This window comes from Trachemys scripta, chromosome 7, assembly GCF_013100865.1.
Source record: "Trachemys scripta elegans isolate TJP31775 chromosome 7, CAS_Tse_1.0, whole genome shotgun sequence".
Lineage (NCBI taxonomy): Eukaryota > Metazoa > Chordata > Testudines > Emydidae > Trachemys > Trachemys scripta.
In genome coordinates this window covers 110,577,482-110,721,660 of record NC_048304.1, presented here as the reverse complement: position 1 = coordinate 110,721,660, position 144,179 = coordinate 110,577,482, and the positions used below count along the sequence as shown (strand labels likewise).

The 144,179-nt window shown below is 42.5% G+C and overlaps 3 protein-coding genes and 2 non-coding genes across 11 annotated transcripts in view; 2 read left to right on the top strand and 3 right to left on the bottom strand.

Annotated features, from left to right (window-relative positions):
- Nucleotides 1–77,635: 77,635 nt before the first annotated feature.
- NANOS1 (nanos C2HC-type zinc finger 1) lies at nucleotides 77,636–80,563 on the top strand. The gene has a single exon (XM_034777898.1). It carries the CDS (start codon nucleotides 78,036–78,038, stop codon nucleotides 78,801–78,803), a length of 768 nt encoding a protein of 255 aa, XP_034633789.1. The 5' UTR covers nucleotides 77,636–78,035; the 3' UTR covers nucleotides 78,804–80,563.
- Nucleotides 80,564–84,536: 3,973 nt separating this feature from the next.
- Nucleotides 84,537–133,697, bottom strand: EIF3A (eukaryotic translation initiation factor 3 subunit A). 4 transcript variants are annotated; one of them, XM_034777896.1, is made up of 24 exons: nucleotides 133,539–133,697; nucleotides 121,893–122,083; nucleotides 121,364–121,500; nucleotides 119,573–119,736; nucleotides 117,935–118,134; nucleotides 116,368–116,576; nucleotides 115,020–115,191; nucleotides 113,744–113,848; nucleotides 112,818–112,916; nucleotides 111,971–112,087; nucleotides 109,800–109,985; nucleotides 104,874–105,221; nucleotides 104,243–104,347; nucleotides 103,732–103,845; nucleotides 103,271–103,393; nucleotides 101,483–101,636; nucleotides 100,192–100,376; nucleotides 96,765–96,853; nucleotides 91,537–92,030; nucleotides 91,470–91,506; nucleotides 91,102–91,439; nucleotides 89,356–89,530; nucleotides 87,685–87,872; nucleotides 84,537–85,847 (listed from the first exon to the last, which is right to left on the bottom strand). In XM_034777896.1, the coding sequence occupies exons 1-24, from the start codon at nucleotides 133,585–133,587 to the stop codon at nucleotides 85,588–85,590; spliced, it is 4,239 nt and encodes a 1,412-aa protein (XP_034633787.1). In that variant the 5' UTR covers nucleotides 133,588–133,697; the 3' UTR covers nucleotides 84,537–85,587. The 4 variants fall into 4 exon arrangements, with proteins under 4 accessions (XP_034633787.1, XP_034633785.1, XP_034633786.1 ...); XM_034777894.1 differs by having other exon boundaries at nucleotides 91,470–92,030; XM_034777895.1 differs by having other exon boundaries at nucleotides 91,102–91,658; nucleotides 91,689–92,030.
- LOC117881130 lies at nucleotides 109,547–109,678 on the bottom strand. The gene has a single exon (XR_004646704.1). It is a non-coding gene; the product is annotated as a small nucleolar RNA SNORA19 (small nucleolar RNA).
- Nucleotides 112,312–112,442, bottom strand: LOC117881131. The gene has a single exon (XR_004646705.1). It is a non-coding gene; the product is annotated as a small nucleolar RNA SNORA19 (small nucleolar RNA).
- A 6,345-nt stretch (nucleotides 133,698–140,042) lies between the features above and the next one.
- DENND10 (DENN domain containing 10) overlaps nucleotides 140,043–144,179 on the top strand; it is a 15,115-nt gene continuing 10,978 nt past the window's right edge. The window contains exons 1-2 of one of the 4 annotated variants that reach the window (XM_034776600.1): nucleotides 140,043–140,155; nucleotides 143,130–143,326. In XM_034776600.1, the coding sequence (XP_034632491.1) occupies nucleotides 140,110–140,155; nucleotides 143,130–143,326 (243 nt within the window). In that variant the 5' untranslated portion in view covers nucleotides 140,043–140,109. Of the gene's footprint in view, nucleotides 140,156–143,109; nucleotides 143,327–144,179 lie in introns of all 4 variants that reach the window. The other 3 variants (XM_034776599.1, XM_034776601.1, XM_034776602.1) reach the window with 3 other exon arrangements.

Sequence of the window (144,179 nt, the reverse complement as noted above, 5' to 3'; positions counted from 1 at the left end):
AAGGCAGTTGGCGCTCCAGCTGAACATCCCATCAGTGCAGCGTTCTTCAATCTAAATAACTAATTAATCTTTGATTGTGTAAAGTGCCTAGCGCACTCTGGGTTCTGTTAATAAATAAATAAAAGGCAACTGATAAGAAGGTACAAGTATGTCGTGAGTCAATGCCACTCATCCTATCCACAGTTGAAAAAGATTCCTCACTAGCATCAGCAGGATCTGCATCATAGAAGCGTTTTCTGGGCGAGGTTCAAGCTACCTGCAAATAATTCACTTTCCCTGTCCTCTTATGAGAGGCTTGGGGGAGAACATCCATCCATCCATCCCCTCTCCCTTCTGCGCATTCCCATCTTTCCTGCTCCATAGGGTGTTGTCTGAAATTAGGGAAAAGTAAGAGACATTAAAAACCTCAAGCACCAGCTTCTGCTCTTCCCTACCTTTCTCCTGTGTAAAGTCCTCTGGACTAAGCTAAAGCCTGAAGCATCTAATAACTATGATCAGCACCACGCCTTTTAACTGGGGTCACATCTCAGCTTTCTGGCAGTAGTTCAGTGCATGAGTGTCAATCATGATTTGAGCCAGTTGGGAATTTTCCATCGGAATGATTTTCTGATGATCCTTTTTGTAAAATCATGCTTTTCCATAGGAAAATTTCAATTTCATCAAAAAATGTCAATTTTTTTTGTTAGGAAAACAAAGAGGACAGCGACCTGGCTGGGGCTCTTGTCATTTCATTTTCTGCCTGCAAGGCAGAAAAATTCCATTTCAATTCTCCCAAAGCTGAATTTCTATGGAAATCGCCTCCTGTGAAAAGTGTCCTGCTTCAGGATGAGATTTTTGTCAAAAAGTGATGTTTATCGTAGGAAGGAATTTCCATTTTCCAGCAGCTGTAATCATTTTCAGCTCCCACTTTTCTTTGGGTTTCAGAGGCCTTCAAAACGAGAGAGAAGTCAACTTGATTTCAGTGAGTAGAGACCTGCAACTTGCATGCAGCAATTTCATAAAAACACTATAAATATAATTTAAATATTTTCATTCGATCTTGGCACAAATGGTTTAACAGCACTAGAAAGTGGAAATGCGGTGTTCGCTGCATAGGGTAATGGCTATAGCTATTATTTTTGGAAGCACCCGCCCTGTTTTAGGTGCTTCCTAAACACTAAAGAAAGCTCAATCCCTGACCCAAAGAGCTTACAAATCAAAAGACAAACAGACAGACAAAGAAGATCTCGGGATACAACATATGAATGAAGTAGCTGAGGTGATAATTGGCCATAGTAATGTAATGGTCAAGTTATTTTGTGTGTGTATATTATATCTACAAATTATCCCTGACTCCCCACAACCTAGCTGTAATCAGCCATTTTCTCGTAGGCACCACAGTCTTTGGGAGAGATTTGAATGTAGAAAGGGTAATCAAGTTTTTGCGTATGGCCTGCTCATAGCCACAGCCTTGACTTTCCAAGGGGGACCGCCTTCTCTAGCCGCCGATACACAATACATTCTCCATGCGGTTAAATCCCAGCACTTTTCCAAGCAATCACTGTCAGATATACAACACCAAGGCCCTTCTCTACCCTCCCAGCAGGCAGAGTTCACTTCTTGCGAAGTTCTCCTCCTTCACACATCCAAAGTGCTGAAAAGAGGATTAACTGAAAGATTAATAAGAAATAAAGGAATTAAACCATGGAGATTTCTAAAGAAGCCTCCATGCCAAAGGTGTAACTTCTGGGCTGGAAGAGGGGAAGGGGAAGTATGTGCGTCCGTCACCCATGCATATACGTTTTGTTCTCCTGTAGCATTCCCCTCAGTCAGGTTCCCCACCAGAACTCACACTTTGAAGGGCAGCTGCAAATACAGATTGGTTACTATGGAGTCCAAGAGCAGGAGGATAAGTTTAACATTCAAAGCTTGGAACAGGAAAGCTGGGGGGCTGTTACAATCCCAGGTTTTTCACCACCCCCACAGCAAAACTTTGATCTTAGATATCTCCTCCTCCCCTACTCCCCCCCCCCCCACACACACACACACTGCTCCTCCTTTTTAATGCTTTCAGGCATCTCCACAAGGAAAGAGATAATTGACACTAGGGGACACAAATACTTTCAGAGAATTTACCTTCCCTTTGCACAAGGACAATGAACTTGACTTCATCTAGCCACATAGCTTTGTATTGGATTAAATGATCTATTAACTGTGTGTCCTTCAGCTCTGGAGTAACCCATGCTGGCAGATACTGCACATCATCTGCTTGTTATGGAGGGGCTGACTTGAGACTTCCATACTAATTTCACTAACATTCACCTTCAAGGGAATTTATTATCTGCATTGCAATCTCCAGTTGTGAAACATGGACACTGTACGGCTCAGATTGGACAAAGCTGGAGGTTTTCCCCCACACAAAATGCCAAAGTCGTATATTGGGCATAAAGTGGCATGGTTTCATTCATAACGCAGACATTTTTGGGTGATCCAGTCTACAGACTATGGGGGCCATTGTCCGCAGATGGCATCTTACATTTTTCAAACCTGTTGCCAGAATGCTGCAAGACATTCCAGCAAATGCTGTTCTCCAGTTTGGTTTGTAACATCTGGGATAAAATTCCACCAACCGAGGGGGTGGAGGCAGCTCAGAGGCAGACCCCCTATCACATGGGTGCATCAAGTTTGTTCCAATGTCGCGCTCTGGGCTCGTGAAGGCCTTGCAGTCACACAGGAACAGACCAAATGGTGAACGATCGCTACAGCTGACCATTCGGCTAAGTGTTGAAGAAGAAAAAGACTGTAATCACACCGAAAGATCCCAATCAGGATTAGGGCTCCCATTCTGCTGGGCACTGTACAATCGTATACAAGAACATGGTCCCAGCCCTTAAGAGCTTACATTCTAAAACAACATGGTATAAAGAAAGAGGAAAGATGATGCAACGTATAAGCACCATCCACGCACAATACGTTGAGAGCTCCATAGGCTATGGGACTAAAAAATGTTTGAATGAAAAACACAATCTATGGAAGTTAATCTGATCTAAGATTTAAATATATTGATAATTGCTTCAGACTTCATAACTGTTACATGAACAATATCTACGTCTTTGCTACAATTCACTTCCACACGTAAATTCAATGTGAGCCTATTTATGGGAGCAGGAAACGCTGTCTGCTTATCCTTTATAATTTAATGAAGCTTGAATAACCTGAGCTATCATCACTACCTATTCCCAAATCCTTCCAAAACAGAGCCCGCCACAGCGAGAATTAGAAAATGAAAGTGGAAAAATGGGACACATATAGCGTGGGAAACAGGCAGTAGTGAACAGATGAGCCTGTTAGTCTATAAATACCAGGGAGCAGTAACAGAAGAGAAGGAATTATTCAGGGTAATTACAAGGGATAAGACAATGAGTAATGCCCTGAAATTAGAGAAGAGAAAATCCAAGTTAAATTTTAGGGGGAAGTTCTTAACCATGCTGTGAATTACAAAAGGAACAATGTAGGGATATGGAAGTACCATTACCAGAGATGCTCAAAAGACAATTAAACATAGCTTATAGGGAAATATTGTGACATTACATTCCATATTCTTTATGAAAATATGCTTATGATATGGATATGACATAACTGAGATGTACTTTATGCAAGATGGCTCATGTGAGATATCATAGGAAAGGTTATGATTTACTGAATGTGATTATCCAGTTTGTGTGCCAGTATCATTTCTGTACCTGAAGTTAGGAATATTGACTATGTATCTGTATTTCAAATGGGTTACTTTGGGTGTCACCCCCATTAGCCTTTCAGGTACAACAATGAGAAAGCCAGACAGTGCTAATGGCCTTCTAGCAAAGACAGTGGACTGTAAAAGAGCTTAGTCTTCCTGTGGATGCTGGAGACAGCCTACGAGCAATGGCTGCCACAGCGATGCAGAGACATAGGTCCGAGTCACCTGGTACTGGATACCTCTCTTCCCCTTTTGGAATGCCAGTGTATTTGCGCTGGAAGACAAAGGGTTCCCACCTTACACAAGAGCTATATAAGGCAGGGGTGACATCATCATGGTTCTCCTCGGCCTCCCCACCCAAAGAGACACTGAAAAACATCTGGAAGGAAGAACTGAACTGAGGGGAGAAGGGTTGAGCCCAAGCTGGAAGAGCATCTAGCTTGTGAGTAATAATACCTGAGGTCTCAAGTTGCAGACCAGTGCAGCTGCCTTTCAAGACTTTCTGTAATCTGCCTGCAACAATATCTAGCTTGAGAAATTACTATTTGTAACCAATTCCTTTAGTGAAACAAGCTTCATTTGCGTGTTGTGTTTTATTTGCTTAGTAATCTGCTTTGTTCTGTTTGGTATCTCTTTAACCACTTAAAATTCACCTTTTGTAGTTAATAAACTTATTTCTTGTTTATTATATAACCCCATTTGTGTAATTTATAACTGGCAGGGGGAGGGAAAGGGAGGTAAGAGGCTGTGCATACCTTCCTCCACATTGAGGGAGGAGGCAGATTTCATAATATACCATTGGGTCTGCACTCCAAGGGAGGCGGACACCTGAGTGCTGGGGTAAGTCCCTTAAACTGAGTCTTACCAGAGCTGATCTCAGTGTTTGTTTCATTCTGAAGTTGGGTGTGGCCCTGCCTGTGTGTGTGCTGGAGGAGGCTTCATAGCCTGGCTCCGCAAGACAGGGAAAAAGGGTGCCCAGGCTGGCTCAGTGGTATCTCAGCACATCAGGTGGCATCTTAGAGGGGGGAAAACCGTCACAAATATGGTAAAGGAACTCCTTCTGCACTTAGAAAATTTCTCCAGATGCACAATGAAGCTCCATCCAAAAAAGAAAAGGAAAAAAGACCTATTTGTTTTTATCAAATCAAAAAACAGTGAATGTATGTCATCTTTAGAGCCCGTAATCCTACTCATGAGACTCTGGGTACGTATGTCTATAGTGCAGTGTAAGCCCAGGGTTCGAACTCAGGCTCAAACCTAACCCCACCCCCCTTCTGTCTACATACAAATAACGCTCACCCCAGACTCAGCCCCAGAGTCCCAGGCAGTACTCGGTTTACCCTGGCGCCAGGCCCACAATCAGAAGGGGCCCCTGCCAGCCTGATCCCCTGGCTGGCTCAGACGGCCAAGAAAGCTGCCCCCGCCCCTGCTCCACCCCACCCCCCTCTTCCCACCCCTGCTTTGCTCCAGCCCCACCCTCACCCCAGCCCCGCCTCTTCCCACCCCTGCTCCACCCCCCCCGCCCCCCACTCCACCCCTTTCCCTGAGCTAGGTCCCGGCCGGGGGAATGCAGCAGGGGTCGGGAACCCTGCACTCACCAGGTGGTAAGTGGAGGAGCGACCCGGCCCCAGCCCACTCAGTGCCACCAGTGAATGCTGAGGAGCAGTTTCCCTCCTGCCCCCTAAGCCTGGGGAGGACATGGAGGGGTGGGGAAGGGGCATGGAATGGGGAAGAGAAGGGAATGGGAGAAGCAGGGGTAGGGGGAAGAGGCAGGGGGAAGGAAGAGGGTGGGATGGTGAGAAGATGGAGTGGTGGGGAAGGGGCATGGGATGGGGAAGAGAAGGGGATGGGGAGGAGATGGAGGGGTGGGGAAGGGGCATGGGATGGAGAAGAGAAGGGAATAGGGGAAGCGGGAGGCCGAGCATGCGGATCCCCTTGGCAGCAACTGGGGCTCACCGGTTAAGCAGGCCCATCAAACCCTCACCCTGATAAGCCCCACCTCCCCTGCATCTGCACTACCCTGATGAGCCCTCCCAGACACCATCCCCACTAAGCCCCAACCACCTACACCTGGACCCCCACCCAAATGAACCCCACTCCCTGCTGAGCTCCAACCACTTTCACTTGGTCCCCCCTGCAGACTCCCATTGCCCCTGAACCTGGAACCTCCCTGTGCATCCAGATTCCCCACTGAGCTGCCTGCACCCAGACTGCCCCACACAGAACCCTCTTACCCCCATCTGGATCCCCCCACACTAAGTCCCTCTGCACTTGGATCCTGCTGCCGGGCTGAGCCTCCCGGCCCACATCTGGTGTGTGCCTGGTGCAAAAGGAGCAGGGCCCCAGGGTGTTTCTGTGGCAGGCTTGTCCCGTGTGCTGTGTCAGGGTCAGCTTCAGCCTCACTGCCAAGTCCCTGTCCCGGGAGGGGCAGGGGAGACTGCAGGGTATTCTCCCACCTCAGTGGCCTTTGCTCCCCACTGCCATGGTGGAGCGTCCACATTTATTTATTGTAAAAAAATAATTGCAGAATTTTAAAATACTATGCACGGAATTTGATGCAGAATTCCCTCAGGAATATGGGGCGCTGTACAGCTGTGACGATGGGACTGTGAAGGGGGTGCTGGACTGTAGGGGATCTGTGGGTGGGGGAGCTGGGCGGGGGGAATGGTGTGCAGGGTGCAATGCAGTTTTGGTGGGAGGTCAGCAGGAGGGGTCTCTGGGCAGGGAGGTGCTGGCCATAGCAGGTCTGGGGGCATTGGGCATAAGGATCTGTGGGGGAGGTCTCTGGGCGAGGAGGCACTGGGCATAGGGATCTGTGGGGGAAGTCTCTGGCTGAGGGGGCACTGGCATAAGGGCGGGGCACTGGGCAGGAGGGCAGTGTGGAAGGTGCACGCTGGCAGTGCAGAGCTGGGTGGGCTAGTGTGCATCTAGCAGTTGTTGGTTTGTAAACAGTGCCCTTGTGCTGGGCTGAGCGGGGTCACTCCTGCTGCACTGTGCCTCATTGCCCCCACCCAGCCCCTCGCTCTGCGGACCGCCCTCCATCACATGCCCTATTTCCCCAATGGGGACCCACAAATATGTTTGGCACCAGGCCCACAAAAAGTTAATCCGGCCCTAGTCCCAGGACCCCACGGGAGTGGAGGGTCTGAGCCTGAGTCAAGCTTAGACCCTGGATTGAAGCCCTATTGTTTGCAGTGTAGCTGCAGTCACACTGAATTTATATGCTGGGAGTCCGCCAAAACTATCCCGCAGGCTGTCTTTCTTTGTCCTCGGGACACTCAAGTTTGATGGACAGTCAAGTTTTCCCACGCTGCACCATGAAGAAAGGACTAGAGCAGCCACATTTTGGGAAGAGCGCTAGGAAGTCCAGGATATGGGTGGTTGGACTCAGGCCCACATAATGCAAGGTAGACCCTAGAATCCCAGGTTGGGACTCAGGGTTCAACAATTCCGAACCTGTTGTTATAAATGAGTGTACACACTCAAATCCTATGTTAACAAACCCAGGGTCTGCTCACTCGAGTTCTTCTAACCCAGAGCTTACATTGCAGTGTAGACATACCCTAAGGGTTTGCAAGATCTGGCCCTTGCAGTGGGTATGAAGGCAAGGACTCGGAGTTTTAGGGCCTGATCTTGCAACCAGTGGGCACTTAAGGCACCTCCCAGGAACCAATTAGCTCCTTGCAGGATCTGGCCTGCAACTGGGATCAAATCTTTCAGTTGCTGAGCAAGCAAAGGCCGTATGGAAGTGTCCAGTCAGCAGAACCAAGTAACAGCTGAGCACTCCTTGCTAGGGCAAATAGGGCAGTGTGGCAGTCTTTCTGGGAAAGAGAGAGCAGAGCTACTCAAAGCCCATTGATTTATTTTTTTCCCTTTCTCTCCCAAGCAAATGAGAATCAAACATTTCTACTTCCTGGAATCAATGTCAGCTCCTGAACAGCATGACTGAGTATCTATTGCTATGGATGTATCGTTGGGGAGTGACAGCCAATTCCCATGATTTTAGCCTGGATTTTAGATAAAATAATGGGCCCAATCCATCGAGCCTTCTGTAGGCAGAACTCCCATTGACTTCAGGTTAGGCCCAATGTTTCTTATTGAAGTTATTTTTGTCCTATACCCAAAAGGAAGGATATTTAGGACTGTTTCTTTGTTTGGTAGATGTTTAATCATTCAGAAATACAGTAAAAGCTGTATTATCGGCACTTTACCAGCCGGAAAGCTCTATTACGCGGCATTTCTGTTCTTCATTGAAAGTCAAGTTTATAGTCCAGTTGGTGGGGCCGGCAAGCTCCCTACCTGGCTCCGTGTGGCTCCCCTGAAGCGGCAACATGTCCCTGCTGCTCCAGGTGGAGGAACAGCCACAGGGGCTCCGTGCGCTGCCCCCACCCTGAGCGCTGGTTCCGCAGCTCTCATTGGCTGGGAACTGCGGCCAATGGGAGCTGCAGGGGCAGCACCTGCGGGTGGAGGCTGTGCGCAGAGCCGCCCAGCAGCACCACTGCTTGGGAGCGGCAGGGATATGTCGTCGCTTGTGGGGAGCTGCCTGAGGTGCACACCGCCCGGATCCAGCACCCCCCTTTCCCCCAACATGCCAGATAAAAAAGCATTTACTGTATATCCTTCAGAAATCAGTGGGACGTCAATGGGAGTTTTATCATTGACATCAATAGAACCACAATTTCACACCAGGTTACTTAAGTGTGTATCATAGTTAGTATGGACAAATAACCATCCTTAGCAAGACCAAAGGAGCAGCCATGGTGCTCACCTCTCTTGCTACCAAAGGAGCTATTGAAGTGATGTGACATCTCAGTATCTGCCTGGAGACATAGCTAACGCTGTCAAGAAAAACTTTCATCCACCTTCAGTTTGCAAGGTTATTTCACCCCATGCTCTCAGGTGTAGATCTGGCCACAGAGTTCCATATGTTCAGCGCCTCTAGATTAGATTACCATAACTTGCTGTATCTGGGGCTGAAGGAGAATGCAGTGCAGAGTCTCCAACCATTGCAGAATCCAGCAGTCCTCCTCCTCCATGACACCGACCACCATAAGCACATCATTGCTGTGTTCTGAAACGCCCCCGTCTCATAACCTACCCTGTTGCCAGTTCAAGGCGTTAGTCCTGATTTTCAAGGCTGTCAATAGGATAAAGCTCAGCTACATCAGCAGTTGACTCTCTAGCCACATGCTGCCAAGACAGCTGTGCTTCTCTGAGAGAACGCAGTTAGCACCACCTACTAGCGCTGGGGACAAAGTATCCTCACTCAAGGCACTTTGGCTGTGGAATGAGCTACCAGGGGAAACTAGACTACACCGAAGTCTAAACTACCTTTAGGACTCTTCGTGACCGTCCTTTCTGACAGAGATTTTCCAACCCAATCAGAAATTTGTTATACAGTAAAATAAAATACTGCAAGCAGAGTTTCCTAGAATCCAAGTGTAGAGGAGAAGACTCCATGAAATCCACAATGGACTTCAACCTACAGAACTAGTTTACCTGGAGAACCATTTACATACTATGGTGAAGGGTGCTGTGCGAAGCCCTAGGACAGACTGCTGATCCTGAGACGCAAGAATGCTCATTAATGGAGGTCACATTTGAAAGTACCCCTCAGTGCCCTGCTGTGGCTTCAGGACTGTTCAGTGAAGTGCGAGTGCTCTCTTTAAACTCTTGTTGCTGCTCTGGTGCACCCTCCTGGAGTGTCTGGGGCAGTTGAGCCCAACTGGAAAATGTCAGTTACAGCTGTGAAAAGAGCTTAGAACTGGGTTAAATACATATTTATTATAATGCTTTTCTTGTTTTTCCTGAATGAGGCAATGGCCCATTCCGACAATGGCAGGGCCACCAGTCCCTACATTACAACCTTGGTATGGTGAAAAGCTGTTTGTAAGCTTCGCCTTAGTGCTGCTAACACTGGATGACTGTATCACACCACCACACTTGTCAAAATGGAAGCTCAACAAGCTGGGACCTGATTTACAGCCCCTTCCATCTTACGAATCCAGATGAGGTCAAGGGCTACACATAAAGCAGATAATTAGCAGGGAAGTTCGTGCCGCTGAGTAAACAAGTCAGGCATGTAAAGATTTTCTGCTTAGGGAGAGTGGTTAAATTATATTTAAAATCATTGGTGCATTGGATACACACCCACAAAAAGCCAAGGAATTCCTGGTTATGGCCAAGTGCTGCAGCTGGTCTGGTTGCAATAACATTCTTATTGTTTGTGCAGTACAACTGGAGTGCATGGTACTGTACAGACATGAAAGACGACAAAGGGCCAAATTCTTTGTTGACATAAGTGTGCAGAGCTCCACTGACTTCAGTCAAGTACTCCCCATTTTTTACCAGCAGAGAATTTGAGACTTGAATCTCTTTAGGGTGAACAACTTGGACTGTATCCTCTGCTATTACAAATAGGTGTGGCTAGGTTTTATCATAGGTATTTTTAGTAAAAGTCATGGACAGATCATGGGTACTAAACAAAAATTCACCTTCGTGACAGACTCCCAGACTTACATATAGGCAGAACTCCACTGCAGTCAATGAGCTGTTCACACTTACACCGATAGAGAATTTGGCCCCTTATCATCTCATTTACACCCTCCGGTGTGATCATCCCTCAGAAGAAGCTAGTGCAAAATTCTACTAACATCCTTGTCTGGGGCGAGTACTTATTTGATCTAGAACTAAAATATGAAAATGCTTTGTATCAAAGGCAAAGAGTGGGCCAATAGACTTTGTGCCCAGGTTGGTAAATTTTTGTAACAAATTCATAAATCTGGGTTAAGTTTCCTGTTTCATCCCTTTCTCAAAAGTCTGCACCAAGCCACCAGTTCTGGAACTCAATTACCATGTTGGAGGACTCATCTATACATTTAAAACACACGTGCTCTTTCTCCGAGACCAGACAGCAACAGATGCTTCAGAAGAAGGCATAAAATCCCCATAATGCATTTAAACAGTAGTGCAATTCTATGCCATTGAGAAATATCCTGCATAAACCCAGCTGGTGATATGATTATGCCCTGAGGCATAATTAATAGCCCTGATCATTTTTCTTCTGCTATAAACTGCAGATGCTAGATTTAACCAAATACTTCTCTAATCCTTTAAAAAAAAAATGACTACCTCATGGAAATGAGTTCCACAGGTAAGTAATACATTACAATAAGGATAAGCCAAAAATATGGTGGAACCTACAGCCTTCTTGCCCATAGATGAAGATTACCAAGTAAGCAGCCCAAGTAGCAGAGCTAATTTTAGGATCTCAGTAAGTCTTGTTACAAAATGTGAAGAAAAGTACAAGCTTCAGTAGGAAGACATGAAAGATCACAGGAAACAAAACTAAAGTCTCTCAGTACTATTATGAATATCCAAAGTTCTAACATAAAAAACCTTATCTGACATTAAATGAAATTTAAACAAATATTCTTCAGTGTTATAATAGCTAGAACAAAACCCATTAGCAAATTTAAATTAATTCTGCTCCAGGCATTATGATACACTATCAGTTACTTCCTTATCCCATGGGAAATATTTCACTATTGCTGTCAGTCAATTGATTGAATGCTTAGAGTTTACCAACTGTGTTTTATATATTGATTTTTGATGAATGACATCTCTCTCTGGGCTATTATGGTTTTGTTTTCAAACCTTATTTAAATTGTTCACCTATTTTTCAGTGAAATAAATGCAAAATGTTTATTCTCCAAAGGCAGTAAACAGAGATCTCAGGTCTAGTTTCTATGACAACCCCACTTGATACAGCAAACCTAGATTATCTCTAATGACAGACATGAAGTTTAAATTGCACATTCTGCACAAACAGTGCACTGTTGACCTTTTATTGAAAAATGGAATACAGTATGATTAGCATAATGTGCCATATGAAACGGAAAGGCATGGAATGATGGGGAGTGGACTCCAATCATCAACAGCAATGCTAATCTTTAACAAACTATTTGCCAAAACATGAAGCTCTGAAAATTAAGATTTACCCAGATACAATTTTCAAATCCTGTAAGATATATTACATTAACTAGTTCTCAAATAACACTTGCTGCTTCTGCTATTTTTTTTTTTTTTCCAGTTGCTGCTCTTAGCAGGGGAATAAGAACGGATGAGCAAATATAGCTTTTTTTTTTTTTTTGGCACTATGGTTATGAGAACTATTTTGAAATTTCCTGAAGGCATATTTTCCTCATGCTCACAAATACATTTCTAGAAGGCTGTATCGTTCTGCTCCTTTCAATCATGTGCTTTCTGCTGGAATCTGTCTGCTTCAATCGGATGAGAATTTGCATGTGTTATTCACCAAACAGCAGTTCATCCATCTATGAGGCTGCGAGAAGATAAAGCAGGCACGCTGCTTCACGCAGCGGGAGACTGCTTTGGGTAGGACAGAGTGATATGAAACTGCCTTGGCTCCTTTTGAATTTAGTGTCACTGCTCCAAGTTTCAGGAGGCTTTCCATAGCCAAGTAAAATTCATTAGCACTCATACTAGTGACTGCATCAATTTACAAAAGGTTGCTACTTTAGAGGGCTTGGCACATGCATGGAGATTCCCATTAGAGTTAGTAAGAGTCGCATGGGCCTTAAGAGAATAGCCAGCTCTTAAGTTGTCCCTTTACTTCACTTTCATTTTCCTTTCTGTAACATTCATGAAAAAAAAAAAAAAAAAAAAAAAAAAAAAAAGACAGTAAATACTTCTAGTTTCAGCTCATGAATGAGATTTCAGCTCTTATCTTCAGTGCAACTGCCTTGAGATCACTGATCAATCATCCACATTAGAAATACACATTTGGGCAATGAGGTTGGTTGCCTAGGGGACTGGCAACAGTATATGGAGCCTCTCTTTTGTAGCTCACCATTCTGAATTTGGCCTCAGACAACAGTGACCAAAAGTAGTTACCATTGGACTGCTGTTCTATGGCCTATACAAAGAGTTGATGGTGTCAGCTCAGTTCCCAGTGAACTGTGTGCACATCACAAAACAAATAAAAACAAACTCAGTCACGCATTGTTGGCAGTCTCAGGTTGACCAGAGGCTGAATGGCCAACTATCACTCCTCAGATTCCTCCAAGGTGATCCTGGAAAATGGCTTCTTGCTGTAATGACTGATAACAAACACGTCCCACCCCAATGATTTTCAACTACTAGTCTAGACAGAACAAAAGCAGTTTTCACCACTCTTAGAGGAAACCTGAGAGGCACCATGTTTCACCATTTCTCTGTCACTGTAACGCCATTCAGAATGGTTTTGTGCCTTCCACACTGGCAGCTAAACTGTTTTCATTGCTTGGTAAGGCATCAGCAATGGATCACTTCCTTAGTGTAGCTGAATCCTGAGAGTTGAGGGGCTCTGAAAATATGCACTGTTGCTCCTATGCTGAATCTATTCTGAGGGCAAGTAGAGGACTTCAGGCTTCAGAGCTTTCCACTGGACATCTTTCAACAAGCCCTAAGCAATTTTTATAAATTCCAACAATGGGATGTTTTCCACTGCAGCAGGCTCATAGGAAGGATTGAATCAACTAGAGGTCTCCTCTAATAGGAATTTGACTTGCAATAAATACAGTGACCTGATTTAGGATATAAGAAAAGGAAGTGTATAGACACTATGTTACCTCTCATCCTTCTACCCAACCTCTTTTATTGCTGCACACCACAGTAGAACCTGAGCACTTCCATACTGAGTGTCTTTAACCCCACAAGATCTTGTGCAGATGAAAATTAACTTTGGTGAAACCATCCCATAAGTGATTTACACGGCATGAGCTATCTGTAACTCTATCTGTTAGAATGTTGTCATATGTTTTACTGGGCTCTACTAAAACCAACACATTCTGAGAAACAAAAAATACAAGAGAAGCATTGTTTGGTTAAAACATGTTTAAACAGAACTTTGCAAGCACTTCCCCTCTACTAGTATGTCTAAAGAGAAGTGAGTGAATGTTGGTCCAGATAGGAAAGACAATAAGTTATAAAGCTATCTGAATATAGTATCTCACCATCAGCTTCTCTCTCAGGCCAGTATTTTCCATAACACTCATCTCTCCATGTCAGACAGGAAGTAACCATCTCCCTTTGTCACTACATTTCTTCAAGTATCAGAGGGGTAGCCGTGTTAGTCTGGATCTGTAAAAAGCGACAAAAAGTCCTGTGCCACCTTATAGTCTAACAGACGTATTGGAGCATAAGCTTTCGTGGGTGAATACCCACTTCGTCAGAGCTGAGGAAGCATTGTTCCAGGTCAGCCATAAAAATGTTGGCATATTGTGGGGCCATGCGGGTGCCCATAGCGGTGCCACTGGTCTGGAGGTATATATTATCACCAAATTTGAAATAATTGTGTGTGAGGATAAAGTCACAGAGCTCAGCAACCAGTTGTGCTGTGTCATCATCAGGGATACTGTTCCTGACAGCTTGTATTCCAAACTGGACAATCCCTGCGTAAAAGGATAAATGGACACAAGTCAGATATTAGGAATGGCAATATACAAAAACCTGTAGGAGAACACTTTAACCTCCCTGGACGCACAATAGCAGATTTAAAGGTAGCCATCCTGCAGCAAAAAAACTTCAGGACCAGACTCCAAAGAGAAACTGCTGAACTTCAGTTCATTTGCAAATTTGACACCATCAGCTCAGGATTAAACAAAGACTGTGAATGGCTAGCCAACTACAAAAGCAGTTTCTCCTCCCTTGGTGTTCACACCTCAACTGCTAGAAGAGGGTCTCATCCTCCCTGATTGAACTAACCTCGTTATCTCTAGACTGATTCTTGTCTGCATATTTATACCTGCCTCTGGAAATTTCCACCACATGTGTCTGACGAAGTGGATATTCACCCACGAAAGCTTATGCTCCAATAAATCTGTTAGTCTATAAGGTGCCACAGGATTCTTTGTCACTTTTTACATTTCTTCAATTTCCCTTTTAATGTTTTTAGTTAGGACAGAGACTGAATAGCTTTGGTTCCTTCCTTCCCACTTTACATTTCTTTATGGTGCCTTGCCCCGGTACACATACTTAAAACCAGCAAAACAAACCAAGTATAACAAAAAAAAGTCTCATATAAACCCAACCCCACTGAAGTTATTATTCACCCAGATCAGAGCATAAAGATACTCCATACATCTATCCATCCAGCTGCTTCCACCCACTACCTCCAAGGCTGGAGAAAATGAGTTCCTGGGTCCGCTACAACAGGGATCAAAGGGTCCAAGTCCCCACATAATCAGCTGCACTTTTCTACCCCCTCAAGGAACACAACAATTGTAGCCTGAGGCCAAAAAAAGACCATTAGGGCAGGCTACAGATGTCATCTACACCTTACACTAGTGGTTCTCAAACTAGGGCTGCTGCTTGTTCAAGGAAAGCCCCTGGCGGGCCGGGCTGGTTTGTTTACCTGCCGCATCCGCAGGTTCAGCCAATCGTGGCTCACACTGGCCGCGGTTCACCGCTCCAGGCCAATGGGGGCTGCGGGAAGCGGCGCGAGCCGAGGGATGTGCTGGCCGCCCTTCCCGCAGCCTCCATTGGCCTGGAGCAGCGAACCGCAGCCAGTGGGAGCCACGATCGGCTGAACCTGCGGACGCGGCAGGTAAACAAACCGGCCCGGCCCGCCAGGGGCTTTCCCTGAACAAGCGGCAGTCCTAGTTTGAGAACCACTGCCTTACAACACTCAAACACAACAGCAAGACCCTCAACACAATCCTACTTCCTGTGCTTTGTTCTGATCCCTGGTCCTCCCAGTCCCACCCCATAATGTATCAACTCCTCCTGAGCTCCTACCATTGAGCAGTGATCTCCATCCCTCTACCAGTCTGGGTCTCTCACTCCCCCATACATGAGCTCTAGATGGGGAAGCTCAATTAGATAATAAAGAGAAACCTAGTTAAGTGAATTATTCCCTGCCTAATAAACTGGGTCTTTAAAAATGCTGAAAGCTCATGCTCACTGCAACAATCATCTTCCTATAATTAAGTAAAACCCTCTGCTTCTGAAAGTCAGACAACTGAATCACCACTTGCTTTTAAATTAATTGTCTTCTTATGCCCTGCATCTGTATTCTTTGAAATGTAACTGAGTTTCTGAAATGTTAGACAGGTAAAAAGGTTCTCCCTGCCAGGTGTGAAAGGCAATTATTGCCATGAGTCAGCAAGAGCCATTACTGCTATCTAGTCATCTCCCAAGTCTTCTGTAAGATTGACAAAACAATTACAGATCCAATCAGAGTGATTGTTTTTTCATTAAAAATGGAGAATCCTTGCTGTAAATAAATTCAGTGATCAGACTAAGCAAGTGGCAAAATGAAAAAGAAGACTAGAAAGAGACATTAATTACAGAGCCAAAAGCACACACGGGCTCTCAAAAGTCCTTTGTTAATACAGTTGGCCTTTGGACAAAGAATCTCTGCTTCCAGTTTAAAACAAGGGTTCCTAGCCCTCTTCCTTGCGAAGCTAGCCTAGAAAACCCAAACAAAGGGAGGCCTGTGTATTACTGACTGAGGCAGATGTCTTTTGAGAAAACCTCTTGTTAAAAAATTTGAGAGCACATCACTAGAAAGTTCTTTGGTCAAGTCACTGAGCTACCAAGGACCCAGGAGCCTAGGAACCCAGGCTGTCAAGCTCCTCAATTCCCTGGCTGCTGCAGAGCTGGGAAGACAGGAAGTCCTGGCTCCCAACTCCCCAGGCAAGTAAATAAAGGTAAAACATACAGGTATGATATAAAATTCATTTAATTTCATTTTAAATGATAATTAAAATATACTACAATTCTATCCAATTTGATAAAGCAGTATATACTTCAACTATCTTAATGTAGTATTTAAGGCATACTGGAGCTAGTTGCAAGATAGAGATTATTTCAACAGTATGAAATCAAGCCATTTTACAGGTCATATTTTTCAGGTTATTTTGAATTTAAAAAAAAAAACTTATACATACTCATAGGAAAGGCAGCTGCATGGAAAAAAAAAAAAGATACTCATCAGAACAGTTTCTGGTTCCACTGTGATTTGAAAGAATGCCAAACAAATAGTATGAATAGTTAATGATTGTGTTTGGCATCTAACACTCCATTCTTGGTGAAAAGTGTATTGGATTCTAAAGTATTTGATCATCAGCATTTGAGAAGTTCTGGGGAAGCAGCTGTTTCTTCCATAGAGGAGATTCTTAAACAAAGGGCAGAAGAAAGCTCAAAACTGAAAAAAACTTTCTCTTCAGTGTCTTCATTATCTGCTGTGTCCCATCTTTCCTTTCAGGCATGTTATTCATTGGATGCAACAGATTCATTCTTTGCTTGCAGTTAAAGTTAACATAACAAAATGGCTAATGGCCTTTATTCATACAAATTTTCAAATGATTGGAGTAGATATTCCTGACTTGTTAGAAGGCTGCAGCAGAACTTGAGAATCATAGTTGTTATTCATCATACAGCCCATAGAAAACAAGTTGGAGCTCTCAAACTGCTAGGCATGATTGGACTGTTAGGTGAAGGTGTCTGTAAACTTCTATTGACCCTTGACACCAGGCAGGTCGGGAGCTTTTTCATTAACTCTAATGCTTTTTGTATTAGGGCTTCACATAAAAAAATCCTGCTGGCTGCCAGGGTCAAAGGGTTCATGAAATGTTTTGGCCACATCAACAATGTGCTGATGATTCTTTCTGACATGACCCCAAGATAAGGAGAGGCTGTTTGTAAGAGGATTGCCTTTCAGGCCGTTGGAGGTTTAGAATCACAGTAGAAACAGACAGAGAAGTTATAGCTCAATGGTTTGAGCATTGGCCTGCTAAACCCAGGGTTGTGAGTTCAAACCTTGAGGGGGCCATTTAGGGATCTGGAGCAAAGGTCTGTCTGGGGGTTGGTCCTGCTTTGAGCAAGAGGTTGAACTAGATGACTTCCTGAGGTCCCTTCCAACCCTGATATTCTATGTGGATAAAGGCAGACTGCCTCTTTCATAGTGCAGTAGGGAAAGATACTCTTGATGGCATTCACACTGATTGAGACTTAGATTTCAGTGTCTGAGTAATGCACATGCATGTCCCTTGTGTTTCTTTCTTCGCACTCCCATCTTGGTATGTTTCTAAGCTCCCACTTCTGCATAGAACGTGGTCCCCATTTCAGGTCACTAAGGTGTTACTCCCTCCTCATTCAATCCCCCCTTCAAAATGCTTCTCCCAGGAGATTTGAATTTTAAAAACATAAATCAACCCATTAGCTCATCTCCACCTCTGTTTTTCTTAGAGAATCCTGTCTCCAATGTATCTGCCTTTTAGACTCCAGTAAATTACATCAACAAGGCACAGTGTAGGATAAGAAGTCCACCTGCTCTATCAAGGACTATATTTGCATGGAGCGCAAACTGCCGCTGAGCACATTGTCTGGGCTAAACAATTGGGCATATTTGTTATTTTCACCACAGCCCTTCCAGTCTAACATTTATTTTGACACAAGATGTCAAAGACAGCAATGACTGAATGCATAGAGGGCTCTCAGAGTAGCAATTCCCAAGTGGAAAGAACATTCTATTCACTCAGGTCCTGGAAGGAAGATAAACTTTCAAGCTTACACAAATGACTTCTTCAGGTCAGAAACACTGGTTGTTTTCTAGACGTTTTGTTAAGTAGTAAATTTCCCCTCCCCTCTTTCTTGTGAAATTAGTCCCAGTGTTTGCTCAGTTCTGGGCCTATTCAAGGAGGCTGCCAACAAAATTTTGCTGAAAGGTAATGCTTTCAGTCAGTGTTAGGAGAGAGATTGTCTTGAATACTGTATCTTCTTGTGATTGCAGTAATGTCATTTGCTTTATGTAAAGGGGACAGAGTCCTGTTTGTGATGTCTTGGATAGACAATCATCCCTCAGAGAGAACTTCTGTAAGATCTGTTACAAGGCAGCACCTTGGTCCTGTAGTTCAGTCTTTTACTGATTAATGGTTCTCATTAGCTAATGAGAGTGACCAAATATGACACAGAATCCAGCATTAGAGGGTTCTAGCTATACGTATGCTCCATAGCACAGAGGAGGGCATAGCCATATGAGAAGGTTCATGGAAGGGGAAATGTGGTTATGCTGACTGTCCTCCTTGTTTCAACTATCCCCATATTGACTGGGTACATGTCACCTCAGGACGAAATGCAGAGATAAAGTTTCTTGACACCTTAAATGACTGCTTCTTGGAGCAGCTAGTCCTGGAACCCACAAGAGGAGAGGCAATTCTTAATTTAGTCCTAAGTGGAGCACAGGATCAGGTCCAAGAGGTGAATATAGCTGGACTGCTTGGTAATAGTGACCATAATATAATTAAATTTAACATCCCTGTGGTGGGGAAAACACCACAGCGGCCCAACACTGTAGCATTTAATTTCAGAAAGGGGAACTACACAAAAATGAGGAGGTTAGTTAAACAGAAATTAAGAGGTACAGCACCAAAAGTAAAATCCCTACAAGCTGCATGGAAACTTTTTAAAGACACCATAGTAGAGGCTGAACTTAAATGTATACCCCAAATTAAAAAAGACATAGTAAGAGAACCAAAGAAGAGCCACCATGGCTAAACAACAAAGTAAAATAAGCAGTGAGAGGCAAAAAGCCATCCTTCAAAAAGTGGAAGGTAAATCCTAATTAGGACAATAGAAAGGAGCATAAACTCTGGCAAATGAAGTGTAAAAATATAATTAGGAAGGCCAAAAAAGAATTTGAAGAACAGCTAGCCAAAGACTCAAAAAATAATAGCAAAAAAATTTGTAAGTACATCAGAAGCAGGAATCCTGCTAAACAACCAGCGGGGCCACTGGATGATTGAGATGCTAAAGGAGCACTCAAGGACGATAAGGCCATTGAGGAGAAATTAAATGAATTCTTTGCATCCCTCTTCACGGTTGAGGATGTGAGGGAGATTCCCAAACCTGAGCCATTCTTTTTAGGTGACAAATATGAGGAACTGTCCCAGATTGAAGTGTCATTAGAGGAGGTTTTGGAACAAATTGATAAACTAAACAGTAAGAAGTCACCAGAACCAGATGGTAGTCACCCAAGAGTTCTGAAGGAACTCAAATGTGAAATTGCAGGACTACTAACCGTTGTCTGTAACCAATCATTTAAATCAGCTTCTGTGCCAAATGACTGGAGGATAGCTAATGTGATGCCAATTTTTTAAAAGGGCTTTAGAGGTGACCCCGACAATTACAGGCCGGAAAGCCAGACTTCAGTACCGGGCAAACTGGTTGAAATTATAGTAAAGAACAAAATTGTCAGACATATAGATGAACATAATTTGTTGGGGAATAGTCAACATGGTTTTTGTAAAGGGAAATCATGCTTCATCAATTTACTAGAATTCTTTGAGGGGGTCAACAAGTATGTGGACAAGGAGGATTCAGTGGGCATAGTGTATTTAGATTTTCAGAAAGCCTTCAACAAGGTCCCTCACCAAAGGCTATTAAGCAAAGTAAGCAGTCATGGGATAAGAGGGAAGGGCCTCTCATGCATTGGTAACTGGCTAAAAGATAGGAAACAAAGGGTAGGAATAAATGGTTAGTTTTCAGAATGGAGAGAGGTAAATAGTGGTGTGGGCCCAATCCTATTCAACATATTCATCAATGATCTGGAAAAAGAGGTAAACAGTGAGGTGGCAAAATTTGCAGATGATACAAAACTACTCAAGATAGTTATGTCCCAGGCAGACTGTGAAGAGCTACAAAAGGATCTCTCAAAACTGGGTGACTGGGCAACAAAATGGCAGATGAAATTCAATGTTGATAAATGCAAAGTAATGCACATTGGAAAACATAATCGCAACTATACATATACAATGACGGCATCTAAATTAGCTGTCACCACTCAAGAAAGATCTTGGAGTCACTGTGTATAGTTCTCTGAAAACATCCACTCAATGTGCAGCGGCAGTCAAAAGCGCTAACAGAATGTTGGGAATCATTACAAAAGGGATAGATAATAAGACAGAAAATATCACGTTGCCTCTATATAAATCCATGGTACGCCCACATCTTGAATACTGCATGCAGATGTGGTTGCCCCATCTCAAAAAAGATATATTAAAATTGGAAAAGGTTCAGAAAAAGGCAACAAAAATTATTAGAGGTATGGAATGGCTGCCATATGAGGAGAGATTAATAAAACTGGGACTTTTCAGCTTGGAAGAGAGACAACTAAGGGGGGATATGATAGAGGTCTATAAAATCATGACTGGTGTGGAGCAAGTAAATAAGGAAGTGTTGTTTACTCCTTCTCATAGCACAAGAACTAGGGGGTCACCAAGTGAAATTAATAGGCAGAAGTTTTAAAACAAACAAAAGGAAGTCTTTTTTCACACAACATACAGTCAACATACGGAACTCCTCACCAGAGGATGTTGTGATGACCAAGACTATAACAGGGTTCTAAAAAGAACTAGATAAGTTCATGGAGGATAGGTCCATCAATGGCTATTAGCCAGGATGAACAGGGATGGTGTCCCTAGCCTCTGTTTGCCAGAAGCTGGGAATGAGCGATAGGGGATGGATCACTTGATGATTACCTGTTCTGTTCATTCCCTCTGGGGTATCTGGCATTGGCCACTGTTGGAAGACAGGACGCTGAGCTAGATGGATCTTTGGTCTGACATGGCTTTTCTTATGTTGTTAGAATCTGCAGCACAGCCAGGGAGCTGGATGGAAAGAAGGGAAGGGCAGGGGTTATAAGCAAGGAAAAGCCCCCCAAAGTATGTTTCTCTTCCTAGTCCTGATATCTTTGTGACCCTTCAGAAGGAGGAATCAGACTACATCCTGCAGCTATTGCATTGTTGGGGTGCCAGAGACTGCAACTGACTAGCGTTCTAGAGAACTGCAGCCAGAGTTCTCAGTGAATCCTCAGCCACTGTGTCTTTTACCAGTGCCCCTCCAGCCACACAACATCACTCTTTCCTGTAGAACAGGTGAGAAAAGGCACCTAATGGCTGCGCATCAGAACTTCTTATGCCACAGCCACCAGCACAGACTACAACTACTACTCTGGTGACAGGGTCCGTCTGATTACTGCACCTTTGTGATCTGGAACAGGCTATGCTGGCAGGTTCAAAAGGCTTGTCACGGCAGCCAGAGCTTGTCTGGAAACTAGGAGTGAGGTGGATCCTGGGCATAGCTTATCAACAAAAACCTTCTTACTGCACTCTCGATCAGTTTTGCCTGATAAATGCTCTCTGGTCTTACAAACTTATGTCCACATTCATTTCCAACATCAATACATGTCAGCTTTGATAAAAACACACAGTGATCACAATGTTGTTTCTACATGAACCACTTATACATGAACCATATTCATTAAGCAACTTTAAATTACATTGATATTAAAGGGTGCTAATTAGTGCCATTGAGGTAGTAATTATTGATATTGCTTCCTTGTGCACTAGAAACTGCACTGGAACTACCAACTAATTTCATATGGAAAACAGCTGTCAGATGGTAATGACACTAAAAGTCGCTATCCAAGCTGATCTGCATTCAGATCCACAAACTAGAGGTGAAAGGCCCTGTAGCCAATTATTACTCCTCTGAGCCATCCAGTATGTGCATAAATATCCCTTCTTCCCCTTAATTAGATCCTGGCCACTTTTCTGGAGAAACAGGGTCTGTGTAAGAAGAGCATGTGTTAGGCAGGGGGAAAGTAGTCACAGAGAGATCCTGATAGAATTTATGTGCCAAGCATTCTATGCAGTCAGTGTAAACAAGAATCATAACCAAAGGAGGCATATAATTATATTTGCAGAAATGATACTTTCCAGCATGAAGATTCTTTGAGTCAACGAGCATTGGGTTGCATAGGCAGACTCTACCACATTAATGATTCCAAGACACACTGGCCATTGTTATACCTTTATCTTTGTCAGATTTATAGCACATACCTATTTCTCTGGGAGTTTGGGGTGCGCAAGGAACACACGTTTGCACCAACCCTTCACCAAAATGTCAGTTTAAATTCACCACTGGCATAAGTTGGTACAACTCCATTGATGTTACTGAGTCTGGCCAGGCCCACTAAGCTAACATTACTCAGCAGCTGGCATGCCCCCTCATGGTGGGGTGTGGCACAGCAGGCTCTCCTTCTCAGGCAGCCTTCCTCCCCCTAACCCCCCTCACCTACCACCGACAGCCACTCTGGTCCTGTGGTCTACTTCTCATGACTCAGCCCTCTAGCGTGGTCACATGTTCTCCCATCGTTCCAGGGTAAAGCAAATCCTGTACATCTCTAAATTGCAGTAAGGGTGGTTTAGGTTGGACATTAGAAAAAACTTCCTAATTGTCAGGGTAGTTAAGCACTGGAATAAATTGCCTAGGGAGGTTGTGGAATCTCCATCACTGGAGATATTTTAAGAGCAGGTTAAACAAAAGCCTGTCATGGATGGTCTAGATAATACTTTGTCCTGCCATGAGTGCCAGGGACTGGATTAGATGACCTCTCAAGGTCTTTTCCAGTCCTATGAGTCTAGTCCAGCAGCTCCATGACAGTTCTTCAGACCAACTTCATACTTAAGAGTCTTTTCCAGCCTTTGGCTCAGAGACCTCCATGCCACTTTCATCAGTAGGGGAACACCAGCCCTACCTCTACTCTGGGTTCCAAAAACACAAGTAAAGGGCCCATGCCAGACCTACTTACCCTCCCACACCTAAAGAGGCTCTAGCAGTCTGTGGTTATCCTCTGGCCCCAGCTAGGCCTCCCTTCAAGCAGTCCCAGAATAGTCCTGGCCTCAGCCACACCATCATTCAAGATTTTGATCAGCTCCTACTGAACCTAGGCTTTCCCCCTTTTAACCTCTCCCTCCAGACTTGACACTTCTCACAGGTGAAGCAGGGTAGGCCTGACTGAGCCCAAAGGCTCTCATTTACCCCTTCCTGCCTCATGTGTGGTTTGTATACCCCATCATACCAATGGCGAAATTGTCCTGTTGACTTGTACAATGTATTTCTCCAGGGCCTTTTTATTACACAGAATCCTCCCAAATTTCCAGAAACCTTTTATCCAAACTTCTGCATTATCCGAATCGCTTCCTTGTCTCCCATGGGATTCAGAAAATGCGGAAGTTCAGATAATAGATCAGAGACCCCCAGCTGCGGGGGAAGTCATCTTGCTGCTGAATGGCTCCCGCAGGAAGCCCTCTGCAGCCCCCTTGTCACGTGAGTGAGTGAACAGGGCCATGATAGCGGAGCTGCAGAGGGCTCGATTGAGTATTGCTGCGGGCCCCGCAATACTCAATCACTGCCGGCACAAGGTCCAGGGAAGGCTGTGGTCCTGGCAGGGCAGAGTCCTGGTGGGGGTCTCTGCTCTGCCAGGACCGCACTGTCCCCACTACACCTTACACCTGCAGAAACAGAGGGCAGGAATGGCAATGCAGAGAGCCCTCTGCAGCCCTGTTGTCACATGAGTGAGTGTGTGAGGCTGTGACAGACCGCCGCTCCTGCCCCCTGGATTATCCAAACTCCCGATTAGCTGAATAAAATCCAGGCCCGCCATGCTATTCGGATAATTGGGAGTGTACTGTTTCTATATCTTAACTACACATTGAAACCAGCAAACAGATTAAACTAAACTTAATTTCTGGAAAGTTGGAGTTTTTTACAATTTACAAAATATTGTAATGTAAATATTGTCACAGTAGTGCCCAGAGGCTGTTCAGCATGTCTTTACATGCCGTGGTACTGCAAGTCCGAGCGAGTGATGGAGCTGGAGTTTTCTATTTTCATTGGTTTGTATGAGCCTTACACAGTGACAAAAGCTGACTGCCCAGAACACTGGAAATTACACCTTCAAAACTCTGTGTCTTCCCCTAAATTGGTAATACTTTCCACGGTGGCCCTATTAAGTACTTTGATTGGGGGAGTGGGGTGGGGAGGAAACACGTACATGTACAGGAAATCCTGTGAAACTTTTCCTTGGAAAAAAATTCTAGAAAATCTCAGATTTTAGAAACAAGTGTGGGTGGGAGCTGGGGGGGGGGGGCGGGGGGAAGGAGGGGGGGGGGGGGGGGGAGAGGGACAATATATTCACCCAGAACTGTGGCTCAGACTAATGAATTATCTCTGCATGGTTAATTCTCTGGCATTACTAATCAGACAAGAAGCATAAACTGTGGAGTTCATTAGCAAGATCATAAAAGAGTCATACTGACAGAGATCATTTGACTTAGTGACAGGAAGGTCAGTTGCTTACAGGAGTGGGTAAATTGCATGCTTTGGGGTTGGGGTGGTTTTTTAAAGAATGCAAGTTAGATCTAATGCAGCTAGTCCAGAAAGGGTCTGAGCTGGAGTTATGCCCAATATTCTGTTTTATTTTTGGCAGACAGGTGGGTGAACATTTCCTCCCAGGGAGGATAAACTAAACTTTCCTTAATCCCCCTAGGCCTGGCTCAAAGCCAGCTGCACAGTACAAGCTTTCCCACACCGTTTACCATTTAGTTCCACTCAGACTTGGGCAAACTTCTATAGGAGAAATTTTCCAGCCCCTTCTTCTCAGTCAGAAGATACTCTCGGAATCAGAAATTGTTAATTGTGTCAACTGATGCAAGAAGGGTTTCCAGTATGGATCACTGCCCACTAGGGATTAAATGGAGATCACTGAAGTAATTTCTGTGAAGACTTCAAGATAATGCTGAAATCCCAGTCCTAGGGGTTGTCAGGCAGAGGTGTGTGTGCCCACACTCCCAAAGCAGTTATACTAGCAACTACTACAGTTGCAGACTATAATGTGCTTTAGAAAATAGAATAGCTAGACAAGTATGGGATGGTTTGTAGTTTGTTTGTTTTTTTAAATGTATTTACCTAGGAAAGCTTTGCTCCACTGAAGCAGCTGGTTTTCTGTAAGGTTTTTCTTTTTAACCCAATTTTCCAGCCAAGCTGACTGAAGCACAAAAGGGGATGAGAAACTTGCCCAAGGTTATATATTAAATCAGTATCTCAGAACACACTATGTATAACTCCGGGTTTTCCTGCCACACAATTCTTTGCTTTCACCCCAAGCGTTACCTGTTTCTTTGCTAGAGACAGTTACTCTGATGGCATAAATAGTCATAGTGCCAACAGAGCTACCACTGTTGACACAAGTTGAGTAACTGGGCCAGCAAATGAAAACCCAAATCTGGAGTCTATGGGATCTGTCTTCCAAGATGCTGGTCAGAAAATTTCAAAGAAAAAAAAAAAAAGAGATTGTGGGTAATCACAAAAAGCTCTTTTCTGTTGTTGTCAGGGTTTTTGTTTGTTTGTTTCCCCCACTTGAACTAGTTGGAAACTACTGATAACATGCTAAGCACCCTCAACTCATGAGGCCAGTGGAACTTTTGGGCACTGAGCGCAGGACATGAGATGCTCATTTTCTTGCAGGGTTGGGTCCTGTCTGGCTTTTCCCATAATCTCATTTTAATAATTGTTATTTTTGCAAGCACAAATGAGATCACTATGGGACCCAATTATGCAGAGCGTAAGGAACCAGGGCATAGGCAGTCTTGCCCAGCGATTATAGCTGAGCTGGAGTCCATACATCCAGGTCCATAGTTGGTGAGTGGGGGTCAGAGGAATTGCTAGAGCCGCATTCAATAAGCAAGAATCAGGGTCAAAGACTAGAGATTGGAGGTACTTCCAGGCTGGCAATCAGGAAGCAGGGTTTGAGTCAGACCAAAGACAGTATAGGTTCAGGGACAGGTATGGAGTCACAGCAGGCCCAGAATCTGTTTTGCTGCACGGACAACATCTTGGGGCACCTTCCAGGGTTAAATAGAGTGGTTGGCCAATCAGAGGGCCACAGAGCACTTGCACCTTGGATCCCTTATGCGGTAGGTGTGTACTCTCCACAGTACTTCCTGGTTGTAGCTCTACGTGGCACTGTGGGAACATCAGCCATCCCAGGCTCTGCAGACCTGGGTTTTAGCTAGTTGCACTCAGTATCCTGCAGGATTAGCCCATAAAACAACAGCAGTATCAATAGCAGACGTTGTTTTAGAGTCGGGGTTCCCAAACTGTAGTACACATACCCTGGGGTACACAAGACATCTCGGGGGGAGGGGGGCATAGGTGTACATGGGAAAAATTATATAATGGTGTATTTTATTTATTATTTTACTTATTGCATTTTCATAATAGGCTATTCAGACAAAGCTTTAAAACTCCATGGGAATTTGTTATATAAAATACGGTAGTCAATTTACTTCAAGATGTACCCATGAGGACATAGATACACAGAAACGCTGATGTGCAGAGCCCTCACCTCCAATCACTGTAGATCCCGGGTTCAGTTGCCCGGCAACTGTCCAGTCTAACTGAGCTGAGAACTTAGTCGGTGGGGGTGGGGGGAGCTCAGTTGTCTACATCGCGCTATATATCTGTACATAACTGTGAAATATGGACAGATGGCTAAAGACAGGTCGTGTTGAGAACACACAACGTATCAGTGACAAGAAGGGTGGGGGTACGTTGGTAAATCTGGAAGGGGGTATGCAATAAGAAAAGTTTGGGAACCTCTGTTTTAGAGGATGGTCCTTTGTGATTATCCATTTCCAACCTAAATGCAAATAGGGGAAGGTATCCACTCCATATGATAAGACAGAGAGCTTTAAGATTAGGACATATAATGTACTAACTGTTTAAATGGATAAAGGCAGCATCAAATATTGGTTACATACATACACGCACATACAACTGTTGTAATATTTAAATGTGTCCCATGGCTGAGTTCTTTAGATTTGCTAGATTGACTAGAGCTACAGCTATTAGCACTCTACATTTTGTCTTCAATTCCTCCTCACAGTAGGAGAAACATAAAAATGAGGGTCATTGCCTGGTCATTACATTACCCCTGGCAGAGAAATGTGCTTTGTGCAAATGGGGAAATATTTTAGATGTAGATTGATGTAATGTTGATTGACAAAAAAAAAAGACCAAGTAAAAAATAATGGTATTATAATGGTTATTTTGTAGAATAACATTAAAATAATATGCAGTGTAGGATCGGTCTCCTTATCAAAGAATCTAATATATTTCATTGTCATCATTTTAAAACATCCATTAGCAGGAGCTCTAAAAATGTATTGCTCAAGGTCAGAACAAAACCAAATGAGGTTGAGCGATAATTCAAAGACATTTGACTGTTTACAGTTTAAAAAGTACAATAAATAAAACCCAAACCAAAGCTTCTGGGCAGATTCTTTTATTGCCTCTTGTTTCCTAAGAAAATAGAATTTCAATCAAAGAAATTAATTAAACTCAGAAATGGACTAGATGAAATCTCAGTTTGGAAGATATGCAAATTCCTGCTGTGAGTATGGATTAGAGGTGTACGGTCAGTGCAGTAACACAAACAAACCCACATGGGCCAGACAGGATAGTGGAGCTAAACTCAAAAGTGCAAATTCAGTCACCATTAGCACCAGAAAAGGAAGGGGAAGCAAAGACTTATAGTCACACAGCATGAACAACTACATTTCAATGCTGGCTGAAGAGCACATGCTGGGGAAGGTGGTGGAAGCTGATTTTAGGTCTCAGGAGATTTTTAGCTTGTACAAGTTAGCTATGAGTGCAAAGGAAACAGGAGCAATTCGGTTTGTTCAGTTGTAAGCCCTTCCACAAACCTGCTGCCACGATCAATCACAACTGGAGCTAAACCCAGCACAAATGGCAAGATCAGGTTACCCCTCAACTTTGTGGCTCCAGGTCTGTCCCCAGAACCAAGTTTTGTGAGCATTTTTAATGGTCACTTATTTATAGTGCAGCTTTCATCCCAAAGGGTCCCCAGGCACGAAGGCTCCAGTCCTGCTCCCACTGAAGTCAACTAATTCAACTTGGGTGCCTAAAGCTTCTAAATTGGCTTGTAGCTACCCAGACAAAAGTGTCCTAATTTTCAGAGGTGCTGAATAGTGCTGCTGGGGGGAAATGGGACAATTTTTTTGCAAAATTAAGTCAATGGGAGAGGTGTGGTTCAGCTCTACTGCAGAGCCACATAGCTCCCAGTAATGTCAATGAGAGTTGAGGCTGTTGTCATGTGACAATAGTAATGAATCAGAGAGGGAGTCATTTTTCATAAGAAGGACCATAGTATTATTATCAGTAACACTGTGCTGCTCTTATCTTTCGGTTTCAATGTAGAGCTTCTGCCTAGACCCTTCCCATATTTCTTTCCCCCCCCCCCCCCCCGGCCCCAATCTGGTTGTTCTGCTACAGTTTTAAAAAAACAGGATGCATCTTCACATGCACCCATCACCTCTGAAAATCTGCATCTGCACAGACAAAGTCATGAAGCAATGTGGCAATACTCTTCTGTGTTTGCTTATTATTATTATACCTCTGGGGATGCAATATATGCTCAGAAATATTTAGGCCCCTAATTAGGCATCTAAATCCTTATATGTGGGAGCAGACATTTTAAAGTTTTTGTATCATATTTTGATATTACTCACTTTCATAACATTCATAAAAGTTTTTAAAAGCAGGCAAATTAAATCAGTTGCAGAAATCAATTCTGGGAAAAGAAGATCGGTGTAAAATATATTCCACAACAACATGTATGGAAAGCAGTTGTATTGTGCACAGGTAACTACTACATATCTCACTTGGAACAAGTTATATTGATGACTGCAAGATATTCCATTTAATTTACTGACTGAGTGTGCATGCAAAAGAAAAGGCTTTTGCAAGCTATTCCATATGTTTTGCACCTGGCTGTGCTAGACTCCTGGTTGAATGAAATTGCACAAAGGATATAAATACCTTGAAAGCAGTGACACACCTCTCTGGATGTTTAATCTGAGATGGGGACTGAATGCACATCAACTGCTACATATTAAGAGCAATATTTTGTTAACAGTTAAGTTACAACCTCTTGGTAAATACATTGTAATCATAACCACAGACCAGACAGCTTTGTCTAATGAATATTAAATCAAAAGAGCTCAGGGATATGTACTGCAGACAAGAAAAAAAAAAAACCACACATCTTGATTTGGAGACTTTGAAGGCATTTCCTCTAATATGTTTTAGTTTCTCTCCAAAATATTTCATCACACAGCTTTCCACTATGAAGCCTGCTGTTATATGGCTAATACAATGAATTTGTTACATCAGTTTCATCAGGTTTTGCATATTCCACAAACCCAGATTATGGTTCAGAAGTGACACTGTGCACGTGTAACCGCACACCTTCTGAGTGTGGTGTTCTGTGCCATCGAGTGGCACCGAGACCACTTAGAGAGTTTAAAGGGGTCAGCTCTACGGCCTTAGCTAATAGGCAGTTGGCTTTTAGCGCATGCGGTAGAGGCTCATGCACTAAGCTCCAGCGGTCCCCGGTTCGATCTCGCTTGTCGACGACTGGAGTCTGTCGCCGTTACAAACAACCACCCCAATTTCTCAACAATCCTCTTTCTCCACTTGTGGAAACGCTTAAGTCAATAAAATGTAATGACGTTATTGTGGCAAACTTGTTTTAGAGTTAAGTGCAGGGATTTCGGTCTCTGGAATGTTACCAACAGTGAGGCCTTGTTGTGTGGGGAAAAAGGCTGCAATTTTGTTTTGTCTTTGATTAAAAGGAGGCGAAAAGTTGGATTTATTTTCCTCACTAACGATCCAATCCAAGTCCCATAATCAGCGGGAGTCTATTGACTCTAGTAGGACTTGGATCAGGCTCTGAAGATCTAGAACCTCTCTTCACACACAAAGAACTTTCATTCCTTTTTTGGTTCTTCTTTCCACTAAATATAGGGTGGGAAAGGGAACACAAGGTGCAGATCCTCCGAAGTATTTAAGCTCCTAACTTCCATGGAAATCAGTGGACCTTGGGAACCTAGATACCTTGGAGGATCTGAGCCAAAAGTGTCTTACCCAAGCTTGCTCAGCCGCAAAACCAGGAACAGAACCCAGTTTTCCTGACTCCACCTTGTGCCCCACACGAGAGCAAAGCATTCTGAAACATTAGCTGTGAGACTGACAGTTAAACCTGTGAACCTTAAACAAACCTCATTCACTGTTTAAAGGCAGACTCTAGTTCACAAGATGATAGATAGTTTAGGAGAAGCCTGTAAACCTTTCCTGCCAGCTAAACTTGGATGGGGGGGGGGGAAATCCACCGTGCATAACTAGGAACCAAATGCTTCTGCTCTTTCTAGATAAGATACTGTTTATCAACAGCAAACTAGATTTTTAAAAAGGGATTTATGCAAAGATTTATTTAATAACTTTGATCAGATATGGCATTTCTTCCATGTAATTTGTGTAATACAAATACAGCACAAGAGTTTTTTTCCACCATAGGAAATGAGAATTATTAAACATGGCACTGAAAAGCAAAGGAATGTGTTTATTGACATGAAAAATGATCCAGCAGCTACAAAAGCCTTTGTATGTTAATTGCTAGATGCCAGTGCCATTTAGAGACTGGCTGCAGAAAGGAAAGAATTTTTTTCCAAGAAGCACTGGCTTTTCCTTAACCACCAGTCTGATTCAAGACTACATCTTGAAAGTATTTATGGTTGTGTTTTGAACTGTGACACTGGGTCAGTACCCAAAAGCATCCTCACTTCATATTGATGTGGTTACTAGCTAGGAGGCATAAAGGAAGTAAAGGATTTCCTCTCAGCTTTATTATTGAATGCTCAAAATGTTTCCTGAAGTAAACAACACTAAAGCCATCTGGTTTTTCTAAAACAAAAACAAAAAAAATAAGGGCAACACCAGTAGCAACCGGTGAATGGAAAAATACAGGTTTGTAGCCATGTAATGAAACTTGTCTTCATCTGAAAGGAAAAAAATACACACTAAACAGGATTAGAAGCCTTTGAGTGTTATGTCTCTGGTACTGTATATCTCACCTCATAAAAGGGAAGAGAAAAAGAGAGAGCATGACTTAGTTGCCAGCTAGTTAGAGACACTTTAGAGATGCTCCGTGGTATGCCAATTTAAAATACAATTTACTACGTTCTTTAACGACAGCCTATTGATGTACAGTTTAAGGGACTCTTTACACTCTGAAAAGAGAGAGGAAAGTCAGTGTAATGAAGATTTCTCAGGTTTGTATCCCTGCGACTGTGGAACTATGAAACATTTCCCTAGGGAAGTGAGTTGTCTTTCATCCCAAAGCCCTTCAAAAACTAGAATATGCAGAACTGAAGTACAGCAGCCAACCGGAACACTCCACTAAGCCAACGGGAAGAGGACATGTTTGGCCCAGCATACAAGCAGATCCTCTCTCTTATAAACTATGCCATGGGGTCTTTACTATGCGTGCAACACAGATGGAACACCATGCTTAAGGTCAAATCATGAAGACAGACGGTTGCTTAGACTCAGTTTGTCCACTTCAAAAGAACTGTGGCTCAACACACCTGAGGATTTGAACCTATGGTTCCTGATCCAGTGAACCCAAGGCCTCTAAGCCATCCTTTCACATATTTAAGTAGGGTGATAACTCTAACAAGCCACAGACAGCCTGCATTGCTCCCAAAGGCTTATTTCAAAGATGGTGCAAGGGGCAGATTGCACCAAACCAGCTTTTGGGGGAATGAGTGGTGGAGGATCCCTATTCAAAATCATAAATGAAGACAAGCCATAACATCCGAGACAAAGAAAGTGAGAGCCAGAGGGGAAAGAGGTTTGCCCCTTCCTCTAGAACGTCTCTTAAAACGATGCTGGGGCCTCATTTCTGCAACCATAGGAAAAGGCACACAGATGCTTAGAAGCAGACATGAAACCCAGTGGTTGATGAGAACAATTTACTGATCTGATCCAAACTGTGCATTGCTGTGCAGTCCATAGTTCAGGAGAAGCCATCCTGCAAAAAGCACCCCACTGCAGCTGGTTTATATATTAGCCTAAATTCAGGATTATGTAAAAGGAAAAAAAAAAAAAAACCTTACTAGGATGGATTTTGGCTTCTCGCCAGCTGAATAAGATTCACATTCCTCTGATGAGGATTGAAAAACAGGTTTTGGCTGAAGCTTTGTACAGCATGTGGTATCCCTGGTAATGTTTGTGGATCTTCCTATTGTCTGGCCAATTAGTTCCATTTTCTGTTTTCTTTGGAATTACTGTTATGTTCTGAATTGTTGGAATCTGAATTCTGCTGAAAAACAACATTGTTTCATGGAGCATTATTACATTTATGCATATGACAGACTCGAGAGATGTTCATATGCTTTTCATCCAAAGGCTAGATTGCTAGAACTGCTTGGGAAGTGATTCCTGCTCCTCCCACCCACCCCCGGCCATAACATTTTGAGATTAAAAAAAGGTTTTCTTCGTCATTGTAGTGAGGAGGTGTGGCCTCCCTCAGAGAGTGACAGGGACAGACCACAACACGCCCCCTGGTGGCCAAACCAAGCCACATTTGCCCTGCCGGAAGCGGAGGCGTGGGACAGGAAGGGGAGGTACAAAAAGCGGGCCCTGCAGCTCACTTGGACTGGAGCCACCACAGGAGATGGATGCATCCTGCCTGCTGCTGGAGCCTGCAGAGGAGCTGCCTCCTGAGGACTGGCCAAAATTCCCCGGACCACTGGCTGACCAAGATGCTGAGGAGTTGCCAGGCTGCTGCCTGAGGACTGGCCAGATCTCCCTGAGATGACAGATGCAGGTAGACCCAAGGGGGAGAGTAGGAAGCAGACCAGGGAAACCAGGCAACAGTCTGGTTGGGAGCTGGTTTGATACAAGGTCAGTGTGTTGTGGGCAGATACCTGCTGACCCAGTGGTGGACCACTCTGCCATTGTAGGGCTCTGGACTGGGATGTGTGGACCTGTGTCCCCCCTCCTACCTCACCCCTGGGGTGGAAGTACTCCCCTTCCTTAGGCCAGGAGACCTGTGCTCCTTGGGTACCCTGGCCTGAGCCCCATAGACTGTGCTTGGTGCTCACCCTTACCTGGGGCTCCTAGACTGCTTAGCCGCTCTGCCCTGCTTGCTGCCCCACTCTGGCTGAGGGCCTGGGACTCCGACTGCTGTACTGTTCTGCCCAGCCAGAGGACCAGACACTAGGTGTAACTAATCTGCCCCCCACCCCCTTTGAGCTCACCTCAGCGAGGAGGTGTGGCCTCCCTCAAAGACAGACAGTGAGAGATGGCCATGCAGCCTATAGTCATGCTTTTGTTTTTTAATAAAAACTCAAAATTTAAACATTGTTGTTTTCAGCAACTGTAAACCAAAAGTGTTTTGCTTTAAAACAAAGAGATTCAGGGATTAGTTGCCAGAAAAACAAAAATGTCCATTTTGATGTAAAGCCATTTAAAAAAAAATACATTTTTTTTGGAGGAAAGATTTTTGACTCACTGAAGCTGGGGTACCATTTCTGAGCTCTAGTAATGTGGATGTAGCAATTTAGGTGGCTGATTTATTTTAAGGGAAAGAGAAGGCTTGTCACTAAAGCAAAGAACTAGGAAAGCGGGGCACTTTTCCTGGCTCTGCCACAGATTGCTTGTGTGACAGTGGACAAGTCACGTGCCCTCTCTGTCTGTGAAAGCGGAGTAACATGTTAACCCTGGAAGGTAGGTTTTGTGACTCCGCTCTTTAGTATTTGTAATGGGATTTGAGACAGTGGATGGAAGGCCAAGTATATAATAAGCCAGGGGTGGCAAAACTGCGGCTCGTGAGCTGTATGCAGCTCTTTTATAGTGAAAGTGCAGCTTGCAGAGACCCCCATGGCTCCCCCGTTCTCTGCCTACCAGACGGGGGCGGGGGGGCGGACTCAGGTCTTCTAGCCCCACCACCAGGCAGGGTCTTCTGCCAGAGATGACTGGTGCCAGCTGAGAGTGGGGAGGGTACAATTTAAAGGTCCCCCACTCCCCCCAACAGCTTGACTCATGCCCCCCTTTACCTGCAGCAGCTCCTCCCTGCAGCTTCCAGGTGTTAGCTCCCTGTGGAGAGGCAGCAGCAAACATCTGGGAACTGCAGGGAGGGGCAACAGTAAAAGCAGCGGCTCTCCTGGCATCTCCCAGCTGTTTGCTGCTGCCTCTCTTCACAACCACAGCTCCCAACTTGCCCGCTCCAGCAGCTGCCATGCAGGGAGGGGGCCCAGCAGCATCATGTGACCGAGCTGGGCCTATGCATTGCTCTGGCGTCTGTCCAGTGAGGATAGGAAGCCCCAAACCCCGGCAGGCCTGCCCCCTCTCCTGAACTTCTGAAGCTTGTCGTATGCAGCTCCGAGGGCCAGTTAGTTTGGCCACCCCTGTAATAAGCTGAGGAGCTGAAATACTCTTTCACTTGAAAGCTTGAGAAACACAGATAAGGTTATTGTATAAAGTTCCTTACATATCTAGAATAACTATGGCTGTGATTTTCAGAGGAGCTTAAGGCAATTAAACTTCTATTGAATGTCAATGGAATGAAGGCACCTAAGTCTCTTGGGCCCTTTTGAGAATTCCAGTCTGTGTTCTTATGCAATACTCCATATTCACCTGGTCATGGTAATATGCTTAGGGCTAAAGGGCTGTACAGTTACTATGTGTTTCTATTGGTCTTTCCCTCCCACTTGCTCTGAGGATGTGTTTGTTGCTGTCTAGCTTTTGTCCTTTTCCTCCCCACTCTCACCATTATTGGTAGATAAACACGCAGTAAGTAGATTGAACAGCTGTATCTCCCTCTCCAGCTGCACTTCTTCCTATATAATGGGCCTTATTGGATCCCTATGTCTAAATCAATAATCTGCACCCAAATCGAATATAAGGCAACTGTAAATTTATCTCAGAGTTAAGGGAAGTAGAGGAGGTGAAATATAACTCAGCTGATTTTCTGTATTGGCTTAAGTCAGTAAAACATTTGAAAGTGGAACCAAAAAACCAATAAAGCGAAAGTTAGTAATGGGGTCCTGTACAAAGACAGCAATTTCATGAGCACCTGGAAGTTAAGAACTTTAGACAGGGTGTAATAATTAGAGCTTTCCCTATATTAGCACCAGAATGTGCTAATAAAGGAGATGCAGTGGTTAATAAACTGAAACACCAGTCATTAGGGCAACATGACTTTCATTTATGGAATAAATACTTTTATCTTAGATGAGATGGTCTCAGTAAAAGGAGATCATTTGCTTAAGGTTAAGTTATTTTTACTCGTATTAAATGGCCACACTGATGCACCGAGATTCAATACAAGTAAAGCACAGAACATGGAAGCCCTTAATCTAAGCATTTTTAAGAAACTCACTATAAGGGACTCATGCATAAAAGTCTTACTGAAGGTCAGCCACATTGGAAAATCCCACCTCTAGACTTTATGGCAATTTATATAAGAAGTCAGACATCCAGATATGGTGGTTGTGCCCCTCTAACATTCTATAGCATGCTGCCAATAGTTTGCAAGTTGCAGATCAATATGCTGGTGTTTGGTCTCATTCATGCTAATGGAATTTGACATTTAATTTCATGTTATCAACGTTCAGGCAGTCTAAAGTTCTTGTTGTTTGCAGTGTAGTTCTGAAATATTTTGAACACCTGCAGTTTATTTACTCAGTATTAAGTTTGAAAAGGGTTATGCTCACTGTGACGGGTTGCCCCCCTTTAAGGTGCCACCTGATGTACTGGGATACCACTGAGCCTGCCTGTTCCGCCAGCCTGGGCCCCCTTTTCCCTGTCTTGCTGAGCCAGGCTATTAAACCTCCTCTAGTGTACACACACAGGCAGGGCCACAGCCCAGCTGCAGAATGACACAGACACTGAGATCAGCTCTGGGAAGACTCAGCTTAAGGGACTTGCCCCATCACTCAGGTGCCCACCCAAAGGTATATTGTCTTGCGCTGTATAGAAAGTTCTCAATGTGAAGAGATATATGCACAGCTTCTGCCCACCCCCCTTCTCTTCCCCTGGGATATGGATTGCACAAACAGGGTTATGTTATAAACAAGAAATAAGTTTATGAACTACAAAAGATAGGTTTTAAGTGATTATAAGAGATAGCAAGCAGAACAAAGCAGATTACTGAGCAAATAAAACAAAACACGCATACTAAGTATAAGTTCTTAAAGAGACTGGTTTCAAGAAGTAATTTCTCACCCTAAATGCAGAAGGGGGTCAGGGCTCTGGGCTGGAGGTGCAGGCTCTGGGATGGGGCCAGGGATGAGAGGGTTGGGGTGCAGAAAGGGGCCCTGGGTTTGCGGGGGCTCAGGGCTGGGGCAGGGGATTGGGAGACAGGGTTGGGGTATGGGCTTACCTCTGGCGGCTCCTGGTCAGTGGCCCAGCTGGGGTGCAGAGGCAGGCTCCTGCCTGGCCTGGCACTGTGGACCACGCTGTGCCCTGGAAGCGGCTAGCAGATCCGGATCCTAGGCAGAGGTGCGCAAGTGGCTCCACGTGACTCTCGCCCACACGCACCACCACCTCCAGCTCCCATTGGCCGAGTGTGGAGCCAGTGCTCGGGGCGGGGGCAACACATGGAGCTCTGTGGCCCCCCTGCCTATGTGCCGGACCTGCTGCTGGCCGCTTCTGGGTAGGAACTCTAGTTTTACTGCTAGTTTTTACTGGCCAGCTGCCAGGGTCCCTGGGTGCTGAGCAAGGTGACCCCAGTGCCTTGCATTCCGTGACCAAGTACTGGGTTGTGACTCAAACTTTGAAAACCACTGATCTAGTCCAACCCCCTGCTCAAAGCAGGGTCAACCCTAATTAAATCATCCCAGCCAGGGCTTTGTCAAGCCGGGCCTTAAAAACCTCTAAGGATGGAGATTCCACCACCTCCCTAGGTAACCCATTCCAGTGCTTCACCACCCTCCTAGTGAAAGTTTTTCCTAATATCCAACCTAAACCTCCCCCACCGCAACTTGAGACCATTCTTCACAAAACAACGTTCCCAGCCTCCACATCACTCTAATGGAAACATATTAATGCAAGTGCAGAACTTATTCAGGCAATAAGCCAGCAGATAGGGTGCCTTTGATTCTGTTCTGGCTGGCAGAGATAGAGTACACAAGGTATCTTTGCTCATTATAGTTCAGCCAAGAAAGGGAGGAAGTGGTACCTCTCCTTTTTTTTGCCAGCATGATCAGGAGAACTCGTTTTAATACTGAGCCTGTTGTCTCTTGTATCCCCTGCCACAAGCACGTTGAACCAGACATTTCCTTCACTATCCACCCGTAACCAGCCCTGCCCCTATTCCGGTGCATGTATGCCTCCTCAACTTCTGGTGCCTTCAAACCAGACTATGGCCTGTTTTTTAGTGCAGAGCATTCCACCATTGTTTCACAGACAGGAACTTTTAAGAATGCAATTTACAAGACTGTGCCACATTTAAACACTGTCAGCAGAAGATAGGAAGTTTCTCCCTTCATTTAGCATCTGATGATCTTTTCAATTATTCTCTCAAATGCTTAAGAAATTCCTTCACCAATTTGTTTCTAGTGAAAATTAAGTATGTTAGAGCATTTTACTGTAATGTGTGAAATTACTGCATTTTCTACAATATTCTACCTGATTGTTAAGTGTGTTTGGTTGAGTGTTTGATGTGTAAAAATATTTATCGAAAGGATAAGTGGAGATTTGGGAGTGAGGGATAAGATCCAACCCCCAAATTTATATTATACATTTACATAATATTTCAGTTATTTATATTACAATAGCACCAGGAGGCCTCCACGGAGGCCAGGACCTCACTGTGCTAGACACATAGTGAGAATCCTTGCCCCAAGAGCTTGCAGTCTAAATAAATAAGACTGACAAAGGAAGTATAGCCCCATTAACAAATGGGAAACTGACACATAGCTAGATTAAGGTTTCAGAGGGGTAGCGTGTTAGTCTGTACCAGCAAAAACAATGAGTCCTTGTGGCACCTTAGAGACTAACAAATTTATTTGGGCATAAGCTTTCATGGGCTAAAACCCACTTCATCGGATGCATGGAGTGGAAAATACAGTAGAGAGATAAATACACAGCATATGATGGGAGTTGCCTTACCAAGTGGGGGGTCAGTGCTAACGAGCCAATTAAATTAAGGTGGAAGTGGGCTATTCTCAAAAGTTAGTTTTCCCCCTGCTGTTACTCATACCTTCTTCCCAACTGTTTGAAATGGGCCACCTACATTACATTGAACTCATTAGCACTACAGAAGTGATTTTTTTCCCTCCCTTCTTGTCAACTGTTGAGAATAGCCCACTTCCACCTTAATTGAATTAGCTCGTTAGCACTGACCCCCCACTTGGTAAGGCAACTCCCATCTTTTCATATGCTGTGTATTTAAACCTCTCTACTGAATTTTCCACTCCATGCATCCGATGAAGTGGGTTTTAGCCCACGAAAGCTTATGCCCAAATAAATTTGTTAGTCTCTAAGGTGCCACAAGGACTCCTAATTGTTATAGCTAGATTAAGTGATTTGCCCAAGATTATCATGTGTCTCAGTCCAGTCCCTTCACCACATGATCATCCTTCCTCCTACCGGCCAAGTTCATCTAACTGAGAACTACTACAGTAAGTGTCCTACCTTGCAGATAAGGAGAGAAATCCATGTCTTTTGTGTTTAAATCACTGTCACTGGATTTCACATTGATAGCAGTTGTGCCAGCATCAGCTTTGACTGCCCTGGCAAAGGCCTGAAAGAAAAACCCATAAGTGGGATCGAAGATCATCTCTTTTTGAGACACAGACTAAACAGTTGTCGTTCTCCCCCCTCCTATTCCAAACAAAGGGATGACAATCATCACAGCTGGTGAGGAGGAGAAAAGGGGAGTAAAATGGAGCAGAGAAAGAGGTCTGCATAAAGATGCTGCACTAAAATCTTTTCTTTCTCCTCTACATCTGCAGGCTTGTCATCATCTAAAATGCTCTACATAGTCTCAACACAATGGAACTGAGCTCCCCACATCACCCCCTGTAAACCAGACCGCATTTTGCAGCTGGGGGAAGGAGAGGCATTCCAGAAGCCGTGCTCTGGAGACGCCCCTCAGCAGCCATGTACACAAATTGCCCAAGCCAGAGTTGAAACAAGCAGACTCCGCCCCCTCTTCCAAATATACTGAGAAAAACAAACTGGATTTTGCCGGAGAGCCCTGCTGACAGAACAGCTCCACATGGACTCTACGGCTGCAGCAATAGGATTCTTTCCACTCCCTGCCTCTCACAGAGAAGCTGAGCACATAGCATAGTTCCCAGTGGAGTAAGAAATATGGGTCACATGGGCTGCCTTAGGCCCTGCTGAAAGTTCCTTTCATTGTCTAGGTGGGAATCCATTTTAAAGAGGTGCAAAGCCAGGTTACACATCAAAGTCCTTGCAGAGTACTTTGAGACCTTGAATCAAAGGCACAGACTCAAAGCGCAGAGGATTATTATACAGGTACTTTCTCTTCGGCTGGTAGCAGTCACCTTCAACGCCGAAAAATGCACTGGCAACCTGCCACTTGAGCAAAATTATTGTGAGGGATGTAGCCACAACTGAAAATCAAATATTCATTGGAAAATGCAGCTATTCAATATTTAGGGGAGGTGGGAGGAGGGTACAAAGCAAAACCTTTAGAAAGCCTCTCACCCTGCCCCCTGCTATGTCTGAGTCTAAGAATTCTTCTCTCACGGGTTAACTTTAGCTCTGCGGTGGTTACCTCATTATCCAGCCTGGTAGCTTTTTTTTTCCTTCTGGCTTTGCTGATGTTTTCCCCCCCACCCCCATCCATAAAGCTGCGTTGGAAGTCATAATGCTTCAGTGTGTGGGGGTGGAGAGAAGAGAGGGATGAAGAAAAAATTAGTCTGTGGATTCTGTGGTGCCCCTTTTGCTTGTATGGGTCTTGGTTATCTTGCTCTTGGTTAACTCTTGTAGCATTTGTATCTGTAGAATGAAAGCGGATAATCCTTGTTGAGTCAGGGGCAACTCAAGCCAGAGTCAGGCAAGGCTACCCGGGAATCGATGTTGTTACAATGCAGCATGCACATCTCGACACTGAAATCTGGAATAGATAAGATATCACTGGGTATGGTTCTCGCCATCACCCTGATCACTACTCTAAATACAAATAAGGGATGAGGTTTGCCTCATCACCCTCTGTCAGTTCTGTTTATTTGAACTGCAAGCTCTTTGGGGCAGGGATTGCCTTCCTCAGTGGTTGTCTAGCACTAAAGGACCAAGGAAGGATGGTCAGTGGTTAAAGTACAAGTGTAGGATTTAGGAGACTTCAGTTCACATCCCTGTTTGCCACAAACGTCTCATAGGTCCTTGGACAAGTAAAGTAAAACAGAGAGAGAAGAGTTCTTAGGCTCAGATTGTCCGATGAATATTTGACTTTCAGTTATGGTTATACCCCCCGCTGTCCCTCAGAATGCCATCTGTAAAACAGGGATAATCGCACTTCCCTGCCCCACAGGGGTATCTGAGAATTTATACATTAAAGATAGAGGCACTCAGTTACTGTTGTAATGGGGGCCATACTTTACATGTACACAAACACACACACACACACACACACACACATACCCACAATGGTCAGAAACTTTGGCTGCTAGCACAATTCACATAATTGAATTTTCTGCATATAACATGGTTTTGTGAGCAATGTTCATTCACCTGATCCCCCACTGATCATGCAGAGAGGTCCTATATCAGGCAGTGCATGCCAGAAATGCTCTCGTAATAAGAACTTCCTGTGAAAGTTACAAAGCAGGATTATAGACAGCAATTTCACTGATCACTAAAGCAGTAACTAAGAATGCCAAGCATGCACAACCCCAAATACCAGCTGAAGCTGATCTGAGAAAACAGTTCATGTACATGCCGAGTCAAGCCTGAATCAAGGGCTTTTGATTGAAGCTTGGGTTATTTATTGGCACAACCTAAAGACGCCTCTCAAGAAGCAGTCCCCTCATCAGTGAGTTCTTGCTGAGAGCAAAACACAGTAACATAGTTATATTCCTGAACTGATCGTTCTTGTGCATTTTGTGGGCACATCAGTAACGATCTTCTCTCCACTTTGCCTCTCTGTTTGAGAGCTCCTTCATAACGGTCTGTCTTTTCTGTATTCGGCTAGCATGGTTATAAACAAACAGAGTACGTACACCTTCCCTTGAATGTCATGGCTCCGCAGAAATTCCACAGCTTCAGTGCACACCTCCAGCTGTAAGTCACAAGCAAGTGAATCTGACTACATGCTTTGCTTTTGGCAGCTCTAATAATCAGGCATTGTAGGAAAGGTTCAAGCTTTCAGTAATGTAACTAGGGAAAAGGAGAGGTTTTTTTCTCCCATTCTTTTTGCCTGTCTACATTGCAACAAGCTCTCTCTGTTCCTGGGAAAAACAAACTGCTAGGCAATTTGCAAATACTGCTACTGACCCTTGTACTTCAGCATAATTATAACTATTAGCACAAAGTATTCTTCCTCCTTGATCAGTCTGTACAAGCCTTTCACAGATGGTGATGGCATAGATTACAAGGCCCAATACTGATCTCTTTTACACTAAACTGTTTACTTCAGTGGAATTACACCTGATATACAACAGTGTAAGTAAGAACAGGACCATATCTACATAATGATCTTCAGGTAAGTATCTTAAAAATAATACTAAGCTTTTTTCTATTTAACTGTTTCACATGCTTAATTGGCAGAACTTGAGGCACTATCTGTGCTAGTAGAAACACTCAACTCACGTTCATGTTAAAGCCAGAGGGTGAGCCTTGGTCTATGCTTAAAATTTAGATTGACCTAGCTAGGTCTCTCAAGGGTGTGAAAAATTCACACCCCGAGAGCTGTAATTACACCAGCCTAACCCCCAGTGCAGACATGGCTAGGTCAATGGAAGAATTCTTCCATCAACCTAGCTACTGCAACTTGGGGAGGTGGATTACCTAAATCAATGGGAAAACCCCTTCCGTCAATGTAGGAAGCATCTACACTACATCCGCATAGCTGCAGCACTGCCACTTTTCCATCCATCATGTACATGTGCCCCAAGACTAGCCACAGTTCATCCCTACTAACTCATCAGCCTAAGGCCCAAATTCTGATTTACAACTCAAAGTGAGTAAAGATCTAAATTTACAAGTACCGGTAAACCCATTGGGTTTACTCTGCAAATAGTAACCTTGAAATCAATGAGACTACTTGCATATCGAGGCACTACCCAGGATTATGAGTAAGGGTACCAGAATCTGGTACTAAATTTGTGGCCTTCTCAAATCCTTACCACCATCACCCCTTAGGTGGTCTCTTCCTCCCAGGTCTCATCCTCAGACATACACCACTATTTTCCCCTCTCGAGGCTTAGGTCTGACCTGTATCTAAGTTATTTTAATCTATTTCAGATCATTTGGCTAGTAGAGAGAGTGGCGCTTGCTTTGTTCCTCTCTCTTAGCCTCAGTAGCTTCTAAGATCAATGGGAGAAACAAATGGACTAAAACTGTATTTTCATACTTGAGCAAGTTGCCTAGTTCTGATGATCTTAGACAGACCAGGCACAGGCAGTCTTAGGTGACTGAAGTCAGGGAAGTTACAATAGGGATGTTTTCAGAATCATATGCTGGGGGTGGGGGGGTCGTCACACACGTCATAGCTTCTGCAGGCCAAGATCACTGCACACAATGCATCCCTCAATTCCTACCCCAATAAAAGCTCTGTGTGTGCCTTCCCCCCCCCCACACACACACACATACACTGTAGGAACTCCCTGAAACCCCACATACCACCTGTTTGTGGCAGAGGCTCTGGGTGGCTCCCATTCCCCATGATACCAGGGACTCTCTTTTCCCACTTACCCCCCCCCACACACACACACACACATTATTATATCTCTTCTTTCTGCCTGGGAGAAGGCATTCAGGGTGCCAACATTTTAAACTATTTTGGGACAATAGGCAGAACTGAGATGGGGATGTTGTTAGGTTGGAAGGCATTCATGGCTGCCATCAACTGGTTCTTTGATCTACAGACAATTAGAGACCAGACTGAAGCTGCTGAGTCTGCTAACCAGATGCCAGCGATTCTATATGTCCCCATTTCCTGCTCCTGACATTCTGATTTTCATCCAAGTCAATAGGATTGTGTTCCTTGGTGTCTAGAACAGTCCCTGAAATGTTGGAATTGATCAGATATGATGTTCAAATGTTATCACATTACACCCAAACAGAGAAATGCCACCAAGCTGTGTGAAGGACCTCACTTCAAACAACTGAAAGGTGGAAGTGAGAACAGGAAAGAGGAAACTGAGCATGAATCTGGGGAAGAGACTGAAAGAGTCGACCTTTGTCCGGAGTAGTTTGAATAATTATCTACTTGCTCTTAAACAGAAGAACATTAATTTCAGGGATTTTCCTCCTATTAATGTAAATAGCTTACACAAGTGCATTTCATGCAGGCAAGTAACAATTCACTACTACTGTGGAACCAGTAACATTCCACAGTAGGTCAGCCTCAAACTAACTAGCATTTATGTTGCCTTTAGGAGAATTAAAACCATTTGCTAGCTAAGGAACGGGACCGTCAGAAGAGCTTCAAGACATGATGGACTTAATGCAACCCTTTATTCAATTTCAGAGTGGCAGTGTTCAAAACCAATCACAGAATTTCTTTCCTCAGGCCATATGTCACCTTAGGTGACTCTTTGCTTAGCCCAGGCTCACAATACCCAGTAAAGTTTGCAGCAAGATTTGTTTCATAACAAAACTCTAAGCCAGGCAAGTTTCACCTGGCTTTGAGTTGATTTACTGCCTCAAAACTGGCATGGACTAACCCTCCTCTTTTCTCCAGAGGAAACACACACCTTTCCAAAGGAAGCTGTTAGGAGCTGATATGAAGATCTATCCAAAGGAAACAACTTGATGCACAATGCCACATTTTACTGCTCCTACACAATCTAGGAACAAGGCTACATATTCTTGAGCACCATCTACCAACACCGTAACTATTTACACATAGACAGCACTCTCATAACAGAAGGCCTCCTCTGCCAAGGAACAAACAATCATAAACTAGAGACCTTACTCTGAAGCCATCAGGCATGGCTGCAGTGGGAGATGGGGCATTGGTTGGGGAGAGCCAGGGCTCTGAGGTGGGACCAAACAGTCTCTTTCTCGGGGTTTTGGCTGGCTGGTTATTGCTCATATGCTCAGGGCCAACTGATCACCCTGGGGTTGGGAAGAAATTTCCCTCCAGGTCAGATTAGCAGTGGCCTTGGGGGTTTTCACCTTCCTCTGCAGCGTGTGGGTGCAGGTCTATGGCCAAGATTACCTGGGTGTGTATCACTCATTTCCCTGCTATTGCAGAGCCCACAGGCACTCATGCACCTTGGTTCCTCCTATTTTCTGCCTGTGGCACATGACAGTCTAGTCTCTTGTGGGCTGTAATATTTTGGTCTACTTTCAGTTGCTGGGTGGTTTTGGTGGCCTGTGATATATAGGAGGTCAGACTAGATCAGCAGTTCTCAAACTGAGGGTCATGACCCCCATTTTAATGGGGGCACCAGGGTTGGCATTAGACTTGCTGGGGCCCGAAGCTGAAGCCAGAACCTGAGGGCTTCAGCCCTGCGTGGCGGGGCTTGGGTTACAGGCCCTGCGACTGAAGCCCTTGGGCTCAGCTTTGCCCCCCCCCCCCAGCCCGAGGCAGCGGGGCTTGGGCTCCCCCCAGAATGGTGGTGCTCGGGCAAGTTCAGGCTTTGGTGCCTCCCCTCCTGCTCCTCAGGTCATGTAGTAATTTTTGTTGTCAGAAGGGGGTCGCGGTGCAATTAAGTTTGAGACCACCTGGACTAGACAATCTGGTGGCCCCTTCTGGCTTTAAACTCTATAACTCTGTCACTCCTGATCCACAGTCTGATTCTTCTACAGTCAAGACACTCCATAGCTTTCACCTCCTGCATGAGGTATACATATTGTATACCAGCTGTGCCTAGTCACCTAATGAGCTCCAGCTACCTCGATCTACCAGACCCTAATGCTTTCCTGCCAGACTCTGAACTCTTACCAACAAGCACGAGAAGGATTTTTGAGTCTTCATTGCCCCAGTGGCCAGGAGCCCCGGAGTCCGAGATGGATAGTACATCCCATCCCCGTTACAGAAGTCTGACACAGCGCTAGGAAATACTCTTGCACAAGCAGTTGTACTTAGATATATGAAACCACAGTAATCAGGGTGAAGTTCTGTGACCTGTGATATACAGGCGATCCTAACGGTCCCTTCTGGTTTTAAAACCTATGCATCAGTATCAGTTCTGTTCTAGAATTTACATAATGTACACACATGTATGTATGTTATATATACAGTCACACTTAAGCCCCAATCCTGCAAACTCTTCTTTAAGCATATATGGTGCTTGCAGGATCAGGGCCTTATATATAATATATTGCAAACTGTGTGGGTTATATGCACAAAAAGCAAGACACTTGAAGGAAAAAGTTCTCTCCTTAACTCATTGCCTTGTTACCTAAGTCCAGATGCTCTGTATGATACCAGGTCGTAATGCCAGCACAGTAAAATTCAATGCTTTTTAACTGCAAAGGAAAGTTAGAAGTTGGTACCCTACTGAAGTCTGTGGCTGCCCTGAAGTCCTAATTTTAAGACTGATGGGGAAAAGGGTAGCAGGGGGATGGAGACTGTGAGTAAACCAGAAGAGGACCTATAAAGGTGAGAGATATTTAATTTTATACCATATAGTATTTATGGTAAAATACTTTATACACATTAAATTCCTTCCCTGGTAACTTAGATAAAAATAGATTTCCTGTCATTTTAACAACAGATTATTCCATTGATTTCAGGGAATAATGACACAGTTCTCTATATCTGGGCCATCATCTGTCCCTTGAAATTGGTATTTGGTGAGAGCCAGAGAATCCCTAGTGTCAAGGGTTCAGATTCCCCGTATCGAGCTCACCCTCCTCAAAGATGCTTCGGGAATGTGTTTTTAAAGCTCCTATCATCAAGCCAGGCTGTATGATGCTGCATCACTTAGACCCGGATCCTGAAATGGACTGCACATGGACAGAGCCCTCTGCCTACATGGAAACTCATTGACATTAATGAGACTCCATGCAAATGCAAGGATCTGCCCAAGTAGAGTCAACTGCAGAGTTGGCACCTTCCTCATCACTGCAGATACAGCTGCACTTTTGATGGAGTGGCGCTCATACATAGGCCCTGATCCTGCAGATGTCACACACACACACACACATTGTGGCGCTCTGTCCCCTGTTTAGTAGGGGCTGGGCCACATGTATATGTTGATGAGCCTATGGCAGCGTTGATTAACATGCTAGGTTCAGAGGCTTATGCTTTAAGCTCCAGAGGTCCCAGGTTTGATTCCTATTCCTCCTGATTTGTCACCCAGCACTGTTGGTGTTACACAAATTTATACACATGCTTAATTTACTACTATAAGGAATTCCCTTGCCTTCAATTGCACTACTCACTGTAGTAAAGTTAGGCATATCTCTAATCCCATTTCTCGTGTGGGCCCTGAGGCTATTGGATGTAACAGGCTTGCACAGCTGTTACAAAGAGGATGTTAGTGACACTCCTGCTATTCACAGATTTGTCAGTATACATTTTTAGACAGGAGAGAGACACTGATCCCAGGCTCTTGTTTATTCAAAAATGAACAAAGGACCATGGGATTCCAATCTGAAGTTTAGTTCTCCTAGTCAGAAGAAATCCACTCTGTATTTTTCCTTTACTGAGGCTCACTGGCCTTCAGGAGAGCCAGTTCTGATACCTGGATGAAGCAAGACAGGGAGAGCAGACATGCCAATTTAGCAGCCAATCACTTATACTGCAAAAGGAGCTGTCAACTGAGTGTTGTTCAGGATTTTAAATTTTTTGTTTTATAAATTCCTGGCTGGAATGATTTTTTCCATCGACTAAGGTGCACACATTGTTTTGTATTTTAGTTTTTCATTGCGCTGTCACGGGGACGTCCATATCTTCTACTGTGTGTGAAGATTATCTTAGTGAACGTGACATTCTGAACTACCCCACTTCTTTCCCATTACTGTTTATTTTTGTGACTACAGAGCGTTATGGTTTTTGGATTATCAATTGACCATGTCAGCTTTCAGCCAAAAAAAACAACCCAAACCAAAAAAATCCATGCATCTGTCATGCTCAGATCTCAAATCAGATGAAAGGAATCAGAATCCGATTTATAAGCAAACAAACCCATTTGCCACTGGGCTGAGAGTAAGCATAAAAATTTCATCCAAAAGAGTAATTTTCATAAAGACACAAGCATCTGAAAGCAGAGTCTTAAATGGAAGCACGTCCTCCACTATAACTATAACATCATTAGTACAATGTTATAATACATATGTGCTGTTGGGAGAGAGATACGCATGTATGTATATTCAGTTCGTTTTAACCTTCATTAAATTCTAGTAAAAATAAACAAGATAAATATCATTTGCATTTATGATGTGAATTAGAAGAGCCTGCCAGATGGGTAGCCATACTCCAGCAGGGCTGTTGTTTTCAAGAAGAGGAAAGCACTAGCACATCCCAGCTGTTTGGGGCCTGTGATGTTCCCACATTTAGAAAACCATAGCCCTTGGCTTTTCCCTAGAATTAGTTAGCGTTAATACTCTGGGTTAGTCCGGGGAAAAGTCACATTCTGAAAGACCACCCTCGTGTACAGTTGTACTCAGGAGACAAAACGTCACCACTCCAAGCTGTCAGCCAATTCATCTCCAGCAAAAGTCAACTGGGCCATAAATTGGGAGTTCTTTATCTCTGGCCGGCAGGCCGAGCTTGGTTTAATTGCTGAGCTATGCTAATGAGTCTTGTTTGTGACACAAGGTGCTTATTGGTGGCTCTGTTTGAAAACATGCTATTGTAACCCCCCTGAGGGCAAATACAATCAGGCTAAAAACACTGCCGTCTGGATACAGAAAAGAAATCATGTAGCAGTCCCTTCAGCATGGCACATTATCAAAGGCATCATTAACAGCTGCTTCATGTAATGGCAGGAGGCTCTCCTGGGTGTCCGCTGTTCATTTCACTTTTTTTTTTTTTTTAAAGCCATGAGTTTTGGAACCATGACCATCAAATCAGCTATCCGGGAAACAAAAAGAAATCAAGATTTGGGGCTTTGCCAGCAGAAAAGGACAACCTCGCTTTTTCGAAGGAAATACAAAAATCAAAACATATCAAGAGAAAGAAACAGAGGCAAAATTGTCACTCCACTGAGTTCTTCAAAATAAAATCAATCACAGCTCAGATTTGTCTTTGTCGGTTTAGAGTTAGGAGCTGTAGTTTTATCTTTCAAATGTAGGGAAGAAAATAGCCTGGAAGGACATGGTGCTACAGATTTTCCTGTCCAGTTATCAGCTGGCATTTTGCAACATTGTTTGAAAAGGAATGTGTGTCAATCTCTGCTTTTGGCCAAAAATCATCATCATCATCATCATCACCACCACCACCACCACCACCACCACAGGACAGGTTTTCCAGTGGGAGCTGCAGGAGCTCAGCATCTTTAAAATCAGACTACTTATTGACATGCTTCAGTATGGGTATGTTATTGACAGCAGCCCTGAGGCACTGCTGTCAGGGAGCACGGCCCCTTGGTTCAGTAAAATGACAAACCTTCTCCCACGGTCTGACAACATGGGGCCCCAATCCTGCAAATAGTCACACACCAACCTGAATAACTTTAAGCATCTGAGAAACCCGGTAGAAATCAATGAAAGTGATGCCTGGTATGAACTCAGTAATTACCCATGTGATTAATTATTTGCAGGACTGGGGATTAAGTGCTTCATTGTAAATTTCATGTTTGAAACTGTTGGCTTTAATCCTTCTGTGCCTCACTTTGAGCTCAATCCTGCAAGATACTGAGCGCTCTGGCCTGATTAAGCAAAGCACTTAAGCAAGTGCTAAGCTTTAAGAACATGAGTAGTTCTGTTGACTTCAGTGTCCCCAGCTTAAAGTTAAGCATATACTTCAATGTTTTGTTTGAGGTGGCCACGGTTCTCAGCCCCAGGCAGGATAGAGCCCTTTATCCCCACCCCGCGTAATATGATACCTACTTGGTGAGGGTGTTGTGAGGCCTAATTAAAGTCCTTTGAGACCCTCCGGTGAAAGCAGACACAGACATGCAAAGAATCCCCCTCCCCCCCAACATTGCTCATTGTACTAACATATGAACCTCGCCTCCACTTGTGACCTGCTGGCTTTGGAAGTACAGGGGTTCCAGAGTTAAGCCTTTTTACTTGTTTCTCAGTTTCTATTTCTGGATAATTTTCCAGTTTGCACATTTAAATGGGAGTAGAGATGGAGAATTATAACTGAAATATGAGCTGCAGGTGCTTTTTAATGAACAAGCTAAAAAAAGAATTATGCCCAAGAGACTGGGAAGGTTGCTCTTTTTGTGCACCACTCATTTCACATTAATTTGTTTTCCCTTCATTTCAGCTGTTCTGAAGTTGTGCTGGCCACAAATTCTGCTCTGCTATGATGATCCTGAGAAACCACAAATACCACTGGCGTCCTACTGGAGCATGGATCTTGCCAGTGGGTAGGAAGTAAGGGAACCTTCCTTCTTCTTATGTATGCTGAGAGGCAGTAGAGTCTAGGACTCTGGACTGGAACTCAGGAGACTCTGTTATACAGCCTTAGACCTGCCATCCCATCCCTCTGGGCCTCTCTCTCCCCTTGTGAACAAGTTGCCACCTCCCTACACCCCCCTAGTGGCCTCAGGCAGGCCTGCAAGCAGCTCCTCACTTCAGTTTCCCCTCTTGGTTTCTCAAATTATCTCCCTGCAGACTTTTGGGGGTCAAAAAAATACCCCTCCTTGGCGCCTGGGCTTAGGAACATAAAGATAAACACCAAATAAAACTCCAAATCCCGCATGAAAGGCTACACAAAACGACAATGTCACTTCCTATTCCTGAGGCACCTCACCCTGTTACACCCCTGCTGGTCTTTTTCTTTTTAGATTGTAAGCTTGTTGAGACAGAGACTATGTATCTGAGCAATGTTGAGCCCAATGGGGCCCTGATCTTGGATAAGGCCCACAGAGGGCTGCTATAATATGACTATGACTAGCTTGTTTTTGCCACGTATTATTTTTATGACCTTCCAAATATAAAATAATGAACACACCTCTTATGAAAAAAATCCCGCTGGGTTCATTTACAATTACGGATGTGCTGATTGCCCCACATAGGAAGAGTAAGTGGGGCAGCTAGTGCATAAAAATACACTGGACTCCTTTCAGAGTTGTTTGCCGTTCCCTTTAACAGAGCTAATGGGGAGATAGCTAGCTCCTCACAACAGAGCTGGGGGGTGTTTATGCTCAAACTCCCAGCTGAACTGTCCCTGGTGTGCTATGTAGTAGTACACTTCCTGGACATTTTTCTGAGTGGGTAGGCAGAAGGTTGTGGAATAAGGCACAAGGGGCGCCCTCCCTTCCTTTGGGGAGGTGCCATCCCAATTGCCAGTGCTTGTGCTTCCTGATTACAAGGACTGGGCGAGGTGAATGACAATGCTAGCCTCTCCAAAGGATATGGAGAGTGGATAGGATTGGACTAGTTCCCCTCCAGTCAGCAGAGGACTAGGTTCAGAGGAGTTGCAGTCACTGGAGTAATACATGCTCCCTGTCCAGGACAGATTGCAGCTGAGATGCCCACTGCAATTCACACACAAACGCCTCAAAATGAAACACACTTTGAGAGAAAAACTCCCCCTCGAGTGCGACATTATTACCATAATCTAATATTAGTATAAAATATGACCTCTACCCAGGAGCTCAGAGGAGAATGCTCCCCTGGAGACCTGTTATCAGCCCAGGTGAAAACCTGCTGTAATAACTCATTCGAGCTTAGAGGGGAATCTTAAAGTTACAGGGAGATTTTTCCAACTAAAATAACATTTTCTGACATTGCAGGCTATGCAATTGCTGGGCGACATGGGGGTGCGGGGAGTAAGGTACTTTCACATACACTCAAATTGCTGATGTAATTGTAGGCATTCAGAAGCCATTCCAAGATTAGAAGATAAGCTCACTTAAGGGAATAAAGATTCAAGATACTCTCTTTCCATACACCCAGCACATATAGTTTTATGTTGCGCTTCCTATATTCCTATTTTTTTTTAACTCAAAGCCATTTTCTGCCCCCGCTAAGAGATTGTTCCTTATTTTGCAGTTCATAATGGGATTTGAATGGTTCCAATTCTGACAGCATCTTCCCCATTGATGTAAAAGCTCCTTTGAAAACAGTATTGGCTTTGACTAAAAAATGTACTGCATGGATGAACTAGCTGAAAAAGGAAAGATTCACTAAAAACTGACTGCATACGCAAAACAAGAGGAGAAATAAAGTTACCCTTGTAACACAAAGTAAAGCCCTAAGAAACAAAGCAACAATCTATTTCAGTAAACAAAATGTGCAGGTATGACTCTTTCCCTGTACGTATATTTTTTCCCCCACAGGGACATGAAGTTGTGTTGTTTTTTCACATGGCACGTTATTCCATTTAAAGTGCTTGGGCATGTTTATTAATAGGGAAAAAATGAGTGAACAATGAGCTACTACTCCAGGGTGGCTGAAAGCCTGCGCAATATTATTGAATCAGAGGAACAAAATCCATTTAGCAAAATGCTCATTTTTAAGAAGGGTTCTTTTCACACTTCAGCTGTCTTTCCCCTGCACCCCAAACTTAATTATAACCCTGCACCTTGGGCACTGAATGATCTGTCTGATCTATTCCTCTCCACCACTTACTGATCAACTCCATGTATATTGACATATATCAAACAAACAGAACCTCCAAGACACACCGCCAGCTACTAGCATGGGGTAGGCAGAGTGTGACTAGATACTGTTTGGGGTGACGTGTCTGATAACCGCTAACAGTCTGATCCAAACCCCGCTGAAGTGAACAGAAAGACTCATATTGACTTCAATGGAACTAGACTGACTTTAAATGAATTGGGCCTAATTCTGCCCTCAGAGACACAGATACTCCACGTTAATGAGTGCTGCAACTAATGTACCTAAGAACACAGTTGGACCCATTATGCACTGGGGCCGATTCTCCACTGCTCTACATCTTGTGTCGTTATTTACACTTGGGCAAACAGAGTGGGTGAAGAGGACAGTGCTACCAAATCAGACTGCTAGAATCAGACACCCTCCTTGCACCTACTTTATACAGGAGTAAATGATCGTTGATTATTATTGGTGTTGTGGCCGATCCTAGTCAGGGATTGGGCCCCATTGTGCTAGGTGCTGTACACACACATAATGGGAAGATGCTCCCTGTTCCCCAGAGGAAAATGACTACACAAGATTCAAGGCAGTGAAAAACTGGGCCCAATATAGTCTACTACTATGGGTCTTGAAAAGTGAGTCAGAAGAATGCAACAGAAAGCAACAGTGATGCTCTAATGCAAGGAGTGACAGATGGAGAGTAAAACATGGGTATTGCTTACCTGCTATTGAACAAACACAATGGAGGACATTTTCCAAGGGCTATTTCACCCTCACCTCACCATGTTGAGAGCATCTGAACCCCAACCCCCGTAAGTACCACGCGCCTGCATTAAAGATGCCTAGGGTTATTCATTTCATATTTCCAAAGGGGTTTGTTATCCATGAGCTAATAATGGTTGCTTATTTATCCATCTCAGTTCTCTGGTGGACTTGCTTGCCCAATCTCCCCAAGCTTTCAGCCTGAGCCTGCATCATTGCAGTGCATGGGAGCTTTGCCATCGACTTCAACAAGTGCAGGATCAGGCTTCGCTGTACAAAAGACATAAGGCATATGTCCTATCAAAGCATCTCTCTCTAGCACCAGATTTTGGCTGCTTAGACGAGAACAGTTTCTGTATTCATCCCAATGAGATTATCCGATTTCAAATAGCTCCCAATGAAAGCTGCGTTTTTCTAAGCCAACATTCCACTTTCCAGTGAACAAACACAACTCTTGAAAATTGGACTGGCATTTAAATTGGATCATGTGACTATTTTATGCAGGAGGCCTGTGAACTAGAAGACCAATGCAATGAGTCACAGAAAGTTATCTGATGGGATTTCAAATGATTTTTTCTTTAAAGAGGTAGGACAGTCTTGTGATTAAGGCACAAGATGGGGAATCCAATCTGGGCTGTATTCTTGACTCTGCCACAGTCTTACTACATGATCAGGGGCAAATCACTTACCCACCACTCTGTGCTCAGTTTCCCCATTTGTAAAATGGAGATAATACTCTTCTGCCTCATGCGGGTATGGTGAGGTGCTCAGATAGTATGGAGGTGAATGTTATACCAATGCCTATAGAACAAATAAATACCCTAGACTTGGGAGACCTGCTGCTCTAGATTTCAATGCCTGGGAGCAACAGCTGGGATTTAGAGTTATTGTGGGAAATATATTACAGCACATCATATTGTAAATAGGAATTCGCTGATGAGTTTATTTCAATACCCTCCACCATTCTGACAAACAGCAGTTGTTTGCCTGACACAACTGGAGAGGAACAAGCAGTCTCTACTACAAATACAGCAGCTGTGTTAGGGAACCATGTAGGGCTGGTTTGTGACATGGATTTCCTCCCCATGCAGGGCCATAAGAGACAGTAGGCCCTGCACAGGCTACCTGGACTTTAACCCTAGGTGAAGAGGAGCAAAAGGTGCTTCACGCTCACTACTCCATGTGGAGCAGGTAGGTGGGGTGAGGAATGGGGGCAGCCTTGGCTCCACACAGCCCAGGGCACACTGGCCCCCACAGCTGAGCTGGTCCAGAGCAGCAAGCCACCATCCTTTTTTGGGCAGCATGGGGGGCATTGTACACCAGAGGGGGTCTCTGAGGCACGGTTAGGCTCCGCGTCCCACCCTATCTAGTCTTACTTCACTAACTATCACCTTAAAAAGTGCCATGTCACCCAGCACTGACGACTAGTCTTACGAGTGTTTCGTGTTGACCTGAGTAGTTCCCTACAGGACAGCCTGACGGTGAGTGAATTGGACAGGCACAGCCTGTATTACATCTTCACATTCACTAGAAGTGTTGTGTCAGCAGGGAAACAGTGAGAAATACCAGGGGTTCCAAAAGGGTGAACTGACCTCCTCAGAGAGATTTTTCGACATACACTTTCAAACTCCAGCTCCTTATTTTCTTGTGTACCCAGGGACTTCACCCTGTGAATTGTGTGTACATGCCAATGCACTGAAAATATCTGAGCTGATTCCACTGTATTTGGCCAGAGTTTAAGTGGTAAGGTCCAATTTGTTTGTTGTGGGAGGGGTTGTTTGTTTGTAATGCATTTTAACCTTCAATTGTTTCTACCAAATGTACCCAGCATGGTTTTGTATTATATCAGTAGGGAATTGACTCGGCTGAGCCCTGACACTCAGCAGAAAATTACTTAAGCAAGTACTTAGCTTTAAGTCTCTCAGTAGTCCATTACCTTCAATGGCTTCAACAAGTGCCTAAGGGCTTTGTCAGATCAAGCCAAAACACGCAGTAAGTTGTAGGATCAAACTCCATAGTGAGTGCTTTCCAAGCTAAGGATCTGAACCAAAGCCCACGGTGGGAAGTCTGTGGGAGTCTTTCCATTGATTTAAATGGAATTTGGATCAGACTCTACCGGCTCTATGACCCATGGAATTTACAAAAATGGCCTGCATTAGCCACCAAAGAGAGGCCAATCCAGTACTCCTTGCATCTCTCCCTAAAGTCAGTGGTTGGCCACTCCATACCCCTTTGGGCAAGAAAATCAAAGGAACCACCTAAGTCTTTCATCAGACACCATAAATGTCTCCAGTTACGGAATTTTAGCCCCTCTGGTCTTCAGCAGATGTTGTTGGGTTCCTCGCCAACCTGTTGATTATTGTCCGCAAGCCATTGTGTTTATCCTATTACCACCCATCTAATGCCAACTTTCCTCAGACTGTTCCAGTCTCTCTCTCCTCCCCTCCCTCTATCCCTTCCTTAAAGGGAGACCTTAGTACTAGGAAGGATCACATATTTAGACTTAAATCCATTGCCTCGCCTGTCATTTTCAATAATGTATGTCAGCACTTTTGCTGTGTCCTTTTAAAATGTATTTGGGTTTCATTAAGAATTTGTTAAAGCACAATCCATTCTCTGCTTCTATTCAGTCCTCCGATGCAGTTTATAATCCTAATCTTGAGACATCTCAGTCTTCTCTGCACAACAGACCTGGACATCACCCTACAAATTAAATTAGAGCTTCAGTGTAGAGCCAAGGAAAGGAAGGATGGCCCAGTATGTAGGGTACTTGCCTCAAACTCAGGAGAGCTGGGTTGAAGTCCCTGAGTCAACTGACTTGGCCTCGAGCTACATATATACGGCTAAATATAGCAATGTAGGCATTTGGGCTTGGGCTGGGTTTCGGAGTCTCTGCTCCAGCCTCAGCCCAAACATCTACATTGACATTTTAGCCCCATAGCATGAGTCCTGCAAGCCCTACTCAGTTGACCCTGGCTCTGAGACTTGCTGCTGCTGCATGTTTTTTTGTGGTTTTTTTCCAGTGTAGACATACCCTACGTTTCTGTGTGGACCCTGCCACCACGCACTAAAGTTTCCCTAGTGTGCTTCATCTACTCCTGTTTCAAAGCAGGGTAGATCAAAGAGTACTACAGAACTCCACTTAGGGTTTGCTGCAGTGTAATCCCAGGCTCAACCTCAAGCGTAACCCTCCCTCCTTTCTGTCTACACACAAATCATATTAATCCATGGCTTGATCCCAGGACCATGCAGGGGTGGAAGGTCTGAGCCTGAGTCAAGCCACGACCCAGGGTTCAAGCTATATTGCCGATTCCGTGGGTGCTCTGGGACTGGAGCACCCATGGGAAAAAATTAGTGGGTGCTCCGTACCGACTGGCAGCCAAGCTCCCCGCCCTTCCCTGCCCCCCCGTCCCCTCACTTCCACCTCCGCCTACCTCCCAGTGCTTGCCGCTGCCAAACAGCTGTAGCAAGCTCCAGGAGGGAGGAGGGAGCAGCGGGAATGTGGTGCGGTCAGAGGAGGCGGCCGGGCTGGGGCGGGGATTTGGCAAAGGAGTTGGAATAGGGGCAGGGAGGGGGCGGAGTTGGGGCAGGGACTTTGGGGAAAGGGTTGGAATGGGAGTGGGAGGGGGCTGGGCAGGGGTGGAGTCGGGACGGGGCGCCGGTGGGTCCCCCCTGCCCAGTAGAAGTCGGTGCCTATGGTTCAAGCCCTATTGCTTTGCTGTGTAGATGCAGCTCCACTTGATACAATCCCATAGAACAACTTCCTTTGTTCTCTCTATTCCCAAGAATCTCCAGTGGACTTCAATAAAAACAAAAGTGAATCCCTCGGCATACTGCAGCAGTTCAGTGAGTCCATGGTCTTCTGACCACCGAGCTGCAAAACACACCATCAGCTAGCCTTCTGAGTTTGCAATGGCGACTGACCAGAACAAGCCTTTTGCAAAGCACATTGCTTCACGGTCATGGGAGCACAGCCAGATTTTGGTGAATCTCTCAAGTGAGGCCAGCAAAACTGTGGACTTTAGAAAGAGTACCAGGAATGACCATGCATTCCAGCAAAGAATAAAGAAGCTGGCAACACTCCCAATTTACCTGACTGGTAACCAATGTAGGAAGTGGATTAAGTCGCTCAAGAGCTAATACCGGAAAAACTAGGAACCAGAAACAGACCTCAGACAAGTTGCCCACATTGTGCCCATTTTATGAGGAGTTTTACTGAATGTTGGGCACTGTGCCCAGCATGGAGCCAACTGTGGTGCATGATGACCTGGTCAGCCAGGATGGTGCCCTGCTGGCTTCAGCATCCAGCATGGGCACTGATGGGAGCCAGCAGCAAGTGAGGACCATGAAATCACTAGGTTGCTGAAAGTGGTTCTAGAGCAGGCTTTGGAACAGGGCAGCAGCAGCACATTCTGGGACCATACTCAGAGAAGCTCTTGGATGCCCCCCTGGAAGAACAGACCCCTGCAGAGACTGCAGCAGACCCAGAAGGGACAGAAGCCGTCCCTGAGCCCAGTAAGTTTATGGATCCATTATAAACTTTGATAATACTGTAATGGGAGTGATTTCCACCCTATGAACCAATGCAAATGTTAGGAGAAGCCCCAGCTAGCAGTATGTAGCTGCTGATGGTGGATTGTATCCTAGAGCCTTAGTATCCCTCCTTCCCCTCCCATCCACCATATGTCATTCAAAATGGGGACTGGCAAATGCAAACAGTAAATAAGCGCTTTAAAGTGAATTTTTGCTGGGAAGATGCAGATTTTTGCTAGGGCCATTCCTGTTTCTTAGAAATAAGTCTTCCATTTGCCATGCCTTTAAGTTTGCAGTTCTGTAACCACTCCCCGGTCTGTCAACCACCTGGAAACAGTGAATGCGGGCGGGGGGAGGGGGAAAGAAATGTGTTCCATTTACAAATCTAGTCCATTTCAGCAGTCCATAGGTGACAAGATCATTTGTCCCCAGTACAATGGGTATTTTGAGTTTTTAATCCAGAAATGTGGAGTTTTGTGTTTGCATGCAGCCATAACAAGGTAAGTCATGGAGAAGCTAATGCAGCATCCTGTTGATTCCCTCATCAATTCTGACCCAATCCCAGCTGCTGATAGCTGTGAACTTTTTCTGAAACAGGAACTCCAGATTGGTACTGTCATTCTGGGGAAGGATGTATTTTCCAGGTCCACCTCGTTAGCCTCTATTGCCACTATACCTCCATAGCTTGTCCATAGTAGTACAAGCCTGGGCCAATGTACCTTCATGGACTATGCTAAGAGGAAGTGTTTCTGTGACGAACTTTGTGGTTGAAGTTCTGGACCGGGACACCAAGTGGGTTCAGTACCCGAAACAGAGGGACTTGCGGCTGGAGCAGAGACATGCTGACAGGCCAAGGCTGGCTGCCCAGTTTGAGGACAGGGTTTCAGTGTGGGAGCAGGCCCTCGCTTTGCAATCCCTGGAACAGGAACGTGGCTAAAGGAGGAGGACAGAGCTCAGCAGAGAGAACTGCGTGGCTCCTCTCAACCTGGGCTGCAAAAGTACTGGCTCCTGCTGCCTCTCCCCCATCACAGCCTGAGTCCCCTGCGACGTACCCTCAGTCCAGAATCAGTTTCTGGGTGGCCCATGCAATCAGTGCCCAGGAGGGGCTGGGCAGAACACCTGAGCCTCATGCACTCCATCTTGACCCTCCCCCCCTCCATCCTCCTCCATTGGCCCCACATGCACAGAAAACAGGGAAAGGGAGCTAGATGACATGCAATGCTAGGGACTGTGTCGTGTACCTGGTTTCACTGTTTGTACTTGTTCATGTATTTTTGTTTTGGAAAGGTTCTGTTGTAACTGGTGTTTTGGTGTGGTAATGGCAGCAGGTCTGCCTGGCGACAGGTGAATATTGTGCTGTTTTAAGACATGTTTATAAATAAAGCTTTGTATGTCAAAGCTCGGTGCTATCACTGCATCTCATCATACAATCTGTATTTGAAATAAAGGTAAATGCATCATCAGGAACAATTAGAAATTAGTAAGCAAACACTATTCCTCTATGCAGTTAGGTACAACAATCCACACTTCAGTCACTTCCTTCTCTGAATCCATATTGTTAATCATCCCCACCCCGCCTTTCATAATTCAGCATGTCATTCACACGTACACTGCATGGCAATCACGCCCCTTCTCCCCAAACACACATTCATAAAAAGGTATTATTCCCCCCCCCCCTTCCATTGGGCTGTGCAAGTCCATATTGTGAGAGCACAATGCATCTGACTTCTGTTGTCCAGGTGCATCCAGCTCCAGCGGGAGTAACTGCACTTTCTGGCTGAGCGTACCAATTCAGGGCCCCTGGGCTGTCAGAGAAATGGCTCACCTCTGGCTTCACCAAGACTGTGAAGAGCACAGTAAGGCACAGTCACGCAGACAGCACTGATGACACTGGCATTCAAATGATTCTGAAATTCTGCTGGTGATGTTTACAAAAATTGGCCAAATGCACCTTCAGCCACCATCCTACAGCTGCTCAGAGGGTAATTAAACCTTTTGCCAGGGCTGCTGAGATCAGGATATGGTTTCATAAGCCAAGGCAAAAGGGGATAGGTGGAGTCCTGCAGAATAATAGTGGGGACAGTAACCCCCATTTATGACAATGTCAGTTGGTAGGAATAATCTCCCAGCACCTCCATGAACGTAGACTCCTACTCGGTGGAAAACCTTGGCAACGTGAACTTTCCCAGTGCAACCCATGTTGACATTCATAAATCTACCTCTGTGGCCCATGAGGGCCTGCATGACAATGGAGTAGCACCCTTTGTGGTTTATGTACTCATGTTCCTTCCTTGAGGAGAGCAAAACTATGGGCATGAGTCCCATCTATGGCTCCGGTGCAGTTTGGAAACTCCATTCTCTCACAGCCAACATTTACCTCGGGAATATCTGTTATGCCTGCCAGCTTGGTCAGCTACATGCCTGATTACCCATGTCTACTTTCCTACACCAAACTGGTTGACAACAGACCTATAGCAGTTTGGGGTAGCCAGCTTCCAGCCAGCTACAGCAACCCACTTGTGGACCAGCAAGGGTGCTCTCATACACGTGTCTTTACACTGGAGGGTCAGGGCAAGTTACTTACAAAGCTCCAGCAATGTAGCTTTCTTCATACAAAGATTATGGACTCACTGCTGGGCATTCCAGGTTCACATGGTGATGTGATCCCACCAGTCTATGCTTGTGGCCCTGCGCCGGAAGCCCTGGTCTATGTAGGGTGTGTCACATCGTCTAACTTGAATGAATTCAAGTCAGCAGGGCCTCATGCTTTTCACCCCAAGGTGCTGAAGGAATCTCAGAGCCATTGGCAATAATATTTGCCAACTGATGGATGACAGGAGAAGTCCCAGAAGACTGGAGAAGGGACAATGTAGTGCCCATCTTTAAAAAGGAGAAGGTGGAGCCGGGGAACTATAGACTGGTCAGCCTGGGAAGCTACTAGAGCAGTGTATGAAACATTCAATTTGTGAATACCTGGAGGATGAAGGGGTAATCACTAGCAGCCAGCATAGATTTACCAAAAACAAATCAAGCCAAACCAGAAACCACCCACTTCCAACAACTCCTGTACAGATTTATGAATGTCAATGTGGGTTTGAGAAGGAGTGATTGACCACACAAGGTGCAAGGCAGTGAAGAATCAAAGCTAGAGGGCTAATCTTTTCAAGAGAGCCCTCTGATATCAAGCAACTCCATTTGGGGATCCACAATTTGCAACACCATGTGGGGACCCCAAAAATGAGGCATCCAAACAAAAATTAGTGGGCACATGAAAATTGTGGCTGAAGTGACTTGCCTAAAGAAACTGAAGAAGCTTGTAACACAGCTGCAAAGGAAGCCAAGTTTTCCCAACTCCTACTTTTAGTTTTCTTCTCTTTTCTAAACTTAGGTCAATTTTTGAGCATGGGTTTGCAGCATCCCTAGAGTGTCTGTATTGCTTTCCATAGACCTTTATTTCTTTATAATAAGATTAAAATGTGTCTGCACTGATAGGAGTTTGAGCGTCCTAGCAAGTAGTCAAAGAAAATTGTAGCCGGATATATATGGGGAAAATCTTTACACTTGCATGATGCTTTGCATCGGCATCCAAATTAGAAATAGAAATGCATATGTAACCAATACATTAAAACAGCTCAAACCCAAGGGCCAGACAGTGTAAGGTACTATTCACTAAGAATAGCACCTTACACAAATCAGTAATCCTGTTCAAGTCAAAGGGACTACTTGTGAAGTAAAGTGCTACTCAGCGTGAGCAAAGGTCTAACAATCTGGCCCTATACGGACATGTCTCACTTACAAGACTGAGTTTCAGGTCGCTTTTAATACAATTCTGAAGATTTCAGTAGCATTTGACACAATATGTACTATTTACATGCAACAGTCTCCCAAATGACTTATTGGAGAGCAGTTGAATTTTTAACCAAGTATGTTCTACCAAAAAACAAAAACAAAAAACCCACACACAGGAGTTACATTTTATCTGTGTGATTCCAGGAGAATGAGCAAACTGAAGTGGGACAGGGTTTCAGAAAACGAGTGGTTGAGTGTTCTAATAAATCAAAAAGACCAAAAACATCCCCACGCACAAACTGTCGGATTGATCACATGGCCAAAAGACGGAACACATGCAGATCCCTTGTACATTAAAATATTAATAGTAGTCTTTCTGTAGCACTCCCAAAACAGTAACAAAATTCCACCCAAAGACTTCCTAACCATAAGACACTGAGTTCCATTCACTGGGCTAGATTTAAGGAGAGTTAATGAAATTCTTATTTGTTTCGTTCCACAGAAACTCTAACCCTCAGATATTATTATATTTCCAATTATAAAATCATGCTGAATAATCTCACATCTTCAAATTCCTGTGCTATGATGGTTTGTGACATTTCCCAGGCCTTCAGCAACAATGCAAACAGCTAGTTTAATTTACTGTCTGAAACAGCAGTAGTGAAAAGCAGGGCTTGTGGCAACAATTAAATCACCATAACCAGTTGTGAGGCATCCTTGTTCCACAATGGATTTTCAACTTCCCTTTCATGATCAGCTGAATGAAATCTGTCATCACGGCCATACTTTGCCATCCTCAGCATTTCCCAAGATTCATCTGCATCTAGATGATGTTTACGCCCTAGCATTCAGACACAGTGTAAGTATCTGAATGATACTATTATATTATTCTGCACTGATGGACTTGTAAAAGTTTACATTAAACCCATATTCTCCTCTCAACTGCGATGCATTAACAGGTGACACCACAAAATCCCTGCTCGAAACTCAATTTCCATTTTTTGGGAAATTCTGAAATTCCTTTCATTCCATACTAGAAGAAAAGTCAAAATTCCCACAAAATGAAATATGTGGTTTTGAAATATTGAGGCAAGCTTACTGAAGTGCTTCATTTCAATAATGTCAAAGCCTGTTGGTTTGACTTTATTGTTTGAATGTTTGTAATATACATATGTTGAAACCAAGTTGAAATGAAGGGCTTTAACCTTTTCAAAACAAAACATTGATCATTTTTGTCAAATGTTTCAATGAAATAGTTATGTTCCCAGGAAATGTTTTCAGTTTCACATTATGCATTTGATTATTTTTCAAGGGACACTGAGCTTAAATATCACATATATAAAACAAGTTTCTTTACCTATGGTAACAATACCACCATAGATTGTTAAAAAGGGAATTAAAAAAAAAATTAAAAGAGAAAAAAAAAAAAAAAAAAAAAAAACTTACTGTTTACTCACTTTTTTTGTTTACTTCTTACATTTTTCTGATCTTGGGCAAATGAAAATCAGTTAATTCAGCTTCATTTTTATTGATCGCCAGTTTCGCTTTCAGGCTGTTAGTGCTGTAACTTTTGGGTTTCAGACTTTGCCAGGAGCTGTTTGTTTAAAAACCAACTGTGTTTATTGGAGTTTTTTTTTTTTTTTTTTAAATGAAGGGTGGAGGTGGCATATTTCTATTAGTCTTATAAAAGCTATAAGCGTTTATTTACAAAAATGTAATGTTGGGGCCAATGTTAAGTGGACTCTCCAGACACTTTAAAATGCAAAGGAATCTTCTCAGATATGCATGTGTGTGAGTAACCATCTTTGCTTTCTACAAAGATTTCTGTAAACCCAAAATTTGCCAATACAGATGCTCCACAGAAAGTGAAATTCTGCAGTGCACGGGCCACATGAATTGTATCCAAAGCAACTAAAAGGAGGCCATGAAACACTAGCAAAATGAAATCGCAGTTTCTGTTCATAAGTATATTCATGAAAGCTTCTTTGCCACATTCACCCACATCTAAACAATATGCATGAAAGCGAATAGTCACTGCCAGCACAATCCTGAGAGCGTGTGTCAGAAGAGCCTATTGGGAAAGGCCTCAAGCTTGTCACAAGACTTTGGGTACGTCTGCACTGGAATCGGGGGTGTAATCGCAGCGAGGGCAGGATACCCATACTAGCTAGCACAGCTACAAATAGCAATGAAAATGCAGTGGCACGGAGTCGAACAAGGACTAGCAATGTGATACATACCAAGGGTCCTGGGTGGGCTCGTACAAACTACACTGAAGCCCATGCTGCCGTGTCTTCATGGCTTTGTGTAGCTGTGCTAGCTAGGTTAGTGCTAGTGCATGTACACCCACCTGAGCAGCAATCACACCTCTGATGGCTATGTAGACACACCATTTGAGAAAACAGCCTGTAATGCTGATACAAAGTTCTGTGGCGGATTTTCTGCTTCATTATTTGTTTCAACAGATTCGTCCTCTTGCATGGATCGTAACTAAGCATAAAGCATACGTCCCCCTTTCTTTTCCCTCTCAAATGCCCGTTGTCAATTTCTTCAGAACAATCAAGATCCTGTTCTGCCATCTCAGGAGGAGCATAGTCTTCCTTCCCCTATTACCAGGCCGTGGGGGTATAGTGGTGCTAACCCTTCTGTAGCATCTGGCAATTGTTGCTCTGGTTAGGTCCATTTCTCCCTTTGCATGTGTAAGACGACAAAGGGTACGTCTACACTACCCGCCGGATCGACGGGTAGCGATCGATCTATTGGGGAAATCGATTTATTGCGTGTAGTGTAGACGCAATAAATTGATCCCCGATCGCTCTCCCGTCGACTGCTGAACTCCAGCTCGGCGAGAAGCGGAAGCAAAGTCGACGGAGGAGCCACGGCCGTCGATCCCGCACCGCAAGGATGCGAAGTAAGTAATTCTAAGTCGATCTAAGATACATTGACTTCAGCTACGAGAATAGCGTAGCTGAAGTCGACGTATCTTAGATCGATCCCTTCCCACCCCCCCAGAGTAGACCAGGCCAAAGAGTGAAATGTTTCGGCAGTATGGCCATAATTTGCCTTGTCTTGTATTAATTAAAATTATGCTGATAAAAAGCATAAGGTGACATCTGGGCTCTACTGAAATCAATGGGAGTTTTGCCACTGCCTTCAATGGAGCCGGCATTTCAGCCAGCTTGCTTTCTCAAAGTGTTGGTGCGCCACAGGATCTTTTGGCAGATGGTAAATTAAATGTTATGTTTGTACACTTTTTTATTATCTGCATTTGCTGTGCAGGTAGCACATGACATCAAACTTCCTGCCTCTTTGAATAAAGCGGTCTAATATTGTATACAAACAATTCTTCCATATTTCTCACCTGTACATTCTTGCTGGCTTCATACAGCACCAGTCGTATTTTCACATCCTTAAAGCAACCTTTAAGTCTTACTTGTTCCTATAGCAGTGGGATCCATTTTCCCATCCTTGTTCACTACATAGCAAGCTATTTATGCACAAGACTCGAGCCACATCTTAACACTTATATTTCAATATTCAACCCAGATGACATCTGTCCATTCCTTTTTCCTCTAGCACTTAAACAAGACCCAAAAGTTGAATTTTTTCCCTCTCATGAATTCCAGGGGAGCTTCTATAACCCAACATTCTGGAACACAGTCATCCACATCTGTACTTTTGCTATGCTACTGCTTGAACTGTATAAAATATCATCCTTCCATCTTTCTAGCAACCCATTAGTTACAGTGAAATCAGGAATGCCTAACTCACAAGCTAAGCTCTGAATTTTCTCCATCAGTTGCCTGCCAGTGAGATCTTGCCAACTTTCTGCCTGGATAACTAACATAGTAGGGCATCTTCCAATCCCCTCCCCTTTCAAACATACCTTTTTCCCCCATTCATTCCATCAAGAGTTCTGGAGATTTGGCTCTAATTTGTTCCAATCTCTAGTTTCAGACCTGGTCTCTGGGTTTTTAAAGCACCAGACACATCTGTGACCCTATAAATTATATAAAAATATTATCATTATAGTCTGCTCCCCCTGCAGGTGCAGATACACATTGAATCAGTGTCAGGATGCAGTCCAGAATCTCAAAATCTATCATGCATATTTGAGATCAGAGTTTGCCCATTTAAAAAACACCCCACACCACATCTACTTTCTCAGCCACACAACATTTTATATGTTCTTATACCACAATACTGACAGTTTCTAGCAATAAGGAGATTCCACTGTAAACATTCCAAGAAATCACAATCTAGGTTGTACTAACGACGTTAACCAAAAATGCCGGTTAATGGCTGAAAGGTGCAATCATGCATGTAATCTTACCAGTCACTTCTCAATTGCAATTATATTGTTAAGAACAAAATTTGAGATACAGTTTTGGTATTTAATTAGTGATTTGTGTCTTTTGGAGGAAATTTTCAAAAGCACTTAAGAGATTTAGGAGCACAATTTTATTGAAAAAAAATATATATCAAAAGGGACTTGTGCTTCAAATCCCTTAGGCACTTTTGAAAATCTCCCCATAAATCAAAACAGATTTAACCTTAGGAGAAAAATATATGATTAGAGACAAATTGGGATAAGATGATATCAGTCTTTCAAATGAGGCAAAACTGAAGCTCTGAGAAGCTGTGGTCATTAAGAGCCAGTCTCACTTTTCACAAGAGCAGGAGATGCCAGCCCTGGTGCGCTGGTCTTTTTGCTAGACATGCCCTAATAGGCCCTCTACACAATCAAGAGAACCCCCCAGCTGGACCATACCAGCTGATTTGGGCTTGCAGGGTTCAGGCTGCAGGGTAGTTTCATTGCTGCGTAGACTTCAGGCTTGGGCGAGAGCCCAAGCCCTGGGACTTTACCACCTCACAGAGCCCTAGAGCCTGGGTTCCAGCCTGAGCCCAGACATCTATACCGCAATGGTACAGCCCCACAGCCCAAGCCCTGTGAGCCCGAGTCAGCTGGCACAAGTGCCTAGTTCCTGTGTAGACATACCCTCAGATGTCCCAGACAGAATGTGTTTACTGTGAACTCTCAGGGTGGCAGTGTTCAATCATTAACAAAGGCTTCCTTTATCCAAAATGTTACTTAATCTTTGAAGTTGTTTTTCCACTAGTTTTTCCATCAGTCTTTCACAACAGACAAGACCTGAATTTGTAATGTAAAAACAAACAAAGAAACCCTATACACTAGAAGGAAGCCAAAAAAAAAAAAAAAAAAAAAAAAAAAAAAAAAAAAGCACAAATTTATTTCCTTTGCATGTTACCTTTATCTGGGATTTCCAGTGTGTTTGAGGGGTTGTTTTTTTTTTTTTTTTTTAATTTCAATGTTTTCCCCTCTTAATAATATGTTTACCCTTAGCTAATGATTTAACAAAACTTTGTGTGGGAATTTTCTTAGGATTTTAAGGAAGTTGTCAAGGAAAAATACTGATATAAATTGTAAGTTAGATTGCTTCTCTACAGGACAGCTGTTAATTAGCATATATTGATCATCTGCTAGCTAGATTTGCACCAAAAAAATCTTCAAAGCTAAATATGCAGACTTCCTGAAGTCTTTTAACCTGGCCGGTTCTGCTTAGGGACGCTGCAGGAGTACCCTCTTCACTTAAGCAGCCATGCAGTATTCAAAAAATTACAGGAGTCCTTACAGACATTAGAAATATGCATTAGTATTCAATGACATTCAGAAACTAACAGCAATAAATCCAAACATACGTATCAGACCTTCCCAGAAATTCTCCAGGGCACAAATTTTCAGAGAGGACAGATGAATAAAAGGAATGTGGCGTTTCTAGGCTAAACTTTGTTTGAAATATTCCTTTCAAACAAGACAGCCAAGACTTCAAAAACGGAACCCCCTCTTTGTTTCTAATTCCCTTAACAAAAAAAGCACATCAGGCCTGATTTGCCATTTCCGTGAACTTTGTATCTTCATTTAGGCCCCTATTCAACAAAGCATAAGGGCACGTCTTCACTACCCGCCGGATTGGCGGGGGTAGCGATTGATCTATTGGGGATCGATTTATCGCGTCTAGTGTAGACGCGATAAAAATGGATCCCCGATCGCTCTGCCGTCGACTCCGGAACTCCACTGCAGCGAGAGGCGGAAGTGGAGTCGAGGGGGAGCGACAGCAGTCGACTCGCCGCCGTCCCCACAGCCAGGTAAATTGACCTAAAAATATGCAACTTCAGCTCCGCTATTCCCGCAGCTGAAGTTGCATATCTTAGGTCGACATCCCCCCATAGTGTAGACCTAGCCTAAGCATATGCTTAAGTCCCTTTGAAGTAAATAGATGAAATCCTGGCCCCCATTGGAATCAATGGGAATTTTTCCATTTACTTCAATGGAACCAAAATTTCACCCAGTGTCACAAGTCAACATTGTTTCCCTCTATGCCTGAGAAACTCTGCAGACTTCTGAAACCAAACAGCTTTATGAATCTGCCAAACTTCTCCCCAATTCAGTAACGTACTTAAGTGCGTGCTTAGAATGATTTGCTGAATTGGGGTCCTCCCTTCTTATCCCAGAGTTAACAGCAGAAGTGAAGCACCCATTACATGCTGATAAAGCATGCTGACATTCAGAAGTGTGAAACTTACAAAATATATGGCGACATCTCCTCAAAATTCCAAAAGGCACTAACGGTTGCTAAAATGTAACAAGCAAAACTTCCTAGGCCTCCATAGGAAGCTAACAGAATGTTGGGAATCATTAAGAAAGGGATAGATAATAAGACAGAAAATATCTTATTGCCTCTATATAAATCCCTGGTACGCCCACATCTTGAATACTGTGTGCAGATGTGGTCACCCCATCTCAAAAAGAGGATATTAGAATTGGAAAAGGTTCAGAAAAGGGCAACAAAAATAATTAAGGGTATGGAACGGCTCCCAGCTTCCAAATGAGGAGAGATTAATAAGACAGGGACTGTTCAGCTTGGAAAAGGAACGACTAAGGGGGGGGAATATGACAGAGGTCTATAAAATCATGACTGGTTTGGATAAAGTAAACAAGGAAGTGTTATTTACTCCTTCTCATAATACAAGAACTAGAGGATAACCAAATGAAATTAATAGGCAGCAGGTTTAAAACAAACAAAAGGAAGTATTTCACACAAGGCACAGTAAACCTATGTAACTCCTTGCCAGAGGATGTTGTGAAGGCCAAGACTAGAATAGGGTTCAAAAAAAGACAAGATAAGTTCATGGAGGATAGGTCCATCAATGACTATTAGCCAGGATGGGCAGGCATGGTGTCCCTAGCCTCCGTTTGCCAGAAGCTGGGAATGGGCAACAGGGGATGGATCACTGGATTACCTGTTGTGTTCATTCCCTCTGGGGTACCTGGTATTGGCCACTGTCAGAAGACAGGATACTAGGCTAAATGGACCTTTAGTCTGACCCAGTATGGCCGTTATTATGGTCCCTCTTGTAAAATTCAGTCTGACAGTTGATCATCATAATCATTCAGCCACGATAAACAGTGAAGATGAAATCCTGGTCTCACTGAAGTCAATGGCAAAACTCCCACTTGACTGAGAGCTAGGATTTCACCCAGATAGTTTTATAGTCTCATGAGCCAGATCCTCAGATGGTGTCAGTTGGCATAGTTACATGGTCTTCCGTGGAGTTACACTGACCTACACCAGCTGAGGATCTGGCCCTTGTATCTCCACATTGGCCTGGCCAATTCACCCAGAATATCCTTCTGGACCCCACCGTGCATACCAATTTGTAGGATAAAAGAACTGGCCCTAAGTGTTAGAGGGGTAACAACTTGCATCTTTATAATGGAAAGGTTGTTGTATGCTTACAGCCCAGATAAATATAAACACCTTTTGCAAACCAGAGCTATATATAAAAAAATAAAATGAAAAAACCTTGCTATATCATTCAGTTATATCATACAGAAATAGGTCATTGTAATACTATATGGTTTTATGCCACTAATTTTAAACTTGCAAAATGTACAACTATATTATGCTGTTTCCCATTAATGGGACCTCTACAAAGGAATGTTTTTTAAATTTCAAACTGAACTCATTTTCTTTAAAAGTAAAATCATATTCTACATTTAAGAACTGACATACTTATAGAATGTGTCGTGTTTTGCTCCTCTGACATTTGCAAAGTGCATAAGCAGAAATTACTCTAAAATAAGAGATCCTTTTCAGTTTCCATAAAAACTGTTTGATTTTCATTAAAACAGAATATATGAATTTCTATGCTACTTTCATATTCTCCCCCCATCCCCAAGCTATCAATGTGAGTTATTATAACCTCAGGAATATATACTTCTGATGATAAACATTAGCTTGCTGGGTTGCATTTATGTTGTGCTGTAGCTCAGGTGGAGAAATCTGAAATTGTTAGTTTTAATAACCTATGTTTTCTTCTTTAGATTAAATATATATGAAGGAAGGGGACATTTTTATAGTGTGTGTGTGTGTGTGTTATTGGGGACCTGGTAATAGCCCCTACATTTAGCCTGGCTAATACTTTCCATTATAAAATATTCTTGTGACCTTTTATTTGACTAGCGCTACCATCTCCATTGTTTGCAGAAGGCCTTTGATTTTTGGTAAGGAGAAAGCCCCCGGTGCAGAGAAGTGCCTTTCCTTTGTCCCAGGAAATTCCATTCCAGTTTAGCTGAGCAATAAACTTTTGAAAAGTCACCATTTCCCTCTTTTGTGTCACCAACAAATTATTTTGGCATGATGCCAAAATAAATGGAGGAGAACATTCTAATTTAAGGTCATACCCATGCCACCATCAAAACAGTGACAGCAAAAGCACATACTGTACTGGGAATCCCAGAAATAGACAGCCTCTCCAGAAGGAGTTCAGAGAAAGCCAGCCCAGGCTTCTCCATCAATGCCCACTATGGGGGCACCAAATGGGTAAGGGAGCTCCCCCAGCCTCCTGAGAGAAAGAAAGAGATTCCTCCTGGGCCCACCACATAGCCTCAGAAACCCAATTCCTGCCATCCCCATGGTGATAGCCTTCTGCTGCCAGCTTAATGCTATTACTCCCATAGCTCAGGCTGGACTGCACTGCTAGAGGCTCAGGTTCAAATCCTGTGGATGGTGTGAAAAGCCTAAATTCTGGCATTTACTCACTTTCAAGTGTTTGACTTTGCAACCTAAACAATTCATACACAGATGCGATTTTCAAGCTGAAGGTGTCACTGCTCCAAACAAGTTACCTATATTCAGAAGCACCATTTTTCCTCTGATCTTTTCTGTTTTGCTGTGTTTGCAGGGTGTGGAGCAAAGGTGCTCCGATTGTGCTCTGCAGAGAGCTGGCTGGTCAGATGGCACTGTGTGCTGCTCCGTGTTTCCAGCTGCTGAATAAAATTAAAAGGCAGCTAAAAATACATTTAATTCCTGACTGCTGTCGCTTGTGCACATTAGCGATGGCTGCAGGTGCCACAGAGCTGTTAAGCAGTTGCAAGAGGGAGTGTGGGTGGATTCAAATGATTGAGAAAGACAGGTATGGGCCACACTAAGAAATTTAGATTGAGAATCCCTGATGTTGATAGCGGAGTATCTGACATCTTTCATCATCTTCCTTGCCTATAAAGAAATTACAGTGTTGCTTAACAGTGTGTCAGAAAAAGCCTAAGAGTATTGTCAATGCCTCTGTTCCAGTAGACTGATTTTATGGGGAAATGACTCTTCAAGGCATGTTAAATTTAACATGCAAGTCCCCTGGGGCAGAGACTGTCTTTTGTTCTACGTTTGTACTGCACCTAGCACAATGGGATCCTGGTCTATAACTGGAGCTCGCAGACACTATGGTAAGATAAACAATAATAAAAATAAAAAAAATCCACAGAGAAATTTTGGTCAAGAATGACAATTGTTTTTGCAGTGAGCTTTTAAACATTGCTTTCTTTGTAGAGAAGGAAAATTAAATAGGGTCTATACTTTACCCAAATATTTAACATTGGAATATTTTCAAGTGCTCCAGTTCTAATCATTGAGTCCTTGCTTTCATTACTCTTCTGTTTATGTCTTTTATAATAAAACTAACTACCTATTTTTGTCCCACCAGCTGTTTCCAATCTCTTAGCCAGAAGGGTAACACTGTACTATAAACTTCATTTCCAAAGAATGCATGATCTGTTAAACCAAAGGCTTTGGACAGGGTCACTAAATGCTACCCCAGCAATCCTATCAACACAGAGTATCTTTCTTATGTGGACTCCTAATGGATTTTTCATTGCTGACAGAATCAAACAGCTCCTTGATCCTTAGGGCGTGGGGTGGAATCATCAAAAAGCGTCAGTGAAGCTAATATTTTAAAAGATCCTTTCAAGAGATCTCCAGTCTCTTGGGCGTGCTTGTCAGCATCTCCCACATTAAATAAAAAGCAGCTTCGTCATCCATGGAGGTTTCAAAGAAAAGCTTGAACATAATTCAAAGTTGCCAGGACTGCAAGCTTCATAAGATGATACGCTATACATCACCGTGTACAGACACTAAATCCTTCCAAGCCAAAGGGGAGTAAATTCCTTGGAGTAAGATCTCTCTCCCAACTCAACCGCTCTCCTGGATGGTGCTCCCAATATATGTATATATCTCCTTCAGTCATTCTAATTAAAAGAATTATAGATCATTTTTGCTTTCTGATGTAAAGATTTCACAGATCAGTTATGCAGGTGTGCAACAAACCAACGGCAGTGATACTGCAGTCTGTGTCTTTTCAAAGGGTGGAAAGAGCTTATAGACAGCCAATGGTGCAATGGGGAGTCTTCTCTCACTGCATGCTGGGAAACACTGGTCCAAGAGGATTCTCTCCCTGGCAGAACAAAGTGTGACTTGGTGCTTGGATATGTCCAGTGGATCTAAAAAACAGAGTCCAGCCATCCTGTAGTGGGGTATTTAGCAGATTCTGGTTATTACTACAAGCCAGGCTGTGTGGCACAGTAAATGTACTTGCCTACTATGTTCTTTTACCACATGGTGCAGTATCTCCATTCCAATCCCAGCCATGCCAGATGAGAGAATGCCAGGATGGGGCTTAAAGGTCAAAGGACATATGTATGTGCATACGCTCCCGAACCCAGCAATGGCTTCTCTGCACACCTTCCTGTGCAGATTACTCATGCTCCTAGCAGAAGTAATCCACTCTCTGTGCTGGAGCCAGGACATGAGATCTCACTGCTTTCAGGGGATGATTAAACCACCTTTCTCTGCACTGGTTAGAATTTGGCCCATTGTGTTATATTCACAATGACAAGGACCATTTCCTCTGCAGTCTCCAGTGTTTTTATACACTCAGCCTCTATAAATCATGTGAGGCTGAAACAAGGCAACCCCCCTCCCAAAAATGCTCCTCCCCCTATTGTCTTTCCAGGACCGTTAAGGGGTATTTTGGGGTAGATTCAGCTATAGGCTTCAAAACCTACATTTAAGGAGGAGGTTCATTTTAAAAATGGAATTTTGAAGGCCCCTTTGTCCTTAGGGTCTATTAACGTTTCTTCATAAAAATGATTCTGGCAGTTTGGTTTCATGTTATTTCAAGCTGTAGCACCTCATCCAGCAGCAACTCTTCACAGCATTTTTTGTTTGCAGCATGAAAACGGCCAATAAAACCGTTAGTTTCACTGACGCACTAATCCTTCCAATGTCAATACAGAGGTTTCCTACACTTAGGGTGACCAGACATTATCGGTTCCATCCCAATATTAAGGGCTTTGTCTTATATAGGCAACGATACCCCACCCTGGAAAAAAAAGGCCCAATTTTTCACATTTGCTATCTGGTCATCCGACCTACACTTGCACAGTAATAGGCACCCAACAAGCCAATCCAAGGTCTACAGGAAGAGTGAATTCTAACGGTTCTGAAGTTATATCACCTTGAAAATAGCACACTCAGTGAAGAAGTCTTATTCCCTATATGAGACATGATAGGTTATTAAAAGAAAATATGGACAGTCAAGGCAATAGAATAATGCTTTCAATCTGCCTCATGCACAGTAGCTGCATTGCATAGTCATTACACATTAGCTCTATCAGAGTTGTCAGTGGACATGCTGTCAATGCTGCAGGGCTAACAACAGACATATCCTTTTACACTATTTTCATGGTGTAGATATTTTTCACACTATTCCCTACAATAGACTGGAAACTGACAGAACAAACCAATATGTCTTTTCCCTCTCTGACTTCTGTAATACTTAGCCATAAGTATCACAGCACAAATGATAGGAGATTATTCACTTTAAGACCCACGGCCATCAATGCCTAGACAAAAAGAGGGTGAGCAGTGTCAGCTGCATATGGGGCTGATTTTCAGGAATGCAAGTGCTGGTCTCCTGCGGAGAGGAACTCATTGGTCACTTTTGGACTCAAGTATTCAGCCCCTCTGGAAAAAAAAAAAAAAAAAAAAAAAATCAAGCCATTCGTTTGTGTTCAGAGCAGCAGCACCTCTGTAGCAGCACTGGTTGGCTATCCCCTTAAGGGTCCTCTTGCTCCACCAAAGAGAGAAAGAGTTTGCCAGTGTCAACCCCCCCATTGAGGCCAATGGTGCAGCACCTACCTGTGTGTGATTATACCAACACTTAAGCAGGAGCGTCACTATTAGAGCTACTCAAAAATGGGCTAAAGTTTTCATGGAAAATTTTCAAATTTTCCCAACTATTTCTAGTAACTATAGTCCTGTGAATACTCCTTTATAGTCAATACATGCACGTCTCTCTCTTAGGTACTTATGTGGGCCCCCCATCGCTGTAGTAGTGGAGTGCCTCATAATCTTTTATCAGAGGGGTAGCCGTGTTAGTCTGAATCTGTAAAAAGCAACAGAGGGTCCTGTGGCACCTTTAAGACTAACAGAAGTATTGGGAGCATAAGCTTTCGTGGGTAAGAACCTCAAGCTCCCAATACTTCTGTTAGTCTTTTAACATTTATCTTCAGAACACCCCTGTTGTCTCCATTTTATAGATAGAGAGATGAGGTATAGAGAGGCTAAGGCCCACTTACAGAAAGGGACTTAGGTATTGCAATGTTTAGAATCATGTCTAACTTTTAATGCCTGAGGGAAGGCGGGGGGGGGGGGGGGAGTCACAGGAACAACTTTGTGATCCACACAGCCTGAGTTGGGGGCTTAGGTGAGCCGCCTAAGCCAAGCAATGGGAGATGCCGAGGTGAGCAGTGTGCTGTAAGCCCTGCCCCTCTCACATAGGAAGTTACCTAAATCCGAGCAGCAGGGAGGTGCCTAGCTCTGCCAGCTATTCACAGATGGGAACCCCTCTCCTGGAGTCTGAGGCACCCCAGGTGTTTCTTGTGAGAATGAGTTAGGCACCTGCCTCCCCGCCCACAAAGCAGCTGGAGGAGAAGATGGTGTCACCCGCCTTATAACTTTCAGTCCAGTAGTTAAAGCATCCCATTTAAATCCTCTCCCCCAGTCAGACAGCAGTGAGAATTGAACCTGGGTCTCCCAGGAGAGTGCTCTCACCACTGGGGTAAAAGTTACATCCTGGCTGGTGCCAACATGTCTGGCTCTGAGCAGGCCTACTGGATTAAGCCTGCACATGAGTTAGGCAGGCAAATGCTTATCTTCCCCAAGTTCATGGATCACTCTGGGGCTTAGGTGGGAGATGAAATGGCACATGCCCAGAGGGGGAAACATAGAGGCAGAGGGAACTTCTATCTTGAAAGCTTAGGTGCTTAATTAGGGTGACCAGATATCCCATTTTTAAAGGGACCCTCCCATTTTTTTGGAACTTTCTTATATAGGCGCCTATTACCCCTCACCCCCATCCCATTTTTTCACAGTTGCTATCTGGACACCCTATGCCTAAAGCATTCACTGGGAGGTTTTTTACATCATTGTGAAGCCTAAAACCATAATGACTCGCTTGCCAAACATCACACAGGAAGTCTGACTCAAAGCAGTGAATTGAAGACAGTCCTCCACGTGCAAGGCTAGTAGTGCTCTAACCTCTGAGCCAGCCTTCCTCGCCAAGGCCCCTTTACACTGCCAGAGTGGCACAGAGCAGCCTGAGCGTAAAGGAGAATCAGACACTTGAGGTATTGATATTTAACTTAGTTAATCCCAAGTATTTAAATAGCTAACAAACTCCCTGGTAATTAAATAAGGATTAGAATGTAAATATCTGTCAGCTAGGAACCAAGGTGTTGGTGGAGGCTGGGAAGAGAGATTTACCACTGAAAAAGAAAACAGACCCTGCTTTGCTCAGCCCAGCAGTTCTTACTATGAGCTTGAAATGAATATTTTTAGTTGCAGCTGCAATGCTGACCCCTCTTTCATCCATTACTTGTGTGGCCCTACCAGTATGAGAAACTAACTTCTGTGGGCCAGATTCACTCCCACTGTTGCACTACTAGAACCCTCCCTATATAAGGGCCTGATCCAAAGTATGTTGTATTATATTATTAATTCAGTATTTATTTGTCTTGTAACAGCACCTGTCAAGGACCAGGACCCCCTCATGCTAGAGGCTTTACAGACGCAGAACAAAAAATCCTTAAAGTCTTACTTACCAACCTCACTAGGGAACAACACCTATTGATCTCAAGTGGTTCCATTCCCAACCCTAACTCCTAGCTTTCGTAGGTTTTTTTATAGCACCCCCATCAGCCTGATGCAGCTGTAGATTGTGAAGTAGATGCTCTGAAGCTGCATATACCCCAGTTTGCCCAGGTGACACCTTTTTTCCAGACCAGGCAGTCCCATACACTTTCAGAGCTGCACTGATTTTAGGTTTCTTGAGGTAAGGAAAATCACAGCTATTTTCTGCAGATCCCATAATCTCTTCCCCCCCCTGCAGACTTTCTTCTGCTTCAGCATATTCTGCCAGGGTCCAGGCTGGCACGAATTAAGCTCAAAGTACACAGATAGATAGATAAATGTCCCAGGCTGCTTACAAAGAACTTCATTGTTTTTTACCAAATGTTATTTTTAACATGAGCTTTTTTCTTTGTTACGCTAATATTAAGAAAGGTTGGAAACGAACTAGAGCTCAGTGTTGGAAGCGATGTCTCTTCTGCAAGATGGCTATCAGCAGCAAGCAGCCAGGAAAAGGCCATTTGTAATTAAAAACTTTATTTTCAAAAGCATTTCAGTTTCTTCATGGTCGATGGGCTCCTGACCATTCTGAATTTGCAGAAAGCTATGCTGCATAATCTGGGAGGATGAGTTTCTCAGTTCTACAAACTTCTTATTGCCTTTGCCTGTCTTCCTTATAGTTTATATAACACAGACACAGGCTCTAGCACTGTTTATAGGTTTTGTTTAAAAAACAGGAATGTACCTTTCAGCTGCTCAGAGACAGTGGGCCCATGAAAGGGGAGAAATAAACAGTGATCTCTTGAATTAAAACCAGTGTGATACTATTGAGTTCTGGGGAACTGATCCTAGTTTGCACAAGTGTAAGTGAAGACAGAAGCTAGCTAGCTTAGGATTTTAGACTGCCACTCATCACCATAGTATCTGAGTGTCTTCCATGTAAAATCAGTAGCAATCGTGGAGTGCCCAGCAGATTTCATGGAGTCTCTAGCACTTCTCCTTTTCTGGGGTAATATCTCAGTTTGTGATAGAATCAGACCCCATATTTTTCTACATTTGGAAAGCTCAGCTTGCCAAGTACTTAGTAGTCTGCCTGAGGTTGATGCAGTTGTATTGCTGCTCACATTAGTATATGGACTAGGACAATTCTGCTTGGGGGTCCTTGTGAGATGGCTTTTTGGGATGATTTTTTGTTGTTGAAGGTTTGTATATAGTGCCACTTAGCATTTCACTACAGGGTTTTTATATCTGAAAACCAGCAAGTGTTTTGCAAATGTTAATTATGGCCCTGCTCCTGCAAACTTTTCCATGCAAGAGGACTCTGGTGCCTGCTTAGAACCTCACTGAAATGAAGGGGGCTCAGCATGGGTATAAGAGTCCCCCCAGGCAGCACAGTTCTTCAGGATCAGGGCTTCATTAAGTCTCACAACACCCCTTTGAGGTAGGCCAGTATCACTGCATCCATCTTACATGGAATGCAGAGGAAGTGAACTACAGAAAAACACCCCAGCCACCCCTATGTAGGAAGGGCGATACTTAGTGCAATGTCTTAGCTCTGCGATCCAGGCACAACTTGGCACCAGGATGCTGATTTTTGCACAGTATAATGCCCAGCTGCCAGTGGTGAAGAAGGCTTGGGCCCATCCCTAGCTACCCCATGTGATGCAGTATGTGTGTGTGTGTGCGCGCATTCCCCAAGACACCGTAGCAGGGGGCTGGAGGCCTCTCACCTGCTCCGAATCAAAGGCGAGGGGCGGCCCCGCCCGTGTACACACAGCTGCAGGAGACTGAACGCAGCTTAGCGCATCAGCCAATCGGCGGCCTGAGCGGTGGAGCCGGGCGGGGGGCGCTGCTTTGGCTGGTGGCCAATTGCCGCGGCCCCTGGGCTGAGCCGCCTCCTCTCTCCCCTCCCCCGATGTAGCGAGAGCAGCCGCGGCCAGCGAGCGAAGCGGCCGCCGCGCAGAGCTGCGTTGGTTGCGGGCGGGTTCGGCTGGGTGCGTGCGGGGCGAGTCCCGGAGTGGCGGCTGCAGCGCGCAGGAGGCGGCGGCTGGGACTCGGGTCCCCCCCGGCCCCGTGGCGTGGAGCCTCCGATGGAGACGTTCCCCCCCGGCAAGCTGGAGCAGCACCAGCCCGTGGAGTTCCTGCAGGGCGCCCGCTACGGTGCCAAGAGCCACTCCGCCTACGGGAACGCGTTCAACTCGTGGAATGACTATCTGGGGCTGGCCACGCTGATCACCAAGGCCGTGGGCGAGGAGAAGGGCTTCGGGACCCAGCCCTCCTCCGTGGTGGTGGCCGCCACCGTGCAGCCGGCTCCGGCGGAGGACGAGGAGGACGACGAGGAGGAGGAAGACGCGGGGACCCCCTATTTCGAAGGCGCCTTGCACTTGCACGACTTCGACCTGTGCAGCCACCACCACGGCGAGAGCTTCCTGGAGGAGCGGTTCGCCGACTTCAGCCCCTTCTCCGGCCGCGCCAGCCCCGCCGCGCTGGTCTTTAACTGCTCCCCGGCTCACCTGCAGCGGGACCGCTCGCCTCACGCGTGGGGCGGCGGGCTGGGCGACGGGCGGCTCCAAGCGCCCCAGAAGCCGGGCTCCCGGCTGCTCAAGCCGGAGCTGCAGGTCTGCGTCTTCTGCAGGAATAACAAAGAAGCCGTCGCCCTCTACACCACGCACATCCTCAAGGGACCCGACGGCCGGGTCTTGTGCCCCGTGCTGCGGAGATACACGTGCCCCCTCTGCGGGGCCAGTGGGGACAATGCCCACACCATCAAGTACTGCCCCCTCTCCAAAATGCAGGCCAGTGCCGCCAAGCAGCAGCTCCGAAACGCCAGGACCGCCTTGGGCAAGAAACTCCGCTAGGGGGCTGCAGCCTCCTGGCCTCGGGACTGTTTGTTTTGTTGGCGGTGGATTTGTTGGGTGGTTCGGTTTTTTTCCCCTTTAGACTGAGGCCGCTTCAATAGAAAGCGACCCGACAGCAATTTTTTTGTGTGTGGCCCACAAAAAAAAGACCTTCAGTTTTTTTTTTTTTAAAGAGTGTCTTACAGCGGATTGCATTTTGTTCTCTTTAACACATTAATATATTCAACGTGGGAGACTAGAATGTAAAAAGCTCCTTGGCTTATGTACTATAATGATGATAGTTTCTAGTTTGTATACTTAGCATCCAGGGAAGCTGGGCTCTGAAGTTAACTCTATATAATTATAAATATGCAGTTTAGATGCACTGTATTTGTTTATTGTATAATATATATATCTAATTTTTAAAAGGGGGATAAGATGAAATTGAATGGTAGGGCGCTCCCATGGGGACGCTTATGTTGGTTTATTGGAGAGGAGGCGTTTTAAAAAAATATTTTACAGAATCTCTGAAGAAAAGGCCTCTGTACTGCTAAGCAAATGAATTTCTGTTTTTGCAGTATCCTAGCCAAAATGAAGAATTGATGTTTTTAAATTTTATGTTTTAAGGGTGAGCTCGACAGGGTAGGGAGGGGAAATTATGCTGTATTTGGCTGCTCGTGGTTGTGTTTGCACTGTCCTCTAACAAAACAACATTAGTTGTAAGTAGGTAGTATGAATTGTTAGTTACTGATGTTTGTGGGGATTTTGAGATCAGGAATGATCATATGGCACTCTTTAGTGTTGGGGGAGCTCCCCTTTGTGTTCACAAGTTCTTTTGTATTGATCTAGGGTTCTTGTTTTACTGTTCTCCCCCCCCCCTTCCATTAGTCTAGAAATTAACTTTTATTCCTCTAAATTCCCTTTCCCTCCCACCCAAAAATAAACACTGTCGAGATTGTAAAGCCCCATACTGGCCACAGGTGGCAATGGTGCTGTTTAAATTTGAATTTTTGTTTTATAGAGTGAAGTAAAGGCATCACAAATTTGAGTTAAGCCTGTTCTCTCTTCTTTCCCCCCACATGTGCACCTAGACCCACTACAAGGTGGTAATGTACAGTAAGGGGCAAGGTATTTTAAACAACGGACAATCATGTTTTCTAGGTTGTTTTGCTACCCTGTAGCTATTTATAGATTATCACTCAACACTCTTGGGTTTGATGGACCATTTTATAGTAGCTGCAATGCATTGCATCCTGTCTAATGCATAATTAGTGGGAAGAAGTTCTTGTTGCGTTCCTCTGACTTGTAATGTGGATTCTAATAGCTACCATGCTCTTCTACTGCGAAGAAAACAAAGCGCCTTTTAATGTGGATGGAGGAAAGAGCCCTAGTTTGTTTTTTAATGCAAAAGCTGCTTGAGGGTTCTTGTAAGAAATCATTTATAAAACAAATGAGAATACGCCCCCTGCTGCTTTCTCTGTGCAAGACTTCTTTGAAACTACCTCAGGGCTGTGCTGAGGTACTGTTTACAATGGAGGCCTCAGCTAGAAAATAGTTGTTCTCTACTACAGAGCAAGGCCAAACTGTAGTCTGACTCATGTACTGTAGTCTTAATCACATTGTGTAACAGGTTTGGACAACATGATCCAAAAGGTTAAAGTTTAAACTTCCATCCTGAGGTAGATTTTTATCTCAGCATAGCAAATTTAGATTCCACCAAGCAAAGCGTTTTTCCCCTTCACTACTTACAATGTAAAAGAATGGGGGAAAAGACTTACTAATGTTCCATGCAGTGAATCCCTCTTTTTTTAGTAATATACTGTACACACTTCATTTCTCTTATATAGGTAGACAGTTGATGATGCTCTGGAGTATTGCAGAGCATAACTGCATTTAAATTAATACCATGTGTATGTGGCTAATTTAACAGTTGCAACTGGACTGCATATAAGATTATTTTAAGGCTGCATATCTTGTAAGAAAAATGCTATCAGGACAGTTATGTAAATTTACAGTCTGAAGTACTTGGTACATATGAACAATTTTCTAACTTCCTTAAAAGCTAGGAAGTTCTAACAGTGATCAAGCTACTACTTGTTTCTAATGGGAGAGTAGTGTAGTCTGCTAATTCTCTGCTTAACTCCAAAGCTAGTGTTGGGTTTGTTTTATTAAAGGGAGACTCTCATTAAGTATAAAACTTAAAATCAATACAACTTATTTAACCATATGCTGTTTATACTTTCCTCACTCTGGATGTCCATTTGTGTACTATGTTTTAGCTCATAGTTACATCCCTATTTACCTATCTCAAAGCTGTACTTCTAGACCCTCCAAACTGCTTGTTTTCTGTGGGATTTCACAGGTGATCTTTGTAAGAGCACCTCCCCAGTAGAACTTACTTCTGAGTATTTGCATTCATATGTAAGTGAGAATTTAATAAACTGACTTGTAATGCAAAAACTTTACTTACAATAGCAAATATGACCAGGGGAATGTCCCCTCTGAGGGGCTACATGCTAGTCTAAATTGATAGACCAGTTCAGTGTACAATTTGCCAATGGCAGTTTTACTGGAATATCTGGAGTATGTCCAATTAAATTTGGGTATTACCTAGCATGTATTTCATGTGGAAAGTGTCAGTACACTTAATGTACACAGCAAGTCTAGATAAACTACATCCACTGCTAGAATTTAAGCTGCTGTCTTTATTCTATAGGAAGAATGAATTCTCATCTCTGAGAACTGGATGTGTCCTTATTTAATGTTCTTCCTACCTACATGCTCAATGAATGTTGTAACTTAACAGTATTTCCTTCAGCAATGTTTTATCTATCAAGGTTAGTACAAGTTACCCACTGCACTGGTGTAAACAAAGGGAGCAAAAAGACCATATGAAAAGCGTTCTTGGTTTTACACATCCCACATTCAGAGAATTTAGGACAGTGCTGTCAAATGTGTAGGCAGAGGTGCCTGCATGGTGCTAGCATGATATGGTGGGGTATAGAGAACATGCTACTTTATGCCAACAATTCTGTTAGCATGACTGGAATCTTTCAAGGAATCAAAATAACCTCCCTCCTTAGTGGAGCTGTTGCTTCACAAATTCCTCTCTTTCTAAGAGGAAAAATCAGTTGACTATGACCTAACCACCCTTAGAGGTATATGCCAGTTCTTGACACTTTGCTCATCCCACAACACACAAGCCTGGCTGTTGAAGAGGCCAGAGTTGCTTGAAGAACCCACCACATGTACTAGCTTGCCATAGTAATTAAGAAGCTGCCAGGTGAGATTAAACTATAGTTTAATAAATTGACCCTGAAGAGTTAAGCTCCAACAAACCAACTCTGAAAAGATCAGTTAAGATATGTTAGGGTCAAAGGTTTACAACTAGGATATTTCCTAGTATGAGCACTAATACCACTTTTTATAAAAAAGTGTACTTCATCCTTTGTAGAATGACTCCCTTTAAAACATTTTATAAACAAAAAGCTATGGTTAAGTTTAAGACTAAACTTCTAAAATCTAACTTAGTTGTCTTTCCAAAAAGGTATTTTTTTCACTTTGGCCACTCATAGTATTTCCAAGCACCATCCTTGTGTCACTAATGAGGCTGGGAAACCTTTTGCAAAAAGTTTATTCCACCAGATTGTCTAGATACCACATCCAATGCTAGAATCCAAGCTGCAGTCTCTATTCTAGAGGAAGACTGAATTCTCATGTCTGAGAACTGGGTCTCTCCTTACTGTTCTTACGACCCTGATGCCCATGAATGTTGTTGTAACTTATCAGTATTTCCTTCAGCAAGTGGTTTTATTTAGATTTCTTAAATTACCTGAATAAATAGTAATCTAAACCCTAGGAATCACAAGAGGGTTAAGCAAAGAGCTTGTCTTTTAAGAATTGCTTCCTTTATCTTCTAGAAGTAACATGTGTAGGGTACAGAAGCAATTTTGACACACAACCTAGTAAATGGAACTGCATTTAAAATGACAATCTCAAGATGGCTCATGTCAGAGGGATTCATACAAGATGAATAGTAAGCTAGACTGACAGCCATAATACCACAGTAACATTTTACAGGGATGCTTGTACAGCCAAGTATCTGAAGTATATTACAGCAACATTACTCAGCCCTGTAGTAGCATTGCATTATTGAAGTGTAAGATTCAGATTAAGCTTAAATTTTAGCTTTTGTTTTAAAAGTTCACATAATTTAGTCATATCTTTTTAATGCAATGGTAAATCTTGTCAAGATGTAGGGGAATGTTTTACAGTATCTGCAACCCAAGCATTCCATTACTACAAAAGTAGCCTAGTTTCCAATTTAAGTGAAAAAGAGAGTGAACAAAGTGATGTTCCACCACAGACTCATCAGAAAATATGTATATACAGTACTTCGCTAGTAAGTGATCCATACATGTTCCTCTAGTTCATTGGTAACTTGCAAATCCAAGATGACTCAAAATACACAGGGAATTAATAAAACATATAGCTAGCAGTTCATGTATGGGCAACAATGCAAAAATCAGCATTAAAAAAATTGATTGCATCTCTTCTCTACCCGCTCACCACACAAATTAAGATGCAAAGGGAGTAATTTAACAGTGAACTGCAACTATAGAACAAATTTAGTACACCCCTAAAAATGAGCAAGCTGAACCACACTCTAGCAGTTCAACTGATAATTTACAAAAATGAGGGTTATTAGAGTGAATCAGTACAGTAGTTTTTAATTTGCATGAAACAACTTGATCATCACAGGTTTTTTTAAATATCCAATTATGTATTAATGCATAGTTGCATTGTCAGAAGCTGTTGGGGAGGAGGTTTCAGTAACTAGAGCTGGTCATTTGTGGCTTTTGGCACCTGGAGCGGCATGGCAGGCACATCAGAGGATATTTCTCTACTAAAATGATCAGTAAACATTACAATTTAAAGTTGCCATCTTCAAGTTTCAGAGTTAACAGGCCACTAAGATGAATGGGAGCAGGTCACATCTCTGACTCCTTTAGGTTGTGTGCAGACCTGAAGACATGTCTGTGTGTAGTTTATTCATGTTCTCAAAGTTGTCACAAGGACTCAAATTGTTATTTTAAATGTAAACTTTAGATTCTGGAATTGATGTCTGTTGCAAGGGAAGGATTCCATAGTGGCAGAATCTTAGAAAAGAGAGCCATGACTATACATATCATGTACTCCAAACAAGTATAGTTTTACCCAGAAAAAAGGGAAAAATAATTGGTTTGTATAGTCATTTTTTTAGACTGAGTGCACTTTAGGGACAACTTCAAGTATCATCAAAAGACTGTCCAATGAGAACTTGTGGGTAGTGTACTATGTTATCACAGAGACTTGGGTCCTATTGTCTAGTTCCATCTCACACAGAATAATAAGAGGATACAGAGGTAGTCCAGGGTATTGCTTTGCAGCGATTGCTATGGCTAAGTAAGGAGCAGAGCTGACAGACTCCAAAGACACTCCCATCCAACCCTCAAAGGAAGAACGCTATGGAGGTGAAGATTTTTCATGGAGGGTGCAGGAGAAGGGAAGGAGCATAACAACTTAAGTTCATGTTTGTCATAAATGAATGATCACATTTCCCAGTCAGAACACCATACAAGAGGCAAGTTACTTTCTCTTTCATTTGGGACAGACAAGGGTAGGTATGGAGGAAGGGAGTAAGTTAAGCAGCTTGCCTTTTTCGTATAAAAATACATCAGTAATGTTAATTAAAAAGTCAATACACAGTAGAAGCTATTTCTATAAGTTGTTTATTTATCATTGAAGAGAAACACAGCAGCAAATTCTGTGTTGGCTTCAATAAGACCAGATAGTTAATGATTAACATTGTTACTGCACCCCAAAATTGAAGTCAGTCAACACAGCCATTACTACAAAGCACTTGTTGAAAAGGAAAGCATTTATCCTGAAGACAAAGTTGGGGAAAAAAATCTGAACAATTCCTCCAAAACCACACATTTTAAATATGACAATATTTATAAATGCTTGAAAGGCATGAATTATCCAGTAATGGAATAAGCAGTTATGCTATTGGCAAAACAAAATACTCAGCAGTATGTGGACCATAACGCTTGAGTTCTAAAGTCTAATGATGTTTTGTTGTTTCACACTGCAGCAATATTCCTTCTTAGAACGACTGCAAAATGGTTTCATATGCATTCAAGTAAAATCATAGAAAATATCCCAGTGTAGCTAATGTTCAGAATGTTTATTGTAATTTATTTAAATTTAAACAACTTACTGAATTCAGATGATAAAATACCTCACAAAAACCTCTTGCCCTCAAAAATACCTCAGTAGGGGAAGGGTTTTTATAGTTGATCTTGGCCAATTATGGAAATTAATCCAGCTCCATCTTTTCAATAATGTGACCATTTTATGTGAGATGTGTTTTCAACTGCATGTTCGGTGATATAAATCATACCCCATTCCAAATTAAGAATTATATATTTTAAAAAAAGATCCATTTGTTTTAGTTTGAGATATAAGTGTTGCTCAAGATAGCTACAGAGTTCACATTTTTATTTTAGCAACAAGTGATCTGTGAAATATGCAACATTTGTCACATCAGAAACTGGCATTCAATTTCCAACCTTCTGCTGCTAGTTTTGTGCATGATCAATCTATATATGAGTAAGTAATACAGGCTCATGCTTTTATGTTATCTCAAAACATTTGTCAAAGAATACCAATTCCGAATGTTTATAAAGCACAAATATAATAATCTGTGGATTTGCTCAAATCAACCCTAAAACACCTGTTTAAACTGTGTTTAGTTTTTGAATTAACGTCGTACAGTGGTCCATCCATCTTCATCTGTTTCATTTTTAGTGCGACGAAGAGATTCTCGTTCTTTTTCTGTTCTCCAGGACCCCTTCTCGCTCTCTGCATCCCTCTCCCTATCTTTTGAAATAGGAGGAGCAGCAGCAGCGGGAGCAGCAGCAGGAACAGGAGTAGGAGCTGGAGCCGGAGCAGCTCGCCGGATAGTTTCACGCTCTTCCCCACGTTCTTCTTTTCTGTCGTCACCACGCCGCCATGAACTCGCTAAAAATGCGCAAGATCATTAGAAACCACTTTTTTTGTATTACTACAGTCCCTTACAAGAGTTTAAATCAACAAGCCCAGCACTGATAGTTTAATTTAGTGGTTCTCAAACTTTGCCATACTGGAACCACTGCTCCCATGTAACAATACAGATGGTGGTGACACCCAGCTTTAGAGCCCATGGTTTAATTTCACAGTATTGTAATGAAAGCCTGCCAATAGTAACCTGTTGTTTTTTCAGTTGCTCAGAACTAGCCTTAATCTGGCTAGAGCTCTGTCTAATGTACATTATAATAAAGTAACTGTTTAGTTAAAAAACAAACAAAATAAATAATTATTAGCCCATAAGTATCAAATCTTGACCCTTAAAATATCTGGCTAGAAAACAGTCGAGTTTCATAACAAAATGAATCCTAAAAACTGAAAACCCCCAAATTTCATGTGAACGGGGAGAAGGTTTTAGGTATGCCCTGTCTCAAAAAACCCCTGCAAATAGTATCAGCTTTTAGGCAAAGATAAAAGTAGCAGAAGTTTCACTGGGTTATTAACACCTCTTCCTGCACACAAGAGTGTGCTGGAATGCTAAACTGCATAGGAAACTACTTATTTCACAGTAGAGATAAGAAGGTGAACATAATCAGTTTTACAATAATGTGGAAGTTAAATGGAAAACACTTTCAAATACCAAACTTAACATAGTATAAAAGAAGAATCTCAGCGCTGAAAACCAGTTCCTCCTCCTTTCACTTATCAGGAGGTCTTGTGCGGCATTTTCTGCACCATTTTTATCAGTTAGGACCAGATTCAGGGCAGCATCCCTATTCTGGATTGAAGCAAATGGGACTTAAGCACATGCACTGTGGGTGTAATGAGGGAATGTACTCATGTGTGAGTCAGATGTAGATTCAAATCCCTCCTCTAAATTAGGCAGAGAGAAGATTTGAATCCACATCTCCAACTCTCTCTTTGGCTCAATATTTAAGTTTTTCTGCAAAATGGAATTGCTTCAATAGGAAAGACTAAGAGCAACCCACCCCAGAACAGCTTGTAACGCGGTGATTAGGGTGCTCACGGGGGTGTGGTGGTGGAGGCAGGACTTCAAGTCTCTGCTCCAGAATGGGGATTTAAACCTGGTCTCCTGCATCCCAGGCAAATGCCCTAACTACAGCGCTAAAGATGGTCAAGGGGGATGGACTGACACATTGTTTTCAGGCCAGCAAACTTTCGTGAATAGCCTCAGGCCTGCCAACGGTGCATGTTTTGGTGAATAAACTATTTGCCCCAAAACATTTCACCCAGGACTCCTAGTGACATTTTTAATAGTCTCATTCTTTCATTTCTGATCTATATCCCAAATGACAAGAATCTATCTTCCCTTTATACCACTCCGACAGTAGGGACTGACAGTAAAAGGGACCTTAACTGGGTATTTATGTAATTTACTCCATTTTAAGGCCCTTTTACATTACCAGAGCGATGTAAAGGGGCCATTAGTGTAAGCCCTGGTCTACACTGGTGGTGGTGGTGGGGAATTGATCTAAGTTACGCAACTTCAGCTACGTGAATAATGTAGCTGAAGTCAATGTACTTAGATTGACTTACCGTGGTGTCTTCACCGCGGTGAGTCGACTACTGCCGCTCCCCAGTCATCTCTGCCTGCGCCTCTCACGGCGCTGGAGTACAGGAGTCAACGGGAGAGGGCTCGGGGGTCGATTTATCGCGTCTAGACTAGATGTGATAAATCGATCCCCGCTCGCCAATCCGGCGGGTAGTGTAGACATACCCTAAATGATCTCCGGTGACAAATATTTCAACTAGTATGGGGAAACAAACATACTTTCTTCACGATCTGTTCTGATTGGAGGTCCTCTTCTATCTCTATCATCAGCACGCCGATCTCTCAGGTCACGACCACCCCGGTCATCTCTCATGTCACGACCACCTCTATCCCATTCGTCTCGACGACTTGAATCTCTCCAGCTGGAAACTTCCTCAGCTGGTCCTCTTCTCCAGCCAGCCTCATCCCTTTTGCCATTTAAAAATAAATAAAAGTAAGACTAACCCTTTATACTCTGGCTTCTGCTGCAGTGAACACAGCAGTGTTAAAAATGACAAGTTATTTGAAACAGACAGTTTCAACGTGATGCTGTACCAGGCACACAGCACCATTTATGAGAAAAAATTATTGGAGTGTTTAAAGTTAAGATTTCATTTTAGTGAAACCTAAGGTCAATGCTCAATCCTGACTAAGAAAAGGACTGCAATCACACACATCTACCCAGATATAACGCGGTCCTCCAGAGCCAAAAAAATCTTACCGCGCTATAGGTGAGACCACATAATATCGTACTTGCTTTGGCCCCCCTGCTCCTTGTCCCCTGACCACCCCCTCCAGAGACCCCCCATCCCTAATCACCCCCAGGACTCCACCCCCTACCAAACCCCTGCTCCCTGTCCCCTGACTGCCCTGACCCCTATCCACACACCCCACCCCCTGACAGGCACTCACCGGCAACAGCGGGAAGCGGAGCAGCCCGGCCCCAGCCCGCTCCTCTCCACCACTTCCCAGCCGCGGTGCTCCGCTTCCTGCCGCAGGTGAGTATGGGGGGTGTCCTTTCCCTAACCTCCCTGCACTCACCGGCGGTGGGAAGCGGAGCACCGTGGCTGGGAGCTAAAGCACTGATCCGCGGGAGCACTGCTTTACCGCGTTGTATGCGAACCTGTGTTATATCGGTTCACGTTATATCGGGGTAGAGGTGTATTTAAAAGCGAATAGTAAAACATTTTGTGGCTGCTTCTGGGAACAATTAGGGTTTTCTTCACAATATGAATAATCAATATAATTTGTTTATTGTTTTAAAGATGTGACTAATTTCACAAAAGAGAAAAAAGCTGATGACTTTTACAAAACTCCTATCAATATTCAGAGTAGCAGCCGTGTTAGTCTGTATCCGCAAAAAGAAGAACAGGAGTACTTGTGGCACCTTAGAGACTAACAAATTTATTAGAGCATAAGCTTTCGTGGACTACAGCCCACTTCTTCGGATGCATATAGAATGGAACATATATTGAGGAGATATATATACACACATACAGAGAGCATGAACAGGTGGGAGTTGTCTTACCAACTCTGAGAGGCCAATTAATTAAGAGAAAAAAAACTTTTGAAGTGATAATCAAGCTAGCCCAGCACAGACAGTTTGATAAGAAGTGTGAGAATACTTACAAGGGGAGATAGAGTCAATGTTTGTAATGGCTCAGCCATTCCCAGTCCTTATTCAAACCGGAGTTGATTGTGTCTAGTTTGCATATCAATTCTAGCTCTGCAGTCTCTCTTTGGAGTCTGTTTTTGAAGTTTTTCTGTTGTAATATAGCCACCCGCAGGTCTGTCACTGAATGACCAGACAGGTTAAAGTGTTCTCCCACTGGTTTTTGAGTATTTTGATTCCTGATGTCAGATTTGTGTCCATTAATTCTATCAATATTGTTAACAATAGAAAAATCAAACCTTGGACGTCTGAAGCGATCATCCCGATCAAGGTCACGATCTTTGTCAAACTCGCGATCCTTTTCGTTTTCATCAATATCTTTATCTCTATCCAACTCACGGTCTTCCGAAGGTCTGGAGTCTCGCGGGGGTCCCCAGCTGTCTTCACGAGCTTTCTCTCGTTCTCTCCATCCACCTGTTAGTAACAAAAGGAATCAAATTATTACCTGACTAAACTTGGAGTAGTCGAGAGAGAAGGGTTTACTTGCCTTCACAGTAACTGTGATTCTGCTTCAAGTTTTTGTCCATTTGGCTCCCACCTTGAGTGGGAGCCACAAAGACTTGAAGAAGTACCTATGTAATGTAGGTCAGGTGCCTCATTCACGTGAAGAAATCCATACTCCCCATAGTAGTTCAGCAAAGGGCTTAATAAAATCTGTATTTTTAGGGCATGTCTTCACTAGCAACGTTAAAGCGCTGCTGCTGTGTAAAAAAAACACCTCCACGAAGGGAATAGCTCCCAGCGCTGGTGCACTGTCTACAATGGCACTTTGCAGCGCTCGGAGGGGAGGGGGGCTCACTGACAGAAATGTCAAAATAAACACTAAGTAACAGGGCATTAGCATAACCCTCAAACAGCCATGGCTTCCTCAGCCCTGTCTACAAGGGAAAAAGATTTTAAACATGTTGAACTTTATCAGAAATCATCATTAATTTGGGGATCATGGCTACTACATTTAAAATTTGAATTACTATTATTTCCAATCAGATCAATTTGCCCGATGCCTCTTGCGATACCACTTAATAATCTAGGATTCTCAGTTGCATGTATTAGTAGTACTCCTCTATTACACATTGTTCATCCTGTCTTTCTTCTGGAGGGAGAAAGGAAAAGCTTTTGGAGGGTGAGCACTGGGGTTTATTCACTTATGATCATGTTGGAATTGGATTTCAGAATTATCTTAGTTACTTAAATGTTTCCATTTAACATCTGTGCTTTTTCTTAATTACAACTTTAAAAAAGTGACCAGAAGATGATAAACGTATTGGCGATACACTCAACAGTTCAGACCTAGCTAAGCACTACAGGAAATCAGAAAACAACTGTAATAGCCATTACCAGCTAAGACTTCAAATAACTGACTGGAAATATTTTTTGCATGCTATAAATAAAAAGATGCACAAAACCACAGAGGTACCGAAGTCCAGCTTATTGGCTGATGAATTCCAAATTCTCTTTAAAAGAGGCTGACCTCTGGGATAGTTTAAAAAGGAAAGGGAGCCAAAGCTGCATTAGTCTAGTAAAAAGCTGATTCTGCTCCATGAGGGCATTAAAGTTTTTATTTCACATTGGTTAGTTCACAAGACAAGTGAATTCCCAGCATTAATATTTGACCTTTAAATATTTGCTACAGAAGCAATAAATATTGATTTAAAAAAAAAAACCCTAAAAAAAAAAAAACACAACAGTAAAATGAAAAGGATCATTTAAAATGAGAGGGGCATCCAAATTAGCCAGATTGATCCAGCCATTTGCAACAGAAAATTAATAGACTCATACTGATTCCTGGTTTGAACTAGAGCGTATCTTTCAGAAACACACCTAATCTTGGTTTAAAAATAACACACAGAGCTAGATCCAGTTATTTCTGCTATCTCAAGTATCTAGTACTTAATATACATCATACTAAACTCAGCTAATTTCATTTTTGGAAGAGGGATAGAATTATGAAAAAAATCCATAGTTTAATTACAAAATTATTTTACCTGGTTTACCAAATGGTCTCCAAGGACCAGGTCTTGAATCATCACCACGCCTGGGCCCTCTGTCATCATCCCCACCACGCCATGGACCTCTGTCTTCATCACGTCTTGAGAGTCGATCCTCATCTGCACTACGCCAGGGGCCTCTGTCTTCATCTCGTCTGGAAATTCTGTCATCATCCAGACCCCGCCTAGGTCCCCTGTCGTCATCCAGACCACGCCTAGGTCCCCTGTCATCATCTGCAGTGCGCCAACTCCCCCTGTCGTCATCCAGACCCCGCCTGGGTCCCCTGTCGTCATCCAGACCGCGCCTGGGTCCCCTGTCGTCATCCAAGCCCCGCCTGGGTCCCCTGTCGTCATCCAAGCCCCGCCTGGGTCCCCTGTTGTCATCTGCAGTGCGCCAACTCCCCCTATCCTCATCCAGCCCGCGCCTGGGACCCCTATCCTCATCCAGCCCGCGCCTGGGACCCCTATCCTCATCTGCAGTGCGCCAATTCCCCCTGTCGTCATCCAGGCCACGCCTGGGCCCCCTGTCGTCATCCAGGCCACGCCTGGGCCCCCTGTCGTCATCCAGGCCACGCCTGGGCCCCCTGTCGTCATCTGCAGTGCGCCAACTCCCTCTGTCCTGATCTACGCCCCGCCTAGGTCCCCCATCCTCGTCCATGCCCCGCCTGGGTTCCACGTCCTCATCCCGCTTGGGTTCCCCATCCTCATCCCGCCTGGGTTCCCTATCCTCGTCCCGCCTGGGTTCCCCATCCTCGTCCATGCCCCGCCTGGGTTCCCCGTCCTCTTCCACATCCCGCTTGGGGGCTCGGTCTTCATTTGCTTCCCGGGAAGAAGGCTCTTTCTCTTCAGCACCACCACGTCTAAGTAGATCATCTCCTCTTCGGAAAGGTCTTTCATCATCACGCCCTTCTCCACGGCGCCATTCCCTATTAAACAACATGAAAAGGGTGAAAAGTGAAGAAAGGTTTATGTATTAGAGCAGCGGGTCCAACCTGTGGCCCTTGAAGGTGCTCGTTATGAAGAAAGTGTGCAATTGACTGCAAGTTGAAAATACGTTCCCCAACCAGTTGCTATTTCTAACTGGAAGCATCTGAATCAGCCTCATCACTGTCAAAAGGAGGTAGGAGGCATCACCTCCCCTGTTGCCCCAGAAACTGCTCTGAGCAGCTGTTGTCCCTTCTAGGCTACAGCTGCTCCCCTGCTGGCCACCTGCTGAACTGCAAAGAGAATAAGTCTGGCTGCTCCACTGCCTCTTCCCTGCTGATTTGTGGGAATCCAAGAAGAGCAGGAAAGGCATTTGAGGGGCTCTGCCAGAGTCTAAGCCCTGGCCTACACTGGTGGGGGAGGAGGTAAAAATCTATCTAAGTTACGCAACTTCAGCTATATGAATAACGTAGCTGAAGTCGACATACTTTGATCTACTCACTGCGGTGAGTCGACTGCTGACGCTCCCCCGTCGACTCTGCCTGTGCCTCTTGGCCCGGTGGAGTACAGGAGTTGGCGGGGGGAGGGGACTTACCCCTGTCCGCATCCCCCCCCCTCCCAGAGCCGCAGCCCCACTCCACGCCCAGGCTCTGAGGGTGTGGACAGGGATGAGGGGGGGCATGAGGTAAAAAGTTTGGGGACCACTGGTCTAAGGGAATGACTGTTAAAGGATGGCTCCCATCTCTTCCTCCCTGCCTCACACAGCCACACAGTGCAGTCCAGAAGTTGGTAACCAACAATCACGCACAGGTCCATCACAGCAGCCTTGGAATGCTTTAACTGGCAACAGTCCCGTTGGGGTCATAATCCAACTTGGAATGGTCAGAGGACAATGCGCTCCCGGCCTCTCATCTTCCTCACCCTCTGTGCTAGGTGGCTGCAAGTAGGGAGGTACAGGATATTGACAGACTGACTATGCCCTCTGGGGACTACCCCATTCTGAAGTGATGCAAAGGGAGCACAGCAATGGCAGAATCTGTGCCATAATACTGATTGTGGCTCCCTGAGCTTTTGAAATATGTTTGGTCCTCAAAGCTGAAAAGATTGGATACCACTGGATAAGAGTGTGAGCTTTCTTACTTGTCATTATCCAAGATATATTGTTTATTTTAATGCTTCACCAAGTGCTCTATATATATATTTGGCCTGCACCTCTTCTTTCACAACAGCACTAAATACAGTAAGGATGGCATCTATTTTACATATTTATACAGGTCAGAAGCCATGGTTCTGTCAAGAGGTGAAGGTTTCCTCCCAATTTTAGGAAATTAAACAAACTATTTGTGGGGAATGAGGGACAGTTTATTATGAAGATGGAGGGTGATGTGTATCTTTTAGGAATTACGAATCAAGGTGTTAACCTGGATTTGAATTTCTCATGAATTTGAAAAGTAAAAATGCACATTATTGGACTGCTTAGAGGTAAACTACAAAGATTTGGTTAAAAAAATAATAATGCAGGATTCCAACAAGAGGGGGAGAGTATGCCGCTGTTAATTTGACACAACCCATACCTCAACAATCTTGAAAAATCTGAGTTACAGCTTCCTGTTTCTTCTTCCAGAATGAGGGAGAGTACAATTACCTTTAACAAACAATGAGACAGCAATTCTATTCTAGACTCCTGTTTGCACTCAAATCGGAGAATTCTCTTTCAAGCTAAAGTTTTTCCTACTCAGTCTCTGGTGAAAGGTGACTGTTTAGGAACACTAACAAAATTAGCTGTATGGGTGCTCTAAGTTGACAGAAGTAGTGATATCTATAACCATAGCAAAAGAAAGTCTATAACTCAGATTCCTCAGGATCTTAAGAAGGTAATTGTAAAATACTGTGCCAATTACTTCTGCTAATCTTTGTACCTTCAAAATTGTGAAATAATTCTTCAGATGGAAAGAAAAGTCAGGAGATAGGTACTGATTAGGGGCAACTGGAAGCTCTTTCAACTGTGAATATGGCTCTCTACTAAAATTCCCTTTAGAAATTAAGTATGTTTATTGAAGTTAGAAAGCGAATTGTAATCTCAGTCAAACATACTAACATATAGGGAATGACATGCACACTTGTGAGAGGCTAACATACAGAATGTTCTATAGGGGGATATCTTTTTGCAACAAAAACTAATGATCAGACAAGATTATTATTCAGTTCATTACAGAATGGCAGCAGCCACTCCACACTCAAGACTGCAACCCAATTTCCATTATAAGGTTGATGAGGTTTAAAGTAGGATGCCTTTGCAATTCAGGTAGAATTTTTCTGCCAAGTTTCATGCTAATCAAAATGGGGGAGATCTGGTACTAGGATCTCCCCAATCCTGGTGGATGATGATAGTTTAAGAATTCTTATGCTCACTCATACCTCAAAAAGTACATAAGATACACACATGAAATACACGTCAGGCCTTTTTTCCATTATCAGAAGCACATGAAAAGCTATTTGGGGCTCCTCTGGGGAGCAATACGAGTCATGCAAAAGCAACGGATCACCATCACTGATTTTTTTTAAGAAGAAGTTAGACAAACATCTATCAAGGATGGTCTAGATATACTTATTCCTGCTTTGGCACAGAGGGAATACACTACAAGACCTACTGAGGTCCTGTCCAGCCCTACATTTCTATGATAGCTGAAATAATATCATCTCCTCTGATGAATTCCAGGGTTGTCTTCTGATCCCTCTCAGGAACTAGAAGTGCTTGTTGTGAACAATCTCTATTTTCCCTAAAATGGGTGATCTGGAAACAGACACTCCTGTTGAAGGTGCATTCTAGAGCAACTGCCATCTGCCAAAGACCAATCTGCTTTTTTGATGGAGAGGTAATATTTTATATAATGTTTTTTGGGGTGATAAGTTCCTCACTCTGTGACACACACTGCACAGCCTCTCTATTCAGTTATAAATTTATTTTCCTTGGCTGTTTTGGCAAATTGCAGATATTATCTGGAAGATGACTAATTTTGTTGCCTGGATTCTAAGAGATTTATGCTTTCTTTTGTTTCTTATGTTGACCATCTTCCTTGTATGGTGAAGGTTGACTCTCCATTGACTAGACCACAGGTTCTCAACCTGGGGTTTGCAAACACATCCAGCATGTGTCAGGACTACCCTCTCCTTATGGCTAGGGAGGGGGAAATCTGCAATTATTTCCTGTTGTAACACAAGGTCATGGTCCAGAAAAGGTTGAAGACAACTAGGACAAATTGACAGCTAAAACGACCACCCTGAAGTCCTGGGTAATCAGTGTGCCTGCCTGCACTCTACAAGTAGTTCCACGATTATGGACTGTCATATGGCTCTTGGCATTTGAGTGATGAATGAAATGATTTCAAGTGAAAAATCTACGTTTGTGAGACAATCTCTGAATTTCCTTACCTTTATTGGTGTCCATGGGACGATTCCAACATGACACCATTTGTGCTAGGAGCTATAGGCATAAACTAAATATTTGTTCCTGCTACTGCTCTGTGTTCTGCCCTCTATATCACTGCCTCTGCCTTAATTCAGAAATAGATTTCTGAACATTTTATTCAGTTGCAGTCAAATCTACATTACTACACTAGAGTCCAATATAAATTAACATATTCCTTGTACACCCAGACTACCACTAAAACCAATGAGACTTTTGGGTGCAGAAATAATACAGGACCCCTACCCTTCATCTTAAGCAATGTCAGAAAGTATTATGGCTAGATTTGGCTTCAAATACTCTCTTGGGACAAATTAAAAGAATTGGTCAAGAAAACGTTCAATAGTCTTGCATATTAGCCTGTACTGATTTTGATTCCCCTCTCAATATTTTAACTGCATGTAAGAGAAAGAAAAAAGTTCTAACAGATGCACAGAGCTCCCAAAGACCAATATTTCTCCTTCTATGCAGTCATTCTCAAAATCCTCTCAGTTATCAGTGAACGTACCCAAATATCCTAAAACAGTCAGACCCAGGACAAGCATTTTAGCAAAAGAACAGCCTCAAAATACTGAGTCCTTAAACTCTCCCTTTTCAGTTTATTTCCCTTCTCAATTCATGACATTTCTTTGGAGCTTAGTTTCAGCTTGCAGCATATATTTTCAGCTTCTGTAAATTATCCTGGATTTTGAATTTCTTGCAAGGCTTTGAATTTTTGTTACATAGTTCTTCGATATCTGTCTCAATTCCTTAATGGAAAATTCCTAATATGATAGGTCATCACGAAGTCTATATCTAGTCACTCTCTTTCCCTCATTTTGAGCTCTGCAGCAAATCATTTAAGTAAAGATGATGGTTGATTAGGCTGCAGATTTAGCAAAAGAAAAATCATGTAATCAGCTGCTGGTTTATTAGAGGTTTGGTGGCATCCGCTGGTTTTAATGTAAAGGTTTAAATAAACCAGGAAGTTTAATTGTATTCAATGTTCTAGATAAAAGGATGCTTGGATAAAAGTACGATAGAGTTTGGATGGGTCTTTATCATATCTTATCACAAGTCCCCTCTTCCCCGTTTGCATTTTTAAATAGCTATACTCCTTCTGTCTTACTTTGGAATCCTTATAAAGGAGTTTAAAAAACCCCTTGAGGATAACTTTCAAAGATGCAAATGCTGGCCATAATAGAGGCAAAGGCTATTCAGACTGACAACAGGAAGAGTGCCTACAAATTGGGGGCCCAACAACCATGATGCTGGATTTCCCTCTACTTACCTCTCTGGTGGTGCTCGTCTCCATTCAGATTCTGGCTCAGCTGTTCGTCTCCAGGTGTTGTCAGCATCTCTATCACCCCAACGAGATTCCTATATTCGCCACAGGTAAACAGTAGCATCAGCTTTGGTAGCACAAAAATACAGAACTTCTAATATTTGCAATCCATTCACTTCACATCATGCTCTAGCACCAATTAAGCTGATGTTCTCTGCAATGTAACGCTTGAATAACTGTAAATTGGCTGAGCTAAGGAACAGACGTATCAGATAATATGATACAAACAATATTTCTTTAGGTTTAAATTCTAGATTAATACAACAAAAAGTTTACTAGAGCTAATTAAGTACATGAGCAATATTGTAGTGTGACTTTAAGCAGCAGCTAGATTTTTTAGCTAAGAAATATATTAGAACTCAACCCACAGACATTTTAAACTAATGTACTACCATAAACAGCAGCAGATGTCCAGTCACTTCAATTCAACTTTTTAAAAAGTGTTCTTCATTCATTACATGATATGACCCACTATAACCAAGTAAAACCTTATAACAATAAGTGTTTACAGGTACTCTGGATATAGAGTACCTTTACACATTTAGGTGTCTATGAAGTCTATCTAGATGTCTAGATATCTAGCACAAGCTCAAGATGGCTAAAACAGTGCTCCTAATCTTCCCACCTCACCTCCTTTTTCAATCACTGTGAACATCACCACCATCCTGCCTGTCACTTAGACCTGTAATCTGTGCGTCATCTTTGACTTGGATCCCTCTCTAGATCCCTACATTAAGGCTATGTCTAAATCTTGCAAATTCTCTCTCATCCATCCACGCCACTAAAACTCTCATCCAACCTCATCTCATATCTCAAATACAACCTCCTTTTCTCTGGACTTGACAAATGTAGTTGTGCCCCATTCATATCCATTCAGAATACTGATGCAAAAAAGATCATTCTTCTAGCGCATCGCTTTCATCATGTCACCCACCCCTCTTTGAATCCCTCCAGTGGCAACCCCTCCTCTATCGCAAATATAACCTGTTTGTCTTCACTTTCAAAGAAAAGCCCTCTACAGCCTTTCATCTCTTATTTGCTACTGAAATGTTGACTCTTGCCTTCGATTGGCCACTGATGCCAGCGTCCATTACCCACATGCTTAATTTTCAAACTAGCACCTTTGTGCTTTCTCCCCTGCTATGCCTTATGCTTGGGAGAAGCTCCCCATAATCATCTGCAAAGCTACCTTATTATCCTCCTTCAAACTCTCTGTTGTTGTGATGCCTACAAAAAGATTTGACAACGGTTAAGCACCTGGGGCACTGATACTGCTGATCATGCTGACTAATACTGCCTTATTGTTTCCTTATATTCCCCTATCAATATCAATCTGTTGTCTCTCTCATTTTATAATTATGATTATAAACCCTCTGGAGGCAGGGACCATCTTTTTGTTCTGTGTTTGTAAAGCACCTAACAGTTTTTTTTGTGATTCACAGACACTCCATTTTACACAGAAACTATTTAGCATATGACATTTTTACAGTTAAATCCTTGGAAGTGAATATTAGGCATAGCAATAATCAATGATCCATTTTACAAAGCGAAGTTTCTCCTACTATCAAACAAAAATAGACCATTTTTATCTAATCCTGAAACAATTGCATTCGCTAATGAAAAAAAGTTTCTGTACAAGATATAGAAGACGATACATTTGCGTTATAGATTAGTCATATGAATGACTGATTTTGATATAGCCATCCACTTACTTAGAACAGTGACCTTCAAAATTGGATCCAACTAAGGCCTTGTCTTCACTTACCGGAGGGTCCGGCGGCACGCAATTGATGTTCTGGGATCGATTTATCGCGTCTGGTTAAGACGCGATAAATCGATCCCGGAAGTGCTCACAGTCAGCGCCGGTACTCCAGCTCGCCGAGAGGAGTATGCGGCATTGACTGGGGGAGACTTCCTGCCGCGTCTGGACCGCGGTAAGTTCGGACTAAGGTACTTCGAATTCAGCTACGTTATTAACGTAGCTGAATTTGCGTACCTTAGTCCGAAGTGGGGACTTAGTGGGGACCAGGCCTAAGAAAGACATTTAAAGCTACTTGGTCAATGGTGTTTCCAAGCCTCTAAATTTGTATTTCAATATGAGCTTTATGCCCTACAAAGCCTAGCTCCTCCTCCAGAAGGGATATATGGAAGTTTTTATAGCAACCAGTTTGTTATGGAAATAACTTTTCACACATTCATTACAATGACTCAAATAGAAAAAAAGACGGTCAGTGAGTAGGCCCTTTTGTAACAGTTGTGATTAAACATTCAGTTGGTGACTGAAAAGTTTTCCCTGTACTAAAATATGTACATTTAGTAGTGCTAGTAAGTAGTACTAAATTGAGAGCCCCGTAGATAAAGTTCTCTCTACACAAAAGATCACAGTTAACTACCTAGGATCATTCAATCCTTGCTTTCAGTGAGACTGCCAGTTGTGAAGGCATTTTTGGGGTGATGTGCATACCTGTTCCCTAGGAACTGAAAATCAACTTTTCCACATAGGCAAATTAGTAATGGACAAGAGTGTCACCTGGTATTAAATGAGCTGGTGGTTTTAGATAGCCAAACAAATGTTTGCTAAGAACAACCACTTTTTCAAAAATATTTGTAGAAGAGTATTTCTACAAGTACTTCTACTTGTTTCAGTATCTCCTTGAATGACATCCAAAGGAGGACCTAAAACAAGCTTTCCCATTAGCAAGCATTAAAAATTAGAAAATGGCAAAGTTTTGTATAGGTAAGTTACAGGATGTAACACACATTTTTGGAATGACTTTATTATTATACCAATCCCCAAAATCATGACATAATTTAACTTATGGGGAGTTTGGATTTCATTTAAATTGTTATTTCCAGTGTACTCTACTGAGAAAGTGCACTATTTCAGTTCGATTTTGTATTATATTTTCAAAATGATAGCTTCTGATTTTTTTAAAATTTTTTAGTCCTTCACTCTTCTAATCTGATGTAATGAGTATGTTTATTTTTATGTTTAGACTGGAGTTTCCCTTTAATGGCTATTCTGATTCACAACTTTAGCATAAGCCATTACAATTTTGTTCCTCACTGGTCCCTCCCAATTCATCTGTGCTTACTACAATTAAATCTATTCTCTACCCCTTTAAACATATTGCTTCCATTTGTTGACAACTAATTTTCTGTGGCCAATGAATAAATGGTCAATTGCTGACACCCAAATATTAACTTCTGAACTAGACAAGCAACTAAGCACACAGAATTTAACTAAACTTTTCCTTCTGGGTTGTACACCTCTACACGGCTTTCATTAGCCCACCTAAACTGCATTTTCAACTCCTTACAAAATATAGAGAGAGGAAGAGCAACCAGCTGATTAAAAAACTAATCACAATACCCTTCTTGAAAGTGGGTCATCAAGACCCCTCCTCTCCTCTTCTCTGCGACGCTCCCTCTCTTCAATTTCCTGCTCTCTTTGACGTTTTTTCCTCTCTACTTCTTCTAGTTTTCTGACACGCTCCTGGTATTCACGCTGTTCCTGCTCACGTTTTTCACGCTCAACACGTTCCTTCTCTTCGAGCTCTGCAACAAGAATTTGTATTCTTTTGAAAAAAATAAAATAAACTACCAACAGAGCAAATGCTCTCTGAGAGCAGTTTATAACTGGAGGAAAAAAGAGAAAGGGTACACAATAGTCCTCCTCACACCCACAAACATCTAAGTAACCATTGTAGTATTTGTGAACAGCAGCATTCTTCTTTTGAAAGTAATTAACGTCTATATGACAGGAAAAAAACAAAATAATTGATCAACTTGATATCTGGCACAACAGCTGTTAGATATGTAATAAAGAAACCATGCAGATATCTATTTATCGCTGCACAAATCAAATTTATAAACACTAAACGTGTGAAATACTAGTTAACACCATAACAACCTTGATGTACCTCAAGTATGGGCAAGAAGTTCTTCTTAAGGACGCATCAAAAAAAGCGACTAATTATTTCATAAGCCAGATAAAATCTTATCTTCATTCAGGATTTTTGTAAGATGTTTTATAAAGGATACAGACCTGACACTTCAGGGCTTCAGTCATCCATTAACAGCAGGTTGGGAAAATATTTGCCCTATGGAAAGTTATTTCATATTTGTCCAATCTAAGGATTTCCAAGCATCATCTTCTGAAGTCTCGGGTACTAGCCACCACAGACAGAAGATACTGGACTAGAGAGAACACGCCAATGATCCGATATGGTAATTCTTGTGTTCTCAGTCTGGCAACAATGTTCCCTCTATTTTTTTCTCCTCATGTATGGAAAGAAAGATGACGAGAACTCTAATTTGAAACCTTTGAATAGAGACTCTCCAACTCCCATTCTTATTCTATCCCCTCCTTCATTCATTATTGCCTCTTCATTTTCTCTCTTCATTCCACACACCTCTGCCCCTAGTGTTTCTGTGTGTACACAGAGAGAGACAGCCAGCAGGTTGGGTGGTTGCACAAACATGCCTCTCACAAGCACATGGTTGCAATGAATATAGAACTTTCCTCCGAATGGAAAGGAACAGAAACATTTCCTACTATCCAATGGAACACAGTGACCTATACTTGACTTTGAAAGATTTTGGGATGGTTCAAGAAGGAATGAGCTACAATATCAGTCAGTGCATGTCTCATAATTTTTTACCTTTAAGCATTTTTTCTTCTTGCAATCTCTGCTCTTCCTCCTCCTTTTCTCTGTAATAAGAAATACGCCTCTCTTCTTTGCGTTGTCTCTTACGTTCCTCCAAACGGTTATGTCTTTCTTCTGCTAACCTTTCTTCAAACTGTTTGAGTTTTTCCTGAAAAATAGCAAGAGTACAAGTAAAACCTTCAGAACTCAATCCAACAGCTGGAGTGTTATTTAGGTCACTGAACAAAGGTGCAAAGAACTACGAAATAGTCATGTCAACAAATTTTGCAGTAGTCATCTTCCCATCCACTGGCCATTTTACAGGGTGATTGTTAAACTTTCCTCCTGCCAACCCCCTTCTGGGAAGTTAAGAATAAAGGGATGCAATGTCTACCTCTGAGAAATGGAATCAGCATCCACAATGCTAGTGCTTTGTTTCCTCAGAAACCCAAGTATGATAAACAGATGCCCAATCTCTCAGAAATCACAGGTGGTGCCACAGAAAGAGTCGCACATAGCTACCAGAAAGCTGCTAAAACCTCTTCCCTCTTTAACAGTTATTATAACAAGATAATTTAAATTCCTACTTTTGAGGAATATTGATTTTGACAGTTTCTCATATCCCTAAAAATCTCAGGAAAAAAAAACTCTGTAGAGGTAACCCCTAAAGACAATAGATACATTTTTAAGATCAAGTATCAGTAGCCGTGTTAGTCTGGATCTGTAAAAGTAGCAGAGAGTCCTGTGGCACCTTATAGACTAACAGACGTATAGGAGCATGAGCTTTCGTGGGTGAATACCTACTTCTTCGGGTATTCACCCACGAAAGCTCATGCTCCTATATGTCTGTTAGTCTATAAGGTGCCACAGGACTTTGCTATTTTTAAGATCATAATTTTCCCTTCTAAATTCCATAATATTTATGGGAGGAAAACTGCTAAATCTCCAATACACTGCAGAGAAATTCAGAGAAATTTCAAAGTGCTAGAACAGGAAACTAAGTCACACAATTTCTATTGCATCTCTTCTCCCCTTTCATGTATCTAATTTAGATATGACCTGTTCAGGTCAGGAACCTAGTCTCACATCTAAAATACCAGAGATACCTCTGTAACATATAAGTGATCTGCTGAATCAACTAAAAAGACAGAACTGAAACACAAGAATTGTGTTAATTTAAATCTGTTCTTTAGATTAGAAAGATTTTCGAGATTACTCTAACCAGACGAGCAACTCCAAATTGTGGTCTGTGGATTATTTGTGGTCTAGAAGAGCTGACTGGTCACATGCTGCTGTCTCTCGCTCATTTCCATCTGCTAAACCACATTGAAAGGCAGCTAAAATACATCTAATGTTTTAATAATTACTTTTCCATGTAAGCAACCGTGGTAGATGCCACAGCAATTTTAAATGACAGTGCCTGGAAAGTGACAGGGTCTGCCAGATCATCAAGTGGACATCTCCACTCCCATGCACACTTCATTAATGCAACTCTCAATGAAAGAATGAGGGCTCTCTGGAATTACAAAATTATTCTGTGGCTCAATGTCACATTGTGGTCATCACTGTTTGTCTTTCAAAGGGTCAACTGTCTAAATTTGAATTCTTCTAGACTGTCAGAAAGGGTTTTCCCCCCAGAGTTTCAGAAAAATAGCAGGGCAACATCTTTGTAATTTAAACAGACATTATCTTGTCTAGCTCTATTTGTTAATTCATTTGTATTTTTCAAGTGGAACACTGAACTCACAAATTAAGTCCTTACTTTATAGAAATGTTTTTCCAACAAGAACACATGATGTTTACCTGATAAATGGATTGTCGTGCTGCCTTGAGCCTAGATACAAATAAGTCTTTATCCTCCAACATCCTTGACATCCTGTTCTTATGCTCCAAGGCTTTTTCGCGTTCCAGCTGCATTGTGGTGATCTACAAATATGCAAAAGTAAAAATATTAACAATTTTTAAAAATTACATAATATTTGTCTTTATAACACAATCCCCTGAGGTTGTTTAACCCTCAGAGCCCACAACCAGAGGCAGCTTATCAGACAGCTGCCTCTTTCTCTAGCTGGACTGACACAAAAGACATTGCTATCCATGAGTGGGAAAGAAAATAATGAGAAACTGAAATAATCCCCTATGAACTAAATCACATCGCCTCTTCTTGGATTGAGCTGGACAAGGGAAAGCATACATATGGCACAGACCTAGTTTTTATATCAAGCACCAAATGAGGCTGCTATATGAAATCAAAATATCCTTACCCTTTCTTCTTCTTGCTGTTCCCACAGGTCCATATCTCGGACTCTTTGTTCTTCATAGGCAGTCTTTATCAGAGGAATTTCTTCCAAGCGCTTTGCTCTTTCAAAATAGTCAATCTAAATATAGAAAACCAAATGTATTATACCTATAATGTATAAAATAAAGACCAAATCTGGTATGCTAAAAAAATATTTCTACTTCACCCAATATATTCGCTGCCTCAGTATTCCCAGCATATTAGTCTTTGAAACATGCAAAGTTGCACCAGTTTAATCCAAGGTGTGATTTTAAACCAATTTAGTTAAATTGGTGCAGATTTGTGTGTAGAGACTCAGATCAATTAAAGTGTGGCTTGTATGAATTCAGCTTGCTCCTGTATCTCTACAGCAGCAAGGTAAGCTGATATTGTTTTAGAATCAGTATAAAAGTGTATCCACACGGGTTCACAATGGTTTAACAAAACCTGTATAAATGTCTATATAGCCATACCCATACTCTTATTGCTTTAGATACCTTCTTTTCCTGATTCTTCAGACGTTCTTGGAGTTCCTTCTTTTCTTTCTCCAGCTGTTCAACCTGTTTAGCCATGATGAAGTCAGGGTCCAATTCTTCAAGATCCTACAATCAGATATTAAAGTTAATAAACAGTACAGAAAGCAAATAGTTGTTTCCTGGCATGAATGCAGTTTCCTATGTTTACTTTAGTTTTTTTTGCAATTTCTCATTTAACTTTCAAACTAGTTGACTTTCTGAACATTTTTAGGCTCCTGATAGTGTCTGTTGTGTAACCTGCATTCTACTTTGAAGACATCTCATGGATTTTTATCTGAATTCTAACTAAGATATAGTCCCGTTGTCACCGGTACAATTTGGATGTCTATTTCATGTTTTATTACTAGGTAGGTATCTAGATGGTAGAAATCGTCAGTCCCCTCTCAAATGGCTGGACTTCTTTCCTACATGTAAATAGCTTCTATCCCAATGACTGATCAAATATTTAAATTGTCCAAATTGGTAGTCTGATATTTTTAGGAATGTCTTACTGACATAAAAACAAAACAGGTGGAGAACATGAAATTTAGGCAGCTGAATAACAGTACAAGAATCTAGAATAAATTCAATATTCCAGTAATAAGTTGCTTACCTCAATATCAATATCTTTGAATGCCTTGGCTCCCAGTTCAGTCTTCTTAATCTGCTCCAAGCGTTCACGAACAGTTTTCTTTTTGATTTGCTCATGTTCTTGCAGAATACGCTCCTTCTCTCTCTCTTTTGCCTCCTGGCGCAGTCTCTCTTCTTCAGCTTTACGAACTTTTTGAAGTTCAGCTTCACGCTGTTCCAACTCTTCTTTCTCACGCTGAATGTTTAGACTTTCAAGACGCTCCTTTCTCTCCTCTATAGTTTGACGACGAGCAAGGATACGCTGATGCTCTTTCCTTGAATTTTTTAAGTAAGCAGTGACAGCTAACTGATGTTGTTCTTCCTTCTCTTGCTGAATGCAAATTAAGAACAAGACAGAAAATTGGTTGGCATCCCTTTAAAATTCCCAAGTCATGAGAAAGTGAAACATTATAAAACAGACAACTCAAAGTCATCTTATTTCCTATATTTGGCAACTGCATGAAAAACTTTACTGAAACTGAAATCATGGTTCCCAATCCTGTAAACATATACAAGTAGTAGTCTCAAAGGGAATACTCACATGCACAAAAGTTAAACATGTTAAGCATTCCATAGTATCAGATCAACACTCTATGAAGTGTGTCCTAGGTATGAAATTTTTGAACTTCCTTAAAAAAAATCAATTTGGTCTGAAAATATTTTACATACCACTGTAACAATAATAGTTCTAATTCTACAACTGAGAGATGAAAAAAACACTTTAAGTTTGTTTTTATGCACTAAATAGCACTTTATGTATAGCCAGTTTCACTTGTACAATCATTAATCGGTTTTCCATGTTTCTATGGATCTTTTATACAGCAACAGGGGAGAGAAAGTTGTAGGATCACAAAAACTGACAAGATGACTCAGAAGCAAGTGCAGTATCTGAGACTATTTTAAATTCATTTATAAAAAAATAACTAGGTTTCACATAGACTGTGTCCTTTTAAATATCTTCTGCCATTTTTTCTTTACTCACCGCCCATTTCCCATCACCACACCTTAGCTAATCAGCCACTGCAGAGTTTTACAAAGAGAACAAAGAGAAGCAGCATGTACATTTATTTGAAAACGAGGAGTCCGGTGGCATTTTAAAGACTAACAGATTTCTTTGAAGCCACTTATAAGTGCTGCTAATGGGGGAGAAGGCAACAGGAGTAAGGGGAAGAAAGTGGGGAGGGAGGAAAGGCTTAACGAGAACTTACAAAATGTCACCCATATGCATTGTAGTGAATTTGACACAGTTACAGAGTGTGTTGATATAGTAGCAAAGTTCTGGAAGTAACATAAAAAAAAGCCTACTTGGTTTACAGCTTGCAACTGTAACCACAAAAGGGGTTTGATTTTAAAATCAGAACATACACCCTGGAATACTGTGTTATTGCTTATATTATACTTATATAGATGGAAATTCTTGATAAATTGTGGTTGAAATATTAAGATTACTCTAAAAAAGGGAGTAATACTGTAACTTGTACACATTGTTAAAGGACTTCTGTCCCTATGGAGGGAACGTTTATTATTTGATAAATATTGGCAACCTTTTGAGACTGCTAAAAATAAAAGTACACATTAAACACTATTATAATTGAAAAGTTATTTTAACCTCCACTATATAAATATGGGTCTAGCTAGTGGGTCATAATAGTTGGGTCTCTTTAAAAATACTGACTGTGTAATGTGCCTATATTTGGGTCAAACACGGTGAATAATTATATATCAAAATATATATGAGCATGGCCTCAAGTATTGTGTACAACCATAATATCTACTAGACACCATTACATGTTGATCAAGCTGTATCTAACAACGAACGGCAATTTAAAGAATAAAATGTAAAAGCCAATCTCAAATCTAGTGCGATTTCCAAACTTATCACCTAAAAAATAATTGGCATTTTCACTAAACACTTGTAAAGTCAAACACGTTGAATGTGAACATTTAGTAAGTCTAAACACATCAATAGTACAAACATGGAAACAAAAAATGTGTTAAATATCTTTCAGAAATTAACCCTGTAGGGTTCTATTTTTCCCCTGCTGTACAATAAAACAGTTACCAAAGGCTACTAAGAATTTAAAGTTAGAAGGCCCAATTCAATGCCCTCTGAAATCATTGGGAAGAACCCTATTTACTTAACTAGGCTTTGGACCCAGCCCTACGAAGGCTTTGCTAACAGCCATTATGACAATCAATAGTAGTGCTTAATCATGCAGGTAGTCACCTCTAAATAATTTATCTATAAGTCAACTCAAGACAAACACTGCATGTACAAAATGATTACTCCGAACACAACGTAAAAATCTAAAGATGACTTAGTGTCACTCAATACATATTGGTACTTTACGTACTGAGAAGCAAACTGGGGAAACGGTCTAGAAGAAATTACAATAAGGTGGGTACAACACTTGATGAAAGACAGTACTCAAAGAGTAGTTATCAGTAGTTTGCAGTAAAACTGGGGGGGAGGGGAAGGCGGGGAATTATCTAGTGAGGTTCTGCAAGGGTCTGTCCTGGGCCAGTAGTATTCAATATTTTCATTAATTACTTAGATAATAGAGTACAGTTTGTGCTCATAAAATCTGCAGATGACACCAAGGTGAGAGGGGCTGCAAGTACTTTGAAGAACAGGGTTAGAAATCAAAACAACCTCCAAAATTAGAGAATTGGTCTAAAACCAACAAGAGGAAATTCCACAAAGACAAGTGCAAAATACTACACTTGGGAAGGGAAAAATCAAATGGACAACTAAAAAATAGGGAAAACCAGCTAAGCACTAGTCCTACTAAAGAAGATCTTGGGTTACAGTGGATCAAATTGAATATGATTCAGCAATGTGATACAGTTGCAAAAAAAGCTAATATTCTGGAGTGTATTATTAACAGGAGAAGAAGTGGGCTGTAGTCCATGAAAGCTTATGCTCTAATAAATTTGTTAGTCTCTAAGGTGCCACAAGTACTGCTGTTCTATTAACAGGAGTGTCGTATGAAAGATACAAGAGGTAACTGTCCCTACTGGTGAGGCCTCAGCTAGAGTAGTGTGTCCAGTTTTGGGCACCACACTTTAGGAAAGATGTAGACAAATTAGAGAGAGTCCAGATGACAGCAATAAAAAATTGTAAAAGGTTTAAAAAACAACCTATAAAGATGGGTTAAAAAAAATGGGCATGTTTAGTCTTGAGAAAAGAAGGTAAAAAAGAGACTGATAAGTCTTAAAAGATGGTAAGGGACTGGTATAAAGAGGATGGTGATCAATTGTTCTCCATGTCCACTGAAGATGAAAGCTTAATCTGCAGCGAGATTTACATTAGATATTAGGAGAAACTTTCTGCCTATAAAGATAGTTAAGCACTGGAACATGGAAGCATTCCAATGTGGAATCCCCTTCACTGAAGCTTTTTAAGAACAGGCTGGACAAACACCTTTCGGGGCTAGTCTAGGTATACTAGGTCCTGCCTCAGTGCAGAGGGCTGGACTAGCTGACCTCTTGAGGTCCCTTCCATCACTATATTTTTATGATTCTAAATGTCCACTCTCAAAATGCATCTGCAAAACAAAAAAAAGTTTGCCCTTTTTTGTTTCTTTATGATAGGTAAAGATTAACTCAAAGATCTCGCTCCACCAAAAAAAGTATTTGAAAGATCAGGCTCTGAAACACCAATTTTTCCTGGAGAACCTGAAGAGTGACATCACAGATGGAGGTTGAAATCCAACATGCAACTATCAGCCTCAACTGAGGGGGAGTTGGTTTTAAGGCAGGGAAACCTTTACCTCAGGTTTCTAGCTTCAGCTATGAGGTCACATTCCAGGTCCTTTACATGACAAAGTCCTCTAGGAAGAGGAGATAAATCAGGATCCTATATCTTTAATTATATGCCAAAAAAAGTAAAAGAATGTTAAGGTTGTAAAATCAAGCACTCAGAAGCAAGGATATGCCACAGAATAAAGGTTGCCCAGGCAATCCTAATTCCACCCTCTCATATGCATACATGGTGATAGTCTTTAATTACATGGCCACATACTAACTGGTTGGATGCATCATGGAATTTTTGTCTTCCCTCAGAAGTGTCAATAACTTACTACTGCCAGAGGAAGACATTACCAGACGGGCCAATAATTTAATTCAATCTGACAAACCACTTATTCCTTAAATTCTGAAATTTACAAAACATAAAACTGACAAAATATCACTTTATTAGCTTATGTTTTTACTTAATTCAAAAGTACACGAATACAGCTCATCATTACAACTTGAGGGTATTAAAAACCAACAGTTGGCATAATCCTCTAGAATAGTAATAATATCAATAAAATAGAGAAAGATGGAGCAACATATTACTGCAAAAAAATGCAACAACCAAGCTTTGGGCCACTGAAACCCTAGCAGTGCCCATTAATTTATTTAACTACCTATAGACAATTAAATGGTTTTCCTGTGCCATAGGAAAGAAAATCAAACTATTAATATTTACAAAGACACCGACAGCTTCAAAACAAGTATATCTGACTAATCCAAAAAAGCTAGTGGAATTAGAAGGGTGGGGTACATTAACTGAGAGGGCAGAAGGATGTTAAGACACATTTAGCCATCTGCTACTAATAATCATTTTACTACTACATTAAATTTGTACACACTGACCTTCCTGATCAGTGGTTTTGTCTGAAGGGGACTGGCAACAGTAACTACATACAGTCATGCTGCTAATTAACCTTCACCTGTTTGTTTAGCACATCAGAAATAACACTGCTCAGCAATGCAATGAGAGCAGGTCAATGAAATGTGCATTTGACTAGGCAAGAAAAGGTTGAACAGAAACAGTACAACAGACAGAGACAATTCACTTCATGGAATATTGAGATTTTTTTTTTTTTTTTAACAAAAATTTCAAAAACTTAAAAATACTTACCACTATGTTTGGCGGTTTAATGACTTCAAGAGCCTTAGCGAGAGCAGAGGACATAGCAGTCAGCTGATTTCTAATTTGCTCAGAAGGCATACTTTGCAGCTGAGGGCCAAGCGGGGCATCTTCCCGAGTTGAATAATTTAAATCTGATCCAAAGCTCAGCGTTCGAGACGTATGATCAAGGCGAACCTTTACAAAATACATTGAAAAAAGATTCAGAAGATTAGGATTAGGGCACCACTGAATATTTAAAATGAGACATCAATTTGAAATATAGACAGTTTCAAAAACTGAGTTAAAAGTAGTGACCTGTGCTTCCTCGTGGTTTTAAAAAAATCTTTTTTTTTAATTATTATATTTAAATAATGTCTCTCTCTTCATTGTTGTGTCAGTGACCCATAGCTGGGCAAATGACAACACACAGGAAACAGTAAAATTGACGACACACAAAATACTATCAAATATACAAAATAAACTGAAAAAATAATTATTTCTTTCAGCTATAGTAACTTAAGCGGTACTCGTAACAGGTAAATACAATTCTACTGCCATAGATAACCACTTAATTGTCGGAAGTGTGATTTTAAGTTGACTGTGCCTCCGAGGCCAGGTCAACACACAAAGATGCACCAATTTCACTGGTCGTGTGATTTTAAACTTACTGAGTTAATGTGATGCAAATGCATGTGACCCTTCTTAAACAGGTTTAAATTTGGCTTAAATTTACAGGTGCAAGGTGAAACAATGTAACCAATTTTAAACAGAAGTTTGTCCACAAAGGGGTTTGCACAAGTTTAACTAAATTTGTTTTAAACCAAGTAAAGTTAAAAAATGGTGCAACTTCAGCATGCAGACAAGCTCTAAGCGTAAATTACTTTTTAAAAAACAACTGTTCTAGATATTGGAAATGACGTTTGAACAATTAAAGAACAAAACTTTTGCTACATCTGGCTTATATTCAACGGAACAAAATGGCTTGTAAAAAAGCTCACCCCCATAAAGAAGTGACTCTCCAAAGTCTGAATAAAGACAAGTACGGAAGCATGGCTCTAAGACAGAGTCATTCAATGATTCTATGTAAGGAACACTGCATGAGGTGAAAACCAACTACATGAATAGTTCTTGCTACTGCCCTTTCATTAGTGACAGATAACTTGCTCTACTTCATTCCACTTAAACTTGGCAGTAGACACCAAGAGTGAAAGCCTGATCCCAACGTAGCCACTAGAAGCTTTGCCAGTGACTTCAATGAGGCCTTCAAATGCAAGTATTTTATTATAGGTACTAACTAGACTCAACGTCTTCCCTAAATCAAATGAACAGATGTGAAGTGCTCTGAAATAAGAACAGTTTGTTTCTTCATGATCATATGCAAAAATATGGTAGTGTAGGCTACAGCTCAGGTTAATGTTTAATACATAAGTATACACTTCGGGTTTCAGAGTACCAGCCGTGTTAGTCTGTATCCGCAAAAAGAACAGGAGTACTTGTGGCACCTTAGAGACTAACAAATTTATTTGAGCATAAGCTTTCATGGGCTACAGCTGATGAAGTGGGCTGTAGCCCATGAAAACTTATGCTCAAATAAATTTGTTAGTCTCTAAGGTGCCACAAGTACTCCTGTTCCTTTTAAGTATATACTTGACTTCCACTGGCAATACATCTTATCTACAGCAGAAGTTAAAATGTCTCAAGCCGTTTGCTGTTTTATATCATGCCTACAGCTGGACAAAGTGTGCACCAAGTAGCTTTTTGGAAGTGGTCCTAAGTGATTACTTTGGAGCGTGCCCAAAGTTTCCAGTACTGTTTTGTTAGACTTTTGGTTAAGGACATCCTGTATTAGACAATCTGTTTTTGCTGATCCCTTGGGCAGTCACAAATAAGTTTCGCTGAAATTTATTGTATTTACATACTGAACTCCTCTTCACTACTGCAGGTGGGCTACACAATTTAAGAACATAAAAACATTAACAAATTAACATATCAAAAAGAGATCACATCCTCAATTTGTTCCTTCCCTGTTTATCAGCATCAACTCTGCATTATCTGGGTTGAGTGTCAACCCGCTACTTTTTACCTGACCCCGGAGTTTGGCCAGATATTGGGAAGCTATAAATATAAATACACACACACACACACTTACACTTTTACAGTAGTCTTTTTATGGCACTTACTTGCAAGTCACAATGTCTGGCTGCATCGACAATAGCACGTTCTAATTGGAAAGCATCAACAAAAGGAACCAAGGTAGTTAAACGAGAAAAGTCGATGGTCTGATAAATCTGCGCCACCTGCACAATATATGAATATTCAGTTTTCTTCCCATTAAAAATCAGGTTAACAGAAGCTAAAACTGTTGCACATGCTGTAAAGTTAGCCTGATTAACTGACAGTTGGGCAACAGGTTAACCAAGATGTGTTTAATTATTATTCAAATTTTACCAACACTTCAACATTTTCTTCCAACATTTTATTTAATCTTAATCTAAGATCAAGTGACTTTCCTGACTAGGTTCTTTGTCTGAAGGAGACTGGCAGCAGTAACTATATACAGCAACGCTGCTAATTAACCTTCAGCTGTTGTCTGGCACATCAGAAATAACACTGCTCACCACTGCAATGGGTTCAGGTCAATGAAATGTGCATTTGACAAAATAAGCCTTTTTCAAATTAACTACAAGGAAACAAAGGATTGAACAGACATAAGACAAGACTGAAAAGCTAAATAAAGGAACAAATAAGTCTAGATAAAATCCTACACCAGTGTATACAGCTATTATTTAAAACAGATAGCAGCTGAGTTGTGTTTAACAAAGCAGTATAAGACAGGAAGGATGTGTTATATAGATTGGGGGGAAAAGACGGTCTCAAAGTCATACGAAGAACACTACATTCAATGGCAAATTTTTACTTAGGACATAAAATAAAATGTTAGGTTTTTGGCTTCAGAATCTTCCGAATCATTCTCAAACTCAGACACCTCTGTACACATTCAATTTTTTTTTTTTTTTATAATCATACCTGCTGCAGAAGACGAAGGATGGTGTTGTTTTGCAGATGTGGGACATACAGCTGCAATTCAGGTTCCTTTTCAACTTGATCTCTCACCCAGTTTAGAACCTGTCACAATGCCCAGAAAGTTACAATATCTATTTCATCTAAGAGCCCCAAAATACTCTTCAAATTTCAAGTTAAACGAACTCTCCAAAATAACTCCACTTTAGAATTCATGAAGCAAAGCACTGCCTAATTATAAATTTATTACTGATGCAAATCTTTTGATAAACACACTACTGTTTTTTACACAATGGATATCTAGATTTTGTAGAAAGGACTGACAGCACTGGCCATATTAACCACATTGTGAATTTACCTTCACTGTTTCTTAGCACATCAAATATTCCTGTTCTTACAGACACAAAGACAATATAATGTGCTTCACCAGTTGTGGAATTTAGAAAAATTCTGTGGACCAAATTTACAGTGCTTATTTTACTCTCACTGTGGCTTGAACTCCACCTAAAGGTAAATGCAGATGCTTTTTGCAGTTTTTCCCTCTCCCATACAATCATTTCGGTAGCTTTCCAGAAGAGGGTGAGACTGAGGATGCGTCAACTACCAAAAGCTTAGCTCAACTGCATCCCCAATATCACCTTCATCAGCCCAGAGAGCTAGAATTTCAAGGTTGCTCCCAAAACTATGTCTCCTTGTAGAAGCACTTTAAGTGGTGCCAACGGATATGGCAGGTTAAAAATGCTTTTGAAAACAACTTTATATGCTATTTATATAGCAACACAGGCATACACAGCAGTGTATCATGTAAACACACAGCAATAATGAAAACGGGCCAAATGAAGTCCCTGACCCAAAGACCTGAAAATCCAACTTCGCTAACTGCTAATATCTGCCCAGACTCATGTTTCTCTAAATACTCCTACACGACTCACCTTGGTTACACGATCACATAGCTTTAGCGGGTGGAAATCTACTTCAAGCCAATTGTAAAGTTCCTTCACCTCCGGAACAACATGCTGCACTACATTGAACCTCACCTAAAGTCAACATAATGGAAGAAAAAAAATATTTGCTTAGGATAACAATAACTCAATATTGTAATAATTACACTCAGCAATTTTGTACCTAAGAAATTAAACATGCAGCTAATGAAATGCTTAATTCATTATGTTTTAATTAAAAACATTTTGATTAATCAAACATATGAGACATTATTTAAATTAGAGCACAGAATTTGTGGAATGTAGTTTTCAGCTGCAAATGTCAGAAGAGAGAAAAACAAAAAAATGTAGTCTATGAAAAGTATTTTGATTGTGTTAGCGTGCACAGCATATTAGGCACTTCCGAGACACAAATGAAAACAGTCCCTGCATGAGTATATTTATGAGTGGATCTGAACTACAGATGTACATATTACAGTTTATTGGTAAATTCCCAAAGTTCTAAAATTAAAAGTGGCAAAAAAAATTGCTTGATGCAAAAACAATAACGCTTAAATTGTGAGAGGTAACAAGAGTTCAGTTTTCAATGCATGTAACTGACTTCAAGGAAAGGTATTTTTTTCATGAAGACTTGGAAAGTATCACCAGAAGACAATTTGTATCTCACTAACCTTCTCTCAAATCAAACAAGGGGAAGTTTTCCTAACCGCCTAGGTCCTTATAAACCTTCATTCATCTTAATGTACCAATCTTACCTTGATACACATTGAAAAATATAATATTAAAACATCTAATCTAATTAACTACCCTCCAATTTCAATATGGTAAGTCAAAAGAAAAAAATCAAAGTTCCTGGTCTCCAACCCCTCCAAAGCCATTGCAGGATCATTCACAGCAGGCTTCTGATTTGCTTTTGTCACAAAATGGACAATATTTATCACTATATTGGAACATTAAATTTCACTGGGTACAAAGACATGGAGTTAGGATTAGTCTATCCATGTTGTTTTTCAAATGGAGAAAGAAATACAGACCAAAGAGAGGGACTAACTTTAGCCTGACTTTCTAGCACATGAGAAGAAAGTATATTACTACACAGTTAAATTATAAACATCTTTACAGTTGATCATGTTGAATTCTTTTACTTTAATGTACTTTTTAAATTTACTGGAATATTTTGAATTGCAGCTCCACATCTAACTATAGCAGCTTTTGAGGAAAACTACAGCTTAAATATAAAACCTTTCACTCAAACACCGTTATTTACCATGTCATTAATAAGACTGATGCGTGTAGGTGGGGCCTGGAGGCCCAGCAGCGTGGCCAGACGTCGCTGCTTTTCAACGATGATACCATCCATATCCAGAAGACGAGCAATATCAGTTCGCTCAGGAGTTATAGGAATTGACAAAGTAGCCAAAAGGACTCGGGTTGACATCCTGTTATTAAAGTATAATCACAAAAGATGAATTATAAAATAGAAATCTTAGTGTGTGTGTTTTGTTGGTTTTTTTTACACACACATTTCAGTTGTAAAACAGAAGCATCCAATCAGTGTAAGAGCTAAGGGGTGAATGATTTATTCTTTCAAAAACTACGCCATGTCAAAACACAAGCAACACCAGAGAACAAGACATCTTAGTATTTCAGTGTTCAGACTAATTCTGAGTGCTTCTTAATTTCTAGCTGGGATAACTTAGTCGATATCAGCCCTTTATTACTCAGCTTCCTTTAAAAACAAAACAAAACAAAAACAAAAACCCTTCTCTCCAAATACAAAAAAATTAAAGAATATCCAATAAAGGGATGGTAGCCAGAGCCATCTTAGTCCTGCTTTCAGTACAATCACAAAGCCCCTTAGCTGTGGAATAGCTACTGACATCTCCATAAAATTGATTAATTTGATCTGATAATTTAAAAAAATCAATTAAAAAATAAGTAACTTGAATATGTTACTGTAGAAGGTGACATTAAATAAAATCTGAAATATGTGCTGAATGCCCAGATAAGTATGTTTCAGTGGAATGTAAACATCTTCCTTAAATTGTACCTTCCCACCATTTTTTAATTTACAAGGGTTTGTAGGTGAACGTTACAGGTTTACAAACTCCAGAGTTCAGCCCTGGATAGCCAACTGCTGCTCACTGAGTGCACCAGCATGCCTCAAAAGCCTTTTCAAGGTCACACTCAGCACTGAGGTGAATAGATTCTATTGTCTGCCTTAATAATGTACATAGAATCTTTCATTCAAAGATCTCAGAGCACTTTACTAACAATAATTAAATCATGTGAAGTAAGTATTTCACCATTTCACAAAATGGAAAACGGAGGCAAGACAGAGGTTTGGTGATTTGCTCAGGGTCTCTGTCTGTGGCCAATATGGTACCACCACCCAGGAGGTCCCAATGCTCACCTTCATTACAAGGTTCGTTGAATGTCCTTCTTGCCCTTATTATTGGGACATTCTTTATTTTTCCCTTTAAGCAAAGCTGTTCAGTATCTGATGCCACCCGCTCAAACAAACATTCCATCTGCTTCTTATTACAGGCTAAATTGAATGTATTTGTACATAAGTGATTAAAACCAGAAGCTAGGTGAAAAGCATCTCTCCCCACCTCTGCATCTCCTCTTGTGTGAGATTCTTTCGCATTTCTCTTGACAGGTGATACAGTCGGTGAAGTGTGGATGCATGGAAAAGCGCATTTCCTGATTTCCAGAAGACAGTGGAAACTTTGTGATAGTAATTTGCCATCAGCTGGGGCTTGGGTGGTTTCTTAGACAAGGAGAATAGCCCATGAATATCCTCCACTGCTTTGAAAGCTTCCTAAAATAATGAACAAAAGAATTACTTTCAGTATATTACTTGCAAGAAAATTAGAAAACTAAAAGCTAAACCTTTTAGGAGCATATTTAATATACACAGCTTTATCATTTGAATATATATCTTTAGCTGTAATTTTCACCTTGATCAGTTACCCAGAAATAAATACATTCCTTTCTAATAAAATGATTTACATATATTACATATATTGCAAATACTTTAAAACTATTTGCTAGAGCTGGACAGCGAAAGGAATTCTGTTTTGGTTTCATTCCAATTTGGCACAAAACTAGAAGATTTCAAAATTCTCTATAAAAGGGAAAAAAAACCCAATCTGGGGCAGTCTGCCTGGTGGGCTGCTTTGGAGCCACAGACCCTGGAAGCCCAAAGCTACAAAAGATCAATGAGCCTGGACTCCCAGCGAGGGTCTCAGCTCTCTCTGTCTGCCCACCAGGCAGGATACAAAGGAGCCAGGTGAGTGAGCTGACAAGAAATCAAGCACACAAGGTTGTCAGAAGCCTGCCTGGTTTCCATCGGAACTTCATCAAAATTGAACAATCTTTGCAAAACATTTTGATTGACAAATTGGCAAATTCCAATGACAAAATGTCTCCTCAGAATTTCTTCAACAAGCTCTATTTGCCGTCCTCTCCATCTCCCATCTAATCAATAGTGACCAGAACTGCCTTAGATTTATTATATTAGAAGCATGACAAATCTACACCTGATAAAGGAACATAATGGCAATAATATTTTTAAGATTAATGTAAAACAAATTAACAAAACTTGCATTAATAACCGTAATTTTGACTTTGGCATTTCTCTAAAGGAAAAAGACTGAGTAGAAATAACAAAATAAATTAGTATCTAAATCATAGACGGTCAGATTCCACAATTTTGGGACCTTGAAAATAGTTAGAGAATGGGGACCCCATCACAGATTTAGGTCCCTGCTGAATGCCTCCAGAAAACCTGATCTCCCCCTTGAGAAAGCAAATTTTCAGAGATGAGGAGGGTCAACTAACTGATTTCCTTCACCTATACTCCAAGCAGTCTGGCAACTACATCAACGCCCATAAAAATTCATTTTCCATTGCAAATAGTGGCTTATCTTGAAGTTCTGCTTTTAGACAGCACCAGGATCATCAGATGTTTGATACTTAATACACATATAACTACACTATAAATTCAACACATTAAAATTTCACTCTACATCTTTGCATCCCTGTATGTTATTTTAGATCTTGGAGTACACACCACGGGATTCAAAATTTGACGCCAGTTTGGGACTGAGAGTCTATGGATCTTGGTGCAGTAAAGTATTGTGGGTCCTGTTAATAAGCATAAAGTTTAATACATACCTGCCACAATTCCATGCTAATAGCACTGTCCAGCTGTACAAGCCTTGTCTCCAAGTGCATAGACTGGCTCTCAGGATTACTGAGGTTAATTGCTGTACTTTGGTTATGGTGGCGTTGGATCTGCCCTAAATGCATCCTCAGGTTATCGCAGAGTTTACGGAACTCAGCCTTACGAGTGTACTGCAAGCAGAACTTAAAAGCTGTGAAATTGAATGATGTTCATGTTAGCAATATTAACTATTAAATGTTAACTATTAAATAACTATAACATTAGCTATAGCTTCAAACTGCATGATATGAAAATCAAGTTGCCTAAAGATTCTTGATTTGGAGAAGTCCACTGAAAGCCTCTCAAGAGACAAACCAGAGACTCTGCCAGATAATACTATCTTGAGCGTTTTTGCAGATTTACTAAATTAAAAACCTGACAAGATCACTTTATTAGACTGTTTTTAAAATGTTTAACAGAAAACAAGCTTCCTTGCTTTTATGTTGTACCAGCCTTTCACAAAGTGTCCAAAATAATTCTCAATAAAACTGTTTGGGTGGTAGAATCTAAAAGTTTCTGGTTCTATGAAAAGCAGGAAAAGATTCTCATCAAGCCCTTACTGCTGAAATTCAGATTAGGCCACTGTGGCAAGTTACTTCAACATTCACAAAAAGGGGGTAAATTCTAGTTTTCTACCTTCACCCTCTTTTTAAAATAAAATAAGAGTGCCTGCATTGGGACACTTCTACTCTAACTTACTACTGATGAAATATCCCTTTCTCTCCCAGTGATAGACAGGAGACCGATTCTGGATGAGAAAAATCAGTGTGGCAGAGAACACTGGATGAATGACAGGAAGACCCCTCCAAGGAACAAAGGAGCCCACCCACAATATGCACAATTTTGGGGGACAGAAAAAAAATCTAGTAACTTGGAGTTGTTTCTTTCAACAAAGGATACAAATATCCATGTTGTTATGAAAATGGAGGAAGATAAATCTAGATTATTTCTTCCACAATCCCACTCAAAAAAGCCCAAAAGGAGATTCTTTATATGCCCACTTCTCTTCTTTCAAAACTCAGATATTAAGGCCAGAAGGACGACCCTGACTTTCTCGTCTTTCCTTCTCCTCGGCACAACCCATAACAACAGTTCACCCAGGTATTCTGACATGGAGTCCAATAATTTTTGATCGAAAGAACAACTATTTCAGCCAGTCAGCTATTGCACCTAAAATTGGTTACATGTCATATCTCATTAGGGGGATAACATTTGCCATAATGGATAACAATGGGGGAAATGTACCTTCTACTTGTGATTAAGAAAATAAGTTCGAGATTAATACGGTACAACACTACTAAATATTCTTAGAGGAAACTCCTGGAAAAAATAAAACTGCTCTTAAAAGATCTGTTATAAGAAGCTACTTGCATCAAGTAGATATTAACTACAGATCCAGCCATCCTGGAGTCAAGGGGCCTCAGGAAGTTCTAAAATATTATGTGCGTGCACACACGCCTGAGAGATTCATGTGTTTTTCACCAATAGCTTTATTCAAGCAAAAGTAACTTGTAATTTTTCAGCTGGGGGTGTGCACACACAGATGTGCTAAGTCACACTGTAATTTACACTTGATGCTTCCATTTTACCTTGCTGTGCAATATCATGGTAGAGGCGTTCCACTCTAGAATTGTTTCGAAGAAGGTCCAAACACTGTCTGTATGATTCCCATAGAAATTTAACCCAGGGAGTCAAAAGCAGCCGATCTGTACGATCTTGAGTGTCTTCCCCACTTACAGCACTTAAGAGAACACTATAATTGAGAAAGTGACAGTTAGTCCCCACGATTCCCGCCCTCATCGCTCACTTACCACTTTCTTATTAAGACCTACAAAACAGCCCAGTCAAACTTGAACGGCTAAGGTTTACTGTATGTTTTTACATGTTCCCAAGACTTTGGCTATTATGAAGTATTTAAAAAGAAGTCATATGCTTGTCAGTGAATTTCAAAGCTAACTCCAGCTCAAGCTGCATCCTTTGTAGACAGCTGATGGTACTGGGTGGGAGCCCTGAAAAGCCCAGGTTTCCTTGCTTCTGGTATTCCGCACATCAGATGAAAAGACTGTTTTGGGAACACCTCATCTATGAAGTCTTTCCGCCTTCCAGCAAGAGAGCAGTAGACTCCTCTACCGGCCCAGACTTCCTCCCCAGTTCCCCTGCAATGCTACCAGAGGGACCAGCAGCTGATTCAGGTGCTTTCTTGTATCTATTGACATGTGACAAAGCAGAAATTTATGCTCTGACACTGTTTGGAAAACAGGTACGGTCACACAGTTACTGATTTCTATAACCTTCACAACAGACCACCAGCCTTAAAGTGATATGCCTAAGCAATATGAAAGGATACATTTTCTAAAAGTCTAGAAGATATGGAAGCTGTCACTATCTGCATGTGTACTTTCTCAACATCCTTATTTAAAATGTCTGTTTTTCTACTTCTAACTAAATCCACCCATTTCTTAGTCTGCAAGATACCATGTGGTCTACAAATACAAGGTAAATTTACACTTTCAGGAATATCCTAACAAATTTTAAATTATTTGTGAATTTACATGCCTATGAACTAGACCAAATAATTATTCATTTGCCCATACCTGACCAACTACATATTCCATGGTACTGAACAGGATGATGCTTGATTAAATAATCATTTTTGTTAAGGATACATTTGTCACAGGCTGTTAAGATCATTTCTTCCCCACCACCCAGCCAACAGACAAATCCCTTCAATCACCAGGTAGTTTGTTTTCCTAAAGGAGGCTTTAACAGATACTTCAAACACAAACACACCCCAGAAACATTCCTTCTTAAAATCTGATTTTGGAGAACTGCTTAATTACAGATTTAAAATGATATCAAGAAGATAAGATCTGACAGCATGGTCAAGCACTTTAATGTTTAGACAGCTTGAACTGGGTTCCACCAACTCCCAGACACTCACAGAACCATTTAAATTATTAAATACATAATCTGCCTTAATAAAGTTACATCATAAAAAATATCTGGATATTAACTGAGCAAAATTTACATTTACTCTACAAGTCAGATATGTAATTTATACAATAAAGCCACTTTTTCTAATACTGATGGTTTAATTTTACTCCAAACCTCTTATCTCAAACCTAATCACAAATCTAAAACCAGGACATGTAAATTAAACAGAAAATCTATTTTTAAAATGTACAACTGGTAAGAGCTACATTAAGTCTTATCTAAAAAGACAGTAGAAGCATAGCCTTCAGCAGCAGTAGAAAGTATTTATATTATGATAGCACCCAGAGGCTCCATAGGGGATTAAGATTCCCTTATGCTAGGTGCTGTGAATACACAGAAGAGACAAACCCTTACAAGGGCTTACAATTGAAAGGAAGACCTCCTACCTCTCTGGAGTTTGAATATTATCCAAGTCTTCTATATCTAGCACCATCTGCTGGGACTCTTCCTTGGCAGCTTCCGTTTTTTCTTCAGCTAGTTTCAAATAGGCTCGAACAACATCCTCCAAGGATTTGATGTTCACCTAGATCAAAAGCAGAACATTTGAAGTGGCTTTCTCCCCGCAATGGGAAGCAAATATTGTAAGCATATATTCTAATTAGGGTGATAAAATCTAAAGCAGGCTTGGATAGAATAAGTCCATAAATCTAAAATCAAGTTATTAGTTATTACTTGGATTAAATTTATAATAGTGCCCAGATATACCGATCAAACCTGGAGACCTAGTATATTGGGTGCTCTGCTATCTAGACTCCAACCCTGCAAGCCGTTCGGCAGACCTCAGCAACTTGCAGGACTGGGGCCCTGGATACAAAACAATTCTATGTTTTAGAAGTAATAAATAAGTTTTAAATATACAACTCTAATGTACATCATGCTGTGGGTGGTAAAGAACAAACACTTCACAATTCCTACCTGCTGGCAAATATTCTTGTACTGATACAATCCTTCCTTTGCCAGGTGGCTCTTGCGGAGGTCCACGCAGAGCTCCAGATACTTCAGCATAATCGGCTCGTGGATTTTTTGCCATGTTCGATGTTTTTTGCTTTTCATAACATCATAAAGAACATCAAGGGCAGGTTGTTTCTTGCCAACCTCAAGAAATTCTGAAAATAAAACTCTTCATTAGACCAGTTACATATGCAAACCAAAAGTTCTTCCACTTAAGATACACATTTTCTATACTTCACATTGTAATTTAGAATTAATTAATAACTGTAACAGTCAAAGTAAACCAATGGTCACATTTAATTGGCTGATCTTATTTTACTGACCAGAGTGAAAATATCAGTTGATGTAATCATGTCTACACTACAACATATGCCTGGGCTTAAACTCAGGTTCAAGCCCAAGCCTGCTTTTTGTCCACACACAAATCTGCCTGACTTGGGCCAGTACGCCTTCAGGACCCAGGCCCTATGGCCCAGCAGTGGGGTGAGGTCTGTGCCAAAGTCCCACTGGAACTTGAGTCCAAACTATCATTTTGCAGTGTGGACACAGGTCAGGAACAGGTTCTCAGGATTGTGTCCTGAGAGTCTGCTAATGCTATCCCACAATCCCAGGGGCCAGTGTTTCCTCGCCTTTCTATCCCAAGTCTAGCGAATTGACCACAGGAAATTGAAGCAACCCCCCTGGTTCAAGTATACTCTGTGTTTAATCCTTCCATTTTATTCTGACTGCTGAATTGAAAACACCTCCTGCGTTAGCTGTGGCCCGCAATAGGAAGTCCTTTTCCAAGCATGCTGGCACACCTGGTCACAGGACCACAGTCAGATTCTGGTACATCTTTGGTGTGGGGTGAACAAGACATTTGACTCTGGTAAGAGTACTAGAAATGACCACGTTTATCAAGAAATATCAGAGAAGCTGGGAGCGCTAGGGATTCAATGGATAGGTAATCGATGCAGAGCAGATCCAGACAGACTATCAGAAAGCCAGGGACGAGAACTGCACCTCTGGGAACTCATCCTGCTCTTTTGTGAGGACTTTGACCAGGTGCTGGGAATTGCGCCAAGCACTGAGCCAACCAATCAGCCAAGATGGTGACCTTCTGACCCCTGAATCTACTACAGCACCAGAAGGAAGACAGCAGCCACCAGATCACTGTTACAAAGTGACTGGTGCTCATGCCAGTCCCGGAGGACGCTTTGCCTCCAGAGCAGCTACAGCACATCCTGGGGCCATACTCAGAGGAGCTGTTTGATGACTTCCCAGAGAAGCAGCCGGCCACAGAACCAGCAGCAGAAACAGAAAAAGCAGAAGTAGCCTGAGGCCTGGCAAGTTTCTGCATCCATGTTTGTTATTAATATACAAATGAGAGATTTCTGGTTTATAACTAAGGTTAAGATTTTGTCACACGTATTTTTAGCAAAAGTTACAGACAGGTCACGGGCAATAAACAAAAATTCATGGGAACCTGCAACTTTTACTAAATATCCTAAGGGGAAGGAGGGGAACTAACAGTGGGAGCCCTGCCAGTGGGAGCCCTGTTCATTTCCCTATGAATTCTGATCCAATCTTGGGTGATAGCTGCAAACTTTTCTCATAGTACAAACACCAGAAGGGTAATCACATTTCAGAGCAGGGTGATTTTTCTAGGCCCTCTTCTGCAGGTCACCATCTCATTCCACTCATAGATGTGTTGCTCACTCACTGCAAATTGAAAACCCCTTTAGCAAAAATGGCTGGCTTGCCACCAGTAGCCTGGAACAGAATATACCTTTGACATTCAGGAATCTCCAGAATACTGACTGCCTAAAAGGATTGTGAAACTATAGGTAGTAAACCACAGCAAGTTTACTTCCATGGTTTGTACCCCTGCCCCCCAACCCAAGCTAAAGTGGTCAGCAATTTTTAAAGATAGGTGAAATTTACAAATGATATTTCTGTTGTGTGTGAAGACTTTACATATACTAGCTCTTATTGTTCACAGAGCATCTGGGAACTAAAATTTAGCTCTCCAAATACACTGAAGGAGTTTTACAAAGTATCATTTTTTGGCCTGGAGATTCCAAAGACACTTCTGCGATGATGCAGACTTCTGTAATACTGAAACAATCCTGTTTTATTTCTGTTTTCAAGCTGTTCTACTTCTGCATGCCAGACACAGTCCAGCAGGAAGCTGGGGTGTCGCACTGTCAAAATGCAGTCAAAGAGGATGTTTGTCTGAGACGACCTCATGGTAGACATCCTGGACAGGGCAGCCACCACTACCAGAGGGAGAAGAATTCATGACAAAGTTAAAGGCAACGAGAGGCAAAGAGTATGAGGAGAAACTTGCAGTGTAGTTTTTTGAGCAGGAATGTCACTTGAGAGAAAGACCTATTTGAGAGGCTGCTTGCTAACAGCTGCGAGAGTGAGGCTCCTGGCTCCACCCACACCTGCTAAGCCAACACCATGTCCTGAGTCCCCTCCATGCCACCACATCCTGCAAACCAGGAACTCTCTAGACAATTCTATGGTTCTGTGGTCCATGCAACCAGGACTGAACGCTAGCTGGACTAGGAAAATGTACCCAGTGCAGTCCCACACCCCCATGTAGCAGCTCCTATTGCACACAAAATGCCCTAGAAGGGCAAAGAACAGGGAGGCTGGGGACACTCATAAGTCAGAGAGTTTCCATTTTTTGTGTGCGCGTGCACTGGTTTCATGGTTTTGCACTGTTCACTCTTTGTGTATGCACTTGATTTTATTTCATTTCTCTTTTGGTCATTTCATGGCAGCTGGCCTGCCTATAAGGCTGTTAATATTGTTAACAGGATTGTATCGCAGAATGACAAAGGCTTTGGATTCATTAACAAAGTTTATTACTATCACTACAGATGAACTGCATAAAATATATATTGAAAAGAAGATAAAAACATGATGAGGCATAACTGGGAAGTCGTATACAACAAAACGTCTCAATATATCTTTTCAAATCCATAAGTAAAAAACACAGTTCATCTTATCCGTAAGTAAAAATGCATAAAAACCACCATCCCCACTACCACATTGTAAGCAGTTATTTCATCCACAATTAAAAAAATTAATAATACTCACTGCCCCTCCCCCAGTGACAGTACTTAGTTTACTGTTGATATTGCTGTTCAGATGCATTCAGAATCATCATCTTCATCCACTGGTCCATGAAAGTTCATAATGTGAGTGCACAAAGCATCCCTGATTTCTGTTGCATGAGTGAATCCTGCTCCAGTTGTGACAGGTGCACTTTCTGGTTGAGTTTACTGGCCCAACAATCCATCACTATCATACATCCACTCCAGACGAAATGGCTCGCCTGTGACTTCACAAACTTTGTGAAGAGCACAGCAAGCCACAATAATGCAGAGGATTCCAAACGATTCTGTAAACAGCACCAAATGCACATTCAACCACCATTCTACATCTACTGAGCGTGTAATTAAACCTTCTTTTGCCAGGGTCTCTGTGATCAGGGTTCTGTTTCATAACTCTAGGCAAAAGAGGATACCCACGAGTCCCCTAGAACAACAGTGAGGAGAGTTACTCCATTATGACAATGTCATTTGGTAGGTCCCAGTCTGCCCATGAAGGTAAACTCCCAATCGGCAGCAAATCCTATTATCATGTACTTTTCCACAAATCAGTCTCTGTGGTCGAAAAGAGCCTGAACAACAACGGAATAATACCCTTTTGTAGTTTAGATACTCTTGTGCTCCTTGAGGAGGGCAAACTATGGGAACATTAGTCCCATCAATGGCCCTGGTGCAGTTTGGAAACACTATTCTCTCAAAACCAGCAATTATTTCAGGCACATTGTTTATGCCCACTACCTTTGGATAAATCACATGCAATACTGCCTCACGTACTTCTGCTACCACAGTCAACTTGCCAACACCAAACTGGTTAGCAACAGATCTGCAGCATCACGAGTAGCTAGCTTCCAGATGTTTATAGCAAACCATTTCTGGACAAGCATGACCTCCCTCATGTGTGTGTCCTGATACTGGAAGGTCAAGACAAACTGTTCACAAAGCTCTAGAAATGTTATTCTCTTCACGCACAACTTCTGGACAAACTGCTGGTCATCCCAGGTCCGTAAGAGGAGATCCCACCAGTTTCAGAAGCACCAGTCTTGAGAGGGAGCATCAGCAGCTATACCAAGAGCCACAAGTAGCATCTGCCAGTTAGACTCTGCCATGTCTGTATCATTCTCCTCCTCCTAGATGTGCTTTGGTAGGACAGAAAACGCTGCCCAAATGCCCACCAGTATCTCATGGATGCTCTGCCCGTTTCCTGACGTGAAAGTGCAAGCAGTACAAGTTCTTCAAATGGTACCTCCAGACTGGCTCCAGACGTCTGTGCAGACCCAAAGACAGCTCAGCTGGAAGTGTTGGTGGGCAGAGGCAACTTCTGGTAAAATGCTGCTGGATGGAGAGTCAAGTTTTCCCACACTGCACTATGAACCAAGGGCTACAGCTGGGGAGAGCACTAGGAAGCCTGGGATAAGCTGGTTTGACTCGGGTCTGTGCAGTACGGTGTGGACACATGAGTGCTGGTGTGAGACCCAAGTCCAGAAATTCTAAACCCATGGTTATTATTAAGCGTGGACAGTTAAGCATGAGCTATGAAATGCCTAGTCTGTGGATTTGAGTCCCACAGATCCTGGCTTACCAACTGCAGTGTAGACATACCCTACGGCTCTGATCCTTCAATAACATCAGTGAAGTCAGACTTCCATGCAGGCACAAAGCAAAGGTCTACCTTTGTGGCTATAAATGCAGGATCAGAGTCTATATAAGAATTATTAATAATATACAGGGAAATATATACACCCACTTTTAAGGATCATTCCATCAAGGAAGACTGCTAACCCTTTTACCAGCCCTCAAGTGCAGAGGCTGAGTGGTTGCAGTTATTAACAGGACCTCACATTGTAATCATGGCTCAATTGTGCCCTCCCTGTAGTATGTGTAAAGTGGAGCATGAATTACACCAAGCCATTCAGGAGCAAACTACACTGGAGCAGCACACAGAACTTCCAAGATATACACAGGCACTAACAAAAGGCATTTTTAAACTGTGTAACAGCAATAAAAAAAATTGGAAAAGGGAGGCAAAAAAGATGAGAGGATGAAGAGGACAGAAAAAATGATGACAGAAAAGAGGAGCTCAGATAAAAGGTAGAGGAAAACAGGTGGGTAAAGGGGCCAGTATTTTCCAAAATCCTTAAAAACTGGTGGTATCCCCCACAACAAGTGAGGAAAGAGGCAATGGAGTGGGGAGGGGGGGGGGAAAATCAGAGAAACAAAGAAATGACAAAGTGGTAACACAAGAGAAGAAAATCCTAGCTGCCAGAGCAGCACATCACCTGCTGTATCAGTCTAACAGTCAGAGCTACCTTCAAAAAACAACATCTAAGTTGTCAAAGTGGTGGAAGAGCTAGCAACTCTATGGGAAAGTTACATGTGTATTCAGTATTTATTTTTTAAGAAATCAGAACTTTAAAATGGAAATAAAGTTATAATATTGCTAATGGTTTCCACAATATAAATCAAGAAAAACAAAAGTGGCATTTCAGTTCTGGAACCATACTACTAAAATGCTAGGCTAGTTTATGTGAGCAGTCATTTTGCGCAAGAGGAACTGACTCCTCCCTCTGTATGTACAACAGTATATAAATTAGTGTTACAAAAACTGGATATCCCATGACATTCAGCATCATTTTAAATTCACCATGATGTTTTTAAATAAAACTACAGACAGTTTATAATTTAGGTTGTTCTTACTGCTGAACACAGCATATGGGTTAATTACCGCTTGGCTTTGGAGGTTTTAACCTATGAGAATAAACATGACAGACTAGCTCAGTCTTGCAGCGAGAATATTAGTCTGCCCAGCCATGATTCTCAGTGCTGACTACAGCATACAATTAATGCCTATGATTTTGGGCCTTTTAATTTTTAAGCTCATGTAGGACAAGTTCTTGCAGCAGATCAAGTAATTAATGGTAATTTAGCAGAAACTTTAACAAAAGCAAGAGCACCCAAAGAGTTCCTGAAGGGCCAAATTGCAACACAGCCCTTCTACATCGCTATATCTGAGATGTGGAAGATTAATAATTCTAAACCTAGCCAAATTTAAATTATTCATCCTTCAATGGTTATGCAAAACACCCTACTTTGTGTTATTGTTTTCTATCCCATAGCCTTTAAATCCTTTTTTTTTTTCTTTTCAACTACATCACCTAAATTAAGAAGCTATCAGCTGTTCAAGACAAAAGCTGAACTATCTCCTCTCATAGGATATGACTGAGCTGGTAGACTGGAACAAATGATCCAGTTTCTATACAAGTCTGGGAGTTGGTTGAGGCTCAATCCTGACAAGACAAAGATAATGTTAGAAAACTAGCAAAAGACTCAAACTAACAGCAAAAAATTTTTGTAGGTACATCAGAAGCCTGCCAAACAATTAGTGGGACCAGAGGACGATCATGGTGCTAAAGGAGTATTTAAGGAAGATAAGATCATTGCGCGTAGAAGCTAAATAAATTCTTTGCATCGATCTTCACTGCAGAGGATGTGAAGGAGATTCCCATACCTACGCCATACCTTTTAGGTGACAAATACCAGATTGAGGAATCAGAGGAGGTTTTGGAACAAATTGATAAATTAAACAGTAATAAGTCACTAATATTCACCCAAGAGTGCTGAAGGAACTCAAATGTGTTGCAGAACTACTAAGTATGTAGCCATATCAGCTTCTGTACCAGATGACTGGAGAATAGCTAATGTGACACCGATGTTTCAAAAAGCCTCCAGAGGCGATCCTGGCAATCATAGGCCAGTAAGCCTAACTTCAGTACCAGGCAAACTGGTTGTAAAGGAGCAAAGAACAGAATTATCAGACAAATAAATGAACGTGATTTGTTGTGGAACTGTCAACACAGCTTTTGTAAAGGAGCATCAAGTCTCACCAATCTATGAGAATTCTTTCAGGGTGTCAACAAACACATGGACAAGAATAATCCAGTGGATATAGTGTACTTGGACTTTCAGAAAGCCTTTGACAAAGTCCCTCACCAAAGGCTCTTGAGCAAAGTATACAATCACAGGATAAGAGGGAAGGTGCTCTCATGGATCAGTAACTGATTTAAAGATAGGAAACAAAGGGTAGAAATAAATGGTCAATTTTCACAATGGAGAGGTAAATATCAGCATCCCCCAGGGATCAATACTGGGACCAGTGCTGTTCAACATATTCATAAATGATCTGGAAAAAGAAGTAGACACTGAGGTGGCAAAATCTGTAGATGATACAAAATTACTCAAGGTAGTAAAGTCCAAAGCAGACTGCAGAGTTAGAGAGGCATCTTAGAAAATTGGGTGACTGGGCAACAAAATGGCAGATGGAATTCAATGTTGATAAAGGCAAAGTAATGCACATTGGAAAACATAATCTCAACTATACATATAAAATGATGGAGTCCAAATTAGCTTTTACCACTCAGGAAAGGGATCTTGGAGTCACTGTGGATGGTTCTTTGATGGTTCTTTTGACTGCTGACTCAGCAGCAGTCAAAAAGGCTAACAATGTTAGGAACCATTTGAAAGGGATAGATAATAAGACCGAAAATATCATAATGCCCCTATATAAATCCATCCCACATTCACACCTTAAATTCTGCAGTTTGGTCGCCCAATCCCCAAAAAAGATATATTACAACTGGAAAAGGTATAGAGACGGACAACAAAAATGATTAAGTGTATGGAACAGCTTGCATAGGAGAAGGGATTAAAAAGACTGGGATTTTTTTAGCTTGGAAAAGAGATGACTAAGGGGGGATATGATAGAGGTCTACAAAATCATGAATGGTGTGGAAAATTGAGTGTTATTTACTCTTCTACATAAAACAAGAACCAGGGGTCACCCAACGAAATTAATAGGCAGCAAGTTTAAAACAAACATAAGGAAGTATTTCTTCACATACCGCTCAATCAACCTGTGGAACTCACTGCCAGGGATGTTGTGAAGGCCAAAAGTATAATTGGGTTAAAAAAAGAATTAGGTAAATGTATGGGGGATAGGTCCATCAATGGCTATGAGTCAAGATGAGCAGATCCTATAAATGTTGATGTAACCCCATGCTCTGAGTGCCAGAAGCTTGGAGTGGACGATAGAGGATGGATCACTTGATGACTGCCTGTTCAGATGCTTCAGAAGGAATGAACAGGTGTTGGCCGCTATCAGAGGAGAAGATACTGGGCTTAGTTTGACCCAGTATGGCCATTCTTGTGTTCTTAAAAGCTGGGCAACACTCTTGCCTGTGGGAGCATGTCCACTATTTGCAACGTAAGTTCTCATTAGAATACATATTAAATTCTCTAATTTCTCAGTTCTCAGGTTTTATTATTAAATTTTTGTATTACATTGTGACTAGGGCTCCCAGACATGGACCAGGAGTCCATTGTGCTAGACACTGTATAAACAGAGCAAAAAGACAATCCTGCCCAAAAGAATTTAGAATCTAAATGTAAGACAAAAGACAACAGGTGGACAAACAAGGAAGTACAAGGATACTATGAGACAGTATTAGTTAGCATGATTGGTGGTAGTCTTGACACACCAGTGGCCTAACTGTGGTCAAGTGTTTTGTAGGCACTACGTCAGAGGAGAGTTTTAAGGAAAGATCTGAAGAAGGATAATGGGATAGCTTTGAGGATGTGTACAGAAAGCTGTTCCAAAGCATAAGGGGCAGCATGGGAGAAAGTACAAAGGTGACTGTTTGAGTATTTAACAAGTAGGTGATGGAGCCTGGCATAATCAGAAGTGGGAGTTGTCATTTTGCTAGTGCAGAGATGGGCAAACTATGGCCCGCGGGACCCTTCTGCCCAGCCCAAGTTCCTGCTGTCAGGGGGGGCTGTCAGGGAACAGGGGGGGTTGGATGGGGCAGGAGTCCCGGGAGTGGGGGGGGCGTCGTCAAGGGGCAAGAAGTAGGGAGGGATAGGGGGTGGGGGCCAGGCCACGTCTGGCTGTTTGGGGAGGCACAGCCACCCCTAACCAGTCCTCCATACAATTTCCGAAACCCAATGCGGCCCTCAGGCCAAAAAGTTTGCCCGCCCCTGTGCTAGTGAATGACACATGATCGGTAGGGCTGGCATAGGTTGTGAAGGGCCTTGAAAATGAAGACAAGCAGCTTACGTTTGATAGATAAAAGGGTGCCATTAGAGGGATTCAAAAAGAGGGTGATACGGTCTAAGAAACAGGCTAGGAAAATGATATTTGCACAACATTCGGAATGGGGAAAGACCATATTTGTTAAGACGAGAGACAAGCGTGTTGCCATAACTGAGATGTGATATGATGAGAGCCTGAATGAGAGTTTTAGCTGTGTGGGTGGACAGGAAAAACCATATCAGTGGCAGTGGCCAACTGCAATTTTTACCCCATCTGTTATTAGACAGGAAAAATATCCTTTTTTGACATAGACCTTGCTACAATTATCTACACCTTTGTTTCTTTAAGATAAGATTACTGGAACATGCTCTACATATGACTATATGTAGAGCCCATTCAGAGACTGAAGCAAATGCAAAATGCAACCACCCACTTTTCAATACATCGCATACAAAATACAAATACCAGATCTTCCTTTCCCCCATATCCTGGTGTTACAAAGATAATTTTTTGGGCTTATTTCACCATGGCAGTCCTATAAATGTTGATTTAAATCTTAATGTTAAATGTTATTTAATTTGTGTTAAGTGGTATCATAAAAATCAAAATAACGAAATTGTGAAGTTTAATTAATCAAAATCTTGGCAGGTGCCTACGCACTTTGCCATCAGATGAATGACTAAAGACTGACCTGCATCTTGAGTGCAGGAAATACAGAACCTGGGTAGTTTGGCTGTCATTCAGACAGATGTAATTTAAAGATTACTGTAATCATTGTTCTGGAGGGCAGATAGTCTTTTTGGACAGGATTTTCAAAGGACCTTAGAGTGTTAGGTGCCCTACTCCCTTAGGCACCTTTGACAATTCCAGACTTCGTTATTAAGATGACAGAGAAACCTGCATGCAGGACCATCTTCAAAACACACCTCCCACCTCCTAAGGTGCCATGTCAAACTCCATGTACCATCCAATACAACTTTGTGCTACCTTTAGGTCCAGATCTGCATGTTACTGTTTTGAAGCTGGGGGCACCTAGCAGGATCAGAGCCTTAAGCAGACACCATCTCTTCTACATGGTTTTTGCTGGCTATTTAAAACAGGTTACACTGAATATAAAAAGCGTTAAATTTGTATATTCAATTTGGTAGGAGTCTGTTGATAACCACAGCCAGTCAGGCTTTATTCTTGGAAGCTGGTAAGGGGTACTTCAGCAGCAGCCCTTAGTGATAGCCTTAAAACAGGGTGTGCATATGTCCCAGCATACTACTGTTTATACAGTGAGTTTCATAACTGATATTTTTGCTGTCTATAAAATAAGATCAGTTAACTAGGAGTGGGTTGTTAAATATGGGGCCTGTAAAGAACACTATGGGGACAGTAGTTGACCACATATACATATCTCAAACTCCAGCAGGACTGATTCAGCCAAATGTACTGAGAAAGAAACAGAGTTCCACACAGTGTATTTTGCAGAGGTCTCTCATATAAAACCTTTAATAAACAAAGTTCTGTTCACTCTGCATCAATATTAAAAATACCATGGCAGTTGCCCAGTGACTAGTGTGTGTAAATGAACAGTGTGTCATACACAACAGTTTGTCAACTGGCAAGACAGGTCTGTGTGATGTCAACACTTTGCTCATTTTACTGTAACTCTGTCTTCCCTCATCCCACTGGTTTGTCTCATCCATCTGGCAGCATTTTGTCACACCCTAATTTGTGCATATTTAGAGTTAAGGGCTGTCCTTTTACTGAGTGTCTGCAGAGACGGATTGTGGATTCATGTGCCAGGATGCTGCTCCAATACAAACAGATAAATTGAGTGGAGTGTGCCCTTGACCTCCTTCCCCCTGGTGCCACGCAGTGCGCTGTACAATAGCTGACGGCTTCCCTTGGTTTCATCAGAGGCCGTGGCTGTTGCAGCAGTACTGGGAGACAGTCTAGGAAACGCTGCCGTGGGAGAGACGGCGTTTACATGAGATCGGCCGAGGGCCAGCAGCGTATTCGGTGCGGCACAAAACCGGGGCAGTTGCCGTCCCCAGGCGCCTCCGCTCGGAATCGGACCCAGGCAGCGCAGGGCAGCCGCGAGGGTTTATTGTCACACATGTCCCGCCCGCGCCACATGGCCGAGCAGGGCCCCGCTGAGGCGGCGCCTCCCCACACGGGGGAGGAGGAGCCAGGCGGCGCCGTCTGCTGCCGCTCGGGCGGGCGAGAGGCCCCACGCGGGGGAAATGGGCAATGTGCCCCCCACCCCCCAGGCTCCCTGCCCCCGGGACGGGTCCTGCCTTGGCCTCCCAGGGCGCTGATCCCTGCGCCGGGGCCAGGCCTAGGCCGGGGCCTTCGCCACCCAGCTACAATGGGCCGCGGCGGGGGGGGCGTCCGGGGAGGGGAGCGGGGCAGGCCCTGAGCCCCGCCCGCACTCACCGTTCGCCCGCTTCAGGGCATTCTCGGGCCGCTGGAAATACACCGGCATGATGGCGGCGGGGGCAGCAGCGTCTCCTCACAGGGCGGCGGCGGGTGGCTCCGTACGCCCAGCCAGGCAGCCTGCTGGGCCGGAAAGGGAGCGCACCACGTGACCCACACGCACCGACGTGTCCAGAAGCGGAAACCCCTCCTCCCTCCGTGCAGCTTGCCGGGGGTGGTACAGTCCGGCCCGGAGCAACTCCCCCTCCGAGAATTCCCCCCTAGCGGAGAGGGGCGCGCGCTGTAGGATGGCGCTAGCCAGGGTTACAGGTTCGAATCCGCTGTTCCCCCAAGTAGTGATGAGATGGCGCGTAGGGGAGATGCGCGTAGGGAGAGGCCTTGCTGTGTGATAAAAAGTGTCTACATTATAGCTGCGAGAGGCTATAATGTAGAAAAAGCTGCATACAGAGGCTGACCAGATCCCAAGGATGGGGGGTAATAGGAGCCTATATAACCATGGGTCTTAAACTTTTTTTTACTGGTGACCTCTTTAACACAGCAAGCCTTTGGGTGCCACCCCCCCATAAATTAAACACACTTTTAAATATATTTAACACTTATAAATGCTGGAGGCAAGCAGATTTTGGGGTGGAGGCTGACAGCTCGCAACCCCCCATGTAATAACCTTACAACCCCCTGAAGAGTCTCAACCCCCAGTTTGAGAACCCCTGCCATATAAGAAAAAGCCTCAAATATTGGGACTGTCCCTATAAAATCAGGACATCTGGTCACCCTATGCATACATGACCTTGCATAAAGTGATAGGTGCCCAGGTAAAGCACGCCCTCTGGCTGCTCAATGCTTCACTTCGCAACCATAATTTTCCATAATCACATCAGCCATACCATCAGGGGCTCGTTCACCTGCACATCTACCAATGTGATATATGCCATCATGTGCCAGCAATGCCCCTCTGCCATGTACATTGGCCAAACTGGACAGTCTCTACGCAAAAGAATTAATGGACACAAATCTGACATCAGGAATCATAATACTCAAAAAACAGTGGGAGAACACTGTAACCTGTCTGGTCATTCAGTGACAGACTTGCGGGTGGCTATATTACAACAGAAAAACTTCAAAAACAGACTCCAACGAGAGACTGCTGAACTGGAATTGATATGCAAACTAGACACAATCAACAAAGGATTGAATAAGGACTGGGAATGGCTGAGCCATGGGCTGTAGTCCACGAAAGCTTATGCTCTAATAAATTTGTTAGTCTCTAAGGTGCCACAAGTACTCCTGTCCTTCTTTTTGCAGATACAGACTAACACGGCTGCTACTCTGAAACCTGTCATTACAAACATTGAATCTATCTCCCCTTGTAAGTATTCTCACACTTCTTATCAACCTGTCTGTACTGGGCTAGCTTGATTATCACTTCAAAAGTTTTTTTTCTCTTACTTAATTGGCCTCTCAGAGTTGGTAAGACAACTCCCACCTGTTCATGCTCTCTGTATGTGTGTATATATATCTCCTCAATATATGTTCCATTCTATATGCATCCGAAGAAGTGGGCTGTAGTCCACAAAATCTTATGCTCTAATAAATTTGTTAGTCTCTAAGGTGCCACAAGTACTCCTGTTCTTTTTGCGGATACACGGCTGCTACTCTGAAACCTGTCATAATTTTCCTACTTTGCATTATACAGAGCACCTTTATAATAAACCCTATTCTAGGTCACACCTTCCTTAATGTGATGCATTTCGTCAAGCACTTACATATATGGCATGCTTTTAAATGCTGTAGTGTCTTCAGAAGCATCAAGATACCGCCCTTTTAGTGCTTTTAAAAGTTATGATGGCAGTTAAAGTTGTATTCCGTTTTGCACATAAAGGAATCCGAAGTTCTTTGCTTTATGTGAAAAACAGTTTACCACAACTTTTCAGCTGGTAACCTCTGCAGAAAGCTTGCATTTTCTGAGGTGTTCAAGAAAAGCAGTTGATTAGTTTCTGAGTTCTAATCAATTAAAAATGGCCAAAACAAAGTTCACCCTCAGTGTCGTGATTTTTCAGGCTCCTCTAGCGTAAAAACTATAATCTGTAGAAAGTAATAATAAAAAAAAGTATCTAGTGAGAGTTTGGTGGGTTCTCCAAAGTTATGTAATTGTTAAGTAAAAATAGTGAAAAAAACTAGAGATTGACATTATCATTGATGGTTTACATCACAGTTAGCAGACTGAGACCATGATTAGATGTTTTTAGGAGAGGGAGACCATGATTTATGTCCTGGCTGAGCACAGCTGCTGAAGTGGCTGAACAGTTTCAGGGTTACTGGGATGCTCTCTAGACTACTAGTAACTGTTCCCTTGTGGAGCTCCATGAAGCTGTTTAGCAGGTTCATCACGAATGTGACTCTTGAACCGGTTAAACAGTTTCATGGAAAACAGCATCTTTGTCAAAGCAGCAGCTGTTGCGGCAAGAGTCTTATTCTTTGTGAAGCTATTTCAGCCAGCTTCGGAGCTCCCGGTCTTCATGAAAGCCACAGCCACCAAAGCTGAAGAGCCTGTTCTTCATCAAACTGTTCAGCCAGTTCAAGGATCAGTTTGCTTGGCACTTTAGATCTCAGTGCTGTGAGAAATTAGCCATTGGGAGGCGGGAGATCCTTTCGTAAACTAAAAAACAAACTGGGAAATAAATACAGAAAAATAAATTTTGTGTGAGTTAAGATTGCTCTATACAGAACATCTAACACAAAACCACAAAAGCAAGGAAAACACATGACATGACAAATTTTACTCTTGAGCTCAGACATGCACACTTCACCAGATGAAAGCCTTCCAGCATTGGCTTCCCTGAACATGAGCACATTTTCCAGAACTATATAGAGTAGGGGGAAGGTTCAGGTCTGAAGTCTGGCTATTTATGGTGGCGAGGAGACAATTTATTCTTGTCTTGCTGTATTTTTAATGGAATTTTTACTTTTTTAATAGAAGAATAAAGTTTTCTTTCTATTGTTGATTTCTTTTTGTTTTTTCATTGTTTCAATATTGTACAGCCACAAAAACACATATAAAGTCTCAAAACAATTACAGTGCAATATACATAACAATATATTTTAAATGGTGGTTCAATAATAGGATGAGAGCCAGGAGGCACCCAGCACTCTCTCAAATAGTTATTTTACCAGAAATAAATGATTGTTTCTGTTAATTGCAGGAAGAGCAGGAGGAATCAAACAGAGGCTGGGTGTGGAATGGAGGACTTCTGATAAGCATTGTGTTTGTTCTAGAAATATTTTCTTTCCCTTACTCCACCTCTTACCCCCACTCTCAAAAAAGGATAGAACGAACATAGGAATTGTCATACTGGATCAGACCTGCGGTCCATCTAGTCCAGTATCCTGTCTCTGACAGTGGTCAGTATTAGGTGGGTCAGAGAAAGGTGTAAGAACCCCAGTGTAGACAGATGTGGGATAGGCCACTTCCTCATCTCCTGTAGTCAGAGATTGACTAAATCCTGAAGCACAGAGTTTAATATTCCTTTCAATTTTGTTATTAATTATAACTCCAGATATTCCTTTATCCATATCCAAACTTGGTTTGAATTTTGGTAACTTCTTGTCCTCAACAACTTCCTTTGGGGGTGAGTTTCACAGTCTAATTACACATTGTGTGAAAAACTATTTAATCAGTTTTGAATTTCCCAACTTTTAATTTCACAGAACATCCCCTTGTTCCTGAAGTATGAGATAGGGAGAACAGTGATTCCCAATCTACTTCCTTTGTCAGTTCATTATTTTATATACTTTTGTCATGCTCCCTCTTATACATGTCCTTTCTAAGGTAAACAATCCCAATCTTTTAAATCTCTCTATGAGTTTTATTATGCCCTTTATATATTTTTTGAGATGTGGTGCTCAATATTCCAGGGGGAGACCACACCATTGATATGTATAAAGACATTATAATATTCTTTGTATTATTCCTATTCCTTATGCATTCTAACTTATTAGCTTTTTTTTACTGCAGCTGCACATTTAGCAGAAGTCTTTCCTGTGTTGTCTACAGGGTCCCTTTCTTGAGCTGATACAGTTCATTTAGAACCTTGTAAGGGTTGATTTAATTTAGTTTAATATTTTTTCTCCAGTGTGCATTACTTGGTGTTAATCAACAATGAGTTTAATTTGCCATTGTGTTCCCCATTCACTTTCCTTTAGGTCTCTCTGAAGTTCCTCACAGTCCTCCATGGTCCCGACTAACTTGAATAACTTTGTGGCATCTGCAAATTTTGCTACTTCAATACTCACCCCCCTTTCTAGATCATTAATAAATATATTAAACAAGACCTCATATGGAACCTTGAGGCTCCTGATGAACACTGACCACTTGATCGTACTCTGCTTTCTGTCTCCTAGCCAGTTTTTGATCTATGACAATACTTTGCCTCTCACTCCACCCCATGACTGCTGGCTTCTTTAGTAGCCTCTAATCAAGGACTTTTGGAAGTCTAAATAATGTCAACTGATTCTACTTTATCCACTACTTTATTGACATATTCAAAGAACAGTGAGACACAATTTTCCATCTTTAGAATAGTCAAGGAAGAGAGGTACACAATCCAGTGAAGAGGTACTCAGAAGAAAACAGGTAGGCCTCAATCCTACATTTATGCATGTGCTTAACTTTACATAAGACTTTGGAAGATCTGTATTTTGTATGTATTTGTATAGTGCCAAACATTCCTGGGCCCAAATTCTGTTTGGAACCTCTAGACATAACCGTAATAAAAACAATTGATAATAAAATAAGACTTCTAAGCAATACAACCGTATTTTGTATAACAAATTGTACCCATCAATGATTTACAGAATTAAATAACTCAGAGTTAAATAATACAAATAGTTACAAAGTTAAAATAGAAAATTAATAGCAGAGAAAGAGAAAAATTCAGAGTAATGAACAAAAGTAAAAAACAACAGAGGGTCCTGTGGCACCTTTGAGACTAACAGAAGTATTGGGAGCATAAGCTTTCGTGGGTAAGAACCTCACTTCTACAGATGCAAGTAAAAGTAAAAAAGATAGTTTTCACCTCCTGTTTGACAATAGATTGGAAAGGTAGTGATATGGAGAAAGCTGTTTCACATGGTTGCAAAGGAGAAGGCTTTAAGGGACAGATAAAAAGCTAAATAAGCAGAAAGAGACACCTTCAGACTATGGCCTGATCCTGCAAACAGGTACATATTTAAGGGGTGACACTGACACTCTTCAGGTAGGCATATAGGAATAATACATATCAACAACAATAGAGATCCACGTACATAATTATCATCAATGATATACATTTAAGCATGGGAAATGCTCCCCCGCACACACACACACACACACACACACACACCATAAGTGTAATTTATCAAAGCAACTGACCCTAAGTAAACATCAAAATATATTGACAATTCACCAGTAAACATGGATGGAGTTCAAGTGTGCACATTGGTGAAGGCCAAGGGTGCGGAATAGAGAGGGACAAAACTTTTGGATTATACAGTAAATTAGTTTAAAAATGCAGTTTTGAACAACATTAAGAATTTTTATTTTTTAAGAAAAGTAAAACCGGTTCATTTTGACATGTTTGAAATAAACCATTTTGACATTCTTTTTAAATGAACTATTTCATTTTGCATTATCGTTTCTGATCAACATTTTGTATCAACATTTCGCTTCAAGCCTTACGGTTTTGTTTTGAAATATTGTTTCAGAAGGACATTAGAAAAGTTTCATTCAACCTGAATGAAATGTTTTCAGTTCTGGGTTTTGGCAACTGAGAAAAAAAAAATCAGTTTCACTTAGAAACTAACAGATTTTATTTATTTATTCAGATTGTTCAGTTCAGCCCCCAAACCGAAAAATTATTTACTGAGTCACAGTGGGGAAATCACAGAGAGGAGAGACCGAGAGGGTGGGGGAAGCCACCCAAAGCATTCAGGGGGTGGGGAGGTCACCCAGAGGGGGCCCGGGATGTAGCACTAGGGGCACGTGGGGAGGTCGGACGGAAGAGTCCCAGGGAAGCGACCCGAGAGGTGGGGAGACCAGGCCACTCAGAGTGGCCCGGGGGGTCGGGTTGGGGGAGAAGCCAGACCCTCCGGAGGGGCGCCGGGGGCGGGTTGGAGGAGAGGCCGGACCCGCCGGAGCGGTCCCGGGGGCGAAGGAAGGCCAGGTGGAGGGGCCCCGGGAGGCGAGGCCAGGCCAGCCCCGGCTTGCTGGAGCGGCCCCGGTCAGCGTACACGGTTTCAAGCGAGCAGGGGAAAAGCCCAGCCCTTGCCCGGGCAGCCGCTGCGCCCCGACCCATCGATCCTCCAGGCTTCTGCTCGGGGGCGCCAACGACCGAGGCCGAGTCGGCGTCCTGCGTGGGGCCTGGGAGGCGGGGAAGCAGCGGGGCCGGGCCTAGGGCCGAAGGCGGTGCCAGGACAGCGGGCGGAGCCGGTCCGAGGCGGGGCAGGGCCTGGGCGCTCAGGCGGCAGCCGCTGCGGGGGACCCGGGAAGAGGGGGAGAGGGCAGGGCCGGGCCTGGTGCGCTCCGGGCAGCAGGAAGATGGCAGAGCCGGAGATTCAGCTGCTGCTAGGCGTGGGGCTGATTGGTAAGGACACCCCTGGGCCCTTTGCCCCTAGTGTAGCTACCCCAGGGTAGCTCTCTGTGCTGGGGAGGGGCAGACCCGCGGTCTGGCTAAAGGGCAGAGCCCCCTGCCCAGCCCCAGACTCCAGCTCCTTGACAGGACCCTCTGCCCCTTCAACGGAGGGTGGGGCTCTTGTGGTGGTATGGGGGCAGCGGTGCTGGAACTAGGGGTGCTGGTGCACCCCCTGGCTTGAAGTGGTTTCCATCATATACAAGGTTTACAGTTGGGTTCAATGGCTCTCAGCGCTCCTGGGTAGGGGGGCAGTACCCATCAAACCCATCTCACTCTTTGAGGCACCACCCCAACCTTTCTCCTTCACATGTGGGGCCTGGGCTGGGCAGTAACCTACCAGGGGAACTTTTCCTCTTTTGTCCACCTTACATACCTTTAGCATGGCTTTTGACACAGTTCTGCATGAAGTTCTCCTAAGTAAATTAGGGAAATGTGGTCTAGATGAAATTACTATAAGGTGCGTGCTCAACTGGTTGAAAGACCATACTCAAAGAGTAATTATCAGTGGTTTGCTGTTAAATTGGGAGAGTGTATTTAGTGGGGCCCCGCAGAGGTCGGTCCTGGGTCCAGTACTATTCAATGTTTTCATTAATGACTTGGATAATGGAGTGGAGAGCATGCTTATAAAAGTTGCAGATGTCACCAAGCTGGGAGGGGTTGCAAGCACTTTGGAGGACAGGTTTTAAATTCAAAATGACGTTGAAAAATCAGAGGATTGATCTGAATTCTACAAGATGAAATTCAATAAAGACAACTTCAAAGTAGTTAACTTAGGAAGGAAAAATCAAATGCACAGCAACAAAATGGGGAATAACTGGTGGTAATGCTGCTGAAAAGACTCTGGAGGTTATAGAGGAACACAAACTGAAATGAGTCATCAGTGTGACACAACTGCAAAAAAGACTAATATGATTCAGGGGTGTATTAACAGGAGTGTTGTATATTAGACACAGGAGGTAAATGTCCTGCTCTACTTGACACTGGTGAAGCCACACCTGGAGTACTGCGTCCAATTCTGGGCAATACAGTTTAGGAAGGATGGGGACAAATTGGAAAGAGTTCAGAGGAGAGCAAGACAAATAGGGTGACCAGATTACATGAACAAAATATCGGGACACATGGGGGGGGTGAGGGGAGGGCAGGTCCGGAGCACTGCCGAACCAACCAACCAAGCAACCAAAAAACCCGAGCCAGAATATCGGGACAAATGGCATCCCGACCCCATACATCTGTCGGAATGCGGGACAAACAACTTTTATCGGGACGTCTGGTCACCCTAAACACAAATGATGAAAGGTTTAGAAAATCTGAATTATAAGGAAAGGTTAAAAAAAACTAGACATGAGAAACTAGTCTTGAGAAAAGAAGACTGAGACACAACCTGATAGTCTTCCAATATATTAGGGCTGTTATAAAGAGCACAGTAATCAATTTAAGAAAACCTTTCTAATTATAAGAGTAATTAAGCTCTGGAATAGGCTTCCAAGGGAGATTGTGGAGTCTCCATAATTGGAAACTTTTAAAAACAAGTTGGACAAACATCTGTCAGATATAGTCTAGGTTTACTTGGTCCTGCCACAGCGCAGGGGGCAGGACTTGATACTTCTTGAGGTCCTTTCCTGCCATATATTTCTGTGATTCTATAATGGAGGTGTGAACCCCAGAACCACCCAGCAACAGGTGGCCCTCTGTCCATCCATAAAAATGCGGCTAACAACATATCTCTGCCTCTCGGTATAAAATGCGTTTGGAGATGGCCAGCATCATATAAGTGTCCAAGTGTTTCTTGTTTTTGTTAATTATGACAGTTTATTTTAGAGCATGTATTGATTAAAAATTCCTGCATGCAAAAGAGCCAGAACGTGCCCTCTGATACAAACCATTGGAAATATGGGGGGGTATCTGAAGGCAACATTTGGCATGGTACAGCATTTGGGAACGAAGCCTATAAATGCTCAGACAGATAATATACCCCTTCTATAGCATATAGATGCCATATAAATATAAGATGCCATTATTTTAGTTATTACTTAGGCTTGGTCTACACTACCCGCCTGATTCAGCGGGTAGAGATCGATCTTCTGGGATCGATTTATCGCGTCTCATCTGAACGCGATAAATCGATCCCAGAAGCGTTCCCCCGTCGACTGCGGAACTCCTGCTCGCCGAGAGGAGGAAGCACTGTCGACGGGGGAGTTTGCCTGCGCAGCATGGACCCGCAGTAAGTAAACTTAGTTCGATCTAGGAAACGTCGACTTCAGCTATGCTATTCTCGTAGCTGAAGTTGCATTTCCTAGATCGATCCCCCGCCCCAGTGTGGACCAAGCCTTATTGAAATACAAAGTGAAAGTATTGTTAATTGAGAGAGTTTATCCATTTAGAACTAATTGATAATTTCATAGTCCAAATAAGTCTGTTAGTTTAACAATAAACAGTTAATAATGATGCTTTACCACTTCAAAGCATTGTGACAGTTTGAATGATGGAGATTTTAAATGATGCAATTAAGGGTTCTATAAATACTTAAGTGCATGCTTATTTTTGAGCACCACACTAATTCCATTGGAGTCAATTTGACTACTTACATGCTTAAAGTTAAGTGCGCAAGCGTTTGCATAACTGGAGACAGCACCTTTGAAAACTACAATTCTTATTTTTCCACATACTCAAAAGCCTCACCTGGCTGGGACTTTGCATGCCAAGAGCAGACTTTTACAACAAAATGTTATAAATACCTGAAAATAAAAGTTAATAACAGAACCGTGAACAGACAATTTTAACAGTCAAGGCATGAGTGGGTACTGATATAGTTAGTGTAAAATGGGATGGATGTTAAGCTGATTCCAGTAAACAGATCTGATTAACCAATCAATTTACTTCCTTGCTGCTGTTTGGCATTCTCACAGTGAACATCTTTCCACCATAGAAAAAGACACCAATGGAGATGCTCTGTGGGTATGGTGTTATCCCTCCACAACAGCTGAAATGAGGGATCTATTGCTGAGAAAATGCTGCCTTACAGATGAAAATAAACTGCTTCACACCTTTGTATTTGGCCAGTATAGAAGATCATGGTTCTATATCACAACAGTGGAAGTTCAAGATTCTTCAGTCTTGGAAAAGGTGGGACTGAATCACCAATAAAGCGGTCTAAAGCAGTGTTTTGGGGCCTAGTTCTGCAATGCTTTACTACTAGCTGGGGTACTTACTAGTGGTAATAGTTCTAATGGAAAGAATGGGGTTGTTCTCAGGAACACGCACATGCTCAAGAGTAAGTGTTTACAGGATTGGATCCATATTTTGCAGTTTTGAAATTCCCTGAGTACGTTTTATGGTCTTCCATAGTTGTGAACTTTTTAAAATTATTTTTTCAGATTATTTTGGGGGTTGAAATACAGTGTAACCGCTTGCTTCTGGAAAATAAGTACAAAGCTCACTGTTTTTCATAAAAATTAAAAATATTTGAAAGGAGGAAAAGCTAAGAGCCTCTTCCTGGCACAAGCTTTTAAGCATGAATTCTCACGGAAAACAATGAAGATTTTTGCCTAAAAATCACGTGTAGTATGACGTTAAATCTTGGCAATAGAGGTTGAAAGAAGACTATAGAGTTCCTAGCACAATAGGGCTTGATTCTTGGTAGTCCTTTCCTACTGAAGTCATTGGGCAAACATTTTGTGAGTAGCAGATTAATGTACTTTATACCAGTTTAGTATTCTGTGCATATGCAAAACAAGTGTAATATACACTCCCTCTTTGGCCTCTCTATGAGCAGCAAAAAAGGGGGTGTGGCTGGGTAAAAAGAAAGGGGTATATATGCAGCCCTTGAGTAAGCGGATGCAACTCCGTTTTTTGGGTACGTCTTCACTTACCGGAGGGTCCGGCGGCAGGCAATCGTTGTTCTGGGATCGATTTATCGCGTCTGGTTAAGACGCGATAAATCGATCCCGGAAGTGCTCGCCGTCGACGCCGGTACTCC

What these genes read in the sequence shown, in the direction of transcription:
- NANOS1 (XM_034777898.1), top strand. Translation starts at nt 78,036, where the DNA reads ATGGAGACGTTCCCCCCCGGCAAGCTGGAGCAGCACCAGCCCGTGGAG.
- EIF3A (XM_034777893.1), bottom strand. Translation starts at nt 133,587, where the DNA reads ATGCCGGTGTATTTCCAGCGGCCCGAGAATGCCCTGAAGCGGGCGAAC. An exon ending in TGAAGAATCAGGAAAAGAAG is followed by an intron (nt 103,846 to 104,242) that starts GTATCTAAAGCA and finishes TTCTATATTTAG; the next exon opens with ATTGACTATTTTGAAAGAGC. An exon ending in AGACGAGCACCACCAGAGAG is followed by an intron (nt 92,031 to 96,764) that starts GTAAGTAGAGGG and finishes GTTGTTTAATAG; the next exon opens with GGAATGGCGCCGTGGAGAAG.